At 26.9% G+C, this 104,805-nt stretch overlaps 1 protein-coding gene across 1 annotated transcript; it reads right to left on the bottom strand.

Annotated features, from left to right (window-relative positions):
- Positions 1–1,620: 1,620 nt before the first annotated feature.
- Positions 1,621–77,147, bottom strand: LOC107447255 (protein lin-28 homolog). Its single transcript, XM_016062129.3, has 4 exons — positions 76,734–77,147; positions 28,759–28,880; positions 5,829–6,001; positions 1,621–3,897 (listed from the first exon to the last, which is right to left on the bottom strand). The coding sequence occupies exons 1-4, from the start codon at positions 76,813–76,815 to the stop codon at positions 3,636–3,638; spliced, it is 639 nt and encodes a 212-aa protein (XP_015917615.1). The 5' UTR covers positions 76,816–77,147; the 3' UTR covers positions 1,621–3,635.
- Positions 77,148–104,805: the final 27,658 nt, after the last annotated feature.

Genomic DNA, 104,805 nt, shown 5'->3' with positions numbered 1-104,805 from the left:
GACAGTTTTGAAACTGATATTTTTCGAACATTCAAATGAAAATGCATGGTTCTATTACACAAAACATTTTCTTTGAAATTATTTTTGTCATAACTTTAGTTATTGATGTCTAAATTTGCAAAATTCCTTTCTAAAGTGTCCTTTTTAATGGACAAAATTTAGTCATGTTATAAATAAAAATGTCAGTTATTCAAATGTCATTTTCCGAAACATTTTCTACTCAAATCAATGATGTATAACAATGCTTTTTAGAAGTCTCATAAAAGATATTTATGCAAAAAAATTCTGAAATTCAATGTGTAAAATTAATGTTAGGTTCCATGTAGTGTAAGTCTTTTTTAAAAGAAATAAAATAAAAAATTTTTAAATAAAAATCAATGCAAATTATGTGTTCCTATTTTTGTAATATGACTCTCATGTGATTGGATTATTACTAGAAACTACTCAGTTCATAGTAGAAATTCGAAAAATTGATTTCTAAAGTGTTCCATTTAAAGCTCATAGATTAGCGCCTTCAAACCTTGATAATTTTGTTATTCGACTGTTATTCTAAAAACCCAAATCTAAATTGTAAAACACCAAATTTTTAAAAAAAAATTAAATTTAAAATCTTCTATAGTGCATTATACATTAAAATCTTATAGAATGAGTCTCGAAAAAAAAAATAACATTTAAAATCTTCTATAGTGTATTATGCATTAAAATGTTATATAATGACTCTCGAAAAAAAATAATTACATTTAAAATCTTCTATGGTGCACTATACATTAAAATCTTATAGAATGAGTCTCAAAGAAAAATAATTACATTTAAAATCTTCTATAATGCATTATACATAAAAATCTTATAGAATGATTCTCGAAAAAAAAATAATAAAATAATTACATTTAAAATCTACTATAGTGCATTATGCATTAGTATAAATTTGAAATCTACATACTGCGCAATATCATAAAATTTATCGTATTATATGTGGTTAAATTTTCACACATAAACCTTGACAGCAATATCTGAAAAAGCAATTGCTCAAGAGCAAACATATGGTACCATTTAACAGAATAACTTCAATAAAAAAAATATTTCTATGAAAAAAAATTATTAATTTTAAGAATGAATCGGTGAAATTGATTTCTTAAGTTTATATTGCAATGCTTAGTTTTGCACAGTTTCATTATTTAAAAAGAAAATCTTATAAGTCTTATAGTCTTATAATCTAATCTTATAATCTATATTAGTCTTCGTAAACTTTAAATGTCATTTTTTCAAAAAAAAGTGTTCATTTACTAGGAAACAAAATAATTTCTTCAATTTTAAGGCTTGATATTTTAACAGCCTTTATTAACCTTCTTAAAGTAATGTATTTTCTGATAGAAAAGAATTTTATTTTCATCTTCACTTATGGTTTTCAATACATTTAAAGATAAACCCTGAAGTTTATGATATTTTTTTTAATACGTTTTGCTACTATGTCAGAAAACTAAAAAAAATGCCATAGGTATGTATTTTTTAAAAAAAACAAACAGTTTAATCACTTAATTTTATCGGAGCTTAAATTTGTATAAATTCGTATGTATTAAAAGGAATTGGGATAGAGAGTAAAATAAATAACTAAGCAACAAATACGAGTATATAAATACATTTATTTCACAGGTAGAATTTAGTTTTCCAGAACTCTAGAAAATCTGAGGAAAAAAAGTCATTTACAAACTCAAAATGTGTGATAAAACATCTAAAACTCTATTTTTTATTGTGAAAATGCATTTTAAATTTCTTCTCTTTGATCTTTAAAGACCCTTTCTTGAATTATTTCAACAACTAACATCTTCCACTTCATCTAATTCAAAGGGTTCAAAACACCTAATTATTATGATGAATTAGTTATTGCGTCTGATTTTCTTTTTCACTCGATATGACGTATGTTTAGTCTAATAAGACTTACAACCGAAGTACCCGAAGTGTCACTCGACAATCACATTAATTTTTCTTAAATAAATACAAGGAAAAAGTGAAAAAAATATTTCGTATTGACATTGACCCTTACTATAGATCATTTGATTCTCAACCGGACTGGTGTTGAACCACGGATTAATATTTAGAATTTATATAAATTTTATTTACATTAAAGTAGGTTTGGGCTCAAAATACTTTTTATTATAGAGAGTAAATGAATAGCAAGAAACAAATTGGTCAAAAAAAAAAAACTTTTATTGTCACAATTTCGTATTGGTAAAAATTATGTAAATTGTCCAAATTATTTACCCGGTTCTTCGAATAAATAGGGTTAGAAACTATTCTTAAAATTATTGGCTATAGAATATATACTACAGAGTATAGGGTATAGATTTCCTTTTAACTTAACTACTTTTGCAGTAATTAGAATATTAAGTCAATGGGTATGGGCTCGAGCATCGTTTCAGACATGGGTATTTTTTTTTTCTTCGTTGGAATTTACCTTTTCTTTCGCCCGTCAGTGTGTGAGTGTGGCCTGATGTATACGACGTGATTGTTTTCAAATTTCTCAATGTAATATGCAAAGTGCTGCTCTACTGTCTTGTAGTCACGAGATGAACCCCCGACGCTGGACGTGTTTGAAGCGGTCGCTAAGGTAACAGACTGAACTGTTTATTTTTATGTAAAAATAGCGATTCGGATTTGGTGGTCGCTTCGAACTATCAATTTTCCATTTGGCAGTTGGTCTTTAGCTAATAAATCAGCAAAGTACCCAGACACTAGTTCAGCCGTCACAGGACGACTAAACTCACAAAAAAAGAGTGCACGAAATTGTTATTCTTGATGTTCGGATACAACAGATGAAACAATTAAAAATTAAAATTCCAATTTTGTCGCAAAAAAAGAATAAGAAATTAAATGCACTAAGCTTAAGTTTTCCACAAAAACGATTTAATTTTGCCTCTTGAAAACATAAAAAATCTTTTGAATCAGCTTCAAAATATTTTCGCGAACATCTCTCATTTGGCGAGATTCAATTTTTCATTTAGCGATCCTCAAATTCTTTTGACGAACAGCTTCAAATTTTTTGCCAAGAACTCGATTTTGAATAGTTGGTACTCTCGCAGACACTAACAACACTTTAAGTAATCAGTCGTTAATTAACCAGAAATCTTTTAATACGTTTGTCCTGTGTTTCTTAATTTTAGTAATTAGAAGCAATAAATGATTAAGCAAAATTGGACAGAAAGAAAAAAAACTGCACCAATGCACAGTGTTTATGAAAGAAAGTATTTACATACAAAAAATCACCTGAATATACGAGTGACACTTTGGGTAGCCATCTATTAATTATTTTTAAGGAAAAATAAATAAACAAACCATCAACAGGAATTTATAAATAAAACATTTCATATCGAACAAATTCAATTACTCTTTAAAAATCTGTTCACATTTACATATTAAAATAAGAAATAAACCGGTTTTAAAAATCTGTTCAAGTTTTCTTGAACTAGTGGATCGATCTGGCAAGTTTTCTGAAAGGCAAGAGTTCATTGTGCCTATCAATGTAGGGTTTGTTATGCCAGTTTCGGTACTTTTAAAGTACGGCGACCCATGCCTCAAAGGGACTAGAAGAATTATTTGAGTTTTTATTTTTGCACTGGTTGAAGGAAGGGGTGTTGAGCTTAGTCTTTGCCATTCTCTTCACCCATTTCTTCTTCTTCTTCCTCGTCTTCTACTTCCGGGGTGCAGGAATGAGAACAAGAAGAAGAAGATTCGGGTTGGGATGACGATCCATTAGCCTTGCCTTCCTTGTCTTTGGATTTCCGGTTGGGGCAATCGGCGATCAAATGATCGGTAGATTTGCAGTGGTGGCAACGTTTCGGCTGAGGACCCAGGCTGCATTTGGCTGCAATGTGGTTGGCGAATTCTCCGCAATTGTAACATCTGAAACAAATTTAAAATCGAAATTTAATCTTTCTACAAGTCATCGAACAATAGAAAGCACAAAATTTAATATTAACACAGTAAAACGATTGAAAATTTAATATTACCGCAGACTAACATATGAATAATTACACATAGAGAGCACCGTGTATAACTTTTAATTTTCTGATTGAATTTTTACTTTTTCTGTCAATGGCTCGATCTGGATAATTCGAGGGCCTAACCTTAAATATGCAAATTAATTACCGCAGACGATAATTTAAAGAAATCAGAAATAAAAACGTACTTTCTTTGAAAAAACGTACCTTTTTTTCGACGTATTTGGATTTTTGACCCTCGAAATATGACTTACAAGGAAGGGGTAGCCGATATCTGAAAAATAAGGCTTTAATTGTTTTAGTAGGGGATCAACCGCAAATTTGAACCCCTTAATGTTAATTTCACTTTTTGAGTACTTCGCTATAACTTGAGTGCGTCCTAAGTCAACCGAAAAATTCTTACACAGGCTTGTAAAATTCGTTTATACTAAAATAATTCCATTAAAAAAAATTTTTAATAAATATTTATTATTATTTTATTTAATTATAGTAAAATAAAATGTGTTAGTAAGGTTTACAAATATTACAGGAAGTAATTTTATGTGACAACATGCAAAATTTGATCAACATCGATCTAATAGTTCTTGAGAAATCAAATATGATATATATATATATATATATATATATATCATATTTGATTTCTCAAGAACTATTAGATCGATGTTGATCAAATTTTGCATGTTGTCACATAAAATTACTTCCTGTAATATTTNGCTGAAATGACAAAAGGGTGGAGATATATATATATATATTAAATTGGGTAACTCAGAAACTCTTCATATAGTTAAAATAGTTATATAGTTAAAATAGACCGATATAGTTGAAATTTTGTATTTTGTTATTTAAGATTACAAAATACTTTAAAATGATGTAACCGTAAACCATTTAGATTGAGTTTTCGTACGTCAAAATCTGATCTCTTGATCAAAAGTAACTCAAGAAGTTCACTTTTTTCCCCACTGTTTGATAATTAATTCTAATGCACCTGTTGCACTCGAAACAATTGAAAATTTAATATCATCACAATTGTAACTCATGAAACGATTATAAATTGAAAATTTAATCTCAGCCCAGAATGCCTGAAACAATCGAAAATTTAATGTCATCATAGATGCAGCGCATGAAATGATTGTAAAAGGAAAATTTGCAGACCCAAATTGGAACAGCAAAGTATTGCAACAGCAAAATTTAATATAACAGCAAAGTAAATAATTGTATTGACCTCGTTACTACTAAATTTGTAAAACAATAGATATATTTGCAAATTATAGAAATTCACATTTTTGCAAAACAGACTAATTATTTAAGAATGATTTTTTTTTTATTGTTTGAAATACAAATGAAGATAGTAGGAAAAAAAATTTCAGATAAAATGAAATTAAATTCAGATTAATGAATTCAAGATTAGTGATTGATTAATGAATTCAGATAAATGAATTTAAGATTAAGTTGCTGCTGCGTTTGTTTGGAATGTTTATGTATTTTTAGTAATGCATGATCTAAATCTTTCGTACAGGGTATAATCTTTCGTAATAACGTCACACATTCGTAACATTTGTAATAACGTCGCACATTCGTAACATTTGTAATAACGTCACACATTCGTAGCATTTGATAATAACGTCACACATTCGTAACATTTGTAATAACGTCACACATTCGTAGCATTTGTAATAACGTCACACATCCGTAACATTTTCAATAATGTCACACATTCGTAACATTTGTAATAACGTCACACATTCTTAACATTTTTAATAACGTCACGCATTCGTAACATTTGTAATAACGTCACATAATAGTCTTTAAAAAATAGTCCACGAAATAGTGTACCTGATTTTTCTGAATCTTTTTTTAGACATCGGCCTTCTGTGTGATCCTTTGCAGTCCTGTTTTTCAGGTCCGGTGACAATGGTGGCCTCGAGTCCTTTATCTGATACTTTGCAGTCGAATTCCACTTCTTCCTCATCACCCAGACTGCGGAAACCCGGCATCTGAATGACAGACTTCAAAGGAAAACAAAACATTACGATTAATTGAGCTTATTCAATTGCTTCCATCGATATAAATTATTAGGACTTATATAAAAAATAGACACAAATTATAGACATTGATACACACTAAGAAAAAAGTATGGTCAAAGCTATAAGAATATAGTAAAGTTTACCGTATTTTCGGCTCTATCAGAACACCAAAACGCACGGTATTTTTTTTTTTTTTTTTTNTTTTTTTTTTTTTTTTTTTTTTTTTTTTTTTTTTTTTTTTTTTTTTTTGCGAAAACTATAAAACAAAGTTTTACATTGTAGGATAAAATGAGGTAAGAGTTGTAATATTTGGTAAATTTTTCATATTTTAGAGCATGGCATAAAAATGATTTATTCGGTTAAATTTACTTTGCAGTTTTGTATTTTAACTAACTGTTATGTAATAAGGACGGATTTTCAGTAAACTGTTCCATAATAACGGAAAAATTACCAAACGAATGGTTTAAATACCGTATATTTTAGTTTTTATTAGCCAGAATTATGTCATGTTTTTTTTTATTTTATCAGAAATGTCATTACCATACAGTACGGTAGTGAGCGCGTATTTTAATATCAGTTAGCTTATGAGAATGTTCAGGAGTTTTGTCACTTTCTTTACTAATTTAGGAAAAAAAAGCAAATTCTTATTTACCATGCTTGGAAGCTTTTCTTTCTGACATGCATAAAGAAAATTATTTCTCGAAATGTCTTTCTGAGATGCATAAAGACATTTCGAGAAATAATTTTGAGAAAATTAAGCTCTTTATGGGTTTTGATGAGCATAAAAATTGTTTTTATTAACTTTCTGTGTATTTACTTGATTCGTAACATGTGAAACCGGAATGTATTCTCGTAATATGTAATATACATATTCAAAATTCCTCTGTACTATTTCTTCGCGTGCTTTGCAAAATTTTTTGTCGCATTTTGCCCAAGTTCAGAAGCGGAAATTAAATTTAAAAAAATTTAAATTATGTGAAAGCCATTCATGTAAAACTGAAAATATAAACTTTTTCACAGCAAGTCATTATCCTCATTTTTTTAATAATTCATATAATTCAATATTCAGTTCATATAATTCAATTTCCAATTACAAATTTTGAACCACACAAAAAATGAAAGCATGCTTTTGTTTGTTAAGATAAATAATCTTACATTCTTGTGTGCATTTTTTGTGCATTTTTTTAGACGTCAAGATAACGAGAGAAAAGCAACTTTTTCAACAAAAATGTAAGATTTTATTTATTTATTTTATCGTTGCCTTAATGTTAAGGTATATCTTCACTTTTATCTGCAATAAACAAGCAAATATAGTTTTATACGATACGCATTCAATGAATTACAAGTACGCAATGCAATATTTAAGCAAATCACAAGATTATAAATTAATATATTTTATACGGCATTTTACTTTTACAAATTGTGTCTATTATGTATTTTGGTAAATATTCTACGAATGCACCGTCAGTATTGAGAACAAGTACAATTTAACCAAATAATTTTTGGATGCTTAACTTCGTAAAAAATTATTTCATTAACACGAATCTTATTTTTAATGTGCGTAATTTGATAATTAATTTCTCATTAAAAATATTCTAAGATACTTTTTCAAGTATGTGATTCAATAATATTTTATTTTACTGAAACATATTTTGTGTACTAGAATGATATGCATATTATACTATATTTATTCATTTAAAATAACCACAAACAAACAAATTAACCACAAATAAATGAATATAAAGCTAGTAAAAAGCTGTCATTGTGGTGAAAAACAAAATTTAGTAAAATTGAAAAAAAAAATTCTAAGTATCCCGAAATGTACCTAAAGTTCCCTTTTTTTTAGGGGATAACAAAGAAGTTAATTTAAAATTTTTTTAAATAATATAAATCAAATTTTAGTTTTCGAGTTAAAGAAAATTTGCAGAATTTAGAGTACACGGGGAAAAAATTCTGTTAAAATTACTGTTCTGTATAACAATAACATTTCTGATATAAAAAAAAATTAAAAATCAAAAAATAAATAAATAAAAGATAATTCTAGTTTAAAAATGAATCGAAATATGCGGTTTTTAAAGTATTTATATTTTTCCGTTAATTACATGAAATTCTGACTTTATTTTCAATTATTTGAAATTTGATAATTAATTTCTCTTTAAAAATATTCTGAGATAGCTTTTTTAAGTATGCGATTCGATAATATTTTATTTCACTAACACATATTATTTTTTGTATTAAAATGATATATTATACGATATATGTGCATTTAAAATAACATAAATTGTCTCCAATTGTTTTATGACTTTTTTTGTTGAAACAAACAGTTATGAAGTTATCACAACGGATTCTTCTTTGCTGAAATGACAAAAGGGTGGAGTTGCATATGAGCTCCGCCCAGTTGCTATGGAAACACATCCACCCACGCTCTTGAAATAGGTAAACAATGGAGACATTGTATGTGGAATATATTATGTGATCGAGGTATAAAAAAATAAATCGCTTCCATAATACAACTGTCACGTTTGCTTTCCGTAAATTTGACATATTGGATGTGTCATTTCTGCCACAAAATGAACAATTTATTGCAGCAATTTATATATAAGTTCTCGAGAAATATAATTTATTGATTGAGTATGTAATGTATGAATTATGCTTTTCGTCTCTGAATAAATTTTAAAATGTTGAGAGACATTATTCTTTCGAAGGGAGGGATTTGTGAATTTTTAGAATTTTCATATTGCTTCACTTCCTTCGAAATTATGACCCGACTGGAGATTTCAGAAAAAATTATTTGTTATTTTCTTAAAAATTTAAAAAAGTTGAGTTTAATTTTATCACATTTATTTTCAACTAAAAAAGATAATATTGATTAGAAAATCTTAAATAATTGAAGGTTAATGAATAAGGCAATATACGAGATTAATGTTGTTAAATAAATAGAACGCGAGAATGGAAGTTAATACTGATAAAATAATATTTAGATTAAAATTTTGCATAAGAAATATTGCATAAGAACAGAATTTACACAACTTAAAAACAATTATTTTTACAATAATTAACTGCCATGTATTCTCGAGTAAATTTGAAACCGTAAAAGTACTTTTAAACAGTCTCGAGTACTTTTAAACAGTAATTTTAAAGTATTCTAATGTATTTCAGTTTAGTAAAAAATTAAAACAAAAAAATTAGGCGAACTAATTGACAAAATGCTTATATTAAAAACAATGCTTTAGTTGAATACTTTATTATGAGTAATATTTCATACATCAAAATACAATTGCTTTAAATAAATTATCTTACAGCAATAATGCATAAATTGTATAATAAATGAAATTTTGTCTTAATAACGTTCATATTTTATTTTGCTAACTCAATTTTAGTTTCTTTACTTTATTAAAATTAGTTACTTTACCTTTTTCTTTGCTTTATCAAAATTAGTTGCTTTAACTTTAATTTCGTTATTTAAATAAAATTACTTTAGTTTCAATTCCTTGACGTTATTAAAATTATAGTACAGTTTCCTTACTTCAATAAAACTACTTACTTTACCTGAATTACTTTATTTTTATTGCAGTACTTAACTTTAATACTAAACTTTTAATTATAACCATAGCTAATAATGACAAAAAAAGATAACTTTGCGAAAAACTATTCTATAAATAATTTATTTCCAAACCATTTTCTAATTTTTGACTGGAAACTTTTATTTCGTTTAAAAAATTTTTTACCAAAATGTAATTTTAATAAACGAGCAATTTAACACCAATAGTGTAACTTGAAGGAAATAAGAATAGATTATTTCCGTGCTTTGACTTTCATTTTGTTTAAAATATGGCGTCCTCACTCAAATTTTTCTAATTTTAATAGTTAAGAATTGTGAGAATTTAAAGTTAAACAAATGAAATTTAGCTTAAAAGTTCTTCACTTCTACTTTTTAAGTAATTATTTTTGTACTATTTATACAGAATTTTGAAATCTACTTATATTATTTAAAAGTTGCTTTTTGTATTCTTTCTTAACAGTATTATTTGTTACGCTATTTGTAGTTGTGGATGTAACATTTGTTTTCTAATTGTAATTATAAATAATATTTCATTTTTTTCATTTAATTATGTTTGTAAAATTTAATTATAATATGACATTTTAATTGCGATGGTAAAACTAGTTACAACTATATTTTTTTGCGTAAATCAATGAACGTTTTGTTTTAAATTCTAAATTAAATTCCTTAAATTTATTTTTCTTTCTAATTGTAAACTTGTTTAAATATTACGTTTTATATACCTTAGAAATTATTAATATTATTTAGAGTAGACTTTATTATGAACTTTTTAGCATTTGATATTTCTTTTTTGAAAAAGAGTTGTTTCCATTGAAATATGAATTGTCCATTGATATATAAATTAATCGTTATCATTAATGTAATCATTAATTTTATTTAAATTCGATTTCACTTTTAAAAATATTGAAACTCCTTTTTACAAAAATAGTTTCTTCCATTTTATTTACATTATTTAAGCAAAAATAAAATTATTTTTAAAATAATAGCCTGAAAACATTTTTCAGTTTTGATGAAATTTAAATTTTTCCAAAAAATATTTTCATTTTTTGAACAGAACAGAACGGAACAAAATATTCTAATATTATGAATATTGCAATTTTTATATTCTAATATTATGATCATTATATTAGTCATATTAGAATAATTTTAATATAGCTATTATAACTATTATAATATTATGATTATTATATTAGTAATATTAGAATAATTTTAATATAATTATTATAACTATTATAATACTATGATTATTATATTAGAATAATTTTAATATAATTATTTTAACTATTATAATTGTTCTAATATTATGATTATTGTAATTATTCTAATATTAAAAGAATATTCTAATACTATGAGCCACTCAAAATGAATATTACAACATTCCAGACCAACTAAAACGTATTTTATAATATTTTGAACTTAACATAATTAAACTTTTTAAAATTATTTTCTAAAACAATCACCAACTTATATATTACGAACTTATTTTATTTTAAACTAAATTGCTCCCAAATATATGCTTTGCATAAATGCGTTAGATAATCTTTTAAAAAAGTTATTTCAGTTTGCAGAACGTAAAAAAATCTCATTCGAAATTTGAATGAAGACAGTCCTCTCACTAACAATTCATAATTTATTATCCAACCATATGTTTTCACTTAAATCCACAAACAGCAGTTTCTGGCTTATTACAGTGATTAGTATCCACTTCTACACGATGTTAAGTGATTATAAATCGTTCTTTCACACGATTCCTTATTATTTTTTACACCATCTGTGTTTTATTTCCATCTTCCCCCACCTGTAATTTTATTCGTTTCGCGTAATGATAGCTTTTTCTGTAATTGACTCCCATCATAATATATCATGTTTTCTTTTATATTTTCGAATACAATCAACGTTACTGCCTGACGTAGATCGAACTTCTGGAACGCGTATTGATAAATGGCAATATTTTTACACTGAAAAAAAAAAGTATGGTCAAAACTACCCGAATAGAGTAAAATTTAAAGTGTTTCTGGCTCTATGGGAACACTGAAACGCTTGATAAATTTTACAGAAGTGATTTGGTAATGATTTTATTTTATTTTATAACCGTCGTTGAACAGCAGACCTAATTTTTGGGTTTACTGCTACTAATGTTCAACTCCATAGCCTTGTAATTTTGAGCCCAATCCAGAAGACAAGGAAACTCCTGCATCAGGTATTGGAAGAAATTTGTCATCGTGGAGGACTTATAGATGGAAATAACTCGCGTTTTCGTTACTTGGAGAGGAAGACCACAAGAACCTTCCACAGTTAGTATTTATATCTTATGTCAGTCGCTGAACAGCCGACCCGATTTTTTTGGTTTTGCGACTGCAAATGCTCAACTTCGTGGCCTTGTAATTCTGAATCCAATCCAGAAGACAAGGTAACTCCTGGATCAAATATTGGGAGAAATTTGCCTTCGTGGACTCTTTGATGGAACAACCCCCCTCCCCATTTGCGTTATATGGAAAGAAAAACCCCAAAAGCCTCCTACGGTTAGCCAAGGGTACTCTAACCCATGATCCGTCTTTCACTGTGGATCTTTCGCGTCAGCACCGGATGCGGAATTCGTATCGACCAGCCATCACCAGGATCGAACCCGGTTCACCTCATTGGAAGGGGAACGCTCTATCCCCTGAGCCATTGAGGCTCTGGTAATGATTTTAGTAAAATTAACAATAGACTATAGCTTTATAATACGTGATAAAATTACCACAATGCTCAATTTAAATTTAAAAAGTAAATTTATGCTAAAAAGTAAATTTAACCAAATAAATTACCATTTATTTGGTTAAATTTACTTTTTTGCATTGTATTTCTTACTAAATAAGTAGTAATAAGAACTATAAATTTGAAAACCAGAATTTCACAGTTACGATATAAACAGAAAAAATAACAATTGAATGGTTTAAGTACCGTATATTTTGGTTTTTAATATCAGTGTTATGGTTTTCTTATGCCAGAAATTTCATTACTATACGAAACCAAAAGATTTTACCAAAAAATTTCTTCAGTGCGCCACTGTCATTTGTGTGGTGCGTGGCGATTTTCTGATTTTTAACTTTGTCATCTAGCTGCGAAAAATTCATATCCTTGCTGACATTTGGGTAGAATTCAGCTAAATTTTAGCAATTACGATGGCTCACTTAAGCCAATCAGGAGCCTGTATTTTTGTAAAATATCATATTTTGCGATATGTAAAAATACAGGCTTTTGATTGGCCAAATTTGTCCATCAATTGATGGCCGAATTTGATTGGACAAATTTGATCAATTTTCCATTAATTGATGGAAAATTGATGGCCATTTTTGATTGGCCAAATTTGCAAAAATTCAGCTGAATTCCGCACTAGAAAGCCATGGATTTACGAAACATAGATTTCTTGTGTTCATACGATAGATTAATGAAGAAGTTAACATAAAACAGGCGGATTTTACACTATATTGATATCTTGTTTAAAAAAAGTTCATTAAAGAAGGAAACCTAAAATAAACTTTTAATTTGATTTGGAGATTCCTTCTGATGTGGGGTCCGGGGCAACTGCCCCTGCTTTTGTCAGGCTCTGAAACGGTAATCTTTATTCCATTCTAATTGGTCTTTGATTCTAAGCAACTCACTATGCAGCTCATTTGCAAACTCAAAGTTATTGGTGCAAAGTTTGGCGAATTAATTTCATAGCTTCAGTTGAGTAGTAACACAAGCTCTAAATGCATTCTTATTGTTTAGCATGGTTTGCGGCGAGGTAGTTTGAAATCAAATTCGCATTTCATAGTAATAATATTCTGGCCATTTCATTCTGACAAAATAATTTTTTTAAATTTTTTAAATATTTTTTGGAGATTACCATGAATTTTTTAAGCAGGTAAGATGTGTAAGCAGGCAGGCATGCAAGATTCTAAAAAACGAAGAAGAAAAAATACTCTAGTAAAAGATTCTGATGTCAAAATTTGCCACGTTACTTACTACGAATTTCCTCTTTACGATTTAATATTTTCAGCCAAAACAGCTTGTTTTCAATAAAGAATCAAAATTAATAATATATGTCTTTAGTCAACGACATTTTTAATAGTAAAAATTTTAAGAATATGGAAATTGATTGTTTCTAATGTACAGAGCAAAAAATATATATAAAGAAGATTTTCACTTAATAAGTTGAAATGTAATGGTTTTAAAGTCTTACCTTCAATACATTAATTCTTTTGTGCAAACAATCGATTCAAAATTAAACACTAAAAAGTACTTTCTCTAATTTTAGTTTAACTTTTTTAAGATTACTTCATATTTTTGTCTTTTAAAATGTACAGTGATAAATATTGTCCAAATAATTCAGTTATAAGAGGGGTCGGAAGTTGGATCTATTTAAAGATAAATTTAATTTTGGTATATTTAGTTAGATATCTACAATTTACTAAATGGTATAATGGTAGCCATATTTAAGCAAATCACAGAACTTACAGTCATTTATTGAAAGATAATTTCATGTAAAATAAAACTTACGATTATTCATTATTTAATGACATTTAATTTAATATTAGTCGAAAAAATGTGAACTGTTACATTTTGAAAGCATTTTAAAGTGAGCAACTCTTAACTACAAAATCCAAATTTTGAACAGAACTGGTTTAATAGGCTATAATCCACCGATTTTATTTAAATTTTAGGTTTTGCTATTTATAACTACATTGCTTAAAATGATATAAAATTGTGTATAAGTTACAATCCATAAAAACTTTTAGCAGTTATTCAATTACTCTATCATATTTATTCCTTGTATGAAATTTTCTATGAATAATCGAGTGTTTATTACTGTGTGCTAAAGTCTTTTGATTCACTTAAGTAATGCAGGAAATATGACGGAAATGTTTGAAATTTACGTATAATACTGTGCTAACATCCGACCTTCATCTTTGTATATAAACTATTTGGAATTTCATTAAAAACAATAATTGAAATCACAAACGGCAAAATTTTATTAAAAAGCCTGTCGGACTTCTATTTAACGAACTTTCATTTTGCGAATTTCTCTATTTTGTGAATTTTTTCGAGGAACCAAGAACATTTTGGAAATTTCTTTTTAAAATAACTTCCAAATAGTGAATTTTCTATTTAACGAACTTTTCTTTGAGATCGACTTTCCCTATTTCCCAAAATATTTCAGAACATATTAAACTTGTTAACGCATTTTATGGGGAAAATTACCTTGAATTGATTTTTGAAGACACTTAACTTTTAGAGAAAGCAGTGAAATCCCTTTCCCTTTTTGTTTGCATTTCAAACGAAAATCAAACGTTTGAATTTTCAAACTTCAGCAAAATTTACTCAAACTTCAAACAAAATTAACAGATTTTATCCGTAGCAATTAAACTTATGAACGCATGTGGTAATGTATGTTTAAAATTACTTCTTTAATAAATGCAGCTATAATTTTATCCATAAATTTAGTTTTTTTTAGTTGAAAATGTAGCTAGCATGATAGTGTAACACTGGATGATGTTTTGCTCTATTCTTGCTTTTCATGCAGATTTCTTTCATGGTTAAGATTTATAAAATAAATAGTGGATACTAGTTTACAAGATAAAGGTGTATCAATTGCTATTTTAATTATGTCTAGTGTTTATGAATTTAAAACCTGTTTAGTGTCGTTTAAGTAGTTCAAAAGATGACTTTCTATTTAATGAATTTTCCATATAACGAAGCTATTATCGGGATATAGCGACTTCGTTAAATAGAGGTCTGACTGCACTTGTATCATTGTTACGATGGTACATCTTCATTAGCAGGATAAATACTGGGAGGGTAAAAACACAGATGAATTAATTTTATATGAATATGAAGAGATGAATAGGAAAAACATCTCAGTTTTAATCATCCCTTTAACCTACTGTTGGATGTGCATGAATAAGAAGATGATTAAGTGAATATGAAGATGATTAAATGGATATGACGAGATGAATGGTAAAAACCTCTTGATATTCTATCCGACTTATGAAGGTGTATCATTGTAATTGAAATGATTATAGGTTTTTAATATCATTGTAATTGAAATGATTATAGGTTTTTAATAAAATTTTAAACGTTGTTTTTAATAATGTTTAATTTCATCACAAATAATTACTCTCCTGATTTTATATTATGGCGATATTTCTCAGACCCCAAATTTTTAAGTTTGCAAATCGGAATTCTTTGAAAAAGTAAGTATGTTTATTCAAAGAAATTACGGTATTGGTTCAATTTTGCATTTTAAAATATTATGCATAAAAATTATTTAGAATATTTAAATTAGACACTTAAACCAATAAGACTTTTTTCATATACTTCGGCATTTCATTTTAAGCAACATTAAAAATAATACACACGGAAAAAAATTTCTGGTAAAGTTACAGTACTACATGGTAATAACCTTTCTAAAAAAATTCTGTTTAACAAAACCAAAATGTAATGTATTTGAACCATTCGTTTGGTAATTTATCCGTTCATTGGTAACGGTTTACTTAAATTCTGGTTTCCAAAATTATAGTTCTTATTACCACGCATTTAGTAAAAAAACACAAAACTAAATAAATGGTTTAAAATTATCCAAATAATTGGTTTTTATGCCATTCTCTAAGGTATCATGCTAAAATTACCAAATTTTGATAGTTTTGACCATATTTTTTTTCTCAGCTCAAAAATAATTTCGATATTTATTTATTTAATTATTTATTTATTATGTGTTCTAATGGAGCACACATTTAAAATGTAAAACTCAAGTTTTGACGTAATCAAAGCGTCAATATATTATCGCCAATACGGTAAAAAATACACTGTTAGAAATTTCTAGGTATGGAACCAATTGCTGCTACCTTAATATATTGCAAATTTGAACCATATTACAGTATTTTTTTATTTTTTTAAATGACACAAATATTCAATTTGGATAGATGTTTGTACCAAATTATGTTTCAGGGTACCACCATGGGGATTTAATGCTGTATTAATCTTTCTGAGAGTACACTAAAAAAAATTCCGAATAAAATTACAGTAAAAAGTACTGACACCCTGAGTATATATATCCCAAAAATCTATTTTATTGTAAAATGAACCTTAATCCATTAACCTTAAAACTTTTTACAGTAATTTTTCCAGTAATATTTATTTAACTGCAGTGATACTGAGATTTTACAGTAAATTATTATTGACACTCAAGCTGCCAGTATTTTTTACAGAAATCTTATCCGGTATTTCTTACAGTGTACATACTCATGGACTTTATATCTTCCATAAGAAACTTGCAATTTATAAATACTATATCTATTCTTGCGTAAAGATTTATTTTTTTTTGCTAGGAATTTCATTAAGCTCAATTAATAAAGTAATAAATTTGCGCAAATTGAAAGCACGTTATTAGCCCTTTTTTAACTTATAAGAAATAAACAGCTTAATTTCAAAGAATGAGAGCAAATTTCAGCACCACATAACCAAAGTATTTTTGTCATTGCTAAATTGAAGCTGAGATATTTAAAATCAGATTCTTTACATTCCGAACTCAAGTTTTGTATATTTTAAAACCATTCTGGTATATTTCTTTAAATAATTACGGAAAATGAGAGTGCTTTTTCGATAAGCTCTCTTTGCTTGTAAGGGGTAATAGATTGTATTTTATGATTTAATCGATCTTTCTCAAAACCTTTGTTTTACTTATGTCTGGCATTCTTGTACACTGCGTTTAAAAAATCTTAGGCGAAATTTGCAAAAAAGAAACTCAAACCGTGCTTCTTGTTCGAAATAAATTCATAAAAATATAAGAAAGTCATTATACACTCATTTAATTAACGTTTTATGTATTTAATAAGCTTTTGAGATTTTGAAAAATTACTGGGTAAAATTTAAATTTAGTGTTAATTGATCTCTAGCACCAGTTTTCCAAATGTTAGGAGTTATAAAAAAAAGACAAAATAACACTCATTATTTTATTCTTATAGATGCATTTATCAAGTAATGCGTCAAAAAACAGAAAAAGAAACGGAAGTTAAATAAACCTCATGCGCTAATTTAGTGCAATAATTCAGGGATTATACAATGAATATTATTGTAAAAATTAAGGTAAGCCAAACTGTTTCTTTCGTGAAATATTTTACCGTAATTTGATCCGGGATTCTTTATAGTGTATAACTCACTATCAGGTTTGAGCAGAAGTTTCTTGAATATAAGTGCATCAGAAAAAAATAAAAATAAAAATTTGAAAATAAATAAATAAATAAATGTAAAACTAGTAAAAAGCTGTCATTGTGGTGAAAAATGAAAAACAAAATTTATTAAAATTTAAAAAAAAGTTGTTAGTATCTCAAAATGTACCTAAAGTTACCTTTTTTTGTGGGGGATGACAAAGACGTTGATTTTAAATTTTTTTTCATATTATAAATGTAAAACGAATTCTGGTTTTCAAGTTAAACACAATTTGCAGAACAATTTATCATGACTTTGATAAATAAAATGAGAAAAAATAAATAAACGATAAGCTGTCTTCAAAGTTTAAGCACAAGAGCTAAAATGACAACATTTAGCAATCTTAAAATAACCTTACTTGGATATTGACCCCCCCCCCCCCNCCCCCCCCCCCGCCTCTTATTCTTAATAGCATCGAATCTATATTTTTTTATTGAATTAATAAGCTAATATGTTTCTCTAAAAAAGAATATCGTGCTTTCCTTATAATCTATTAAAGTTCGTCAACAATGCGAAATTGCATACCATTTCTATATACTTGTCGGACAAAAAGGCCACAAGCGTTCTCAATCGGATTTAGGTCTGGACTCAGAGTGGCCAATCTAGTACCTGAATATTTTGCTGAGAAAGCCAATTTTTTATAGAGCGTGAACAATGTCTGATTAAAATATGCAATTAGTTTCTCCCTGGAAGTCCTGAAAAGCTCGTTCCTCGCTTTAAAAGTTCCTCGCTTTAATAAAATTATTAATATGATTTATTTTCTCTTGGTGATATTTATTTTGCACTTAGTGTGGTTTATTTTGAATTTTTAAAATTTATAAACACAGAGCTTTTTTTTCTGATATCAAATAATTTCTCACCAAACCATTTAGGTTTCTTACCAGATTAAAAACTTTATTCGCTTCAAAAATATATAATTAGGAAATAATAATCGAACAGTTTCAAGCACTCCAGAAATAGGCACCCATTTTCAAGACTCGCCAGACGGGAATGAGAACAAACAAGCGTTATTTTTATGTATAAAATGTTTCATATTTCGAATCACTTTTTCTTCTCATTCACATCTGGAAAGTCTGAAAATAGGCTTCTAATTTTTTGGAGTGCTGGAAACATGTCGACTGTCATTTCCTATTTATATATTTTAATGTGAATGAAGTTTTTAATCAGGTTCAGTTTCTTTGGATGATTTATTTAATTTATAATTCCATTTTTTCTCTTGAATGAAGGAATACAGATTGAATTTTTGAGGAGACACGCTGGATTGCTTTAAACATCACTATCATAATTAAAATAGTTTCCATATTTCACGATTAGCTTATATTTCCAATCAATTGAATTAAATCTGTCGATATAAGATGCTTTTTAATTACAAATATTCCTTTTAAACTTTACGACATTCGAAAAAAAACTCTTTTTTTCCTATTACGTTATATTTTGAATTTAGTTATTCGAGCTGATAAAAATTAGAAAGTAATTCTAGTTGATACATAACATTTTTTTCTAACACTAACTTCAGTTATTTTATTTTATTTTAAAACCGTTGTTGAACAGCCAACCCAATTTTATGGGTTTACAACTACTAATGTTCAACTCCGTTGCCTTGTAATTTTGAACGCAATCCAGAAGACAAAGGAACTCCTGAATCAAGTATTGGGATAAATTTGCCTTCGTGGAGGACTTTTTGATGGAGCTAACCCGCATTTGCGTTACATGGAGAGGAAGACCACGAGAACCTTCCACGGTTGGCCTAACGGCAAGGGAACTCTAACACATGATCCCTCTACTACTGAGGATATTTTAAGTCAGCAGTGTGGTCGGTGTAAGCCAGATGTGGAATTCATATCGACCAGCCATCACCGGGATCGAACCCCGGTTCACCTCATTGGAAGGCGAACGCTCTATCCCCTGAGCCATCGCGGCTCTGACTTCAGTTATTACTTGTATTATAAAGCTTCATTCTCCTCAAAAATATACAAATTGTAAATAACAGTCGACATGGTTTAAGCGCTCGAAAATAGGCGCCCATTTTTAGCACTTGCCAGACGTGAATGAGAAGAGGCAAAAGTAATTTAACATATGAAACGTGAAGTTGCCATCGAAAAAAATGGAAAAATAAAGTTGAGAAAGAAAACTTTAAAAAAAGAAGAAGAAGAAGAAGGGGAAAAAAAAGAAAAAAAACAGTAAGCGAGATAGAAAAAAGATGAAAAACAGACCAGGAAAAACCACAGTGGCTGATCGGGGCAAATCAGGGCAAAATGCATTTCCACGTACTAGTGAGGAATTGATGTCTTTAACAAGGGACTCTCAGCCACTGAGGTTTTTCGTGTTCTGTTTATCATCTTCTTTCTCTCTCGGCTGCTGTGGTTTTTCTAGTTTTGTTTCTCGCCTCTATTTTTCCATTTTTAGTTGGCAACTTTACGTTTTATATTTCAAATTAATTTTGTTCCTTCTCAATCACGTCTGGCAAGTCTTTCAAATGGGCGCCTATTTTTGGGCGCTTGAAACATGTCCAATGTCGACAATGTGAAACATATCGACAGTAATTTCCAATTTGTATATTTTAGAAACAAATTCAGATTTTAATATCTTACCTCTTCAGTTTTTTAGGATTATTTATTTAATACTAACTTACACTACATATATTATATTTAGCTGCAAGCTGAAGTTAGATATATAATACTTGAAGCTATAAACATTTTTCTCATTCATAAACTCAATTTCATTGCATTTAACTAAATAGAATTTGAAATAAGTAAGCATCGTAGAAGTAGAGCTGGCAGACGACTTTCAAACTTTGCTAAAAAGAATTCCAAAGTGTTGAAAACTATTTACGCGGGCATTCGAGAATTCTTCCTGTCTTCTTTCTTTTCCCATCAGGTATTATCGAAAAATAAATCTTTTCTAGAGCGAAGTCAATACTGCAGAATGTGTAGTGGAGGATTTTAAAATTTGTTAGAACGCATTGCAGTTTGACAATTGGAAACGAAATGGAGGAAGATATGTGTGACGTTTTCTGAGACACGTGACTTGGAGAAGACCTTGTTATCGGATCGATCCGGAGCAACAAGAGCCGGAATTCCACATTTTTGAAGATAAGAGAGAGAGAACGCGTGCCTGAAAGGATGAAAGGGGAATACTGATGCAGTATTTGGAATTCTCTGACGCATATTTAATTGGAAATATTGAGCTACAAGCGTTTAATATTTAAGCTGGAAAATTTATATCGATTTTTTTCCAGTTTTCTCGCTTGATCGTTCGGAAATTAGAATTCAATTTTGATACGAGACTCAATAAAATATACTTATTATTTTTTTAAATAATAAAAAATAGTAGCTTTTATTTTATAAATTATCTGGGACATAAGCTATAAATTAAAAACAAAAAATAAAATTTGTTGATGCAAAAATTTGCATTTCATGTTACAAACATATATTTTGCTTTAACATTATATTTAGTCCATCATTTTAAAATCTTTATTTCTGTACTATGATATATTTTGTTCATCATATTTTTTAAAAATTTGTAATACAATATTATTTCATTAAGCATAATAATACTAAGCATAGTATTAATAAAAACAAAACTGATGGTCCTCTTGTAATTCAAATTAATTTAGATTTACTAAAAATATCAGCTGACAAACAATCAACAATCTTCTCTTCAAAATCATTAATTTAAAGAAAATAATAATAGATAATGGGCTTATAGAAACTAAACTTTTATTAAAATAAAACTAAAATAAATAGAACCCTTCTGATTCAGTTAAAATTTCTGTTTTTCTTTTGAATTTATTAAATTTAAAACATCAAAATTAATAATGGGATCATTAAACAACCTAGAATAAACTAAAATTAAAGCGCATTTCCCTCTATGATTTAGAATCAGTTTCAATTTTCTCTTTCAATTCAATAATTTTTAAATATTTAAAACTAGATAAAAGACTCAGTAATAAAACTTTGTTAATAATAAAATTTGAAAAAATTGCGCACTTCTGATTAAATAGCAATTTCAAATTTCTCTTTAAATTTTAAAATATCAAAATTAAATAAGGATACTAATAAAAAATTTTGACGGAACTAATACTTAAATGAATTACACACTTCTGATTCAGTATCAGTTTCTTATTTCCCTTTCAAATTTATTAATTTTAAAATATCAAAACTAAGTTTTTCCTTTAATAACCAACATTAATTGTACTAAAACTGGAATTAATTTCAATCTTTTGGTTCAGTACCAATTTCAGTTTCATTTATTTTAAAATAAAAATTTAGATGATGGGCTCAATAACCAACTGTGAATTTAGGAATGAAATAAATTTTACTCTTCTGTTTTAGTATCTATTTCAAGTGCATTCTAATTCATTAATTTTAAAAAATAAAAATTAGATTATGGTTTCGATAGCTTAATAAAGTTAAAATTCAGCTTGATAAAGTTAAAATTATAATAATTTTTTTTTCTTTTGATTTAATATAAATTTACTTTTCTCTCAAATTCATCAATTTTAAATCAAAAGGTAATGATTTCGACCAGCCAGGATTGCTCATAACTTAGAATAAATTGCACCCTTTTGATTTAATGTCAGTAAGTTTTACAAAATAAGAAATATGAAAAATTCAAATAAATGCCAGAGTTCAAATTTTGTAAAAAAAAATTTTTTTTTTCATGACTCGTAAGATATTAATGAACAATCTGAGAAAGAACTAATTTTGAAAAATCCTCAAGTATCGCTAATTTTATTCAAAAACTTAAAATACTTAAAGCAAGTGGCATTGAATAATTCATTACCATTATCTTCTACATTTTCTACCAGCTATTCTAAATCAAGGGATAAAGTCAACTCTTATTTAGCAGAGAGATACACCCCGAGAAAAACGAGCGAGACAAAAAATCGTTTAGGTCGTTCGTAAATCAAGATTAAGCGTTCGCAAATAAGGTTTATGCGTGTTATTCTGTCAAATAACCTTAATGAGGCGCTAGAAGACAAAAACAGGTGTAAACCAGGAGAAAAACTGTAACACCTTTTTAAGTTTCAGCTAGTATTTTTAGCCTGGAAGAATGTTGGTTTTTTTTTTTTTTGGATTTAAAAAGTATTAAAAAAAAACTATTTCCTTCTATTACTGTAAAATGTTTCATATTTATTTTGAAAAAAATATTATATAATAACAAACGGAAAATCATACCCGTGCATCTAAGCTATTTTTCAATGACAATTCGTTTTATAACAGTTTAAGTTTTTAAGAAATTACTATTTTTTTCACTTTAAGTGCACGGAGAAAAAAATTCTGGCAAAATTACATAGTAATGAAGTTTCAGGTAAAAATAAATAGAATAAAAAAAATGAAAAAATTCAATTATTCTGATAATAAAATCTAACACTACGGTATTTAAATCACTCATTTGGTAATTTTTTCGTTCATAAGCTAACAGTTTGCCGGAAATTCGAGTATTCAAAATTTTAGTTTTATTGCAACACATTTATTAAAAAATACAAAACCGAAAAATAAAATTTTCCCAAGTAAATGGTTTTTATACCATGCTCTAAAGTATCATGATAAAATTACCAAACTTTACCACACTTAAAAAAATTTTATCACTAAATATTGTTGATTATACCAAAATCATAAACAAAGAGCTTCGTTAAAACTACCGAGCTTTTTGGTGTTCCCATGCAGCCTGAAACATGATAAATTTTACCATATTCTGGTAATTTTGACCAGGCTTTTTTTCGTCAGTGTGCAGTCAACTTCTTTCATAAAAATTATTTTATCGCATTGAATTTCACATCACTTAGCTAATTTTTTAAACATGCTTTGTTCTTTTAAATGAAAAGTATTTAACAATTCTGAATACTGTGCAGCATGTTTCTTGCATCAGTTTTAAGTTAAAAACTAAAAACAACAACTTTTATTTTATATGCATTCATAAGAATTTTTTTTAACTATTTTTTCATATTTAATTTAAAAAGTTAAAATTTCCTTTCCCTCTTTATTTTTAATAAAAGATATATTAAGTCCAAAAGAAGGTAAAACGTGTCAAATACCTGTATATTGAATCAACTTTGTTGAAAATTATCGCACATCTATTTCATAAAAGAAAATAATAATAAAAAAATGTTGCTCTTCTTACTGTCAACAGGAATTCGTAAAAATCATTCCATCGCAAGTAATCAAAAATTTTTAATTCTGCAAAAATAATAAATTGAAAAACAAATTATGAGTCTAAAGATAAAAATGCACAAAATAAATGCTTGAAATAATTCATAGGTAGGCCCTGAGGTAAAACATTTTACTTTTAATATTTATAATTTGAGAAAAATATGGTCAAAACGACAGGAATATAGTAAAATTTAACGTGTTTCTGGCTGTAAATGAACACCAAAAAGCTCGCTAATTTTCACTAAAGTGCATTGATAATGGTTTTAGCAAAATTAAACATAAAATTTAGTATTTTAACATGTGATGAAATTTGGTAAATGTGGTAAAAATTGGTAAATTTATCATGATATCTAAGAGCACGTCATAAAAACCATTTATTCGGTTAAATTTTTCTTTTTTCATTTTATTTTTAATAATTGTGTGGCAAGTTTTTATTACAGGAATTATGTTTTTTTCTTCCTCCAAAATTTTATTACCTTATAGTACGGTAATTTTAACACAAAATTTTTTTCCGTGTATGAACGGAATTTTTAAGGCATAATGTGGGAGAGAGAGTTTCATTCTGTTTATCTTTGTCGCTCGCTACTGGGTCGGTCATGAAATTTCAGCACTAAATAAACCTTTATCTATAAGAGACCTAAAAATTTCCTTGTTTTTTAGCTAAGGATTTTTTCGAAATAGTTAAAGCTGTAGCGAAACTTAAGCTTTAAAATTTATTTTAAAATATTTTTTACTACTATAAAGTCTAAAAATATTAAAAAAATAATTGGCTAGCAAAAGCATGAATGAAAGTAAAAATATTAAAAAATAACGGGCTAGCAAAAGCATGAATAAAATAAAATAATCACATAAAAAGATAAACAATAAAATAAAAGCAGACGATAAAATTAGAAGACTTTTTTGGTAGAACAACAAAGAGTTGTTGGTTTCTTTTTAGGGATAAGTTTGTTTTGGAATTTGATTTTTCTTATAACCCGCTACTGGTTCTAGTTCGTTTTATAAGATTTAACTATCCCGTTATGGGTACTTTATATTTATTGTGGTGTGAAATAAATGTTTTTTTAATAAAACAAAGAACTGTTTCTTATAGCTTGATACGTTACATTACCGTGACATATATATAATTTATGCAACAGCCTTATATAATAAGTATGCTGTATTAAGTGCCAGTAAGACTCTAAGACCATGTTTTACTTATTATGGTTGCTTTACTGCCATTATAGGTATTCTAGAACAGTAGAACTACCAAGTTGGCAATTAAATTATAGCCTGAATAAGACCAAAAATGTATTTGTTTACTTACAAAAAGAAATATGGGAAATAACCATTTTAATTTCTGCGTTTCTGCGTTAAAAACTGCTTGGCCAGTTTTTATTCAATAAATGTGCTGCATAAATAATAAAAGCTTTCGATCTCAAAATATTTGAATCAATTAAAACTAAAATCCAAGTCATAAATTGGAAAGCAATTTTTCTAAAAAAAAAATTAAAATCTATGTCAGATACATTCTTTTAATATAAAAAAATCTAAAATGTTTACCTTAGTTCTTCTATCTGAAAGAAATTTCAAAGTTCTTATGAATTAAGCGCTTAGGTTCTTGTCTCGATTAATGCCTTATTTAATATTATATAAACTGAGGGAATATATTTAATATTGAATATTCCTCAGTTTAAGAATTACAATAATTTCTTCACAAAATAGCACCCTTGTTTATACAACTTCAATTAGTTTTTTGGTAAAATTTTTAAATTTTAAATGTTTCTGCAACATTACTATTTTTTTCTAAATTTATTTGTTAAAAACCTGTTGTTTGAAACTCTAATGTAGATTTTAAATAAACATGTTCTACAGAGGAAAAATGTTGTCACAATTTTCCCTTTTTCAATTTACGACACATTTTTCCTGTAACCTTTTCAAATACCTATTCTTTCCTTTTCTGAGATTTTTTTACTAAAGAAGCGATTTTCAGGACCATGGAACCAGGGGAAGGATTTAGCCCTATAAATTGTATTAATGAAAGGATTTGGCCCTTTATAAAATATCAATTTTTATACAATTTTTCTACATGCTTATACATTTTTTTTCTCCTTTTTTACATTCTCAAATTTGTTCCTTTATCAGTCATTTCTGATAATTTTTATCACTTTTCTTAGGTTATTAAAAGAAAAAAAATTTATACGTTTATTTTAAATAAATAATGTAAGTGATAAATTCGTCAAACTTCAAAACTTAAAACTTCCGTCCTTTAAAACATCTTTGATGAAATTTTTGGAAGAAAAAAAATTTGAATCAAACAACATTTACCTTTTGGATAATATCGCAGCTGAAATATCAAATAAGTGATAAAAACAAAAAACCATTATACTTGTATTAATGGAGAACAAAGACTCAACAGTGTAATATATACAATGTATGTTACTTCACACCAAACACGTAACATTTAATACAAGTATCGCAGGTAAATCAATCAATCATGCGCTGTACAGAATTTTCTAAAGCAGAATCCAAATAATTCCGATAACAACATCAGTCCAACTGTGACAAAAGCCATCATCATTAAAAGTGAAATATGAAAAGACACTATTTCCGAATGTTTTATCACCCAGTCTAATTCATACCATGTTGGCGTTGGAATGAAAAACAATACGGCTAAGCTTGGCGGTTCTTTTTGTGTCATTTTCCACTTGAATGGTGATGAATGTAGCCACGCCTATTTTTTTCACTCTCCAACTACAAAACGGAAATCATTTTCTATAGATTCGTCCAATAATAACGATATATGATCCATTCATCAAAACTGTCACACGATTCAGAGCACAAATGACCTCTGTTGGTCAGAAATGGTGTCGTATTGAATATAACCCCCAGACAAAAAGTAATATAAATGGACAGTTAGTACTGGACACCAGTTGTACTTATGCAACTGTGAAAGCTGTAATTAGAAAAACAAAACTATTGGAGTGCGTCTTATACTGAAAGTCTTTTTACATTGTACTAATGGTGAAATGCGTTTATTCTTATTGATTTTAGAGATTTTCAATTTTGTATTCAGTAAAAATTTGCTGTTAAAAATGTTCACATTGAAATATCACATTAAATCTCTCAAAATTTAGAAAAAAAATACTTTTTAACTGTAATAAAAATTAAAAATTACGTAATTATTTGAAATACTTCGTAAAAATACGCAATACTCCAAAACAGATAGATTAAAATTCAATTTATATTTTCGGCACGAGGCTGCAATCAATTTTTCAATGAGATAATTATCTTTCAGTTTGATAATAAATAGTTTGTTGAAATTTATGAGACCACTTTTTAGTCTTCGGATGCTCCCAACCCCCTAAAAGCCTCTAAGGGAGAGAAGCAAGCTTTGATTGAATATTTTCTGATACTCCACTAAAAAAAGAAAAAGTAACAGGTGTTTTTTTAAACGTTTATGTCAAATTTAAACAGACCTTCAATATGTAATGGATATTGTGTTAAAATATTGAAAATAAAACATCATCTGGAATCGTTGGTGGCAAAAAATAACCGGATAAAATATGCCTTTTTTGTGACTTTTAATAAATATGACTTAATGACTTAGATAAAACATGACTTTTTTTAACTGTTTAAAAACTCTGGAAAGGGATTTTTTCTCCGTCAAACATTATTCTGAAACACTTTTCATATGACGTGTAAGCATTATCCGCCCAAACATCCACACTCTGAAAAATTCTGGATCAAATTACGGTAGGTACCCGAATATCCATTTTTACCGGAACATGTTACGGAACAAAAAATCTGATATACCACATTTTTTACAGGTGTAATCACAATAATATAACGGAATATGATAGCAGTTTGAAATGAAAAAATTTGAACTTATTTACGGAAATTTAAGCTGTCTATAAATATAAATATAAACAATTAGAAATTATAATTAAAAATCTACGATTAGAAATTAAAATATTAATGAAGATTAATTTTCTTAAAAGTGACTGTAATTGAAAATTTAAGAATTTTAATATAACAATAGAAATTTAAATACAGATGCAGCCAGAAATTTAACAGTCAATGAAAATTTAAATACGGTTCCTGTTTGAAATTTAAAGGCTTAAATCATTTAATATAATTTTAATATTCATCTAGATTTCTATAACTAATAATTTCAATACTGCGCCAGTTCAAAATTTAAAAATATAAACCAGTTTCGGAAATACAAAATAAGATCCATTAAAAATATAAATCAGTTTCAGAAATATAAATAAAGTTTTTTTTTTAAAATAATACCTACAACTATGTAATAAGATAAATGCGATTATTGTTTGAAATTTAAAACTGTAAATCCATATCAAAATGTTGAATATAAATTCAATTAGAAATTTGAATAAGCTTGCACTGAAAATCTTACAATAGCTACAGTTAACAATTAATTCATTTATCCAGTAAAAATATAAATCAGTTTCAGAAATATAAATAGAGATTACTTTTAAAAAAATACCTACAACTGTGTAATAAGATAAATGCGATTGTTGCTTGAAATTTAAAACTGTAAATCCATTGCAGAAATTTGAATATAAATTCAATCAGAAATTCGAATAATCTTACACTGAAAATCTTACAATAGCTACAGTTAACAATTAATTTATTTATCCTTTTAAATAATTTAAATACATCTGTGACTGGAAATTTAAGAATGTTAATACGGTGGTAAAAACTTAAATGTAGCTACAATTAAAATATTTATATTTATGAATTTAAATGAGTTAATTCTTAAAGATACAGGGATGTAAGATGAAGAAGATTACTTGGTGCACAAAGACGTCAGGTCCCCCGTCCACAGGCGTAATGAAACCCCATCCTTTGGCCACATTGAACCACTTGCATCTACCTCTCCTACGGGATGCCAACGCCCCTTCCGAAGACACTCCTGTACAATAAACAAATACATTTAACAGGTAACTTTAGTTACTTTTTGGTAACACTGATATACAGAAATGTTTCAATCAAGCAAATAATAATGATCAATAAGTATGAATACATTGTAAAAAAGAATGTTTGTGTATCTCAACACCAAAAATAGTGGCAACTAATCTGCACGAAAGTGGAGTGGTGAAACGTCATTACTTTAAAACATTTGGTGTAAAGTAGTTGCACTATTTATTGGTGTTCGGGTAAACTTAATTTTTTTAAAGTGTATGTAGTTTCATTTTTTATTTAATTTTACACTCTTATAGTTTTTATTTATTTATATTTTGTGTTTGTTTATCTGTAACACGTATTGCATGTGGATTAAAAATTTTATTTAAAAAAACTAGCACATTATTACTCGTTACTTTTCTGTAAATGTACTTTCTCATGTAATTTTTTGTTCGTTACCTTTCTTCTTTGTAAGTTACTTTCACATGTATTTTTTTTACCAATCCTCTTTTTCTTTAATTCTGTTTTTGTGCATACATTTTATTTATTGCTTTTTCTTCTTTGTAAATATACTTTTGTATGTACCCTTTACTTGTTACTTTTAAAGTTTTTTTTCTTTTATTTAAAAAACTCTTCTTCAACTTAAATATCTCTACTTGTTACTTCTGCGCATATGGACGCACTGTGTTTTTCATTTTAAATTTCTTTCCCTATAAACAACTTTTAAAAAAAATTTTATCAATACCCAGCTAGAATTTTAATTCAAGCTGAATGTTTCAAGTCAACTTTATTTTTACAAGGAAAAAAATAATCGTATAAATCCTAGTTTCGCTTTCTTTTAACTAAAAAGTAGAGAAGCTTATCAATCTTGCATCATAGATCTTTTTGAGATAGGAAATTTTAACGGGGAAAAAATAGAAAATTTGATTCAAAGAAAAAATTTCTTCTTTAAAATCTTAAAAATATATTTCCGATTCAAAACAAGAGGGCAAACGTGGAATGAATAGTTCACTAAAAATGGAAGTTTCTTAGAAATGTTTTACTTGTCTTTTTAGGAATATAAAAATTAAAATAGTTGGAAAAGAAATGTTACATTTTTATTATAAAAATATATCAGGGCTTGAAATTTATATTACCCAACGTGTTTGTTTAAATATCAGTCGGGGATGAAATTTTTATCTTCCCACAGCCCAGTCGAGCACGAAATTTATAATCTTAAATACACTAAAATAGTTATTAAGCACATGCCTCAAGTTTTGATCATAAATAAAGAGTTTTTAAAACAAACTTAGGGTCTACTTATTTGTCCCTACACTGAGAAAAAAAGTATGGTCAAAACAACCAGGCTATGGTTAAATTAACCATGTTTTTGGCTCCATGGGAACACCTAGAAGCTCTGTAATTTGTACCGAAGCTCTGAAATTATGATTTGGATAAAATTAACAATAAAATATTGTTTCATAATACGTGATAAAATTTGGAAAACGTGGTAAAATTTGGTAATTTTATCATGATACCTTAGAGCATGGTTTATAAGCCATTTATTCGGTAAACTTTACATTTACGATTTGTATTTTTTACGAATTATGTGGTAATAGAAATTATTATTTTGAAAACCGAAATTTCCGTTAAATCATTACTATATGAAAGTAAAAATTAACAATGTGTGGTTTAAATACCGTATATTTTGGTTTTATGAACCAGAATTATGGTTATTTTTTCCAGAAGTGTCATTACCATGCAATACGGTAATTTTACCAGAATTTTTTTACGTGTATTTTGATTAATTTTATTTTAAAAAAGAATATTACTTTTATTTTAAAAAAGTCTGCTCTAATTATTTCGAATAAAAAAAATACATAAAATTTTTAATTTAAATGTAGAAGCAAAAGCAAGAGCGATATCATTTAAATAATTTAACTTCTTTAAAAAAATTGATAGTGCAAGAGCAGGTTATTTTTTTCTCATCTATAAGACTGACTCGAAATCCGGTTTTATTTGATATTCGTATTTCTACAGTTATTTTTTTTCTCTATTAGGTGAAAGGGATTACGTAGTAAAAATATTTTTTATACTGGATATTCATTCATTCTATGAAAAATGTTTTAAGACACGTTAACTTTACATTCTGGCATGTTCTTTGTAGATTAACATACCTGACCGGGCATTTAAAAATTTTGAGTCCTGCCATATATATTAAGACCTAATCTCAAGTGCTTACATAAAATAAACATGCTTCATATCTTTAGTTTTCTAACAGGCATGTATGAAATATTAAAATAATCAACAATTACCATAATTTGGAACATTCAATTTATAATTTCTTTTAAAGTGAAATTCATCTTAATAATTATTGTATTCAATATTATTGTTTTTTCCCTGAAAAGGTGAAAAGGTGATCCCTGAGAAGGTTTTAAGATTACTTAGAAGAAAAAACCTGTAATAACAGTGTTTTTTTTTCCTAAGTAATGAATTTTACTATGATAAAAATTAATAAGTTACGAATTTAAAAATTTCAGTTTCTTTATATTTACTAGACCACCCCATTCAATTTCAAAAATTAATTTTAAAAAAACTAATTCTGAAATCTTTTTAATGCATTTTCTTTTCTTTTAACAAATTTTTAAATCCTTCAGAGAATTTTCAATTTTCATAGTTATTTTTTTAATGTAAGGAATCTTGAAAGATTCTTTCAAAAAGTAAATTCGGGGGATAAATTATTTAAATTCAAGTAAAAAATTGGATAATTAAAAATTAAAAGATCATTTTTGAAATAGATTGCAAAATTTTGATAAAAATTTATAAATCCAAGGCCAACGATGATTGTTTTATCGCTGTAGAAAATTCCCGTTGATTTTCGGAATTTCTCCGTATATTCAACGGTTTAAACCCGTTTTGTTAACAAAACGGTTTTCTCCGTGTTTCAAGCTAATCACAAGCGGATTAAAAGTGTCAGCCGAAATTTTAATTTTAGTCATGCAGTTTCGCTTTTCGTATTATAATTTTTCCTTTCTTTCAATCATTTTACAATTATTTTCTATACTTGGTCTTTTTTTTTTTCGATAATTGTTTTATGTTTTTAGACATCGTATAAATGAAATTGAGATTCAACTTTATTGTCAAATTAATGCGAAACGAGATTCTCACTATCACAGTTTTTTCCTAAAAAAACAGTGCCTCAGGGGACGAAGCGTGCACCTCTCCATGAAGGGACCGAGTTCGAATCCCAGCAACGACTGGTCGATGCCAATGCTGCTGATATAAAAAATTCACATCTGGTGCGAGTACAGATTTACTTCGTAACTTTCACAGAGAAAACTTGCTCCCATATGATAATAAACTGTTGAGATGTCAAATTTATTTTTGTTTTAAAAACTTGTTTTTTCCGGTGGAAAAAAAACCAATCTGATTACTCTTTTTCTACGGAATTTTTGAGAAAAAACTTGTTCTTATATGGTACTAAAAGCATTGAGGCTACGAATTTACTTCATAAATTTCACGGTTCTGCCCAACCAACACAGCGGCTGGTTTAAAACCGTAAAGTTTACGGTTTCTTTTTACAGTGGTTACAATTTTTATTAGTTATTGTTCTTATTAAACGGAGAAAAAAAACAAGGATTAGAACAAAAAATTTAGAAGCATGCAACAATGCATACATTATTTGAATAAACTATCATCATTTGACACTTCTATACAAAAAAAGAGGAAATCTTTAACACCCGCGAATTCTTAGTTCAAGCTCACCTCGAATTGAAGGTTTTATCCTAAGTACATGGGGGAGTATGGTTAGTTGGGGGAATAGAATAAAAGGAGGCCCTCCTTTACGGCACGAGTCTATTCTATTNAATTCTTAGTTCAAGCTCACCTCGAATTGAAGGTTTTATCCTAAGTACATGGGGGGAGTATGGTTAGTTGGGGGAATAGAATAAAAGGAGGCCCTCCTTTACGGCACGAGTCTATTCTATTTCCATTTTCATTTTTTTGAATATTCATTTTCACTTTCATTTTTCAGCTGCTTTTTACTTCCTTAAAAACGTCAGAATCGACCTTTACTTTTTTATATATGTATACATAAACTTACTTTCAATGTTTTTACGAAACTTACTGATTTTATTCTGATTTATTTTAAACATAGATTAGGGATTTGAATAATTTTTCTTTGAAACTATGTGTTTGCTTCAGGGCTAAAAAAAATGGGGGTATTTATGAAAGATTAAGTTTTTCCTGTTATATTTAACGCCAAATAAATTAATTTACTTTCTTTGATACATATAAATATATATATTCATGATTTTTTTTTTTTAGTAGAACGAAATTATATCCTTCTTTCTTAATTCATTTAAAAGCATTAATTCATTAAAAGCATTAATTCATTTAATATGAAAATGGAGATTTTTTTCGCTTCTATGATAGTTTGTTTTTACGAAAACAGTTTTTAAATTTATTCAGAGGTTATTTTTTTTTGTTTTTTTTTTTTTTTNTGTTTTTTTTTTTATGGAAATTATTTTTTTAAGATTGTTCAAATTATATTTTAGGAATAGATTTCACTGTCTTCGCGATTGAAGCCATTTTCACGGACGATATTCTATGCGTAGATGATTCTTTATATAGCGAGTGTATAAAGAAAAGAAATAATGGCAAAAAAGAGAAGAGAATGCAGAAATCAAAAAATTGATATATCAGTTAATCTAATCGCTATTATAAACTTATATTAAACCAATTATTAAACTTATATTACAAACCAACTATTAATTCAACTAATATGATGCGAAATTGAACCGCATATTATAGTTAAAATAATGGTTCAACTAAGCCCCATATAAATATTGCAACAAATTTGAATGATGTTGTGGCTCCCTACACGCGAAAATTTATAAGTGTGTAAACATTAAAAATCATCACTTTATGATACAGACTGAAATTATAGTCAGTGGCATATAAAATATTTTAAATCTGGTCAACATACTTGTGACATAGCCATTTTAAATCATTTTATTAAATTATTATTTACAGTATAAAGTTATTGGAAAAAAATGAACAATAGCCAATAAAATGATATTTCTTCAAAACATATTATTATTATTTTTAAAAATTTAAATTGTTTCGATATAGACGAATAATCAAAATCAGACAACGTTAAAAATATACTCGTTCTATTTCTTACAAAGTAAAGCAATTCAATATTAATTCTTCATTTAGAAATCCGTTGATTTAGTTTAGTAATTGAAATCAGCAACGTTAAAAAATGTACTCGTTCTTTTTTTTCTTTTTTTTTACAAAGTAAAAGAATTTAACAATTATAAGTCCTTTGGTTTAGATTAAACAATCGAAATCAGACAAAGTTAAAAATATATATTTGTTACTTTTTTTTACATTTTTAAGAAAAACAATTCCATGTTTTTTAACAATTAGAAAACCTTTGATTTAGTTTAATGATTGAAATCAGACAACGTTAAAAAATATACTCGTTCTTTCTTTCTTTTTTTTACAAAGTAAAGGAATTTAACAATTATAAATCCTTTGATTTTGATTAAACCATTGAAATCAGACAAAGTTAAAAATATATATTTGTTACTTTTTTTTTACATTTTTAAGAAAAACAATTCCATGTTTCATAACAATCAAAAAACCTTTGATTTAGTTTAATCATTGAAATCATACAACGTTAAAAAATATACTAGTTTTTTTTTCTTCAAAGTTAAACAGTTTAACAGTTCGAAATTCCTTGATTTATGTTAACAATCGAAATTAGACAACGCTAAAAAATATACTCATTACTTATGTACTCGTATACATTATTAATCGTATACTTTATAAATATACTCGTTATACATTTTTAAGGAAAACATTTTGATACTTTCTTAACAATTAGATAACCTTTGATTTAGTATAATATCAGACAACGTTAAAAAACATACTCGTTCCTTTTCTTTTACAAAGTAAAGCAATTCATTACTTCTTCTACAACTATAAATCCTTTGATTTTAGATTAACAATCGAAATCAAACAACGTTAAAAATATATGTTCATTACTTTTTTAAATTTTTAAGGAAAACAATTCCGTATTTTTCAGCAATTAGAAAACTTTAGATTTAGTTGAATAATCAAAATCAAACAAAGCTAAAAAATATACTTGTTATTTTTTTTAACAAAGTTAAGCAATTCAATATTTCTTCCACAATTAGAAATCCTTTTATTTAGATTAACAATAAAAAAATACATGCTCTTTTTTTTACGTTTTTAAGGAAAACCATTCAATTTTTTTTCAACAATTAGAAAACTTTGATTATTTTTAATGATCAACCTTAGAAAAAGTAAAAATAAACAAATTATTTTTCTCATATTTTAAAATAAAACAATTCAAAAAATTTTTACCAATCAGATATTACCCGATTTAAATAACAATCGAAATCAAAGAACTTTAAAAAAAAAATACTCTCCTTCTTCTGCATTTTAAAATAAAATGTTTCAATATTTTTTTTTTCTAAAATTAGAAATCATTTGATTAAAGTTAACAATCGGAATCAACGTAAAAAATATATTCGTTCTTTTTTGTGTTTTGAAATAAAACAAATTATTGTTCAGCTTAAAATGTAGAAATCATTTGATTTATTTTAATAATCGAAATCAGCCAGAGTTAAAAAAGTACTCCTTTTTTATATTTTTGGTAAAGCTATTTGAAATTTTTTCAACAATTAGAAATTATTTGATTTGAATTAATATGCCGACATTAAACATTGTAAAAAAATTTATTCACCATTTGTGTATAGTTTGAAGTAAAACAATTTATTATTTAGTTAAATTATTAATTTTCTGATTTGAATTAATAATATAAAGTAAAAGACTTCTAATTGTTAGAATAAATAACGAATTGTTTTACAAACAAATTTTTTTTAAAAAAAAAACTAGTTCGTAAATAGCTTCAAGTCAGATTTTCACCAATCTCTTCTAGGTCTTAGGTTTAAATATTATTGATCAATAACTTCATGCTGAATATTTTCAATACGTGTGTAAACTTTTTTTTAACTCTCTACTGTCTGGGGTTTTTTTTTTTTTTTAATATTTTGTGTGTTAAGGCACCCGATTGTCTTCGAAACCGAATTTTGAAAGTTTCACTTTAGAATATATGGGTTAATTACTAAAACATACTAATGCATTGAAATTTTAAAATAAATAAATAAATAAAAAATAATAAGAAAATGCATATATAAAGGGGTTGAATAGTAGTCGAAACTTATTAAAAAGCTACCCTTTTCATAACTCACATAACTTAGTCATAAGTCATTATTTTTTAAGTTTATTTGCTCTACAGTGTTTATAAATACTAAACTCTGGCAATAGTCGATGCCTTAGGCGTAGTATTATTTTGTTAGTAGTTTATAGAAAACATCACCAAAAATTTGGTAAAAACAAGAAAAAAACAAGTTTTTTTAAAATTTAACCATAACGTAGTAATAATTCAAAGATTAGTAATGATTAGTAATAATAGATTATACTAAGTTCAGAGATTAGTAATAATTCAAAAAAATATTTTCAAAAATTAATTTATGATTTTGCATTAATTATGAATGCATATGCAGACTGCACATAAATATAACATAACAGTAACATAAGCTTTTAATAATAATAGAACTTACTTATTAAAAAACTTACTTATAAAACTTACTTAAATAATTGCAAAACAGTTGATAAATTTAGCCTTAAATTCGAAATAAAGTCTAACTTAAATTTAAATATCTTTAAATTAGTGATACAGGGAAACATTTCGTTTTTTTTAAACATTTTTCTTCTTGCAATTGCAAAACACTGCTTTCGAATCTAACTTAAAAACAAAAAAAGGCTGCAACATCATATGAATTACATATGAATCATCATATGAATACCTGAGACATGCTGTTCTTTATTCAAATTTAAAATAAATGAATTACTAAAAAATAATTTATTTCTTATTTATTCCGAGAAAAAATTAAAAGCTTTTTGCAAGCGTTTCTAAAAAAAGCTTAGCAATAAAAGAGTTATGATAAATTTTCAAAACATCTTTGTAACTAATAAAATTAGTTTGAAACAAATTACCTATTTCTTTAATTCTTTTTATTAATTATTCTTTTTATTCTTTATTCATTTTATTCTTTATTCATTTTATTCTTTATTCTTTTTATTCTTTATTTTTTTATTATTTATTCTTTTTATTCTTTATTCTTCGTATTCTTTATTCTTCGCATTCTTTATTCTTTTTATTCCTGATTCTTTTTATTCCTTTTTCTTGCTAATACATATTAATTGAATTAACTCTGTTACAGTATCTAGTAAATTTAAATATACACAAACCTGATGCGTAAGATACATATTTAGTTGTACAAACATACGTCAAATAACCAATACTATTATATTTTTCTATTCTTACTTGTTTTTAAGTAAATACATAGGTTAAGTATTGTAATTAAACATATCTATATTTTATTCTGTGTAACTTTTATTACAAAGATAATTCGATTAACTCCTTATTATATTACAAATCTTACAATTATAAACGGTTTTAACCCTTTTTACCGCAATGGTACCGATTGGTACAGTTGCCTACTTAATGATCACCCACTTTAATTTCATGCTGTCCAAAAAAATCCTCCCAACGGATTCAGAATTATTTTATGAAAATGTAAACCGTATCATGAAAACTTGAAGTAAACAATTTTCTACAAGGAAAAAAACATTCTAGTAAAATTACCGTACTGTATAGTAAAGATATTTCAAGTAAAACAATAATAATAATAATAATAACCTATTCTGGTTAATAAAACCAAAATATACAGTATTTAAACCATTCATTTGATAATTTTTCCGTTCGTACGATAACGGTTTATCGGAAATTTTGTTTTTCAGAATTACAGTTCCTATTAGTTCCATTTAGTAACAAACACAAACTTAAAAGTATATTTAACCAAATAAATGATTTTTATGTCATGCTCTCTAAGGTATCATGATAAAATTACCAAATTTTTAAAAGCATAATAAAACTATATTTTATTCTTAATTACCAAAATCCTTACCAAAGCGCTTCAGTAAAATTAACCATGATTTTTGGTGCCAGAATAACGGTAAATTTTACTATATTCAGGAAGTTTTGACCATACTTTTTTTCTCAGTGTGCAGAATTAATATTAACTGCTGAAGAAAACAAGATTTTTAAAAGAGTTATGGTGTGTAAAATATTTTCTATTTAGAATCGTTAAATAGAAAAGTTTAAATACTTCTATTTAGATGTGTATTTATTGTTTTAAAGCACATATATATATATATATACATTTTGTCTTAAAACGACGTAGAAAAACTGTCCCATAAAATTGTGTTGTGATAATGTGCCTGAATCGGAACTTAAAATATGCAAATTTTTAAAACCTATTTTTCTCTAAAATATGATTTTAATGTAAAATTGGATTGGAAAAAAAAAACATTTCTTTCATAATTTCATATGTAAACAGTTCTACATACAGAGGCAAAATTTTATAAATTCTTTGACAACACTAGTATTAAATTAATTACTGAAACAAATACTTTTAAAAAATTGTTATTGAAATCAAATGAAAAGATTATTATGAAGAAAAGTTCAGAAGTTCAAATTACAGATTTTTCGAAAAGTACGTCTTTTAATGGAAATAAAGCTTTGAAAAGCAGACAACTCATGTAATGATTTGGTCGCGTGTAGTTCAGAAAACGAAAAATTCAGTATTTTTTAAAGTTCAAAAACTAAATAATATTAAACAATAAAAATAATGGAAAATTGAAAAATAAGAAATCCAAAATAATATAAACCCAAACATTTGTTTTCTGCATCTGTACTGGAGTAAATTATTTAAAAAAATATTTAGATTAAAGATTGGACACATTCCTAAATTTTATATTAAATTCATTTCAACAGAAATTAAAATAAATAAATCCTATAAATTGAATCATTAAACTTAATTTTTCTCATTAAATAGTTTAAATAAAATCAAAGTTTGCTTAGAGCACTGAAAAATAAAGTATAATCAAAACTAACAGAATTTGGTAAAATGCACCCTGTTTCGGGGGCAATATGCACACTATAAAACTCGGTAATTCTTACCCAAAAATTTTTTGGTAATAATTTTTAAAAATTTGATAATAAAAAGAGGTTTTATACTACATGATGAACTTTAAGTCATTTTAACTTGATACCTTAGAGAATGGAATTTAAACGTATAAAAACATTTATTCGTTTAAATTTACTTTTCAGTTTTGTATTTTTTTTCTACTAAATCTGTGATAATACGAGCCAGAATTTCCGAATGCTTAGTTTTTACATTATTTAGTGGGTTCTGTGTTCTATTATAATAAGTTTTTAATGTGTGTATTGTATTAATATAAGCATAATCACACTAAGTTCACAGGATCAAATTACAATGTTAGGTGATTTCTTCTTTATTTCCTTACCTTGTAGTTCAAAAAATATTTTTTTTTAGTTTTGTCTGACAAATTTCTCATTTTGAAGTTAATTTACTTTTAAACTCCATAATAAGCATCGAATTTTTTTTCCGCAAATTTATGAAAAAAATTAAAAACTAAAAACATTTTTTTTAAAAAATTGTAACATGAAAAAAGGAAAAAATATATGTAGAACGAATGAGTAACTATTATTATTTGCAAATCCTTATTACGTATACTTTATATAATACTTTATATAAATCCATTTGATGAATTTGTATTTTCTAATTTTAGAACACTCTTGACAATTTCTGGGTTTTATTGGGGAATATCTTAATAAATGCACAATTTATGCTTTCACAAATTTGAAAAATTTTTGCAAAACAGACATTTTAGTATTTTTTTTCTTCCTTTTTCTGATTTTAATTGTAACCAAAGAGAGAGAAAAGTTTTTGGGGAAAGACTGGTTAGTTTAAAAAGATAGAAAACAGAGATGGGTTGCGAAAACTCACGGTGGGGTAGGGGTCCCGAATCAAGCAGATTCCCTATTGTCACTCCCCCACAACGTCTGCCATCTTTTTGCACGTGCTCTAGAGTTGAACGACCTACCAATGGGTCCAATGAACCTACACCCCACCCCCGAAACAGCCAGAAAAAAAAATCCACTGTCCGCGTTTACACCACAAAAAATTTTACAACGCGACAAGTTCTCAGGGTTCAACACTGCACTAGCGGCTTTAAATTTCAAGTGCTAACAACTGTTCAGTGTAGAAAACACGTGTACACGTCACAAGAGGCGAGTTATAGTTAAATTTAATAAACTTAGAAGGGAAATAAAATTTAAGTTATGAATGAGATATGGTTACCGTAAGCTTTATTTTATAAGAAAAAGTTGCAAACGACGAGTTTTGTTATTAATTTATTTGCAATAATATATATTGCGAAAATATTCCTTAAATAACTTTTGATTTAATGATCGTGTCCAAGTACCAAATTTCTACCTTCATGACTTGAAAAACCCATCAAAGATATGCTAATTAATAAGTGTTCATCAGATCTGACTCAGAGGATAGAGCGCTCTTTTTTCAATGAGGTGTCCCTGGTTCGAATCCCAACGAATTCTACATCCGACTCGCACTGACCACATTGTTGAAAAATATCGTCAGTGGTATCCAGATGAGAAGTTGGAGTGCACTTGCGGTCGGAATAACCAGGAGAGTTTTTCGTGGTTTTCTTCTTCATGTTACTCAAATGCTAATTAGTTCCATCAATAAAAGCCCTGCAGTAAGGCAAATTTTTCCCAATACTTGATCCACGAGTTTTCTTGTCTTCTGAATTAGGTTCGAAATTACAGGGCTACAGAGTTGAACATTGGCAGACGTAAATTCAGATTTGGGTCGGCTATTCAACGATGGGTATAAAAAAAAATTTATAAGTGTTCTAGACTATTTAAATTCAAACATAAAAACGCTCTTTATCTGAATAAACATATTCTTCTCGTTCTTTATTTACTCTTGAAAACATAACTCCAATAGTTTAGCTAGAAAACAAGAAAAATTAATAAAGAAAGTCTCTTACGAATCGCACTGTGGAACTGAATCGGAGTCAAATTTATCTGGATATTTATTCAAATGAAATTAGATATTTTTTTAATTTGTTTGTAGACTAGAGAACTTTGCATTTAACGGAAAGGAATTTTTACTTTTTAATTAAATGATTAGGACTCCAAAGAATCTCTAAAAATGGTCTGATTTTAAATAATTACATTTAATTAATGTACTATAATAATTATTCGCATGTAAATAATAGTTTTTCAACTTGAGGATCTTTCTTTGATTGTGTTGAAGTAAACATTTAATTTATTATACACTATTACTCGCATACTTAAAGATATTTTGATGCAAAAAAAATTATTAAATTGCTCGAATCTAAGAAATCTTTGAAAATTTAGGACTTGTTTATCCGGTTGTACCTAGCTATAAATAAATAGGCGTAGCCCTCTAAAATTGATAATAATATTGCATATTAGTAATAAGATAATTATAAATTATAAATTTCCTTTATTTTAACAGCTGTACAACTACTTGTTCATAGATATCGATGAAATTTAAAAAAAGTTAAAAATACGCCAAAAGTGAATTATATTTATATTAATTGTCATATTTTAAGTAGTAACTTTTTTTAGATATTTTTTTTACTTTATTTGAAAAAAATTTATACTTAGAAATATATTTCCAAATTTTTTTACTGGTTAGATTTCAATTTTAATAATATGTATTTCAAAGTTTTATATTAGTTTTGATTTCCTATTTGTGTACTCTAAATAATTTAAATATATTTTTAAATAGATGACATTCAAAATAATTTTCAGTATTTTTCTAAATAAATAAATGTTTTAAATAGTTTTCAATATTCTTCAAAATATATATATATTCCAAATAGCTCCAGTATTTTTATAGATAAAATTGAACATATCAAAAATAATAATTTTCTATGAGAAAAAAAATCACTAAAATTAATATCTTAAGGCAGTGATAATTTATTTAAACTTTGGTATTGTAACTGGATACATCTTATTTAGTTTGTATGCCAATTTTCAAGAGGAATAAACTCATTTCACATTGGTAACTTACATTGCATGCATGTCAGTAACTTACGTTACGCATATTGAATGGGGCACAAAACAATTAATAAGTAATATTTGAAAAGAAAACTATTCCTACTTATTTAGTGTTAGCCTCTAAGGAAGAAAAAATATTATTCTTACTTTTGTATCACTTCTTCTTTTTTACACACAAAAACTTTTTCTAGTTTTTGGTAACTTACGTTACATGCATTAATGTTCAGTTGAAATTTATATAATTATGTGAATTTAACAACAAAACTTATTTTAACACTGCACAATATTTCTATTAAGTGTAATAAACAATATTTATTCTTTGGAACATTTTGAAATTAAAATAATGTTAACTTACTGATTTTCAAAAACTGACCATGTTTTTCACCCAAATCAGAACAAGTAAATGCCAATGTTCAATGGGTTACCAACACTAAAAAACTAAATTCTCAAAAAAAATAACTATAAATTATCAAACTTCAAACCTTTTTAATTCAGAAAACATCCAAAATGATAACATTATTCTTATTTGAATTTTCCAATGCTTTTCCCCTTTTTCATGGAATTGCCAATAAATATTACTAGATATTTAAAAACTACGGTATATAATATTTTTGCTTCGTAAAATTTTAGAGTACAAAAGAACTATTCACCTGGTGTTGGTACTTTTTACCGTTATTTAATCCGTAATGAAAAAGTGGTTTTATGGTGCAACGTAAGGGGTAACATAGTACAACTGGACACCTTAATATTGTTGCCTCAAATTAAATTTGCATAAAAACATCGCTCAAAGCACGTATTTTATCACTAAACCTTGAACTAATTTTAATGAGGGAGAAATCTTCTTATATCTTACATAGGTATATACATATATATATATATATATATATAAGGGGATAAGTACTGTAAAGGTACTGTTTTTTTTTATTTGTTTATTTACTTATTTATTTTTTTGAAGAGGAGAATCGAATGTAAAAACTTATTCAAATTTCAAAGTAAATTCATTATGCAATATATATTACTCGATAATAAAATAGCAAGAATATAGATTACTAATGCAGATGCATCGCTTTTCCTTTTCTAAAGTTCACTTCACGCGGACATTAAAACAATGCTTTTTTTAAAAATACGAGTTATGTTCTGACACATTTTTGTGAAATATATGAAAGATTTTCTTCATAAAATTTGTGTTTTTAACTCAAAAAAAGTTATAAGACTTACTTAAAGTGTTTTAAAAATATAAGTACAATTAAAAAATAATTTCATGCACGATTCTTTAAACTTAGTAATTAAAATTCTGAAGAGCTATCGAATTGTCTACACATCAATACAAAATAACTAATCTTCACGTTCTTATACAATTTTACCTATGAACGCCATTCAGATCATTGTATATGGATTTTGTATAGGAAGTTTAGCGCTCTGATTTTGATTTTAAAAAATACATTGTTGTATATATATAATTGTCTATAATTTGCTAATGCAAAACTAGCTAATTGTATGCATGTTGTATATACATTAATAATTGTTGTTGCATATTTCTGTTTTCTGAAATTTTTTTCCACATTAATTGCAAAACTTTAATTTTGTTTCTAATTATTGAAACTAAATTTAAGAATTAATAAAAATTTCAAATAAAATTCGAAGGCCCCACTTAAAAATTTAATGTTTAAAAAAAATCAATTAAGCATGAATTACCTATTAAATAATTATCTTATCATTTACAATATTATTGTAACAGTATTATTAATACCTGCAAATAATTTCAAATGCATAAGTGTACTTTATTTTTTAAAAATAACCATAAGAAGCATTTCATAATAAGTAAGGTCATTGAGAAACAATAGAAAGCTAAATTTTGTTTCTTATTTTACTAATTTTAGTAACATGTATAGAATATTTCACACTTTTAAAATACAATCAAAAATAAGCTTTAAATAGTTTTAATTGTTTTATCTTCTTTTTGTATTATGAAATCCAAATTGTTACAATAATTAAAAAAAAAATGAAAAAAAAAAGGCTCAAAGAGCATGTACTGAATTTTATAGGTTTTATTTAAAACCCTTGAATGACAATTTTTTGTAAATATTTTTTTCATTGATTCTCATTGTTCATATTTGGTTCTAAGACATCTCTTCGTTTGGTTTATGATAACATTAGTTAACATTTATTTTATCACTTCAGTTGTTTTTTTTTCTGAATTAGTTAACGAAATTACTTATCAAATTCATTCAAGTTCATTTTAATAAAAATGCACTAATCACTGCATAAATTAAGATAATCATAAATTTTTAATAATAAATTAATAATAAATTTAATAATAAATATTTTTTATTATAAATTAATAATTTTCAGCTCTATATTGCACATTACTTCAATGATGTAAAAGAGAAACAATGAAATAATATAACACATTTTTTAATTGCAAGCAAAAACTACTTTAATTTTATTGCAAAGATCAGAACTGTTAATATCTTGTATTTTAAAATTAATCTTTTTGAAAATTAAGAAAGAACTCAAGAACTTTAATGTAGAAACTCACCATTCTCATTTATTCTTCTTATTTATAAACATGAATAAATCTGATGTTTAGTTTGTAAATTTTTTTATGTGAACAAAGTATTTAGCGAATATATACATGCTTAACAACAAGTTTGGTGTATTAAAATACTTGAAAAAAGGAATAGATGTTCTTACTTTGATTCTAACTTTAATAACTAACTATATTTTATTTAAATGGATAACTGTCATACTCTCACATACTCAGAACAAATATACTATTTAAAACTTTTGATACTAAAACTTTTACCCAACATTTATAAGTACTAAAAAAATTACATAAATGTTTAATTTTAATATATTTCTTTTACCGAGACGTTTATCTACTTCGACAAAGTTTTGATCTATCTATATGTATTTGATAAACGTTCATCTCTTATGTATGTTAATAGAATTATACATTAGATCAATGCGTCTGAAATTTTGTCACATTACATCGTAAAATTTCAATCGTAAAATTCACGTAACATCATAAAATTAAGGAAAAAAAAGAACATTTTTCAAACTATTACTGTTATGTCTTGAAAGCACGCAAAAAAATGCTTGGTTTTATCGCATATTTGAAAAATATTATATCGTATTTTTTTTAATAGATATAATTTGAAAAAGGGAAAAGGGCAATAGAAATCATGGGGTGGGGTTTTTCTTTAAAATTTCCTATTAACTTTAAATTTTTGTCTAACAAATTTAGAAATAGAAATATGGTAAAATAATCACATTGATATCAAATATGTTTTTATGTAAAAAAAATAATATGTGATAGAGAATGCGAATTGTGTTAATTGAATTAAATTGTGTCAATTTTTCATCTTGCTTAATTTTTTTTTATGTATTTTCTTCATATTATTGTGATGAAAAATTTCAAACGTTTTCATTTTTATAATAAGTTAGAATTTATTTGTTTGTGTTTTTAAAATCGGTAGTAAAATGTATGCTTTTCCAAGAATATTTTACCAATTTTTGCAATAAAATTGTTCTGAATGACTACAAGTAATTAGTTAGAAAAAAATATAACGGTACCAGAATACTTTTCCAAAAAGTAATGCAAAAGATAAATGAATTACATAATAAATCATTAAAGAATGCTTATAAATTTTTCGTAAATAATAATTTCAGAAAAGTAAATTATTTAGTAATGTGAATAAAAATGTTTAAGAATTTTTTAAAGATGAATTTTTCTGAAAAAGTAATACAGTAAAAATACGTGTTGTTTAACATCTGCGAATTTAAAATTTTTTAATACAAATATTTGTGTTATAAATATTTCTTAATTCAAAAATATTTAAAAGAATAATCAGATACTTTTGAATTTTAAGTGTTTATAAAAAATGAACAATGCTAAAATGAGAAAAAAAATTTAAGAATTTTTGAAATTAAATTAAATTAAATCACAATTTTTTGAAATATTAAAAGGTTTTCAGAAAGTTTTGAACATTTTTGTGATACAAATGGCAAGAATAAATGAATAATATACTCTTAGTGAAAAACGATTAAATATTTATGAAATTCAAATCTTAGTATAACTAAGTTCTGTTTAAATGCGTAAGTGTGATTAAAGTCATTTGAAATTCAAACTTTTATAACAAAAGAAACTAGTGGGATATTGTTCAAAATCTTTTTACACACTTTTGTGATGTAAATGTTTGAATTACATGATTAATGTGTAAATGTATTCAAAAATGATGACAAAAATGATGAATTCAAATGTTTTGGGATAAATTACAAATGTATAAGTATGCATAACACTTATTAAAACCTTTGAAATTCATATATAAAAAATTAATAGTAGGGTAGAAATGCTTGCAAAATTTTTATACTTAATGCAAATCTTTATGATGAAAAAATTAGATATAAAATGATTGTGAAGATTTTACTTAATTTAACTCAGTTTGTAAAGTTTTAAGTTACACACTCATAGAAAACAATTAATAAATATTATTTCGCAAAATATGTTGTAAAACTGAATACATTATAAAATACTTAAAGCTCTTCTAAAGTTGTTTACAATACTTTAAAGTATAAATCTGATTTAGTATTTTTGTAATGAAATAAAAATTGTATGTTACTTTTTAGTAATGTAAATTAAAAAAAATTGTTATAATATGCTTGAATAACAGTTATTCTTAATACAGAAATATACGCAAAATCAGTTACTTTTTTACCAGTTACTACTAATTATTTCACCACTAGTTAGTTTCCTCTAGTTCAAGGATTTTAGTAATAAAAATCAAAGATACAAAGCTAACTCTATGCAAAATATTTCTCATTACAGTGATTTTAATATTAAGTTACAAAAGTTAAAGTTCAAATTTTTGTTCTAAAAAGTGATATTTCAAAAAGGCTTCAGTGAAAATCTTTTAGAAAAAACGTGCACCGAGTTGATCACCTAAACGCAATAGTCAAAGTTTAAGTACATACAAAATCAAGAAAAATTTAAATTATTTCTAATAGCTAATTCTTATTTAAATAATTAAAATACTGTGCGCATAGTTCATATAAGGAAAAAAGTAGTTTTAATATAAACTGTTTAAAAAATTAGAGAAAAATACGTGTTTGTTTGAATTTTATAACAGTAAAAAAAATTTTAAGTTGTTATTAAAATTCTTCAAAATCTTATTGAAATTAAATTTTGAAATATATTTACATGGTTTGTGGTGTAAATAACTTTAAAAGTATTATTAGAATATATACAACTTTGACAGAAAACTACTTACAAACTGTAATACAAACTTATACACATTTAAAACTATTGAAATCATGGTTCTTTAGTTAATTTAGGAAAATATATATTTCATTTATAATTATAATCTAAAGTTGGCACATTTTGCTCGTATTTGTACATGTGTATAGATGTTGTTGATATACTTGTGTTGCTAAGCTGGTGCAAAAAGGAGTGATATTCTCACAACTTATAAACATATTTTGAAGACTTTCTGAAAATAAACTAAAACATTTTGAAAAAGTAATAAACATTTCTCTTGGAAAAAATTTATGTGTTTTTGTTTTTCTTTCAAACAAAAAACTTGAAATATGTACTTAATGTACTAACAAAAATAAACTTGTTTTATGGAATTACTAAATTTGTTTTAAGAAAGTATAAATCTGATTTAGTATTGTTGTAATGAAACAAAAATCATATGTTACTTTTTAGAAATGCAAATTAAAAAAAATTGTTATCATATACTTGAATAACAGTTATTCTTAGTACAGAAATATACACAAAATCAGTTACTTTCTTACCAGTTACTACTAGTTACTTTACCTCTAGTTAGTTTCCACTAGTTTTAGAACTTTTGCAAAATAGAGCAATTTTTGTGCAAAGTTTTTAGTGATAAAAAATCAACGATACAAAGCTAACTCTATGCAAAATATTTCTCATTACAGTGATTTAAATATTAAGTTACAAAAGTTAAAGTTTAATTTTTTTTAAAGTGATATTTTAAAAAGGCTTCAGTGAAAATCTTTTTAAAAAAATGTGCACCGAGTTGATCATCTAAGCGCATTAGTCAAAGTTTAAGTACATAAAAAATCAGGAAAATTTTAAATTATTTCTAATAGTTAATTCTTATTTAAATAATTAAAATACTGTGCGTATAGTTCATATAAGGAAAAAAGTAGTTTTAATATAAACTGTTTAAGAAATTAGAGAAAAATACGGGTTTGTTTGAATCTTATAAAAATAAAATAAATTTAAGTTGTTATTAAAATTTTTCAAAATCAATACTTATTGAAATTAAACTTTGAAATACATCTACATGGTTTGTGGTGTAAGTAACTTTAAAAATGTTTTTAGAATATAAACAACTTTGACAGAAAACTACTTACAAACTGTTATATAAACTTATACACATTTAACACTATTGATATCATAGTTCTTTAGTTAATTTAAGAAAATATATAATTCATTTATAATTATAATCTAAAGTTGACACATTTTGCTCGTATTTGTACATGTGTATAGATGTTGTTGATATACTTGTGTTGCTAAGTTGGTGCAAAAAGGAGTGATATTCTTACAACTTATAAACTTATTTTGAAGACTTTCTAAAAATAAACTAAAACATTTTGAAAAAGTAATAAACATTTCTCTTTGAAAAAATTTATGTGTTTTTGTTTTTCTTTTAAACAAAAAACTTGAAATATGTACTTAATGTACTAACAAAAATAAACTTGTTTTATAGAATTACTAAAACTGTTTTAAGAAAAACTGTATAAATAATACAAAACAGTATTTGGAAATAATAAGAAGATTTTCATGTTCCAAAAAAATATATATATATTTAGAATAATTAAATCACTATAATATTTTTTAATAAACTTTTCTTTGAAAATAATCGAATGAAGCTAGAGTTTCTTATGTATGCACCAACGTGTTTACAGATTATTAAATAAATAAAATTGAATTATTTTTATAAATAAACTAAGTATAATATTTAGTTAAAAAATCTAAATCTTTTTATCTTAAATTTTAAAATAATATTAGTTGAGTTGAAATGGTATTGACTATCAAATAAAGTTGAGTGTTCAAAAATTTTAATTTGAGTAAGTGTTAAATTATAATGAGTAACAGAATTAATTTTTTTTTTCTCCAGATAATATATGAAAGTTTCGCCAAAAATATCATATCCCCATTCCATAACACTTTTGTGTTTTAATTATAAATTACGCGCTTATAAATACTGACAATAACTATCTTATACATTTTTTCCTAGTTAGTGCAAACTGTTAAAATACATATTTGCGAACAACGTTAAGAAATACATTTCAGAATGTCAGGTAATTACTCTAAACAAGTTTCTAAATGAATCATTGATTGGTATAAACACATGGCACTAAGATGTAAACAAAACATCGAACCGTAACTGTAATCTTAAGCCTACCTGGTATCAAGACACCGGCTGCATGCGGAGATCTATCAGATTCTTCGAAGACGCGGTTTTCATCTGAGACTTGATCACATGTATCGAGTCCAGGCCGCTCCAGTGTGTACAACCATTCACATTAATCCTTAATTTCAATGAACATCGCGAGCATTTGATCATGATTCCTTCATCCCAAGCATCTTGATGCTCGGCAGGAAAAACAACACTCGATTGTTGGGAGCGCGTGTTACATTGCGGGTGATAGCTGACAGAACTGCACCCAACTGGCGCGCTTTGGCGGCAACGTGCAAATCGCCAAGAGGAGTGGAGGGGGAGTTAGAGGGATGCAGTGGGTGTAATGAGCCAGCTTTTTTTTTTTTTCAAATAAAAGGGGTTAAAAAAAAGGGTTTGATAAAAGGGCAATGATCTGTGATGTTAGTGTAAAATGTAATCTGTACAGTATAGGGCATTTTTCACACAAATGCAGAGTTTAGAAATAAAAAGGGGGATAAAATACCCGAGTTTGATGACCTCCGATCACAAACTAATATCCAAATCTCGTACTCTATGTGCTGTATAAAATGATATACATTACATTTTTGTGTGTCTATAGCTTTATATTATGCATTATTACATTTGGCATATAACGTATACTATTACATAGAGCATAGCCACATATTATACATTATTCAATATAGTATATTAATCGTTAAATATTTTAAAAAAATTTAATTTCTTCAATAAAATGACTGACTTAATAATAATACAATTATTAAAAAAATACATTTTTGTAATTAAAAAAGATAATACTTATTTTTCTTTTTCGAATTAAATATTTCAATATTTAAAATTAAGAGTACCATTATTTACCGTGCTTGATGCTGCCAAAATTAATTACATTTCATAATTTTCAGCTCTTAAAAGGTATGAAAAAAAAATTTTACAGAAATTATATTTATTGAAAACATGTAAAAAAAAGTACAAAATATGTGTATTAAATTTAAATATTAAAAATTAAGCACATTTATTTTACTTCTCTTGATAATTCTTTAAAATTTGGTGAATAATTAGTGACAGCACTTCTCAGTAATTCTTTGAGATGCTGGTTAGTTAATACTGATCGGTGTTTGGATTTCACGAATTTTAAAGAGGAATAAAATGATTCACATAAGAACGTTGTTCCGAATATTGAAATAATTCGACAAGCAGCCTTTTTTAATTCAGGATACTTCAACTCTGGTACAAATTCCCAAAATTCAGTAATCGACGTCGACTTATATTTTAATTGTGGAGCTTGATTTTCCTGCATCTCAATTAATTCTAATTCTCCAGATACTTTTTGGGTCATAATTATATTGGAAATGGAAAACACTCACATTGAACTATGTTTATTTCAAATGGATTCAGAAAAAAAATCAAGAGATGATTTAAAATATTTCAAGTCTTGAGATCTATTTTAGAATTGCATCAATATTCCTTCTAGTTTTTTTATGTACTCGTTGAGTTTCTCTTGTTTAATATTGGAATAAATTTTTTTAATTCGAGGAAAATGACAAAATGTTTTATTTTTAATGTCCTTTTGAAAAAGTTGTAATTCAGTTTGAAAACTAAATATACACTGTGAGAGGTCAAATATTATTTTATCTTTCCCATGCAATTGCAAATTCAGTGTTTGCAAATGTTCCATGACATCAGTTAAAAACATCAAGTCTTGTAACCACTCGTCATCGTCGAATTCTGAATAGGTTATTTCCTTTTCTTTTAGAAATGCAGTTATCGAATCAAACAAATCGACAAAGCAATTTAATACGTTGTAGCTAAATAACCATCTAACAATGCAAAAGAAATTAATGTCATTTGGAAATTCCTCGTCCTTTAATTCTTTAAGGAAATTTTTGAACTGTCGATAATTTTTTGCATTGGTGCAAATGTAATTCACAAAGGCGTAACACAGTTCTCATAACATCAGGATATTTTTTATATTTTGTAACGATTGTTCTCGGGGAATTATGCAGTGAATCGGTACGAATTGTGAAATTTGAGAATCATCTCTTAAAATCCTAATAAGACCAATTCTTTTTTACCCAGCATTGCCGGAGCTCCATCAGTTGCAATGCTTACAAGTTTATTAAGAAGCACATCAAAAGTTTTCATTATGGAATGTAATGGATTTTTAATATCGACACTGCGGTTGACTCTTGAAGTGCTACTAAATCTAATAATTCTTCTTTAACAACGAAGTCGGGTAAAACAAAACGAATGAAAATTGCCAACTGCGGAAGATCTATGACATCTGTAGATTCGTTAAGGAACGATTATAATTTGTTTCAAACATAATAGCACAAAAATTAAAAGGGAACTCGGATACATTTATAGAGAGCCACAAATAATCTTTCAAAGAGCCGCATGTGGTTCGTGAGCCGCAGGTTGGCCACCCCTGCTATATTAGAATAAATGGCTTTAAAATATCAAGTTTTTGTGTCTTTTAAAAGACTTTGTTGGAAAATTGTAAAGAATAAAATATGGCCAATGACGATAAAAAATATGTTTTGTGAACATAAAAAAATGAGTGAAATTAAAAGATATGATAAAGATGAATAAAATAAAAGCTCTTCAATTTTTGAAGAAAAGTACACTGTAAAAAATTCCGGTAAAAATTAAGTAAAAAGTCCTGACACTCTGGGTACCGGTACTTTTAACCACAAAATCCATTTTCATCCAAACGTGTTATTGAACAAATTATCTAATAAACCGTAATTTTATAGTTATAATTACCGTAAAATCACCGAATCACTTTAATTAAATGAATATTGCTGCACAATTTATGGTATAATATTTTACAGTAAAAGTGGATTTTACGGTAAAATGGATTTTAAGGATAATGCACCCAAAAGTCCGGTACTTTATACCGTAATTTGATCCGGAATTTTTTACAGTGAAGTATCTTAACATATATGTATAAAATATGTATTTAAAATGTATTAAAATTTATAGAACTTAGTAAAAATAGTACAGGAATACATTTTAAATTTAAAATATATATATATATATATAAATTGCTCAAAAGATTTGACTGGCGAGAAAAATATTATTATTTAATAGGACCTCTTTCAAATTTGTGTATGTATAACCTTTTCGAAAGACATTTGAAAAATAAACACGTTTCTAGTGCCAAAAGTAAGTAAAAATGAAATATTTTAAAGCCGAGCACCAGTGCCAATTACTGTAAAAAGCCGATACCAATCTCTCTCAGGATTTCGCCAAGTGTGAAGCGATTGTTAAGCCCAATCAAGTTTGCAATACATTACATTTTTAACGAGCATTCAAGTTGTGAGAGAAAAACCTTGAATTCCCTCTTGTCAGCCAAGTCACGGTTTTAACGTGATTTTTTTTTTCATAAAAAATGCATTAGATGTTTTATAAATTAGGTAAACTGAAATAACAGAGGAATTATTTGCGCGTAATTCTAAATATTTTTGTCGTTTCCTAGAAAGAAGATGATAACGAGCATGAATATTTATGAATTGTGGCAAAAGTTTAATATTTAATGAGTCGGGAAGCGATATTTAAACACCGAATACACAGATTTATCTTTAAAAATAAAACTATTTAAAAAAGCATAAAAAAAATTTTGGAAGGGAAGGGAATTGAATTGAATTATATAGTTGAATTATACTTTATTTTTTATATTATCTAAACTAATTGGTAAATTATTTAATAGTTTCTGCACAGTAAAAAAATTCCGTATCAAATTACGATATGGAGTACCGGAACTTTCAGTCCATCATCCGTAAAATCCATTTCATCTAAAATCCATTTTTTTGCAATAAAAGTGGATTTTAGAATCCATTTTAATTGCAAAATATTATACCGCAATTTTTACAGTAATATTTATTTAATTAGAGAGATTCAGTGATTTTACGGTAGTTACGGTCTATCAGATTTTTTTTTATTCCGTAACTTGTTTCGATAAAAATGAACCAACGGTGAAAAATACTAGCACTTTGAGGTGCGAGTACTATTAAAATTGTAATTTGGTTCAGAATTTTTTATTGCAAATTGTTCACTTCATATAAATTTGCGAGTTAGACTTATATTTCTTTATATAACTTCAAATTTATTGCACTAAAATCCCAATGGTTATATATATATGAATGGTATTATATCCCAATGGTATTATATATATANTTAGTTTATATATATATATATATATATGTATATATTTACAAATATTTATTATTTAGTAGTGAGAGGAATTCAAAATTATGGGATTCAAAAATCTCCTAAAACTTTTATTACAAAAAATGGATAAGACTTTTGCTGTGATAAAGCAAAATGTTTCTTCAAATAAAAAAATTTTAAAATTTCTTTTCTCAGAAAAAAATAATATTTTTATTTAATATAATTTAATATCAAATCAAAAATATGCTTTATTTTTTAGTAATTTTTTATACAAATATGAAATTTCTTAAAAACCATTTAAGTTTATAGTTACATTATTAGTAAATATCATTGAATTACCATTTAATTATTTTCACGAGCAATATTTTAATATATAATAAATTTGATTAAAAAACAACAAAGTTAAATTGAGTTTTAAACTGAGCACAAAGTTAAATTTGTCATCTAAAATATAAAACAATCACTAAAATTTATTTATGTTTCTAAGCTCTACTGTTAACAAAAAAAAATTTGACAATAGAGAAGCTTTTTATTTATTTTTAAGCATCATTTAATAAATAAAATTTTGATGCATATTGGGTAAGTTAATCGGAAAATTTGCATGATATATAAAATATACAAGTCAGTCATTTAAATTAAAATAATTTATCTTTATTACTAATTAAAATAATTTAACTGATAATAAGATTGCTTAAAAATATGTAATAAACTAATTTAAAATAGATTCATCAATATGCATTTGATTTATGCAAAAGATAATAACTTTATATTTAAATGAAAGCCAAAGTCAAAAGAGAGAAAACTATTATAAATCACATAAGAAAGTCATGAATTAGTATAAATACGTGAATTTATGAAAGTTAAAAATCATTAAGAGAAAGAAAGAAGGAAGAAATGAATGGAATATATTCATATTGAAATAGTGTAAAAAATATATACTGATATGCTTAATCATTTATTTGTTTTTAAATATGTAGTTATTATATTTTGCTTTATCTTTCACTTAAATTATAACTTTGTATCAGTTTCCCAGAAATAATTCTGCTTTTAGCCCTACTGATGATAAGCAAAAATAATGACATACTTTCTTTATAAGGCTTATCTTTTAAAAAAAAAATTTTTAATTAAAAACCTTTCCAGTTTCTATTAATTAAAATAAATGTCCTAAAACATAGTAAAAAAAAATTCCATACATTTTTTTAAAAAAATTAATATCCTAAATTACATCTTATATTCTAACCGAAGTTTTATGGAAGAGTTTGAAAAGTTTAAATAAAATTTTATTTTAAAAAAAAATTAATGATCCCTGAAAAATCACCTCAAAGTTCGATGACCTCCTACGTGTGACGTAACAAATGATATCATCGTGTCGCGTGCTATGGGGGGTATTGCACTAGGTCTAATCCTAGTGGGGGTGTATGGAACTTTAGTCAAGTAGGGGTCCCACAGATACTTACAGGGACTTGCCTCGCGTGTGGTGCAACTTAGGGGTGCAAGGGGAAACGCGAATCCTAAAAACTACTTTCCCTGAATTTCCCTCCCCAGAAAAAAAACCATTTTTTTTTCACTTTCAATTCGAATCGAGTCTTTTATTCTATTTTCCCCCATTTGATACAATTTGTCGCAAAAATAGTGCCCTGTTCGAAAACTGATTTATTGGGCTGTAGAGAGGGTATATAAGAGTATTGCACTGCAAAGTGGATTTTTTTTTCCATCTCTCTCTCACATTCACATATGCCACTTGTTCGGTATAGGCTATATATTTTTATATTTTTTGTCCTTTACTTTTTTTTTTTAAATTATAAAAAGAGTGAGAAAAAATCTAACAATGATTTCTCAGTGGTATATATAAACAATCAATAATACCATTAATTATTAAATTTATTAAATATATATATATATATATTAATTGGGGAGATATACCTAGATTCTANGAATGAATATATATATATATATATATATATATATATATATATAAAATAATAAAATATGAAATTATTGAAATTATTTTTAAAATATGTTTTCAATTTAAATTGCTTAGTTAAATAATATGAAGTCTCTAACTGAAAAACTTGCTAACGCTTTTAATTATTTATCAAAGAGCATCTGACGTAAGACTGTGTCAGATACCTTTGTTTTCACTTTTAATATAGTTTCATGTATTTTAGGTCTTATATATATTATGATTATAGTTTTATGTTTGCCCTTTTAATATATTTTTTGCATTTTTTAAAGACATTTAAAAATTAAGGATTGAATTTCTTAATAAGACTTTCAATAATGAAGTATATGAGCATTATAGCAACATATAAAAAACAGACCATTTTTAGTTTGTTATTCAATAACTACTGTATTTTATCTAATTAACTCCCTGAATTATAGAGTGACAGAAATAAGAAATATTTCAGTTTCTTAAAATACTAAACAACGTTGTTCTTCTTCTTCTAAAAATTTTGCTTCGTTAATTAAGAAAACTGAAAAGATGGTCATTGGATTCATATTTACTCAACGAAATCGATATAATATATAGATATCCTCTAAATTACTTTCAACAAGTTAGATGGTCAATACAATGTACATTCCAGAGGGAGTTTTTAACTTGTTATACGAGGAATAAAGTATATACTAACAAGATCTTTAAACTAGCTGTATTATTAATATACAAAATATTCTTCATCTATACCAACGGTAACTTTTAAATACTTTCAATATCAATCAAGTATTATACAACATATGCTTTTAACCAGGGCAGTATCGTCCCTTCCAAGAGATTGTTCTTGTTTTCCAGTGGCGCCATCTATGGTCGAGAATTTTACTTCTGCCACACCCATACGTCACACCCGTTTATAGGGCAGACCCATTCATACATCCATTCATCCACAGATTGTAATTTTGACCTGAATCAGGGAGATACCCCTAGAGTCCTACCGACCAAGTCATCCTGGCCCTCCTAGTGAGTGGGGAATGCTTTTAAATGGTGATTGCGTAAATTTTAAGCTAAGGATTCATTTTAAGCTAAGGATTCATTTTAAGCTAAGGATTTTCATATAGCTGTTAAAATAATTTAGGAAATGAACACTGAGTACTCATTAAAATTCCTAAATTTTTAAGTATTCACGGAGAAAAAGTTTCTGGTAAAGTTACCGATACTATATGGTAAGGACATTTTAGTTTAAAAGAAAAAAGAAAAGAAAAAAGAAAAAAAATACCTAATTCCAATTAATAAAGCCAAAATATATAGTATTAAAACCATTATTTTGGTAAATTTTTTGGTTCATGTGGAAACGGGTTTTGGGAAATTCTGGTTTTCAGAATTATGGTTCTTATTACAGCACTTTTAATAAAAAATGTAAAACTGAAAAGGGAATTTAACCAAATAAGTAGCTTTTATGCCATGCTCTAAGCTAAGGTACCATGCCCGCAATAACCAAATTTTATCGCATACTATAAAACCATATTTTATTTTTATTTTACCAAAATTATTATCAAAGCGCTTCGATAAAAGGTATTTATTTACTTTTATTATTATTTATTTCATTTTGTTATTTATTTACTTTTTTTGTGAAGCACCTTTGGAAATGTTTTATTTTATAATGTGGGAGGTGATTCAAAAATGGTTGGGAGCTTATGTACAGTGCGCAAAAAAATACAAGGACTACCCTGAATACCTTTTGATGTAATGATCAGATCTTCACGTTCTAGGACTCAATCCTAAAGGTTCGAGAAGGTGAGCTAAAATATGATAATTAATAAGTGCATGTGATATTTCAAATGACGAAATCAAACACAAAAACTCACTTTCTCTGAATAAATATATCTTTTTTTCAACGGATTCAGATTTCTGTTCTCCAAAATATAGGGAGTAGCCGCATTCTGGAAAATATTGCCAAAAATTTGATCAGGAGAGAGGTTCAAAGTTTAGACCCCAATGTTAATTTTACTTCTTGCGTATTTCCATGCAAAAAGCAAATTTTAGTGAGTATTTATTATTTTCTACAATGTTTTATTATTTTATTTAACATTATTTGAAAAAATTTCAATTACAAGTTTTTTGCATTATTTTAAAGAAGATGCTTTTAAAAAAAATACAAAAAAATACGAAATTTGAGCAAAAATGATCAAATAAATCCTGAGATATAGAATTTTAAAAATACGACTTTTTCAAAAATTCGATTTCCCGAGAAACTGTTCAACAGATTTCGTCAAATTTTGTATTTTGCCAGTTAAAATTAATGAAGTAAAAAAGTCTTAGAACTTACAATTCAAGAGTTTTTTTTACTGTTATTAAATATATATAATAATATAATTTTTCAGATTGCTAATGATTTAAAGCGATTTTTTAAAATTATTGTAATATTTCAAAGCAATCATCATGACAATTTAGAAGGACAATAATAGCGATAAAATTACCCAAACGTTTTAAAGAATGATGAAGAATCAATAATCCATAAATTATTATTAACATTAGTCGCAGTAATATTAGTATAAAACTAATGCAGTAATTCCCTTTCAAATTATGAGAAAATTATGTTTTACTGAAATCAGATTGAGATATATTAAATTCTGATTTCTTTTCTCTGCATTGAATTACAAATAATACTCAAGTCTTAAATATTTTTTTCTATCGTGAGCTTTTTCTTCTTCTTCAGATTTAAAACAATATATCTTCTTAATCAAAACAAAAAAAAAATTGCAAAATTTGAAATATTTTATACATATTTTTTCAATTTGTCAATGAAAAGTTTAAAAAAGTAAACGAATTTATTGCATTAATATGTTAAAAATTATTAAAAATGTAAAATAAGGAATTTTAACTTAAGAATTTTTATAATTCCATTAAAAATAGTAATAATTTAGTTACAATAATTGTATTTAAACAATTTAAAATATTTGCATTAAAATTCTGTTTTATTTTATACATTAATTTTGAAATAAAAATTAAACATACACGTTACATGTTATATTTCAAGCTAAGTAAATCTAGCACACTTTCTAACACACTAAGTAGATCTAACACACTTAACTAACTTTTCCGACCATTTGCAACTGGCATGGTTTCAAAACCGTAAAAAGAAAATTTAGCTAGACATAAGAGTTAGTTTAGCAGCTTTATGGTGCTGCCATCTATGTGTGAATGAAGGTATCGTATTCCAATAGCCCAGGGTCACAAATTAGGGAGTGCAGGGCACTGAAATCTCTTCATGTGCTGAAGGGAATGGATGAAATATTGTAGTGTCAACGTCGGAACTCGAACCCCTGTACTGTCGGTCATGAGATTGACAGACTTGCCCTCTCTGCTATAATCTGTTGCTTCTGCAAAAAACTAAGCGTCATCATTAGGTGTGTCTAATTGATGCAATAAAATTCCGGCTGTTTAACTGTATTGGGGGAAAGCAGTTATTAAGTGGTTTTTCTTACAGTTAACAGTTTGAATAGCATTTTATTTCTGATTATTCCACTGTTTTACTTGAATATGATAAAATAAAAATGAAATAAATTGTAATTTAAAAAAATTTTTCCGAGAAATTTTTAACAGCGTAATATTTATTTAATTAGAGTAATTCAGTGTTTCTACGGTAATTATTACTGTAAAAATTGCGGTATATTATATTAATTTTCCGTAACATGTTCAGGTAAAAAAGGATTTTGTGGTAAAAAGCGCCGGCGCCCTTAGTACCGGTACTTTTTACCATTATTTGATCCGAAATTTTTTACACTGTAAACTTTACCTGTCGGACTGAACATGTAAATATTTGATTAGAGATACCCTAATATACCAATTAAAAGCTCCGTAATTTTGATTGTAAAATGAAATTTATAAAAGAAAATTATCTTTTTATTCCTTATGTCGTGTTTGTTTTATTTTTAAAAAAATCCAACCTGATTGCTGTGCTTAAAAAAAAAAATATATAAAACTTGAAGTTTGAAAACAATCTGCAATCTTTGAAAACTATCTTTCTTTTTTGAAAAACAATCTGATGTAAATCTTTGAAGAGGATTACAGCAGATTAGATTTTTTTAATAAGTAAAGTATGCTTAAAAATTTTTTTTTTAAGATACATTTTTCTCTTTGAGTTTCGTTTTGCCTTTTTGGTAAGTCTTTGCGAGGTTAGCTTTCTTTAAATGAGTATTTACGTTCATATAGGTACATTCCATCTATTTTTATCAATATACATTCGTAAAAAAAATTTTCATCATGCAAAAATATAATTCGGACACGTAATTTGCTGACTAACACGTTTTCACCATGCAGGTAAAGTTTTAAAGAATTTTCAAGTTATGTACTAAGTGATGCTCCCAATTTATTATAATTTGCATTTTTACGAATTATTTTTGTCGTTATTACAATTTTAGGTTTTTGTAAGACCCTATTGGTTAAAACTTTAAAAGAAATCCTCATTATTTATTATATTTATTATATTTTGAAGAACTTTTAAATTAGTTAAAGTTTTCATTTTCCAACATAAGTAATCTGAAAAAGTAATCGTTTTAATATTTAATTCCAAACAACTGTACCATTTAGAGGAAATAGTTGTTTTGGATAACTTACTCAAATATTACACCTGATGTAATAGTTCATAACCTTACTGCAAACGTAACGCCATGAAAATCAAACAACATACTTTTTTTTTATAAAACACTAAATAACAAATAATAATTTACAATTTAATTTTAGAAATCATAAATTTAAATACAAAGCCTATATTTACATTTAAATAAATTGCTTTAAGATAAACTTAAAAAAGCAGACTCATTACGTCTGGATTTTATACAATTAACGTTTAAAGACGTTAAAAATTGTTAAAGGTTTGAAAAGAATGTATAATTCTCAAACATTGAAAAGTATTGAAAATTTCACGCTGCATATAAGTAATGAAAGATTTTCTTGAATATTTAAGTTATAAGTTTTTGTAATTTATAAAAATACTATAGTTTTATTCATTTCTATATAAAAATATAGTAATATTTTTTAAATTTTAATTACATTTTTTTACAAAAAGAGAAAATTTCTAACTTTTCCTTCGATTTTTAAATTAAAAATTAAGATATGGCATAAAATTTTTTTTTTAAATTTCCCAATATCTTTTTTTTTTCATTGAGGAATCATCAAACTTGCACCGAATTTAAGAATTTATGAAAGCACCCAGTTGTAAAAAAATGATAAATAGTTCCTATTGTGTTTTCGATTTTTTTTTCTTTTTTTTTTTTACAATGAAAACTACGTAATGTAATATTGAACTGCTATATTTTAAAGTGAATCGTTTGAAATTTACTGACAATCATTTTATAGATACTAAATGATTAATTGAATTATGCTTAAAATTAGACTATATGTCATTAATATAATTCGTTCTTTTCTTCATTTCGTTTTATTCATTTACGTATCCATTTATTTATTTGCTTTTTTTTTTCAGTGATGACTTAATGATGCCTATTTACTTGTTTACCGAAGATCGAAAACTATATCACCTGACATGCCTAAGACAAACATAAATTCTTTGCATTTTAACGAGATTCGTCAAGATGACAATACCAAAGAAGGAGGGGAAAAAAATCACAAAAGATAACAATACTTCCTTGTTAAAAATAATGCTGTGTATCATTAATGCATTTCTTCCATCAATGCTTAGCCGTGCTTAATACTTCTATGTAATAATACACTTATACTTGAGGTAATTTTGTCGTTTCTTGACGGATTAATAATAGTGTAATACATATTAATAATACATGTTTTCATTAATTTGCATTTTAAAATTATTTTTTGACGATTAAAAGTTTTAATCAAAGGTATTAAAACGTTTTAAATTTCAAAATAAATAAGTTTGAGATTTAACGTATTAAAATAAAATCAATTTTGGTTATAAGGCTGAATAAAATTGATATTTTTCCACTAACAAATTTAAGTTCTCAAATGTCTTAGAAAAAAAATTAAAATAAAAAAATATTAAAAATTACATGAAGTGGTTTTCATAAATTATAATATATTTATTCCCAAATTAATAATACAGCTAATAATTAATTTCAAATGTAAAAGGAAATTTTAAATTTAAAAAAAAAAAATTCTTTTAGGTAACTAATAAATGAAAAAGGATTCGAAGCGATGGTAAAAAACAAAACAAATTTATTGTATAAATAATTTATATTAGTTCGCTTCAAGTGTTGAAAGCTAAATTACGAAAACTTTAAAATAAAGAAATAAGTTTCAGATTTTGAATGATTTAAGTTTCCAGTATAAGTAATAATGTCAAATTAACAAAAAAGAATTATAAAACACTTGACTTTTCCATTTTTCAGGACAATAAGAACAATCTTTCCAAATACATAACTTTGTAGAATTAGATTATATACACCTAACAATTAGATTATATACACCATCAAAAAAACATATTCAATTGAATAGGAAGTTATTAGTGCTATGGTATTATCATTATTATTTTTGGAAATTCAAAATAATCTTTGCAAATTTTAAAAGTTATTTTCGTGTACAGATGGCGCTACCACCGATTAGATAAATTGCTGAAAACTTTATCAGTAGTTCATTTAATATTTTTAGTTTACTAATTTTTTTTATTAATTATTGTTTTTCTTCCAAATTTTTTAAACAAATTAATTAGCATTTATTTAAAAGAGGTTGAAATGTGTGCAAAACATTTTCCAGTACTTTTTTCATTTTTATGTAAAATCTAAGAAAAAAATAACAATAATATAATTCATAAATATATTGCAATTTAGGTTAACTAACTTAAATATTTTAACATTTAAGGTTTGCTATACTCGATATTAAAAAAACACATTGTATTTTCGGAGGAATATATTTCAATTTTACATTAAAATCTAGTGTTTCTGTACGAATTTGCGCAAATTATCATGGTTGTAGCCACAAAAATTGAATGATTGTTTTAAAAATAATAATACTGCATTTTTATGTTGCTTATAATTAATCAAACTAATACAAAATTTAATTTCCCAAAATCATTTAAATTAATATTTGTTTATATTAGAAAATCGTAAATTAACAATTTGTTAAATTTTATGAAAGTTAAATTTCAAAAATATAACAATAACACTATGCAATTGTGATTTTTTTTAATCGTAAATTATTAATAAAATTATCGTTTCACATAATAAATTATGTGAGCAAAATATAAATGAAGGTATTAACATATGTTTCATACCAAAATATTAAGATCTTTAAAAATAATTTTACCCGAAAATGACTTTATTTGATTTTTTATGCATTACACATCATGTAAAACTTAATGTTATTATTTTTCAAAATTTAGATAATCAAGCAAAATTTTTGATATTTAAGAAAATCTCACTTCTCTAAAATTATTATATGAGTAACAAAAATGTTTTTTTGCAAATAAATAATCAGAAACTTTCTAACAATATGAAATAATCGTTTAGTTGAATTCAATTGTATGATTTAAAATAAAATAAATACTATATATAGTTTTATATTTATCTGGTATTGTTCTATTAAACTGGAAGCAATTTTTAAAAATATTTAAGTCACAAATTATATGAAATTGTAATTTTTCGGTAAAAAATAATCTTTTAATAAATTTAATGTTTTTTTACGTTTCATCAATTTATAAATAGAGGGCAGCACTGAATTTTTAAAATATTTTTTCTAAAATATTTTCATATAAACTATAATATGATTTTGAATTTAACATTTTCATATTTTAAAAGTTTGTCTAATTTAATAAAAAAAATAATTAAATTTAAAAAAAGAAAACTTTTCTGACAGATTTGGAATATTTCATTCAAGATTTTTACTTTGAAGTTCAAATAAAATTTAATAAATCAAAAACTATCCAATCATTAAATTACAGTAATATTTAATGATTATTTAATTATCATTAAATAATCATTTAAAGCTATTGATAGTACAGTTGACAAATGTAAACATGAGATATGAATGTAAGATGGTTCAACGTATCAGTTTAAGATATTACTGCGTATCAATGTGTCATATTGTTGCACACATCATCATTAGATTCTATCAAGAGGGGAAAGTGCACATGCTCTTACACTTAATGAGTTACTAAACTCACAAATAAGTTTTTTGAATTATTCCACTTACTTTATTTTATCACAATTATGCTGCTAATTACGCTAATGATTCTAAGTACCAGAACAGATCACAAGATGAACATTTAATGTTTGTGACCTCTGATCTAAAATTAAATTTGTCCAACAGTTATTTATTTTAACTTACTTAGCTTTTTAACATATTTCAGGTTTCTTATGAAATTTACTTTCCAATTTCATAACCATAAATGGCATGTAATTTATAATTAAAGTAAATAATAAAATTGTGAAAACAATAAATTAACATATTTTTATTTATTTGTTTAATTTTTTAATTCTAATCACAACATAATTATAAATATTTCAATTAAATGTAAGCATATCAGTTTATTTAAACAATCATAACTATTTCAATTAATGGAAGCTTTTTAATCGACAATCATTTGAATTTTTTATTATTATATTATTTTTTATTATAATGTTTATTTAGTAACTTCAAACAAAATACTAATATTATTTTAGGAACATTATATATTTTTTACATTTTTTTACAAATAGGATTTTATTTTATTTCATAACCGTCGTTGAACAGCCGACCCAATTTTATGAGTTTACGGCTACTAATGCTCAACTCCGTAGCCTTGTAATTTTGAACCCAATCCAGAAGACAAGGGAACTCCTAGAACGAGCATTAGGAGAAATTTGTCTTCGTGGAGGACTTTTTGATGGAGCTAACCCGCATTGGCGTTACATGGAGAGGAATACCACGAGAACCTCCCGCGGTAAGCCTGACGGCAAGGGGACTCTAACCCATAATCCGTCTACCACTGAGGATATTTCACGCTAGCACTGTGGTCGGTGCAAGCCGGATGCGGAATTCGAATCGATTGGGATTCGAACCCGGTTCGCCTCATTGGAAGGCGAATGCTCTTAATTATTTCGTGATTTTTCCATGATAACACCGTCCCCTTGAGAATATTTTAAAGTGTATGCTTAAATCAGTGATCACTGAGATCAAGAATTTCAAATTCTGGTATCTCATCATAAGATATTGTGAACTGAACAACTCAGTCGTTGATGTTTAAATTTCTTAATTTAACATCACTGATTTAAATTTAGTATAAATTAACGAATATATAAAACACCACTAACAATAATCCTCCGTGAATATTACCCCACAAGAGAACTAAAACATCCCGAAGAGGGGATATAAAACTTTGCACTTTGATTTATTCAATGCAATAGGAATTATCGATGAAGCTTGCAGAATTTAGATGATAGGTCACGCATTCTCCAAATCGGCGGTATATTAAGTTCCAACTTTCCAAACTGTACTACTTCTAAATCATACATTAATCAAACAAAAACGCATTGTTATAAAATTTAGTCGTATTGAACGCTCAGCAAGAGGTTTATTTAGCATGAGATTTTCAAGTGTGAAATAAACTTAATAACTTTTGGAGACCTGAAAAAAATTTTACCATCTAAATTGCAATTATAACTGATAACTGTAACAAAAATAATTTTTTCTGCGTCTTAATTTAGTTGAAATGGTAAAAAATATAGATAAACAAGAATTATTAATCATGTTTAAAAAAAACTATAACTAACTAGATACAGAAATTAGAAAGCTAATTTCATTTTCTTGTAACCAAGATTCTACGAAAATTCAAAATTTCTAGGGACCAGGACTAATTTTCAAGAGCCAGAATGTTATGAGGTGGAAAGAAACGTTACAACTTTTTGCTTTTATGTTATATTATATTAAAATATTGGACGCCAATTACAATTTTTAGACACATTGGTGATAACATTTGTAGACTTCTATTAGCCAAGTTTCTAGTTCTAGTTTTATACTAGTAAGAGTTAGTAAAACAATACTTTTTTATAGTGGTGTTAACGATACTCCGTTGCCCATAATGAATGACACAAGATTAACAAATGCGCTCTAAAGAAAATATTACAAAATGCTCTTTTAAAATATTTTCTTAAAACAACACATTTTGTATAAACTGTATGCCATTAGCTACTCAATATTATCTAACGATTTCGATTTCATGTTAGAGTTCTATTTCAACAACTTAATTGTTATCTTTAAAAAGGAAATTCTTTAAAATGAAGAGTTATGCAGAACCATTGAACTATATTACTCAAAAAACAAAAGTTTAATTAGAGCTTCAAAAATGAATCTTTAATTGTGTCGTAATTAATAATAGAGGAGTAAGCCCATTTGGAAAGTGGCATAAGTTTGAAGTTTTTAAGGGTTAGTGTTTGAAGGAACTTAAATTATTGGCAAATGTTTGGAGATTAGAAAAATTCATTTTGGTAGATGTTTCTAACGCTATAATTTGATGAAAAATCAGAATGCTGCAATGATTATTATATCCGTAAAAATAAAAAAATACTTATTTCAAAGAAAATACTTAAAAAAAATACTCCTAATGGGTTAGAAATAAAGACGCAATGTAGTTTCTATAATTTATAAGTTAAAAATTACTCCAAATTATACAAAATAACTTTTATTGATTATTTCCTAACCTAAAGAATGGAAGGGGAAAGAAAAGTTAACCCGATTAGCGAGAGATAATTTGAGATCCTTTCTTTTTTATACCATCTCCAACAAAATAAATCCAAATACCATAACGAAGAAATCAGTTTTTATAAAGAGAACTTACGAAACAAATTTTGCGAAATACAACTATATGATTATGTAAGAAAAGTAACATTACATAAATAATTTTAGCTTGAGTAATTCTTTTGTAAGAAAGACAATAAATTAAAATAATTTCTAACGAAAATAGAACGTGTTTTAGAAGTACTAAGAAACGTATTTGCTTGACATTTTCCGAGAAAAATAAATAATAAAAGTAATTTATTGAGTCAAGTTCCGCAGGGTACGTCAGAGTAAAAGTACAACTCACACCTCTTTAATATAAACCTGTTTAATAGCCTGCTCTAGCAACTTTTAAATTGCTATTCTCGGAAGAAAAAAAGAAGAGAAAAAAGAACTTTAGTGGTTTCTTCACTTTCGAAGAATCATCGGAATTTTTTCTTTTTTATTATCAGCCTGTCTCTATCAAATTTAGTAACTTTCTCGTAAATTTAGTAACTTTCTTCGACTCGTAACTCATAAATGTTTCTCGATTTAAAAAAAAAATGATTTTTCTATCCAAGAAGAAAGCAAAACCATTTCTACTTTTCTTAAAATATTTAGTTCACGGAGAAAAATATCCTTATAAAATTACCGAACTATACGGTTAAAAGATTTTTAAAAAATTAATGCATGGAAATAGAAAAAAATAAAATAAAAAATAAATAAAAAACATAATGCTGGTTAATAATATGAAGAAAAAAATGCGGTATCAATAAATGCAAAAACATAGATCTGGTTAAATGTGCGGTATTTAAAACCATTCATTTGGTAATTCTAAGGAAACTTGGAATACAATCGACAACAAGAAACAAAAATCTTCATTTTTTCCTTATATTTTGATCTTATTAAATAAAAAAGAAATTACTTAGATTTGGAGAATTTTAAAAAGCCATCAAGTATTAACATGAAATAATTGTAAGCCATATTATGGAAGAAAAAAAAAGTGTTATTAGCGAAGTTCTTTTATTTGAATGACATACGGAGAAAAAATCCCTTGCAAAATTACCGTATTCTACAGTAATGACATTTCTGGTAGAAAAAAAGCATAATCCTGGTTAATAAAAGAAAATATACGGTATTTAAAGCATTTTTCTTTTCATATTATAACGATTTACCAAAAATTCTGGTTTTGAAATTTATATTTCTTATTTCACATAAACACAAAACTCACATTAACACATTTATTTAACACTAAGTAAAAATTACAAGTACTAAAAAGTAAATTCAAAAGAATAAGACGCTTTTATGCCAGGATAAAATTATCACATTTTATAACATTTACCAAATTTAATAGCATATGAAACCCTATTTTCTTGTTAATTTTACTAAGATCATTACCACAGCATTTCGGTAAAAATTACCGAACTTTTTATATTCCTATAAAGCCAGTGACATGTTAAATTTTACCCTATTATGAAGCATTTGACCATACATTTTTCGAATGAATATATATATTTTATAACATTCTAAATTAATAGTTTAAAATTCAGGACACACATCTAAATGCATGTTCAAGTCTACATACGTGTAGTTTTCTAGAAGTTTAAATTTAAAAATACAATTAGTTTCAAATTTTATTATTCAAGAAATATTCACTGTGTATTGTTTAAAATTATGCAAAAATTGGCATGTTTTATAATTCAAAAAAATTTTATTCATTGTTAAGCAAAATTAAAAATGTTATTAAAAAAAGCGTTTTTGCATGGAATGATCTTAGGATAAGAGATTTTTAATTTAAAATTTAAAAAAAAATCTTGATTTGCTTAGACAGTTTTAGAGATATGACGGAATGCGCAAAAAGTAAAATTATTTTATAACGAAATCCAACTTTTGAACGTTCTCTTATTGGAACTATATTTTTCATATTTCGGCTATCTTAATATTGTTAAAAATCCAAAAGTACGAAGAAAAGGTATGTTTATTTCGTGGAACGTTTTCGTGTCTGTTTCCGTAATTTGAAGTACAGTATGATCAAATTAATTTGCATATTTTAACTCCTTTATTACCAGTATAATCTTAGTACATGCAAATCAGACCATTCGACCATTTTTTTTCACCGAAAAATAGTTTTTTGAAAACAATAAAAAAATTATAACGTCATAATCACCGTGCTCCATAATGCTCAATTAACAATTAAAGACCGGTTGATTCTATCGCTAATCTATTAAAAACTAAAATTTATTATTATAATCTTTAAATCTAGATTGTTAATTCAATCAGACCACGAAAGACTGTCGTAAGCGTAATATTTCATAAAATTTACTGAGATCCTTAAGGAGTTAATAAATATATTTAGAATGTTTGCAAAAAATGAACTCGAAAAAATTATATTTATAAGGGAGGGGGTCAAAAATATGATATCTATGCTTTAAACTTTCGATTCGCTATTTCTAAGATTGGGAAAAGCAAAGGAGCGATCAAAAGCATCAAAAATATATTTATTTTTCAAGTGCAACTGCAATGAGAAAAAAAGTACCAGAATACGTTGAAATTTAACGTGTTTCTGGGTTTATGAAAACACCAAAAAGCTCGGTAGCTCTTATTGAAACTCTTTGGTAGCTGATTTTGTTAAAATTAACAATAAAATAAGATTTTATAGAATGTAATAAAATTTGGTAAATGAGACAAAATTTAGTCATTTTATCATATTTATCTTAGAGCATGGCATAAAAACCATTCATTCTATTGAATTTACTTTTCAGTTATCCGGAATTTCCGGTAAAAGGTTATCTTCTGAAGGGAAAATGGTTTCAATTCCATATATATCGATTTTATTAATCAAAATTACGGTTATTAATTACGAGAACTTCAATATGTTTTTTTTTTCACTGAACCATTTATTTAGGGCTATTCATAAGCACAATTCCTTAGGTTTACTTTTTACAGGAACTTAAGGAATATATGCAGTACACGCCTTCGAGTTAAGTCTTAAAATCATTTCTTTGCGTTCTCACATTAAAGAAAGAAAATGAAGTTCACAGTGCATTCCCGAATGAACTTAGTAAGAAAAATCAATTCAAAATTACAGCATGAATGTAATAATAGTGATTCATGTTTTATTTATTTACGCATTAATGCAATTAATACAGATCTACTGTGTTTTCATAAACATTTTACTGAAGCCTTGATGGCTCAGGAGATAGAGCGTTCGCCTTCCAATGAGGTGAGCCGGGTTTGAATCCCAGAGATGGCTGGTCGAAGCGAATTCCGCACCCGACTTGCACTGACCACAGTGCTGATGTAAAATATCCTAAGTGATAGACTGATCGTGGGTTAGAGTACCCTTAGCTAACCGTAGGAGGTTTTCGTGGTTTTTCTTTCCATATAACGCAAAGGGGGGGGGGTAGTTCCATCAAAGAGTCATCGAAGGCAAATTTCTCCCAATATTTGATCCAGGCGTTACCTTGTCTTCTGGATTGGGTTCAAAATTACAAGGCTATGAAGTTGAACATTTGTAGTTGTAAACCCAAAAAATCGGATCGGCTGTTCAACGATGGATATAAGATATAAAAAAAAGCGTTGAAAATCTTTTTCATCAAGCGATTTCACAACGAAATTAAAAATTGGTCAGTAAGGAAACTAATATAACAAAAATATCTTAAAAGGAAAGCAATAAGGCGTGCAAGCGCAATTAACACGGTTTTACACTTACAATATTTAAATAGTTTCTAACTGAAGATTTTTAGTGGAAGTCATGAAGTTGATTCAAAACATTATTAAAAGCATTTTTTTAAAAAAACCTTTAAATCAAAAATTTTTTTAAAACAGAAAATTAACAGATTATATAATATTTTGAACAATATTATAATATAAATATCATAATGAATGTAACAATATATATATTTCATTTTATGATATAATTCATAATATTTCATAATGATTACATTGATGACATATTTCATACTATGAACTTGTACTATAAATTATATTTCATACTATAAGGAAATATACTTGTATATAACTAATAAATTATTGAAAAATAACATACACCCACATCAAAAATTTCTTTAAAGCACAAAATTAACAAATCATCTGATCAGTAATATAATATAAATGTCACATTAAATTTTTTGGCATATTTCATTGAAATTATTGGCTGATGAAAATAAAATCTATATCCAGAGCCCTAATTTATACTATTTGAAATTTATACCATTTTAAGTGTCAACTTCATTGAATTTACTAAAAAATAAAAATTAACTTCATTGACTCACTAATGTATTAGTACAAAATAATAAATTAAAATTATTCTAAACAGCCAAAGTACAACGAATAAAATATTGAAATATTTTCTTTAAATAATTGAGATTTCAATAAAATCAATTCTATGTAAATATATTTATCGGGATACCTTAGAGCATGCTTAAAAACCTTATTTTCGATTATATTTACTTTTCAGTTTTGTATTTTCACTAACTGTGTGGTAATAAGAGCAATAATTTTGAAAAACAGGATTTTTGATAAACCGTTACCATATGGATGGAAAAAGGACACAATGAATGGTTTAAATACCGTAAATTTTGGTCACATTGCCAGAATTATTAGTATTTTTTACCAAAAATGTCTTCACCATATAGTACGGCAATCCCAATCATATCCAACAGTTCAAATTTAAACATATTCTGGCAATTTTTACCATACTTTTTTTTTCAGTAAATAAAATACAAATGTCAGCGGAATCCAAATTTAAGAAATATTGCGTGTGGTATTTATTTATTTATTTATTGAAAAAATTATACTTGTTATACATTATACCTGTACGAAAAAGTATACCTGTTATAAATTATGCATTCTACAATCATAAACTTCTGTAAAGTAGTTTAGTATTAAACACTGAACGGATTTTACATTTTGTTTTTGAGTAACTTACGTTCAGGCAAGTTTTCTGTTCATCCAATTTGGTTTCATCAACTTAAAAAATAATAAAAGTAAATTATAAAAGATACAGAAACAGAAAATTGCACAGAATTAAAAGACTTACATAAAATTATTAAGCCTAAATAATTTTACTAGCTAACATTTTTGAGGAAAATTTCGCAGAATTTCTAACAAATTTCATTTCTATTAATCTAAGAAAATGAAGCTTTTATTTCCCACTTTATTTGAAAGGTATCATGATGACAAACATAAGTAATCAAAAGTTTTTTTTAAGGTCAAAAATCGGCAAGAAAATCAAAATCAAAATTTTAACCTAAAATGCAAAATATCTGCAGAGGAAAATTCCTAAAAATTTATAATAATTCAATGAGAATTAAAGCACTTTACAATATATAATAATTTTTTTCCTCCAAAATCTGGGTTCAATCTGCTTTGAATTTTTTAAAAAAAAGATGGGACAAATAATTTTTTTTTCATTTACAAATATGCAAAAAATCTGAATAAAACTGATTCTATAAATATTCTTTCATATTCTATAAAAAGCACTTTTTTCTACAATCAAAGCAATCTGTATTTAGTTTGTTTTGATATTTATAAATATCCTGCAAGCAATCAATAAGTTTATAATCGTTATTTTTTTTTTTTTTTTTTTTTAAAAAATTTAAATTATGCTGATATTTATTAAACATTTTAGTTCACGATATTATAGAAACGTACTTCGTTTTTTAAAAAACATACCTTAGTTTAATTATTCTGAATAACTATATTTTCGTTGGCGAAAGATATTTGTTCAGCATTGTCTTTTAAAAACGGAAATTCATAAAAGAATATTTCTATAATTTGATGAGTATAAAGAAGCAAATTACCTAACTCACCTCAAAATGAACTGATAGTTGGTATTGAAAGAGTAAGAGGTTATTATTTCGTCACGGTGAAATGAGGAGAAATTACCATCTGCAACAAAAGTACCTAATATCTGTAATTATCCTGTACCTACTGACATAATTCAAAGTAATGGTACCTTTATTTTGAATTGTCTGTTTTGTTGCGTGTTTCTTTTTTGTTGTTATTTTTTATTGTTTAATTCATAGCTATGATGTCTTTTAATAATATTATGTTTTTTTTATAATTTATTGTTTGATGTAATATAACAATTAATAGCATAACTAGTGCAATTCCAGCTGCAATAGGATTCACTCCAACATTCCCTTTCATTTATATTTAAAATTGATAACATAAAAAATTTATTCGTTTCAAAAAATTGTCAAAAATTTTAAATTCGATATGTTTTGAACGCTCCAAAATAGACACCTATGTTCAAGACTTGCTAGATGCGAATGAGGAAAATTAACGAGATTCGGCATTGAAATAGTAAAGCTGCCAACGAAAAAAATAATGGAGAGAAATTGGAGGGAAAAAATCAAACTAGAAAAACCGCAGTGGCCGAAAGAAGCGAATTAAGGTAGAATACATTTCCACTTGCTGTGAAAAATTGGAGAGCAACGATTGTGAAGATTGAGAATAATAGCAATTATAAATTAATTTGTGAGGTTTCTAAAGTCATAAACTAAATATAGACATGTTTAAATTAGTGTTATGATGTATTTTTTACTTTTTTATCTAAAAAATAATGCCATTTTTCGCCTATGACTGTTAATTTGTTTCAATGAAATGTCCCAGAAACATATTCTATACAACCAGATCTTTTTAACGATGGATTACTCATAGTAATTGCAAATATATTTTAAACTACCTGGTTGATTTTTAAAGCATTAATTCGTTATTTTCAAATCTGTAATAACAATGATTATCAACAATAAATGTTCTTAGATTTTTATTTAAAATTTCTAGTACGATGTACTTCCTTAAAAAAACAAATGCATCTCTAACTGTGGCATTACTCTATGAATACGTTCCCTGTTATTCTTATTTAACAATCAGAACATACTTTTGAAACAAATGACAGTTTTCTTATTCTGTAATAATATATTGCATAATTATGAATAAAAATGTGACATTTAGTATCACAAATGGTTTTATTAAACAATATTAGAATAACGATTCCATATTAATAATTTTCCTTTGTATTTTTTCAGCTCCAAAATCAACACCATGCTTAGCACCAAAAGGGCTTGAATTTATATACAAATAAACACTAAACATTGCTCACAGCTTTAGTTGAAATATTCAAAATAATAAACTTTGTATTTTTATTTCTATTTATAACTGTTAAGTTATAACTTTGTTCTATTAGACATTGTGTAGAAGCGAATTTTTGGTTCTTTTAGTTTAAATAAATTTCATCTCTTTAATTACTAATCTTTACTTGTTAAAAATTAAGTTTTTGTAAGTTGATTAAACTCAATTAAATTAATAGGTTTTTATCAATCAAAAATATTAAGCAGTGTAGGTATTTTATAGCGCATTTAATAAAACTGGATTTATCATTTTTAGTGGGTAAAACATTAAATTGCATTTTAACACATTAATTGCACATTAATTGCAACCGAGTAAATTATAAAATATTGAATAAAAAAATATTGAGAAATTGAATAACTATTGATATAATTGAATAAAGAAATTGAATAACTATTCATAAGTTTCATAAGTTACGTAGAAAAACTACGTCAGTCGATCTCGTTTGTCCTCTTCACAACAATATAATTTTTTTCTGAAATTGAAGAAATGTTATTCCAAAAGTTTTCCAGCGCACCGCATGGAAAAAAATTCTGGCAAAATTACAGTACTGTTCGGTAATGACACTTCAGGTAAAAAAAAATATTAATTCCGGTTTTAAAAACCAAAATATGCATTATTTGAACCATTCATTTAGTAATTTTTCCGATCAAAGGAAAGAAGGATCGAAAGATTAAGGATCGAAGTCGTCAAAGGAAAACCATATTTATAATTAAATTCATTTAACAAGTGTTATAAGAACGTGATTCAGAAAATTTCTCTACATCAGTACTTTTCAAGGAAAAACGCATTTACTATTCTCTTTTATAAACATTTAATTTGAGAAACAATAGGATGAAAAAATATTATACGCATGAATTTAGAATAGGCAAAGTAATTACTCTGAGAAAAACTGCTTCAAATGTTACACTTCACATGCGAACTCTTTGAGGAAAAAAAATTGCCCTTAACTTCTTAGAAACTAATTTAAGTAATGTTACTCAAAAAATTTCTCTGTTCCTATAACTAATGAAAAAACATATTTACAAATCACTTTTATGAAAAAAATCTTAATTAATAATTCAATTATACTTAAAATTCTGTATTAATTTTTATAAAATTACTTTTATAGAAGTTCTAGTTCATTTACGTCGCACTAGAGCTGCATAATGGGCTATTGGCGACGGTCTTTCATAAAAGAAAAGTGTACATTTATAAAACGCTTATTTTGAAAAATTTATTCCGACAACTTCCCTGAGCATTTAACCAATGAATTATTAAAATAAAAAAGAAATCAATAAGAAAAGAAACCAGTTTTATACCCACTTTTTTATAAACCACATTTTTATACTGAAATTGCATTAGTAAATTCCAAAAATTTCCCTACGAATGCATTTCTGCAAAAAAGAAAGGAGAAGAAGAAAAGAAAAGAAAAAAAAATTGCAAAAGCACCTATGCGTTATAATTTTTCTGAAAGTAATAGTCTTTGCAACTGCAAATTAAATGCAAGGTTTAAAGATATGGATCACATTAGAGGAAGAAAAAAGCAACGATACGAGGAGAAAAAGAAAAAAGAAAGGGAAAGAGAAAAAAAAGCATTTTTTTTTTTTTTAATTTTGTTAATTTTTAGTACATTGAACTATTCAAGGCGAAAACTACAAAACTACGAGACACACACTTTCGGAATTACGTTTTTGGCATGCAAATTAATTTTACCAGTTTCCTTGAACATCGAGATTATCGTAAGGAAACCTTTTCACCCAAAGGTTTCTTCTATTTTTGCAAACCCTAAAAAACTTTCTCTGCGGATTGAGTGTATCAAAGGAAAAACAACATTTACAGTAATTTTAACGAACGAGTTATTAAATTTTTTTATTATTTACCGAACTGAACTCACTATACCCTAGACTCTAGGGCCTAGAGCATGGCATAAAAACCATTTATTCGGTTAAATTCACTTTTCAGTTTTGTATTTTTTACTAAATGCGTGGTGATAAGAACTATAATTTTGAAAACCAGAATTTCCGGTAACTTGTTACCATATGGAGGAAAAAAATTACCAAATGAATGGTTTATTTTATATATATTGTGGCTTTTATAACCAGAAGAATAGTTTCTTTCACCAGAAGTGTCATTACCGTAAAATACGGTTATTTTACCAGAATTTTTACTCGGTAAAGAGGAACCGTGGCAAGATGGCAAGTTCTGTTTCACTTCCGATGGTATTTAGAATGTTAAGTTTAGAGAAAAGTAGTAAATCTGTCGTAAATCATAAAGTTTTTCAGATATTGAAATAAAGTAACTAAAAAATGAAAAATTTGATACTCATGAACTAAATTAACTACTGATTAAAGTTCGCTAGCAAGATATATTTTACATTGAAAATTTCTCTAATTTATTGCAGTTCTGATTGTCGGAGTGAAAAAATATTGCAGCAGAAAATTGCTTTATGAAAATAATTTTGCAACAGAAAAATTTTTTCTGATAATATGTTCTTTATATTAAAGTCTTTTAAATTTAATGATATCAAAGATAAAAATAACATATTTTTAATACTCTCCCTCCTCGTTACACAATCATGGTTGTGGTTGGTGTCTCATGGACGGGCAGTCTTTTAAAATAGTTTTTAAAATTGAAACTTTTTTGGTGTGATTTTGGCTAACTATTTAGTATGAATTAATTTTTTATTCCAGTAGTGTTTTTGATTTTATTATTTCATTCTTCGTATACTATTATAAGTTCCAATCTTGATTATAAGAACATTCTCGTAATCTCATAATAATCTACGATTTTCATAACCTATTATTGGTTATGATTAAGAGAATGTTCATGACCATTTATATTTATGATTATAAGAATGTTCATGACCATTGTTGTTTATCGTTCTGAGAATGTTCATGACTGTTATTAATTACATAATCATGAGAATATTCCCAATTATTTTTTGATATGATTATGTGAATGTTCATTACTATTATTATTATTATTATTAAATATAAACATATTTATTTATGTTATGATAATGATCACGGACCATTGTTGGATAAACAATATTGATATGACCACAGAGATTCTTAAGACAGCTTCTTTTTTTTAAATGTATCAGCTTATTATGATGGATTAAGTGACATTTTAATGGAAAAAAAAACCTTTTAATTGTATATAAATACCAGCAAAATATTGACAATACAAGTTTCTCATTAAAGAGTCTTCTCATTAAAGAGTCTTCTAACTAAAAGACTAACGAAATAAAATAATTCTTTATGCTAAACGCCAATAAAAACATGTTTTCAAAAACAAAAGTTGAGTACTTTCAAAATTGCATTTGTTCACCAAGTTCTTCTATTGTCATATTAACAAAAATATTAAAGTAATAATGTACTTGAAAGCATGATATCGTTTTTCGGAAAAGGAACAAAAATAAAATTCGATTTAAAATTCGTAACTGTAACTTACCATTTGTGGTGGGTAATACAGCTTCATGCACGGCATCACTGCCATTCATCTGCGTAGGACTCGCTGAGCTAATGCGAGTCATTAGTGTTCAAAATTAGTGATATAATCCAAAATTGAAAACAATGATTCCTCCCCCGCAATATGAAGTCACTTATCACAACAATCAATACCAGTTCAGTATCAACATTTCATATTATGACAATTTATTATGTCCGTTTCAAAGCATTTTTAAAATTCAAAAATTAATTATTAATTTTTTTTTTTAAAAAAATACACCTGGTGAGTCATTACAAATAAATCGTGGCTAAAATGAGCTGAAATTTTTTGAAGTGATGTGTCCCCCGTACTGAAATATCTTCGTCAACTAACAGATAGGAACATACGGGTAGGGGGGATATTTACCGTCATCTCATTGGACGAGAGATGGTGATGATATTTTCCTATAGGTCATTGGGCGAAGGTCTTGTGACTGGTTGATGTGCCGCTCGCTTGTGATTGGTTGTAGTATCCGGGCGGGTTGAAATAGGGAAAGTGGAAAATTCCACTTGCTAGGGTATTTTTCTTTTCTTTAAGACCCGTTATTTTTCCCTCTTTCGTTTAGTTATTTATTTATTTTATTTCAGGGAAAGTCTTTTTTTTTCTGCTTTTTTCATCGGTCCCGCTTTTATTCTCTCTTTCTTTCTTTTTTTCTCCTTCGTCGAATTTTCGGTAACAGGTTGAGCAAGAAGAAATGAGAAATGTTACTACTGTTTCTTAACATTTCTGTCAGCTCTGTTTTCTTCTCTTTCTTTTCTTTTTTTTCCGAACTTGGAAAGAAATTGGATCTTCGTAAATAATGAGTTCGTGGATGGTGCAATTTAAAGTAAATATACCTCGATTATTACGGATTATCAATTTAGTCGTAGAATGAAAAACTTTTATGATATGATATTATATTTGAGCTAATTATTTAGTAATTGGAGAGAAATTGGATTTTCTTGAATAATGAGTTCATAGATGGTGCAATTTAAGGTAAATATACCTCGATTATTACGGATTGAATTAAACGTAATCAATTTAGTCGTAAAATGGAAAGCTTTTATGATATGTTTTAACTAATTATTTAGTGATTGGAAGGAAATTGGATTTTCTTGAATAATGAGTTCATAGATTTTGCAATTTAAAATAAATATACCTCGATTATTACGGATACAATTACGCGTAATCAATTTAGTCGTAAAATGGAAAAACTTTCATGATATGATATTATATTTTAACTAATTATTTAGTAATTGGAAAGAAATTGGATCATCGTAAGTAATGAGATCATAGATGGCGCAATTTAAAGTAAGTATACCTCAATTATTTCGGATAAAATTAAACGCAATAAATTTAGACATGAAATTTAAAACTTTTATGATATGATACTACAGCTAATTATTTAGTAATTGGCAAGAAATTGGATCTTCGTAAATAATGAGTTTGTGAATATAGCAATTTAAAGTGAGTAAATCTCGATTATTTCGGATAAAATTAAACGTAATCAATATAGACGTGAAATTGAAACTTTTATGATATGATACTATATTTTGGCTAACTATTTACTACGAGAGTTTTTCTCTATATACTATTTTAAGTTGGTATTCTGATTAAAATCCGATTTGATTATTAAATCATTCTCATGATCTCATAATAATCTACAATGGTCATAAACTATTGTTGATTATGATTATGAGAACGTTCATGACAATTGTTGATTATGATTTTGAGAATGTACCTGACCATTGTTGGTCATGATAATGACAATGTTCATAACGGTTTTTAATTATTCTAAAGTAGGAAAGAAAGTGGATCTTCGTAAAAAAAATTATACCTCCATTATTTCAGACAAAATTAAACATAATCAATTCAGACGTAAAATGTGTAAAATACTGTTCCTCCTACTTATCAAATGAAGAGTTTCATGTTTAAAGGGTAAAATTTTTTCGATATAATATGAAAATTTTTAACGATACATTTTATTAAAATCTTAAATTTAACATTACTTTATATTCTGTATTAGTTCTATTAATAATTCAATAGTTTTTTTTTTATGTTTGTAAAAGTATTGTTGTAAAGTATTGTTTATAAATGTTTAAGAGTATTGTTGTCTTTCATCAGATAAATTCAATGGGTAAAATTAATTTAAACTATATAAGTTGTATTTCCATTCCATAAACTTAGCATAGCAATTTTTGAAATAATATTTCTTATGAAATCACACCGAAGCAAATAATGTTATTTTGCCAACTAAAATGTTATTATGAGCCGCGTTAGCTCACTGGTTAAGACACTGAACTGTCAATGTGAAGAACTGGGGTTCGATCCTCAATGGCGGTTTGGAGCCCACCCAGTTTCAGATTGATGGGTACCAGCTTGTCTTGGAAGTAAAATGCGGCCACTTTGTCACAATCATGCCGTTGATTACGAAATTGTGGAGCATTTTCAATAATTTCTAAGATTTTTTTAAGTAATGTGTATAAAATCTGTTATTGTAAATATTGAAAAAAAATTTCGAAAGCAAATTAGTTTACTGTTATCATTTCAAAACATTACGTTATTATTTATAAATTTATATTAATTAAATACAATGTAAAATTATATTTACTGTATTTTAAATTGTAACTAAATGAATTTAAATTGTAACTAAATTAGTTTAAATTGTAATTAAATTAAACCATAAACTGGGTTTTTTAGAAAAATTAGTAATATAAGTGCAATTATAAAATTATAATGTACACAAATTTTTAATTTTCATACATTGAGAAAAAAATATATGGTCAAAAGTACCAGAATATGGTAACATTTACCATGTTTCTGTCTCTATGGGCTCATTGTTATTAAAGCGCTTTGGTAATGATTTTGGTAAAATTAACAATAAAATTTTCTTTTGGCACATAAGACAAAATTTGGCAATTTTTTCATGAAACCTTAGAGCATGGCATAAAAACTATTTATTCAGCTAAATTTAATTTTTACGTTCGAATTTTTTACGAAGTGTGTAGCAATAAGTATTATAGCTTTAAGAACCAGAATTTACAAAGAACCGTTACCGAAGGAACTGAAAAATTGCCAAATTAATGGTTTAAACGCTATATATTTTGGGTTTATTTACCAAAATTATGATGTTGTTTTTTTTAAATCAGAATTGTCTCTACTATGCAGTACAATAATTTTAACAGAATTGTTTTTCTTTTTCTCTGCTTTGCACAGTATAAAGAATGACTTCTCTTTACAATTAAGCAATTAATATTGCTCACTACTAGTAAGATTTCTAAATAACGCATTTTTGTATTTGATTTTATAAAAATGTTTTTAATCGTCTATAGTCTTTTAAATATATATTGCCAAAATATGTATATGTTGCCGTAAAAGTGTATAATTCAGTTATTTAATAACAATAGCTAGGTATTTCATAAAAATAACTAGACCAGTCAGTTAAAGTTTATAATAGATGAAAAATTTCATACTTCACCTAATTATTCTAATGATAGACCCTTAAAGTGGAAAATAAACAATTTCAAAATTATTGTATAAATTAATTGACAGCTAAAATTTCTCGAGAAATACATTTTATCCCAATTGTGGATGATTAAATGATAGATAATTATAAAATAAGAAGATGATACAATTTATTACTACTCATACTAATAACTACGTCTAAAATCAACGGTATGAAGCGTACACACACGTCTTAGCAAAGCAGATATAAGCGGTTCAGAACTAACTAAAAGCACCTTGAACCGATTCAAAGAACTTTCGAGTGCCGTATTTCATACTTTACCGATTAAGTAATCGTTATTCTATAGAATACCTAGTTAAATCTTGGAATTCAATAATTTTATGTACTTGTTATTTTAATTTTTGTAGTTGTTATTTCAATACTGTTATTTCAATAACCGTTACTCAATACTGTTATTTTAATAAATTTGTCCTTGTTATTTCAATAGTTTTAAGTACATAGAATAATTAGGTATTTCATAAAATAACTGACATGTTTAGTTATTTCATGAAATACCCAAGTATTCTGTGAAATAACGGATTTCACATTTCAACGATAACATATATATTCATTACCAGCTTACTTGTGAAAATCGAACTGAAAATTGAAAAAATTATTCAAAATTTTTCTTCTCCATTCACATTCCTGTGACAGATGAAGAGGTAACATGCCTCTTTGGATTAGTATGTGAGCTAAATTATTTTAAATGAACAGTTTTTCTGCTTCTTATAGTTGAAAAACAGAAATTCTGTATAGAAAATATGAATTCAAAAATTCGCCTTTTAGGAAAAAACAACCATAAGGGAATTCAAGCCTTTCTCGTATTCAGACAAACAGAATTTGAATATAGCCATCAGAGGTCATTGACTCTGTCCAAAAGTGTGGTGTCCGTGCGTGTGAGGCGGGGAAAGTGTGTGAAGGTCACTCAGCTGTCCATACCCCAGGGAATTTCCGTATTTTGTGTTTAGGAGAGGAAAAGAGGATATATAGAATAGAGGATATTGTTCGTTTTCTGATGGTCAGGAGGGGAAGTCTAAAAATAGGCTGACCCGTGTCCTTTCTCTCCCTACACCCTCTTGCTGCGTTGGGGGAGATAAAATGACCAGATTCGTGATTCAGTCAGACAGAATCTGTCAACCCCCTGTCCTCGTCAACCAACAAACTAATTACAGATATAAGTAGAAAAGTAGCCCTTAATTGCAATCACGTGAAATTATCTCTGCCGGAAGTTTAGTTCTTTTTTTATACTGTCAAAATTTCAAAAATTTTTACTTTTAATACTCAAGTTTAATGTTCCCATTTCAAATTTACTAATTTTTATGTCAAATTCAATATAACATTTTTCTTTTACAAGCCAAATTTTATTTATTTCTGTTTTTTTTTCTGTTTTTTTCCCAAATGCACAAATCAATTTATCCGTTTCTCGCTAATAAAATTCTAGCTCTCGAGTTTCAAAATTCAAATTTTTTCGTTTGTTTCCATTTTTAATTTACAGTTCAGTAAAAATCAGTAAATTTACCTTTCATATTTTTTTAAAAAAATTTTTAACTTAATATTTTTTTTAAATTTTAATTTCCTTTATCTTTTTGAATCTAGTATTTTAAAATTTAACTTATTCCTCAGCCAAACTTATTTAATTTCTTTTAATTAATTTCCTTTAGAATTACAAATTAAATTTAGCTTTTTTCACTTGAAGTTCTTGCTTTCGCTTATGAAATTAGTCATTTATAATAATCTGTCAAATTTAAAATGAAAGTTTTTTTTTTTTCATTTTGCAATTTTGAATTTGCATATTAACTTTACGATTGTATTCCTTTTTTAACGATTCAAAATTTATTCCTTTTCCATTAAAAATTGCTTTCAATTTGTATCAAATAAAATTAAGTCTTGAAACTTATTTACTTGCAAAGAAAGTTCAGTATTTTGTTTTTCAAACTTATCCATTTTTTAAATTAATGTTTTTTCATTTCTATTTTTTAAAAAAAAACATGGCGAACTTTTGCGCTCAATAAACTTTTTTATTTAATTCAATTTGTCTACAACTTCACCACATTTTATAACTTGTTTTAGAAATCCCTTCGCAAAAGCCATTGGAAAAATATTTTAAAATGAGATCAGATGACTAAATCTTAACATATCTGGAAGTACACTTTATTTAAGTTCAAAATATTCAGTTTCAAGAGAATTTTTTTTTTCAAATTTTTAAAAAATATATGACGTCAGGTCTAAAATATAGTAGGTATAAGTAACAAATCTTTTTAAAATATTTTTAAAAAATTAACAGAATTTAGTTCATATAAATATTTTGTAAAAAATGCGCATGAAATTTTGTTTTAAAAAAAAATAATGTAACCAGCCTAATAATGTAGCGTTTATAAAGTTACGACGTAATTAAAGAACTGATGAAATACGGTTTAAAAAAATTGTTGAAAGTGAAATGTAGTTTTAACATGACTGACTGAAACGATAATCTGTTCAGAAATGGTTACCTTTTCACATTATTTATTTCTTTTCGCAAAGTGTACATTTTAGAGTTATAATTCCTTTAGCTTCAAAGTGCTTTGAATTTTATAAGTACTTTAACTTTTTTAACTATTTTAAAAGCTTAAAAAAAGGTATGAAAGATTATAATTTTGTGTAGTTTAATCTTGTGCGCATTCTTTTATTCTACCACTAAACCCACCGGCTTCGCAACAATCAATACATTATTATTAAAATTGTAGAAAATTTTCAGTATTTTTTCATTATTTTATAAAAGTTTTTTTAAAAATTTCGTCAGTTTAACAAACTTCGATGTTTTGCCTAGGCCATAACCCTCCTCATTACCGAATCAAAAGATAACATTTTTTAATGAATTAATTACAGAAAAATCGATAGCTGAAAAATAGTTGTCCCTGATACTTTTCTTCGCAACAACCACACACACCAGCTTCAAACATCACACCGGCTTCGCAACAATAAATACATTCTTATAGAAATTCAGGCAAATTTTCAGTATTTTTTCACTATTTTAAAAAAGTTTTTTTAAAGAAATTCGTCAGCTTAACAAGCTTTGGTGTTTTGCCTAGGTCATAACCCTCCTCATTATCGAATCAAAAGATAACATTTTTTAATTATTTTTTTACAGAAAAATTGATAGCTGAAAAATAGTTGTCCCTGATACTTTTCTGCACCTACTATTACCCATAAATAACACACACGAATGATCCGAACTGCATCAGACGGCGACACGAGATGGAAATGTAATATTAGAAACTGAACAGAAGCCGCCTATTTGAAAGCGATAATAGACATTCATGGATCATGCTCTCATATGATTGACTTATTTTGCAAGCTCCAGTACACACCAGGACAGGAACATCCTGTAAACAGTTGTGTTCCAAAGTGTACTGGACCTTTGCTGGGGTTCCAATTTTTTGTAAACAACTACTTATTATTGACGCATTTATTTTTTTTCCCCTTCATTCTCCGCTTTCTCTTTTATTTTTAGAGTGGTGTAACGGAAGTAGTGGCTAATTGAAAATAATTCCACTCTGTTTGATGCATGGCTTCTTCCTTATTTCCTTTTTCTTAAAAAGCACTTTTGAAACATTATCTTTTTAGTATTTATCATTCACATCTGTACGTTTTGTGCACTGTTCACTGACTCGTATTCAGATGACGTAGACATATGGCACAGTAACTTAAATGACTTAAGCAGAGTAACTTACATTTTTACGATTACATCCCATATACATATACTCTGTTTAAAGAAAAAACTCCAGTGTCCTTATACCGACTTTCTCTGTATATTTGATGATTTAAAGTTGCTTTTTGTTAACAAAACGGTTTTTCTCTGCTTTTCATCCTAATCATAAACATATTAAATCTATCAACTTGTCCTTGTCATACAGTTACGCTTAGTGTACGATAGCTTTACATTATTTCTAATCATTTTACGATTATTTTCTATGCTTGCTGTTACTCTTCAGAAATTATTTCATGATTTGGAGCAATTCACTACTATTTTCTATGCTTACTCTTACTTTTCAGAAATTATTTCCTGGTTTGGAACATTTTACTATTATTTTCTATGCTTGCTGTTACTTTTCAGAAATTATTTCCTAGTTTGGAACAATTTACTATTATCTTCTATGTTTGTCCTTACTTTTCAGAAATTTTTTCATGGTTTGGAACAATTTACTATAATTTTCTATGCTTGCTGTTACTTTTCAGAAATTATTTCCCGGTTTGGAACATTTTACTATTATTTTCTATGCTTACTCTTACTTTTCAGAAATTATTTCCTGATTTGGAACAATTTACTACTATTTTCTATATTCACTCTTACTTTTCAGAAATTATTTCCTAGTTTGGAACAATTTACTATCATTTTCTATATCTGCTCTTACTTTTCAGAAATTATTTCCTGGTTTGCAACAATTTACTATTATTTTCTTTGCGTGCTCCTACTTTTCAGAAATTATTTCCTGGTTTGGAACAATTTACTACTATTTTCTATGTTCACTCTTACTTTTCAGAAATTATTTCCTAGTTTGGAACAATTTACTATTATTTTATAAGCTTGCTCTTACTTTTCAGAAATTATTTCATGGTTTGGAATAGTTTATAAATAAAATTGAGATTAGGTTTTATCATCAAATTGATACTCTATCTGAAAATTATATTTCTTCAGACAGTAAGTTTTTTTTAAGTTAATTTGTAAGTAAGTTGTAAGTTAAGGTGCCAGAGTAAGTTAAGTTGCTAAATATTTTATGCCAGAGGTTAGTAGAATAGGTACAATAGTTAGTGTGGTTACAATAGTTTTAAACGCTTTTACACTTAAATATTATTTCTATAAGCTAGACTTTTAAGATAAAGATTGATTCGAATTTTTCTTCTTAGCGAGACACAAAAGCTGGGGTGGCTCAGATGGCTTAGCGCTTGCCTACTAATAAAATGACACAGGTTAGAATGACAGTTTCGAGTTATTTTCACTTAGCATTTGCCTATAGTTATATGTTAAAAACAATAAATACTAGCTTGCATTCTTTTTTTACTAATTAGATAAACAGAGTATACAACATTTAAAATTTTCATTCGTTTAATATTTGAAACACATTATAATGTGTGATAACTGATAATACTATGTCAAATATCATAATGATGTTAATATTTACAAAATCGAATTTTTTTTATCTTGATTAAAAGTAAAATTGAAAATCGTAACTCAGCGTTTTAAATTAGTAGTCTTCTGATTTCAAATTTTAGTCTTGTATTTATCTTTTAAGTACACTGCAAGCAACTGCGAATCAAATTACGGAAAAAAGTACTGGCATCCTGAGTGCAGCATCCGTAAAATTCCTTTTACCGTAAAATCCATTTTTACTGCAGAATTTTATACCGTAAATGTTACAGTAATATTTATTTAATGATGATTTATTCGGTGATTTTATAGTAAATATTACTGTATATGAAAATTATGGTACATTAGATTTTAATTCCGTAAAGTTTTTATGGTAAAAATGGATTTTAAAAAGTACTGGTACCCTGAGTTCTGATGAAGTGTACCGTAATTTGATTCATAATTTATTACAGTGAATTACTAGTTTTTTTAAGTTTACTAGTTTTCTTAAGATGAACAATTATTTGTATTTTAACATAATTTTTGATTATTTTCTTCCATTTATTATCAAAGTGAATCATTCAAAACCGGAAAAAGATTCCAATAATCATACTGTGCAGGTATAAATATAAATATAAGAAATGCACGCATTTATTCTTGTGCTTAATTTATAAAATATTGCGGGACAATGAATCTAAATTTCAAAAATGAAATATAGTTGACTAATATACTACATATTTCATGTCATATACAGTTTTTATATAAAAAAAATATTAAAATATAACGTTTTGCCCATAAACTCTAAAGGAGCTGTCAGAGCAAATTAGAAAATTGCAGGTGTAGAAACATGTCAATTGTATTCTCCTTTACAGTGAGTATCCGAAAATAACGGTAATCTGATTTGCTTTATAAAAGATCTATCGAATGGCTGCAATGCCTTATGATAAGTCTAACTTTGAAAATAGTTACTATAATTCAAGAAAAAGAAAATAATCCACCTACTTTTGGCCTACCTTTTATAAACATTTAAAAAAAATCTTTTCACATTGGTGTCTTCGGTTTCGATTGCTTTTGCATTAAAAAATTATATTTATCAAAACCTAACGGAAAACTTAATTTTAAAAAAGCTGCCAGTACAACACCAATATTTTTTAAAAGCTACAATGATTCATACCTTAAGTATAGTATCAGTATCTCGTTTTCTTTATTCGTAAAAGAAGCTAAAAATTTGAAACAAGGAAAACGATTCAGATCCTGTACAATAGCTAAAATCGTTTTCTACAATAATTCTGACTCCGATAATGTGAAATGTTTTAAATAATTGCAAGCAATTCCTGCTCATTTCTTCACTTTTAAATACTTACTTTAATTCAATTTTTTAGATGTTCTGCCAGAAAAAGATTCCAAGTATGTACAATCATTTGGATGTTTCTCATATCATTATGGAGACAAGTAATTTTACATCTCCAGTCTACAAGTTTAAATTCAAGAAATATTGTTACACAATTATCTAGAAGTTTTAATAGTATGATTTACTTGAATTCGAACAATAGGAGAAAGTGATCACTAAATTTTAAAAATGAGAATAAATTAACTACAACTTTCCTTTCCTGCAGAATAACTTTTATTAAACAAATTAATGAAAGAATATAGTTTGAGGGTAAAACCTTTCGGTATAGTAAAAAAAAACATGTCAGATACACTCTACCTTACGATGCGAATCAAACGATATCCGATAAGATGATAAGCTTACGATGGAATTATGAACATAGGATATAGAAAAAATCTCTTAAGCTGTGATAAAAGGTTTATAGTAAATCCAATTTGAAAATAGTTATTTAAGCAATTAAATCAAATATCATATTTCAACAAGTCTTACGATGATTTTAAAGACAAAAATTAAAAATCAATATTACTTGTTGGTAACTGTTTTATTTCGTTTAAATAATATAATTGAAGAACGTGTTGTAGAGGTATTTAATGTTAAGTGTAGTGTTTTTCCAATCAATTTTCAATTTTTAGGATTGCTTTGTGGTAAGTTTTAAGCATACAAAAGATGATATTTTAATGTAAAAAAGATACTAGGTAGATAAAAGATACTAAAAGATACTAGGTTCTTGGTGTTTATGCAGTATTGAATTGATTTTGTCAAGCTGAAAATGAAATGAGAAAAGCAGTATTTTCAAAACTATCAGAATATAATAAAATTTTACCGTGCTTCTGGCTCTATGACAGCACCAGAAAGCCAGTAATTTTAATTAAGCGCTTTGGTAATAATTTTTTGATATAATTAGAAATAAAAAATGATTTTATATTAGAATTTGGTAATTTTTGCATGATATCTTAGAGCATGGAATAAAAATCATTTTTTCAATTGAATTTACTTTTCAATTTTGTACTTTTCATAAACGTGAGTTATAAGAACTATAATTTTGAAAACCAGAGTTTTCGGTAAACTATTACAATACAAAAAAGGAAAAGAATTACCAAATGAATGGTTTAAATATCGTATATTTTGGAATTATTTCTAGAATTTGATTTATTTATTTTTATCAAAAATGTTATTACCATACAGTACGGTAATTTTACCAGAAATTTTTTCTCCGTGTGTCATACAACATGTATTTCTACAGAGTTCTGAAATATGCTAATGAATTGGTGCTACCCACTAATTACACATAGAGTAACTTTCTCTAAATAAACATACCCTTTCATTATTAGTCAAAATATATTTATTCAAAACCAGAAAAAGTGATCATTAAGAAAAATACCACTAAACAACTAAACCATGAAATGTTTAAGATTATATCTAAAAAAAATTTTAATCATGCTGCATTAAAATTTAGTTTAAAAAACTCTTTTGAAATGTAAAACTTTAAATATTGAGCCAGTAGACATTTTTTTTTCAACTGAATGTTAACTGAATGCTTTAATTTGAATTTTTTAAAAAAATTTAATGAATTATTTTAATCATGCTGCATTAAAATTTAGTTTAAAAAACTCTTTTAAAATGTAAAACTTTAAATATTGAGCCAGTCGACATTTTTTTTTCAACTGAATGTTAACTGAATGCTTTAATTTGAATTTTTTTTAAAAATTAATGAATTATTTTAATCATGCTGCATTAAAATTTAGTTTAAAAAACTCCTTTGAAATGTAAAACTTTAAATATTGAGCCAGTAGACCTTTTTTTTTTAACTGAATAAATTAAACTTTAATTTGAATTTTTTTAAAAAATTAAAGAATTTTCGATCATTTAATTTAATTTTGTAATTAAACAGATTAAGTACAGCACCTTTTAAACATAAAGTAATTGTAAATTATCTTTTTCATTGAAGTAATTGTATAATTTATCGCTGCGTATTATAATTTCTTAACAAGACTATTTTCTTGAGAACTGATTTCATTGGCAGAGATATTGATATTTTGAAGTAAATAAGTAGAATATCGTTATAGAGCTAACATTAAGTAATATATTGTTTTAGAATTGATTAAATATAAAATCATTGTTATAAGATTATAACAGTATTGAGAACAGAATAACCATTGCGATAAGAAAAAAAAAGAATTACCAAATGAATGGTTTAAATATCGTACATTTTGAAATAATTTTTAGATTTTTCTTTTTTTTTTTTTTTTACCAGAAATGTTATTACCATTAAATTTCTTGACAAGACTATTTTCTCATTGATTTTGAGAACTGATTTCACTGGCAGAGATATTTTGAAGTAAATAAGTAGAATATCGTTATAGAATGAACATTAAGTAATATATTTGTTTTAGAATCAATTAAATATAAAATCATTGTTATAAGATTATAACAGTATTGAGAATAGAATAATTTTGCTGAATATACTGCTGCAATTATTAGTTTTATTGAAGTAATTGAGTAGAATATAGTTTAAGGTTGAATATTAAGCAAAGAATTTTTTTAAATTGATTTTAAGTAGAATATTTTTGTTGAATAAAAGCTTTTTTATGAAATTGAATAATAAGAGCATTATTTAATTATACTATTTACTATTGTAGATTAAAAATAGTTTAGTAATACTTTACTCCTTTAATCTGTTAAATAAAATATATTAAAAAAACATCGAACTTCGTTAAATCTTAGGTAATGATTCAATTTTTCTTTAAAATGTTTAGTTCTTGTTGCTACAGTGTAGCACACCAATTCTATTAAAAGTCTAAAGCTTTATAGTGGAGCAGGGATATAAAAAATTCTAAATGTGAAAGGAAGAAATAACCATTTTGGATACGATCCCTTGACAGTTATTTGATTGTGAAGAGAGGTCAGTGGAAATTGGAGAAAACATTCCGCACACATCACGAAGAAGCATGCAATTGGACTTTGGGGAAACGATATTCAGTGACACTAGCCTTAATTAGAAACATTCGAAGAAGAATTTACGGTATGAAAGCGAATTCTTCAGAGCATTTTATTCAACGGAAAGGAATGTTTGATTTCATTTCAGTTCTTCTGAATTATGGGCTACGTGAGCATAAGAAAACTAAAAATAAAGATTTCAAGCGTCCAAAAAAGCACTTGTAAAAGGTTATTCCTTAGACTGTAAAAAGAATGGTGTACTATATCTCTGAATTTGATGCTGATCAGCCCAAACAATTGTGTAAAGGAACATTTTTTTTACAGGTTAACATACAATCGCTCTTAGATAATAAATAGTATATAAGGTGTAAATAAATCTGAAAATCTTATGATGGGAATTTATACCAATCTCACGCGCTTTCACGCCATATGTTAAATACTTACGCTTCTAAAAATACCAATGTTGGCGTGGTTTAGGTATCGTCTTTTGATCGTTCACATTTGAATAGAAGTTGGCGAGAGTTTGGTGATATCTTCAATGCTGCTTTTACTGAAGCAAAAGTACGTCGTTAAATGTACGCATGTTCTCAGTTATGTAACAAGTATATTTTTGTTTCACTTTTAAGCCTCTGTAAACTGCTTCGTTTCTGTTAAACTTAGTATGAATTCGACGAAATATTCTCTCTGAACTAAGCGCGTGTTTCATTAAAAAACTAATTTTATTTCAAGAATTGGTGTTGATGTGTATCCTAAAGTAATGGTTTTTGCTTTATATTGCAACGTAGAGATAACTTTACTGAATCTTATATGGTTTCTTTTCTTACTGTGATTTATTTTATTTTATTTCATATTTCATAAAAGGCGTTGAACAACCGACTCAAGTCTGAATTTACGACTTTTAATGTTCAACTCTGTAGCCTTGCAATTTTAAAGCTAACCCAAAAGACAAGGGAACTCCTGGATTAAGCAATGGGACAAAATATTCTTGGATAGAACTAACCCACATTTGCGTTACATGGAGAGAAAAATCACGAAAACTTCCCCTGGTTATTACGACGACAAAGGAATTCTAACCCATGATCCGTCTACCACAGAAGATATTTTATGTCAGCACTGTAGTCGATGTGAGCCGAGAGCAGAATTAGTACTAACCAGCCACATCTGAGATTCGAACCTGTGTAACCTCATTGGAAGGTAAACGTTTTATCCCCTGGGCCACTATGGCTCATGTTACTGTGATTTTATTTAATTTTATAACCAGCGTTGAAACATCCGACCTAATTCTGAGTCTACGACTATCAATGTTTAACTGCATAGCATTGTAATTTTGAATATAACCCAGAAAACAAGGGAACTTCTGGATCAAGCATTGGTACAAACTAGCTTTCGTGGAGGTTTTGATGGAACTAACCCGAATTTGTGTTTCATGGAGTGGAAAACCATGAAAATCCCCATACCCAACGACAAGGGGATTCTAACCCATGATCTGTAACCACTGAGGAGGTTCTTCATCAGCACTATGGTCGATGCGATCCGAGGACGGAATTCGCGCCAACCAACCAATGCTGAGATGGATTCGAACCCAGAAATAGTTGTGTTACTAATACCAAAAGTGGTGACAACTACTTTATACCGAGTAGTGCAAAAACATTCTTGGTGTTTCATATCGGCAGGAACTGTCCTTGGAATTTTATACTTTCTTATGATCTAAATGTTCTTTAGATTTTCTTATTTTAAACAGAATACAATCTAAACTGCTTAGTATTAAACGTAAATTACATTTGTTAAGAACTATTTTAATTAATAAAATGAATTAAAAACACAGAAAGTAATTTAAGGAATTAATAAAATACAGTGTATTGTAAAGGCCCATTTCTTTAATGTATTTATTGTGGATACATGAAGTTAAAGTCAACAGCTAACTTATATAACGATCAGTCTCAGTAAATTAAGTTGTTAAAAGTTTAAAGTACACCATCATTTGCCCAACTGATCTTACTAAATGTCACCAGTTTCCAATCCATCAATATAAAACTGCTTAGTATTAAACATGAATTACATTTGTTAAAGCAATAAAATAATTTAAAAAAACATAGAAAGAGTTTTACGGAATACGTAAAATCCATTGTATTGTAAAGGCCCATTTCTTCAATATACTTATTGTCGATGTCTGTACATGAAGATAAAATCAACAAAAAACTTGTATAACGATCAGTCTCAGTAGATTAAGTCGTTTAAAGTACACCATCATTTGCTTAATTGATCTTACTAAATGTCACCAGTTTCTAATCCATCAATATAAAACTGCTTAGTATTAAACGTGAATTACATTTGTTTAATTAATAAAATTATTATGAAAAAACATGGAAAATGTTTTACGGATTATATAAAATACATTGTATTGTAAAGGCCCATATCTTCAATATACTTATTGTCAATATCTGTACATGAAGTTAAAATCAACAACAAACTTGTATAACGCTCAGTCTCAGTAGATTAAGTCGTTCAAAGTTTAAAGCACACCATCATTTGCCTAGTTGATCTTAGTAAATGTCACCAGTTGCCAATCCATCAAAATAATTTTCACAGAAGAAAAAATAAAGAATTACCATATTTCCCGTAACACCCACGCATCGGATATTCGGAATAATAAGGGAAAATGAAAAGAAAGACAAAAAAACTAAAAAAAATCAACAGCAGAAAAATAACACCTATCCTCTGATATTGTACAAGTTGTGTACGGGGGTGGGCGTTATACCGTTACTGACAAAGAAACAAACTTGGAGGAAAATAAACATAAAAAAAAGTCTGGGTCACCGATAAAGCTTCTTAAATAAACAAGTATAACAAAAGAATAGCAGACGCTTCGATTTTAAAAGGCCTAAACAGCCTGTAACACACTGAGCCTAACGCCTACAATTTCAATGGAATAGGTGCGAATAAGCTCACAATGTAATACGCCCTACTTTTTTTTATCACTTNTTTTTTTTTTTTTTTTTTTTTTTTTTTTTTTTTTTTTTTTTTACTCTATTTCTTATAACTTAGAAAAACGAGATCTGTTTGTATAAAGAAGATTTTTTTTTATTTCCATACTTATTAGAATAACTTTATTTGGCTGCTTTCAGAAGCTATTAATATTTGACGAGGAAAATAACTTGACGATGTTACGTATTAACTAAAATATTTAAGAATATCGCTTTCATGTTCGTTTTGAAATATGCAGTTTTCGTATTTTAAATCATAATTATCTTAAACTCAGTAGTGTTTTTTCAAATAATTTTATGATTACAATTCATTATTGTAAGTTTTTTTTTATGATTCATGAAACTTAGAGTGTTTCAGAATAATGCTTTATTTATTTATTTTTTCTTTGGAAACGTACAATATTTTTGTTTTGACTCATGTGATCATGTGTTTTCTGATTTATTAAAATTTTTAGTTTTATACATTGGTTTTTTTTTCGCATTTACAATTTTCTTAAAGTACGGTATTTGTATAGATGCAACAAATTTTTGGGCATTTATACAAATACTTGATTTTGCCTATTTCGAGTATGAGAATTTGAAAGTTGAAATTAGTTTTGCGCTTAGAGCTAATTTTTTTAAAACGAACTTTTGTTGTCTATTTCGAAGTTTGAAAACATCCTATATAGTCAAAAGTTTTATAAATGTTACAACAAACTTCTAGGGGAGCATCATCAGGAATAAAATTGCATAGGAACCAATGCCCCGAAATGTCATCGTACGCGGCTGTGGGCGCTTCCCTATTATAGCCTGTTCAGAAGCACATGAAGAAACAGTTCACAATAGTGAAGTGATCTTAGCAGCGTATAACATTTCCGATCATGGGTTTCTATGCAATTTTAAACCTGATGATGGACTCCAACTCACTAGAAGTTCGTTTGTTTGACCTGTTGCTACAACGTTTTTTAGCTTTAGTATTTCGACAAAAAATATACTAAAAAATGTCATTTAAAAAAAACTGTAGTTTGGAGTGAGAAACTGATTGCAGATCTGAAATCAGCGATACGAAAGTATCTAAGATCTGTTCAAAGCTCTCAGACAACAGAAAAAAATTGCTTTCAGAGTTATTCCATTAACTTTTCTTAAAGTTTTATATTTCCTTAACCGGATAGCAAGGCAGAATTCAACTTACATTTTCCATACCTAAATTTTGTTTAATATCAGAATAATGGTTGTATAATATCTGTATTTTATAATAAATTTTATAATGATTTGTATAACTTATGTGTGCAGGATATAATGTAATTATTCATTAAGCTTTAATTCAATAAAGTATATGAAACTTAAATTTTTTTATGACTTAATATTTTTATGAAACTTAATACTAATTTTATTGTTATACAAATAAAAATTTTATGATAGTTTATGATCACAATACTTTTAATATTATCAGTACAGTACTATATAAAACTTATTGTATTATCAGCATCAGTTAGTACATATTGCATTATGAACTTTATAATAATGAACTATAAATAATTATGCATTAAATTACGAATTATGGTAACTATTCATTGAATTATGAATTATAGTAACTATGCATTAAACTTATAGCATTATAGAATATTGATTTCATTTTAATTAATTTTATAATACATATTGTTTTGACCCGTATAATCTGAGTTTCCTTAAATTTTAGGGTACAACTATAGTTAAGTTTTATAATTCATCAAATCAGTATTAGTGAAAAGTGTAACTTTTATAGTCCTGCTGAAACTTAAAAGTCGAAATATATGTTTTGCCTTTAATGGTCATATGTTTTAGGATTCATAAATCCCAAATCACTTTTATGAAACAATTGAACTTTAATTGAATTTAATGATCTCATCCTTTTAGAATGAAAACTATAATTGAGATAAGATATCATTTTTTTCAACTCATAAGTGTAGATCATTTCTTATCTCTTTCAAACTTTGAAAGATATTTTGAAGTCTGTGGTACGTTCTTAAAGTTTTATTTTTTAGTGTTTTGCCATTTTACTTTTAATAAAAATAATTTTTTTTTATTTAAAAAGCAGAAGTAACTACAACAATTTTCTCTGACTAAACCTTGAATATAAAGAAAAAAGTTAAAACTCAAATCGTTTGTTACAGTGCTTTTCCAAGTAAATGTATGTATTTTATAGCAAATAAAATTATATTTATTTGTTTATGCGTTCTTTTTTATGTTTAGTATTGAATGGAAATTGATAATGTAATGAATTATGTCAACTTTATATGCATATGTTCGAAACTAAAGGACTTTCCTTGGGCACGCTTGAAAATTAATAACAATCTTACTCCTTCAGGTTTAATCACTTATATTAGGGGGACCGGAAAGCAATGTTGCTTGGGCGCATTAAATATTTGTTAATCTTAAAAACCAATTCATTTTTTCTTATCCAATTTTTTATTCATTTTCAATCCGGCCTTGAAAGGTTGTTGCTAACAAGGGTAAATACAATACTGATTAAAAATAAACTCTTGATAACAAATATCAAATGCACTGAAACTACATTATTTTCCTGTCCCCTTAATATATCATTAATAAAATATTTGTTGCATGAAAGTTTCTTTTTTTATAAAATTTTTAACAAAAACACATATTGAGCAAAAATGCTCTAAATGCTTATTTAATTAATGCAAGTAGTACATATTTAAAATTTGATACTTACCAAAGAATTTTTTACTAAAGATTTTCACAAATCAATTGAGGAAACAAAATACCCAACTTTAACTAATAATATAGTTATAGAACATGTTGTGAAAAATATAGAAACATATAGTTATAAATAACGAATTATAACAGTGTACCAGCTCAATATTCTTACATACAAATGATAGTGTTATCGTGTTTTACTACGTGCAAACTACGCTCCAACAAAATAATGCGTTATTTTTTATGATTCCCCCCCCCCAAAACTACTAGAGATTTGTTTACTTCGAATATGACAGTCTAACCAGTAAAAAAAAATCCCCCTATTGAGTAGTCCACCCCCGCGAAAGCTTCTCGTGAAACACCTGAAGTCGCGTGCCCTCTTTTCCTTTAGAGGGGGCGCGTGCCACGTTCTGTTTGGTAAACAACTACTGAGTCAGCCTCGTTCTACTCCCCTTTTAAAACATTTTTTTTTTCTGTATTTTGTTTTACTCATGCTTCTCTCATCCTATGCAGTTTTCTTTTTTATGAGTAAAACATTAAAAAGATACTGATGAAATTGTGTGTTTGGCTGAAACTGAAATTGTTTCTTTCTCTCTATAACTGCCTACATGACGAACCATTAAATTTAAAAAAACTGCTGTCTAATTTTAAACCCAGTCACCCCGACGTCATGGTTGCACTTGAATGTATGTTATACATTCAAAAAATGTACGCGCCGTACAAATAATAAAGTATTTATTTAACCTGCGTGCTCAAAATCTCTCATATATCGCCAGGGACTATCACAAAGTAAGGATTTTTACAATACATTAATTTTAGAATGATTTAAATGATAAGAAGATCATAATAAGAATTGTTACAAAATAAAGTAATTCATAGTTAAAGATATCGTAAAAATGGTTTTATGTCCTTAAAGGTTTCAATGTGAAAGTTTTTTTTTCCATGTTTTCCTTGTAGATAAATTTCTGCAGATGCTTTTTTATGTATTTGACATTAGTAGTTAAGTTTACAAACATAGATTTTTATAAGTTTTATAGTGCCGCTATTTTTGAAAGTGGAATAAGTCCATCTTTTATTTCCTCTACTTTGTAGAATTTAAAATGTTGGTGCTTGAATAAACCTAATAATATTGGCAAAACTTAATATATATGGATGATGCTTTTAAAACAATGATTTGATCAAACATCAAGATGCAAGAACGATTATTATAAAGAATTATGTTTATAAACAACTTTTTAACTACAAATGAACTAGTTCCACTTCCGAAAACAACGGCTTAGTTGTATAAATTTTCATATATATATGACAACATACATGGACGAGAAGATATATCTCCTTTTCCTTAATTTGTTTTAATGCTTTTTTTTATTTTTACTTAAATTGTTTTAAATTTTTAAATATTTTGTATTATTAATAGTTTTTTTAAATATTTTTTATTATATTTTTGAAAAATCTTTATGTTTTTCTCATATTTTCTCTATGTTTTTAATTTATTTTATAAGTTCGATGTACTTGTAACTTATGTGCAGTAAATATAACTTACTATTATTTTTCTTTATTTTCTTCATTAATCCCTCTTTTGTATCCCTTTTTTATCCTTTTTATCTTTTTATATATTCTTTATCTATTTTTATCTTTACATATTTTTATCTTTATATTATCCTTTTTATCTTTATATATATCTTTTCTATGTTTTACAAATGTATTTAAGCTTACAAACATGCATTTTTTTACATGCTTTGCAATCATATTTAAAATTGTTCATGTACTTTTTTTACATATTTTCACAATGCATGGTTAATTTTATTTTTCGAAACCTATTGGAAATTTTTTTAAGTTGCTATGAAAGTTTGCACTTAATGAATTTTTACCTGCTTAATAGCTCGGATAAAATTCAGAGTCAGCTGAAAATATAACTTTATAGATACAAATGAAAAAATCAGTGAGAAAAATTAAAATAAGTGTAAAAAGGGTCTCGAAAATTTAATAATTTTAGATATTTATGTTCAATATAAAGAGTGCTTTGCAATAAGCGCTTTCAATATATATTTTACAAATCCTCATAAAAAATTAAACTAATTAACTATACGCATTAGAGATTATAAACTAAGCAATATTGGAGATTTCCAATTGTTGACCAATTATTATTTGGGTTACATAGAGCAAAAGAGGGATTAAAATCATGAAAAACTTATTGGCTGAATGAGACTGATGAATTGACTTTTATGAACACTCAATTTTCGTTCCTGACTGGTTTAACCGAGTGTATGGAGTTACCAAATGGTTTCTTTCCTAGAGTTTCACTCCTATTGGCTTATAATTTTAAGAAAATATGCTTTCGTACAATTAAATAAAAAAAATGACTAAAAATTTTAAATACTAGATTTGAAAAAAATATTGAAAAGGAAGAATTATTTTAAAAATTTGATGGCAACAATGTCTCAACTTTTTCTAAATAGATTATCTCTTTACAAACGATCTATTTTAATGAAAAACGTTTTTTATAAATTAATTAAAACCAGTAGTAATATTACGAGATTTAATTTCATATTTCTATTTGATTCCGAGCTCATGTTAAAAAACCTTGAATGGAATTAAAAAATTTTTCAACCAATGTTTATTCAAAGCTAAAATGGTAACTATAAAAATTAAACATTTGATGGAAAATTCTTTTAATCCAGTTTTTAGATTGAGCAATTGCGGAATTCTATAACGATATCACATCGAACCATTTAATGGAATATAACTCTTTCTTCATAATTTAATTCACATAAATAATAAATCCTGTAATAAACATCACACACGTAAATTATCTATCCTGAATAGCAAAGTACTGACTTAAGAAAAATGATATATTATCAGCGTAAATAATACATTCCAAATAATATAACACTTTTATGCAATTTTAGTTAATCTATTAGATATTAAAATTAATCTAATACTTTAACCTATCGTTATTTTAATGCCTCTATTATAAATTTATAATATTCTAACACGTATCAACATCAATATATAATCCTGATATTCCCTGTAAAATATGTTTAACTCATTAATTTATATATCTTTATCATAATATGAAAAATAATCTACCATTGAAATTGAATGGAATGTCTACTCGCTTAGTCAGTACACATATTAAGTTATACACCATTCTTTTAATTAGATGCATTTATAAGAAATCAGTATTCTAGTATCCACATACATAATGTGTATAATTCAATGGACTTATTTAAAGTAAAAAAATTTACTCATAATACAAGAATTCTTTGAAATTGTTTGTAAAAGAGGTAAAGAAAAATTTCAAATAGATTTTCCTCAAAATATAAAAATAATGGCTTATCCTCTAAAAAATGTTCAAGCATATTTAAAATCAGTATCCTAATAAACATTCTAACCTAGCCTGATTCTTGATATAAGTACTGTAATCGACACTGCAAAAAAATTCTGTATAAATTTCAGTATAAAGTACTGGCACTTCATATGTAACATCCGTAAAATCCATTTTACAGTAAAATATTATACTGTATTTTTTAAAGTAATATCATTTAATTAGAGTGATTTAGGAATTTTACGGTAATTATTACTGTAAAAATTATGGTATATCAAAATTTTTGTTACGTAGCATATTCTGGTAAAAATCGATTTCACGATAAAAAAAAAATGCATGCACCTTGAGTGCCAGTACTATTTACCATAATTTGGCTCAAAATTTTTTGCTGTGTATATTTGATGCTTCGAATCTTTTAGAAATAATAACATCCACTTAATCAGTCATATTTAATTCACATATTAAAAATCAATAATTCAACATACACTATAACGTATCCTGATATGTAATACTTGTATATATAATTCTACTATTATATATATAAATCTAATAAAATATTCTAAATACATTTTACACATCTTTTACTGAATTCTCCGTTTAAAATAATTCCAACTTTTTTTTAAAGAAAATTTCCAAAAATAAATCTCAAAACTAAGTAGGAAATCTCACAAGAAAAACGTATATAAATTTTTCCTAGACATATTCATTCTCCTCATAATAAAATTAAGCATTCAGTTTCACGCTGAAAACAACTTTAGTGAACAATTGCCACCACTTTTGGTGGTGGGATAAAGGAAAATTTTTTACAAAGCATATAGTTCGGTTATAATTTCATTTATTTGCTTATTCATTTTCGCTTGTTTGTTTACTGACAACACATATTTTTATTCGCATTCAAATAAATTTAATGCCTTCATTGCAAACACATTTCATTAAAAAAAGAAGCTCATTTTATATCAAATGTTCGCCTTAGCTAAATATCAACTCAATTAAATATTAACGTAAAATGTATATTACTATCTAGTAGTTATATTATACACATTTATAATACAGTGTATTCCGTATTGCAACCGTATGCAGTTGTAATTACGGAATCTCTCAATGCAGGTAGAAGGTGTTTCGTAATGACCTCCCTCAAGGTATACATTCACAATTCTTCATAAGCATATGAAAAGAACATGCACGTTAGTAGTGACAATTAAACACTTTTTAATACTTTCAAGCAATTGTTATTTTATCAACTTTATATCTTTTTCCGCAGGATAGTTCAGTACTTTAATATGTATTTAGTTTACCACAGCACCAAAAATAGTGGCAACTATACAGCATTTTTTTTTTTTTTTTTTTTTTTTTTTTTTTTTTTTTTTTTTTTTTTTTTTTTNGCAGTAAAATTTTATTTTTCTTAAAAGATGCAGTCTCCGGGAAAACAATCTAAAGCCCGGGCGAGGCGGTGAAGTTTTAAAGGGAGGAGAGAGAGGGGGAGATGATGATGGAGTAGGTGGAGACCGAGGAGTCATCCCTGTAATCGAAAGAGGGGGTGGAGACTATCGATTTGCAAGATGGCGGATGACTTGGTGACGGCAACACGAGCCCCAGGATAAATCTTCTCCTACCTTTTAAGGGAGAAATCCGTCTCCGGATGTCCTCTTCACATCCAAAAGACATCTCCTTTCGATGTCGAGAGGAGTGTGCAAATTTATGTCCTACCATCTTTCTTCTCTATTGTGAAGAATGCTCACCACAGCATCTTCCTTTTCCACTAACTGAAAATGATGACATTTTTCGAACAAAACAAATAAAGAATCCGTACTTCAAATGCTGAAGAGAATGTTTTTAAAAATTGAAAAAATTAATTTGAAAATTCAACAATAATATACAAAAATATTACATATTGTGTTATCTTGGTGCAAAGTCGACTTTTTAAGCCTGGAAAGTTTACGGAAAAACAGGGGGTCGGTTTATACCCCGGTAATGAAAGTCGTTGATTGTGAAATATTGATGCAGTTTAAACTAAGAGATAGATATGAATAACTTTGTATGAATTTATCTCTACAAATTGCCCTTTCAAAAAGTATTTTTAATATGTAATATGCAATTAATTTTACATTTTCTCTCTTCGTAGTTTCTTTACACAATTTTTCTTAGGACAACACTTTAAAATACATTCAAGAGAAGTTAGGAATAATAAAAGTTAAGACAATTTAATATGTAATATGCAATTAACTAAGCACTTTCTCTCATTCGTAGTTTCTTTACAAAAAACATTTTTTAGGACAACAATTTAAAATACGTTCAAGAAAAGTTAGGAATAAGAAAAGTTAAGACAATTTAATATGTAATATGTAATTAATTTAACACTTTCTCTCATAGTAGTTTCTTTGCAAATAAATTTTTTTAAGAAAACATTTTGAATTACGTTCAAGAAAAATTAGGAATAATAAAAGTTAGGACAATTTAATATGTAATATGCAATTAATTTAACACTTTCCTTCATCGTAGTTTCTTTACAAATGAAGTTTTTTAGGACAATACTTTAAATTACGTTCAAGAAAAATTAGGAATAATAAAAGTTAAGACAATTTAGTATGTAATATGCAATTAATTTAACACTTTCTCTCATCATAGCTTCTTTATAAATAAATTTTTATAGGACAACACTCTAAATTACGTTCAAGAAAAATTAGGAATAATAAACGTTAAGACAATTTACTCCAGAGGATTTCTAAAAATATAACGCAGGAAAAACTTTTAAAACATATCATACAGCCACAAATCTAAAGATTCTAGAACATCATTTGTGTCGTTTTATTAACGTTAGTAGTGTTGTCGTACAGATCCTACTCTGAAATTAATTTTATTTCACTCTATTCTACTGCCTCCCACAAAAAATCATCTTCAATCTCAGCCAAAGAATTCGAAATTCTGTTTATTTTAAAATATTTTAGAACAGCATTTGAAGCCACAATTTGCCACACATCTGAACACTCGCCTCCCAATGAAGTGACCCGAGTTCTAATCCCATCGATAGCTGGTCAATACGAATTCCGCAACCAGCTCGTACGGACCACAGTGCTGACGAAAAATAACCTCAGTGGTAGACGGGTCATAGGTTAGAGTCCCCTTGCCATCAGGCTGATCATGGGAGGTTTCCGTGGCTTACCTCTCCGTGTAACGCAAATGTGGGTTAGTTCTATCAAAAAGTCCTCCACGAAGGTAAATTTCTCCCAGTACTCGATCCACGAGTTTACTTGCCTTCTGAATTGGGTTCAAAATTACAAGGCTAAGGAATTGAACATTGACTGTTATAAAACTATTCCGTTATATATTCAATGACTGTTATAAAATCAAATCAAATTAGGAAATTTCATAGAAATTTTTTTGGACATAAATTACTTTCAAAAAGGAGAGATCAGAGTTGGTTCTTCATTTTAATATTATTTTTCTTATATTTTTTTTATATCATATGTGACAAATATTGTATTTCGTTAAAGAGCTTTACTACAAACAAATAGGGGGGAAAATACAGAATTTAGTGCTGAATTTATTATTTTTTTTAAATAAACTATTATAATTATGTCATCTATGGCAATGATGACACTAGATTTTAATAGATAATGACGCACTAGATTTAATCAAATCAATGGAATAAGAACAAGTTAGTGGCTCTGTTTTACTAAAACTTTCATATTAAATTAATATTCGTAATCATTTTTATTTGAGCACAGGAACAAAAATTTAATGAAATCTCAACAAAATAATTTCAATCATCTATTTGCAAAAAATAAGTTGTTAATTATTGTCTGAAAGAAAATTGCTAACTAAAAAGCTTGGTGAGGCTTGATTCTGTGCTATACCAGCTTTCCCCTCGGCTAGAATGCAAATTTGCTCCAACACGACTGTTTGCAACTAAATGACAGCCTCACCATTCCACAAAAAATCTCAGTACATAATCTTTATCACGCATTCTATCTATTCTAACTATAGAAAATAGGATAGATCTTTTGATGCTAGGTATGGCTATTGATTTTCTAGACTGATCTAATAACTCCAATATTATATTAATTACATTTAATAAAATTCGGAGTAAACCTCGTCTGCCATAATACAGTCTTGTACTTAGTAGTAAATATTTCAAAAACATTTTAATTTCTGATGTTGTTGTTGTTGTTCATTTACGTCGCACTGGAGCTGCTCAATGGGCTATTGGCGACGATCTGGGAAACATCCCTGAGGATGATCCGAAGACATGCCATCACAATTTTGATCCTCTGCAGAGGGGATAGCACCCCCGCTTCGGTAGCCCGACGACCTGCACGCGAAGTCAAGCACTTTACGGTAGAACAGTTTAACGATACCACACACCCTCGTTCCCTACGCAGACTGATCCAAGTGGTCACCCACCCGCATACTGACCGCATCCAGTGATGCTTGACTTCGGTGATCTTCTGGGAACCGTGTCTTAACGATCAGTCCACTGCGGGACTAATTTCTGATGTTCTTAATGTTTTTAACATCCTTAAACCTTGTTACTTAAAATTTTTCTGTTTCGGAAGAATAGATTTGTCCGAAGGTTATGGTAAGAGAGTCAAATCCATCACAGCTGAAATTTTAAAAAAAAACTGATGAAAGAAAAAAATCATTTAGAAACCCCAGTCAGAATTGAAAAACATTCCGAGCGAGGACTTTAAAAGTTGTTTTTTAAACTTTTACATCTTATGGTAGGGAAAAAAGCACTGAAAGAAGCACGGAAAAAAGCCTCTCAACAGTAATTTTATTAGAAATAAATTAGATATTTTTCAAAAAAAATTATTAATATATGAGAATTAATTTAAAGCTTATAAACTTTCCCCACTTCATACTATTTAATTAAATGATTACGACCCTTATGCATTTCTAAAAAGTGTTCTAATTTTCAGTAACTGCAATTATTGCATTTAAACTAACATACAAAATGTACTTTATTATAAATAGCATATATTACATATAATTACGTTAAAGGTAGATTAAGTATTAAAAGTTCCTTGTTATAAACTACAATTATATTTTACACACTGAGAAAAAAGTGGTTAAAACTGCGAGAATATGGCAAAATTTACCTTATTCCTGGCTCTATGAAAACAAAAGAAGCTCTAATTTTAATTGAAATACTTTTACAATGACTTTTTGAAATTGAAAACAAAATATGGTTTTATACTATGCGATTAAATTTGCTAGATGTGGTAAAATTTGATATTTTTATCATACTTTAAAGCATGGAATAAAAACCATTTATTCTGTTAAGTTTAATTTTCACTTCAGCATTTGTTACTTAATGTATGGTAAAAAGATAAAATTTTCAAAACTAGAATTTTCAGTAAAGAGGTTTTAAAAAAAATTTCGAATTCTACAGTATTTGGTGCAAACTTCCAAAAATTAAGAAAAAAATGAGCATTTTTGCTTTTAAAATTTATTGTATCCTTAAAAGTGTACCGAAACAAGTTTCGATAAATAATGCTTTATAAAAGAAAATAGCTATCCAATTTCTAAGTGTATAATTTCAGTAAACTGAAAATACCTTATTTCAGTATGTAATCGCTTCCATGTCATTCTAGCGGTAAAGTTCGATATATCGCCTGAAGGTACGTCGATACTTCACTTCCCAATGTCTGTGCAGATGCACAGCTGCTTTCTTTGGCTCTCGGAATTGTATCGTGTAAAAGGTCAACAAAAAAGAGGGGGATGGGAATAATATTGGGGGTGGGTCAGACTACCATCACATCCTTTTAGCCTGCTCTTCCTGAAGAGGGGTCTGTTTTTCCAGGGGGTGTAACGGGTGAACGTCTGGCCATCTGTCAACAACAAGCCTCCCTTTGACAACCCCTTTTCTCATTTTAGAACGTGATTTAATGCATTTTGGGTAAGAAATTCTATTTTAGGTGAAGTTTACTTTAGGTCCATGTTGTGTTATCAGCTGCATATTGATTATTAATAGGACTTTGATCTAATCAAAATTTTGTATTACAAGATTCTTTTTGCTAAAATTTTAAATTTCTGTACATGTAATTTTTTTTTCTTTTTTACCGAGAAAAATATTTTTTTAAGGCGAGTTTTAATAAGAAAAGAGCACAGTATGTCATCATTGACTTTATATATA

Source organism: Parasteatoda tepidariorum, chromosome 4 (genome assembly GCF_043381705.1).
Source record: "Parasteatoda tepidariorum isolate YZ-2023 chromosome 4, CAS_Ptep_4.0, whole genome shotgun sequence".
Taxonomy (NCBI): Eukaryota; Metazoa; Arthropoda; class Arachnida; order Araneae; family Theridiidae; genus Parasteatoda; species Parasteatoda tepidariorum.
The sequence above is the reverse complement of the archived record's forward strand: the minus strand, read 5'-3'. Positions and strand labels throughout refer to the sequence as shown.

Bases quoted from the DNA above. Each gene is read 5' to 3' on its own strand.
- LOC107447255 (XM_016062129.3), bottom strand. From the start codon at position 76,815: ATGACTCGCATTAGCTCAGCGAGTCCTACGCAGATGAATGGCAGTGAT. The intron at 28,881-76,733 runs GTAAGTTACAGT...TTTATTGTACAG, and splicing joins TGTATTACCCACCACAAATG to GAGTGTCTTCGGAAGGGGCG. The intron at 6,002-28,758 runs GTAATCTTCTTC...TTTCCTTTGAAG, and splicing joins CTGACGTCTTTGTGCACCAA to TCTGTCATTCAGATGCCGGG.